At 39.3% G+C, this 144,179-nt stretch overlaps 1 protein-coding gene across 1 annotated transcript; it reads right to left on the reverse strand.

Moving 5' to 3' along the window:
* Positions 1-6,214: 6,214 nt before the first annotated feature.
* Positions 6,215-108,235, reverse strand: LOC149203169 (uncharacterized). Its single transcript, XM_089403348.1, has 2 exons — positions 106,967-108,235; positions 6,215-6,853 (listed from the first exon to the last, which is right to left on the reverse strand). The coding sequence occupies exons 1-2, from the start codon at positions 107,669-107,671 to the stop codon at positions 6,626-6,628; spliced, it is 933 nt and encodes a 310-aa protein (XP_089259474.1). The 5' UTR covers positions 107,672-108,235; the 3' UTR covers positions 6,215-6,625.
* Positions 108,236-144,179: the final 35,944 nt, after the last annotated feature.

A 144,179-nucleotide genomic window follows, 5' to 3' on the forward strand; every position in this document is an offset into this window, starting at 1 on the left:
GCAAGTTTGTTAAGAATTATGGGAGAATAGCAGCACCTCTAACAACATTATTGAAGAAAGATTCATTTTCATGGACTCCGGAAGCAACAAAGGCCTTTGAACATCTTAAAGAGGCAATGTGCCAAGCACCGGTCTTAGCTACACCGGACTTCACAAAAACCTTTATTGTGGAATGTGATGCTTCAGGAAATGGAATTGGTGCTGTTCTAATGCAAGATGAAAGACCCATTGCTTTTGAAAGTCGTCCAATCAAGGGAAAGTTTTTAAGCAAAGCTATTTATGAGAAGGAAATGTTGGCAATACTCCATGCACTTAAGAAATGGCGACCCTACCTAATGGGAAGACACTTCAAGGTAAAAACGGATCATGATAGCCTTAAATACTTTTTAGAACAAAGATTATCCTCTGAAGAGCAACAAAAGTGGGTCACAAAGATGTTGGGTTATGACTTTGAAATCATCTACAAAAAAGGGAAGCAAAATGTGGTGGCAGATGCACTCTCAAGAAAGGATGAGGATGTGGAAGCATTGTTGTGTGCCATTTCTATTATCCAACCAGATTGGATAAATGAAGCAAGGGAGGAATGGAAGAATGACGAAGAAGTGTGGGCACTTATTCGAAAGCTACAACAAGATTCCAGTACTTCTGATACATTTAGCTGGCAAAATGATTCGTTATGGTACAAAGATCGCTTATACCTCTGTAAGAATTCCCAGCTAAAACAAAAGATTCTTATGGAATTGCACACTTCTCCCTTAGGAGGGCACTCAGGATTTTTAAAAACTTACCACAGGGTTAAGAAGGAATTTTTTTGGGATGGCCTTAAATCAGATATTCAAAAGTTTGTGGCGGAATGTTTGGTTTGCCAGCAAAATAAAGTTGAAACAATTAAGACACCGGGTCTATTACAACCTTTATCCATTCCAAGCCAACGTTGGGAGGAGGTTTCAATGGATTTTATCACAGGTTTACCCAAGTCTGAGGGAAAGAGTGTCATCATGGTGGTAGTTGACAGACTTACCAAGTATGCACACTTTTGTGCATTATCACATCCATTTAAAGCCAGTACAGTTTCTACTGCATTTATGGAAACAGTTCAAAAGCTACATGGAAACCCAAAGATTATTGTAAGTGACAGAGATCCCATTTTCACTGGAAATTTTTGGACAGAATTATTTTCTTGTCTTGGTACTCAGTTAGCTCATAGCTCATCTTATCATCCTCAATCTGATGGGCAAACTGAGATAGTAAACAAATGTTTGGAAGGATATCTTCGTTGCTTTGTATCTGATAAACAGACACAATGGGTCAAATGGTTGCCTCTGGCTGAATGGTGGTATAACACTTCCTTCCATACAGCAACAAAAATGACCCCATTTATGGCACTTTATGGGTATCAACCACCATCCATCACATCATATTTAAGAGAAAATTCTAAGGTTCAGGCAGTGGAACATCACATCGAACATCAACAACAAGTCCTCCAACTCTTAAAGGATAACCTCGTGTTGGCACAAAATAGAATGAAACAACAGGCAGATCAACATCGCAGTGAAAGAAGTTTTGATGTAGGTGATTGGGTATTCCTACGGCTACAACCATATAAGCAAATGTCCCTAAAGCAAGCTAAGAAGGATAATAAATTATCACCAAAGTATTATGGTCTGTACAAGGTGTTGCAAAAGATTGGTACTATGGCATACAAATTGGAGCTTCCTGCAGCTTCTCGATTGCACCCAGTTTTCCATGTTTCATGTTTAAAGAAGGTTATAGGTGACAAGCTCCCAATTCAAACAATATTGCCAGAACTTGACGAGGAAGGAAAAATTATATTGGAACCGGAAGCAGTCACAGAAACAAGAACTCGACAGCTACGAAATCGATCAATTTCAGAGTATCTTATCAAGTGGAAGAACTTATCCATTGAAGATTCCACATGGGAGGATGAGAATTTTATGCAGAAGTATCCAGAACTACTCAAGCGTTGAGGACAACACTTTTTTGAAGGAGAGGGGCATGTTGGGTCCCTATAATACTAGTGATTACCCCATTACTATTGTAGTTATACCCCTTATTTATATTGTTGTGCCCCTATTACCCCCATATTGTTATTTCTGTGCCCCATAGAATCCCTCTATTGTTATTTTTGTGGCTTTATATCATATTTGTTAGGTCGGCTGGATTATATTGTGACTCCTTAGACTCCTATATATAGAAAGGAGGTTTTGTCATTTGTATCATCCAAGAATTGTTCATTTATGTAATGTAAAGGAGGTTGCCCCCTCGAAGAGGCTGAATTCTAAGGCGTTGATCTATCTTTTCTATCTTTTCTTGAGCTGGTTTCATAACAAATAAACACTGGAAGAAATGCTAACACACAAAAAATAACACAGTTATTTTTGGACAAAAGTCCCTGGAAAAACCAAATTTGGGAAAACCGGTGCATCAATTGAGGGTTTTATTATTATGCAGCAGTGAGAAATTCTGAGTACAACTGGAAGCCAAAATCTGGCAATCTTATAGAGAAAAATACTGGCAAAACTCTATTGGGGAATTTTCCCCCTACCTCTCTCTAAGAAAATGAATGAAACTTCTTTTCAGAGAAGCTTATTCGCCCCACAAGCAATCTCCCAGCACGACTTGCCTTCAGAAACTCAACCCTCTAACCCTTTGCGTCAGCATATGCGCTGCTCTACGCAACTTGTTGGACGTCTAGCCTCAGACTAGTCTCCGATGAAGTCGTTTTGCCTTTTGCTCACTGGAAAGATGCTTCTTCGACGCTCTGGGACTCTTTCCCAACCTCTGGAACTGAAGACGTCTATCCCTATCAGCGAATAGATCTTGCCTCTAGAGGTTGTTATGTTGCTCCTACGTCAACCTCTTTGTGGCTCTTCTGCCTCTCTGCAAATGCACTCACTGGATCTAAAATACCTCCTCCAACCTCACTGTCTCTACCCCTCTCTCACTGCTTCGATCTCTCTCTCTCTCTCTCTAGCAATTGATTGCTGCTACTCTGGAAATTGATCTGCCGAGAAATTGAACTGCTAAAGTATCTTCTCCATCACCACATCAACCTCCTCTTGTAATCCTCTGTTGGAGCACCAATGACCAAGATTAAAACTTAATCAATGGCTATGATCATCTCTGGATCAATCCATGTGAGTTTCTAGATGATTCTCGCCTTGACTTAATTAATACTAATTAATTAACCATATTCCTTAAATTTAGACTTAGGAAATATTTAAAAACTAATTAATTAATCTAATTAAGTCATTTCTAGGCAAAATTTACATAAACGATTTCTGGGTTTTGGAGATGTCATGTATTCTAGCCTCTCCACAAGATTTCAAAGCTAAAATACACCCGATGCTACAAAAAACTAGCAAGATAGACCATAAGCCTATTGTTTAAAGGTCCACCAGTTCTTGGCAGGGTGAAACACTTGTAGATTTCTTGAGGACCTAGTATGACAAGAGAAATCTAGAGCCTTTTAGGGCATTATCCTTTGTAGCAGCCTTGGGAGTAAGGCTAGCTCGTAGTGCCAATATTTTCAACCGGTCTTTTGCTCTCCTCTTTTCGTATTTAAATTCAAATTCACCCTACTTTTGAAGGTCTAAAAAAGAGCATAAACATCAAAAGGCCAATGTATGGTGGATGTTGATAAATTTGTTCCCTGGGCCTCTTTAAATAGGGAAAATTGAGGCTCACCTCCGAGATGTAGGGCTGGAGACCTCTTCATCTTAGTGAGACTCTTTTGTATAAAATTTAAAGACAGATTAGGGCCTGTTTCCAACAATTTTGTTGATACCAGTGCACTGGAGCAAATTTTAAAAATTGAAATGAATAATAATGAGTAATCTCCAGGGATTTGAGGATTCGATGGTGGTAGTCAATTGGATGAGGACGTTGTATACAGTGGAAAATTTAATCTGGTTCTTGGGGCCATTTCAACACTGGTTCTTGGGGCCATTTCAACAAGGCAAATTGAGGCTTGCCTTCGAGATGTGGGGCTGGGGACTTCTCCATCTCAGTGAAACTCTTTTGTATAAATTTCAAAGCCAGAGTAGGCCGTGTTTTTAGCAATTTTGATTATCTCAGTGCATTGGAGCACATTCTAAAAATTGCAATGGATAATAATATGAGTCATCTCGAAGGCTTTGGGGATTCAATGGTGATAATCAATTGGATGAGGATACTGTAGAGTGGAAAAACCTTTCTCCCTGTCTTCAAATAAGTGAACCAATTAGCAGAGGTCTTCACTATAATCTCATACAAGCATGTTTATCACGAATTAAATTTCTTGGCAGATGCTCAGTCTAAAGTAGGGTAACGCTGGCCGGGAGAACATAGAGAAGAAGGATGGCTTGACTTTGCTAACAACCAAGACCTCACTCTAAGATCACTAATCTTATTTTATTTGCATCTGTATGCTCCTTGATTTAGATGATAAAGTTTGGGAACATATCCAGTGCATTAGTTCTTTTTGGGCAGTAATCTTGTAACTAAAATGAAATTTTGGAAAATCCTAACATTTCAATCAGGATGAGGAATAAGTTTGACCAACTATTTCTTTTTAGTGGACTTCATCTGGGACTGTTAGCATCTATGCTACATAACAACTTTCATTCTTAAAATCGAAATTATGATTTTTCCCAAAGAAAAAATAAATACAGGGCACGTAAGAATAAGTTCAAGGACTGTTTCTTTTTAATGGACCTCCTCTGGCACTGTTACGACTTTGTGTACGAATGCCTCAAACATCTATTCTATATAACATTTTTCATTCTTAAAATTGAAATTATGATTTTTTCCAAAGAAAAAATAAACACAACACAGGGCATGAGTACGAATGCCTCGCACATCTATGCTACACAACTTTTTTCATTCTTAAAATTGAAATTATGATTTTTTTTCCAAAGAAAAAATAAACACAACACAGGGCATGAGTATCATGTACAAGGGATAAAGCAATACAGAGACGTGGAACACAAAGAACTACATGGCACGAACATCATATATGTGGGCACATATGGAAGGTATGGGTGGTTTCTTTTAGCTCCACAAAATCAGAGTGATGAAAAACTCAACATGTTATGTTTGATTTCTGTGTAGGACTGGTTTTGTATGTTGGTATTTCTGATCATTAAGGAGGCGTGTTAAAATGTTATTGTAATCTAATTAAGTTAAAATGTGTGTAATATATGTTTATGATGTGTAAAGGTGCAAGGGACTAATGGTAAGGAAGGGCAAGAGTTACATAGTGAGCTTTGAAGAGTACTCTTCAGGAAAATTGGATTTCTTCATAACAATAAATTTATGTCTCTTTAGTGTACTCTTTGCTTCTCACATTTTTTCCATGTACTCCATCCGGCTCTACACCATAACAGAGTCTGTTTTGTTCAGAAAATATAAATTATTGACCAAGAACTAAAAAGAGGGAACATTAAATAAAATTCCTAGAATTATAAATATTTTTCTTATCGAAATTTCCCAAATAACAAAATGAAGGCCCTAAACAGTGAAGAATACTGGATTCATTCCCTTGAGTATTGGCTTCCATGTAATCATGGGAACCACAGTACCAAATTAATGATATTACACTAAGCCTATGCGAAACATTCTCTTATGTATTTTTCTTCCAATTATTCATGGGCACCTAAAGTACCAAATTAATGTTATTGCACAGAGAAGCAAAGCGTTCTCTTGGTGCTCTTACACACTGGCATGGAAGACTGGCACACTAATAAATTAAAAGGATACAAAACAGACATCCATGTCTAATATATTGAAAAAAAAATCCAACCTTTCATTTCTTTTAATTAATTTTTTTTCCGAGGAAAAAATCGTAACCTTTTATTAGAAAAAGAAATAAAAGATTACATCAGTAGATATGCTGAAGCATATTCCAGCCTGCCTTTAAAAAAGTCACAAAATAGTGTGACCAGCTGCTGTGGAAGCATCATTTCTTTTAATTAATTACCAAAACATTAAAAATATATATATTAGAAAAAACAAAAACAAAAAAGAAGCTAGCATAGACTTGTCATCAGCTTCAAATATTTTAATACTCGTAAGTCAGGTCCAACAACACTTGTGAAATCAAACCCACAATAACTAATCTATAAATTTGAACATAACTATATCCACTGCCACATTGTCATATAATGAGCCAATCTCTCAAATAATATCTCAGCATTGTGTCAGGGCAGGATGATAAACGTGAACGGCATAACGCTAACTTTTTATCAACATCAATCTTAATTTGAATTACAAATATCCGAGATTTGGTCAAGTTATTTGCTTGCACCCTAAACAGGGAGAGAGGCAACGGAAACAAGTAATAATATCAGCTGCATATATTAGATTACTTTACTAAGGAAGAGTGCACAAATGCGATTTACATAAGGCCTTCAGCTTCATAACTTTCCAGGAATGCAGTGAAGCTTAGAAACATAATTATTCAGTACTCTGCTCAGGAAGAGCTAGAAAGCTGAAAGGATTATTTTATGTATTATAATAGCCTCCACAAAACAGAATGCAATCACGCTCAAAGGAAATGTCCCAAAAACTCATTAAATGTGTCCAGCAGGAACAAGTATAGTGCCGAATGGATTCTTGTGCCTCCTTACAATCGGGACCGCAGCGACAATGCCCTAGTTAGGTGGCCCATATTTACAGAGAATGACAATGGTGGTGAAATTGTCGATGAGGTTGTAGAAGCTGAAATGCTTCTATTGGCCTGATTATCCTGGTTGGTAGATTGCCCTGATGAGCTGCCTTCTTCCATTCTTAACGAGTCTCTAGTGGGAGCTTCAGACATATCCATGACCTCCCTTTCAACATCATCAACAATCTGAATGAAAGCAGTAAATTCAGCATCCAAGTTCACCACTAAATGAAATAACTCTAACCTTATAATGCTTTCTTCACTTTTTGCAGCTTCGTGACAAAACATTTAATTCTATGACATTTACAATCTGTTAATTTTCATTTAACATCGTCCATAAAAAAGGAATTTCAGATACTTCTAAGATTCTAAAAGAAAATTGTTTCTGAGAAGGCAATTACACCTGGTTCTAATCCATTCCAACAATATGTTCAAACCATCTGGATTCTAAAAATGCATCAATACCAAACCAAAATATCCATGCATTTGTCGAGACAAAAATATTTTTTCAGAGATATTTTTTTCAGATATCAGCAGAGAATTCTGAAACCAGAGTTTGCATAGAAGCAAAGTCCTCCACACTTGAGGAGTAATAATTATTGATGTTCCCTTCAAAATCCTGTTAGCTGGAAGCAGATTTAATGAATTCCTACAAACCTATATTTCTTGTTGCCCAGACTGAACAATAGAAAGAAGATTTACTCGGTGAAGGCCAAAAAAGATCATATCTGTCCCTTAACACAAATTAACAATCGACCTTTTTTGGCATTTAGAGGTAACCAAATGGAAAGTCAGAAAATTTCTAAGGGGACAAGCATCTCCATGATATATCTGTGTCTGTATGAAAAGAATCAAACGTGAAAAGGATTACCAATTTTAAAGAGCAGTTTACATTTAAATTACTGGAGATACATATTTATTTGTACATCAGGCCTAAATTTATTTAGTCCCCATTCTCATCAAGTCTTGATGGCAAAGTCTTACCTAGAGGAAGCAAGCCTAGCCTAAAAAGAGTATGATATGATTTTCTAACAAGATTTATGGGATTTCTATACAACACTGCTGTGCAAATATATTGTGCCATTAAAATATCAAATGACCATGAAGCAATACATAGTACACAACTATGACCAATGAAAGGGCAGGCTTATAAAATCTCATGTAATTATACAAATCACAGGAACTGATTGTTGGATTACACCAATAATCCCACAGGAAAACAGCAGCACTGAAATTTGGCATTCATCCCTCCCTGTGAAACACAACATTCATAATAGCCAAATATTTTCAGTCCTTCAATTCACATCCACACAAGTTTAAAGAGTACTTGATCTAACATCTCCTTCCCACCCACTTGGTACAAATGAATTAAAATTTAATGTTAGAATATAAAATATTGAAGCATTGAAATTTAGAAACCAAGATATATTATTAATATTACACGAGAGTTGAGCTGAATGCCAGCTGGCAGTATGCAACAATAATTTAGGTGGTGTTACACCTCATATTATATGAGGTTTGACATTGTGATTTTCATCACATTGATGGGCTTGCAGCTGGTATCCATGGAGCGTTTGGATGTATTTGGGAACAAAAACCTTCATTGAGTCTCTTCTCTTCTTGAGAGTGGATTATTCAATGGAGATCTTTGGTGGTGGACATTCGCTTCTTTATGGTGGATGGGTCATGGTTGATAGTCATCTAGTGGTTTCAAAAATGGTGCTACTTTCATACCTTTGATTGATGGATCACAATCTTGACACGCATATGCTTGCTACTTCATGTGTCAATTTTTTTGTAACATCCTAGTGACTATGTATAATGACATTATGATATTGGTTTGTCACTAGGAGGGGGTATGTTCTAAATGCTCCTTGTTACCATTTATACTAGCAGGGATATATATATATATATATATATATATATATATATATATATATATATATATATTGCAGCTTTTTTCACTCTTGTAGGCCCAAGGTCACAAGTTAAAACCTTGTAACAACCATGTGGGGCCCTATATTTGATCTTTAATGTAGTTTTGTTTTGGTTCATTATCAAACACAAGGGAAGATTTCTAGCTTTAACAAGATATAAAAGTGGTTGCATTGGTTATTTGATTTCACCTAGCACTTGTACTTGCTTCTGTTAAAATAATGGAGGATGAATAAGCTCAACATTCATAAGCACTAGGTTTACTTTCATCTTATTTTTGGCATTGCTAAAGTCAATTTTAAGCTCTTGTTGATGTCATATGAACATAAAATAAGTATCTGGTCAACCAGAAATTTGTTGAGGTTCTCATGCACTTCCAAGAAGGGAACATGTCCAAAATTGGAGCCTAATGTTATGGCTTGTTGAGCCAAGAGGCTCATTCTACAGCCCAATATGCGGGCGATGTGTAATTCCATCCATGCTCAACATAGAGTTGACATGTGTCCCTCTTTAAATAAAAATAAAATAATCTATAAATTAAAAAATAATGTCAGATATAACTATATATATATATATATATATATATATATATCTGGTTGGTTTACTTGAAAGTATTATAAAACGTAGTTTTGTTTGCTTTATTGGTTATTGATATTACTGTTGAAGAATGTAACTAGGTTCGACTTTCATAAATTGTAATTGAGTCACAGTGAAATCCATTTATCAAAAGAATGAAAAAGAATTTTTTATTATTATAACTTATTAAAGCATGGGTTTCATGGTTGGGTCATCGTGTTTTAGGTCAAAGTCCTCATTGAAGACTTCTAGGAATTATTTTGAGTCATTAGAGTCATAATCCATTTAAAGAGACCTTCTTGGGTTTTTGAATCATGTAAAAAGGTTTATTATAGAGTCAAATAAGTTATTTGTCACCTCCACACCAAGTTGGCCTCAAGAAGATCAAGTCGGCCTCAAACTGGGTAATTCGACCTCACCAAAAGCCTATATATTGAAGCAGTTCGAATTCATTTGGAGCATTCTCATTCACTCAAGTTCGATACTCAAGGAGGAGGCAAAAAAAGTGTGAAATTCCAAGAAGAGAAGGAGAAGTGTTGGAAAGATCAAGATCAAAGTTTTTAGGTCATCTCTCTCTCACACGTGTGGATTTTCTGGTCTACTACTGGAGGGTCGAAGTGCTACTTCATGGTCGAAGTTGTTGTTGGGCTAACTGTTGGGTCGAAGTTGTTGCTAGGCTAACTGTTGGGTCAAAGTTGTTGCTGGGCTAACTGTTGGGTCAAAGTTGTTGATGGGCTAACTATTGGGTCAAAGTCATCAATAGGCTAACTATTGGGTCGAAGTTGTCGTTGGACTAACTGTTGGGACGAAATTGTTGCTGGATTGAAGTTTTGTTGCTGCTACAAGTTGGTGCTGCTAGGTCGAAGTTATTATTGGAAAGGTTATCATCTACAAAAGGAAGAAAACGCTGACTTAGGGTGGAGTAAGTCTATTAGAGTCTTGGATTATCTCAGGAAGTTATTAAGGAAGAGTTGTTGACTGGATTTTCCCCTAGATAGGGGCTTTTCCCTAGCTATCCGCCTATATCTGGTGTCTGTGATCTTTGTGCTATTATTTTGATAATTGCTTGATGAGCTGAAGATAAAAGCGGAACAGATGAAAACATAAGAATATCACAAGTAACTATAAACATAAAGAAAATCTTTCTACCTTTCTGATTTTCTAACATGAAATCAGAGCTAAGGTGAAGAAGGGAAAAAGGCAGCTCAAAGATCCATTGAAAGGAGAATAAGGAGTTCTAAGAAGCTTGGAATAAGGGTCATCAAAAGGAACATATAAGAAGTCAAGTCTATCATCTTCAAGGACAATGTCTAACTGTTAAAATTGGCAACTAGGGCCAAACTCCATGTGGGTCACCTCATTTATGGCAGCTGATATTTTTCCTAGATTCCTCTTGTCAAGAGGTGTAGGATTTATCTAAAGATCATCCGATTCCGACAAGTATTTATGGAGATATGAATTTATTTGTATTTACTTGACAAATTGTCAAGGTCGGCTAGCAGTTAAATGTGTGGCACACATGCCCAGTGAATCATATAAATACAAAAGAGGTTGATTCATTTTCTCATCATCTCATCTCACTCATTCTTCTCTCTCTCTCCTTAGCTTTGGGTTATACAAGGAGCAGCTCACACGTGGGAAGAAAGAGGACGCACTAGGGCAAGGAGTGGAGAACGTTGAAAGGAGGACGCAGAAGCTGCTGAAGGTCTCTTTGACCTACGTTGACCAAGAATTGACTCACCAAGGGTGCGGTTTTGGTGTGGCTACCTCTCCGGGCAGGCCACAGAGTTTGGCACAAAAATTGAGGCAATCCATCCACAGGTTTGACTAGCGTTAACTGCCCTAGTTTTGGACAGCAGCTTGACTTCAGTCAACAGCAGTTTGACTGTGTTTTTGGGGCTGTTCAAGGGTTGTTTCTTCAAACTGTTCAAGGGCTAGTTGACCGGAAATTGACCAAGCATATTGGAGATCAATTTCAACTCATTTGACCAAGTTTGACTTTGTTGATCTAGGGTTTGTTGTTGCTGATATAAAATTACAGAATTCTGATTTTGTACTATTTCTCTCTATTGAACTATTGAAGATAAAAGAAGATTTGATCAAAGGGTTTCCCCACATTGGGGTTTGTCCCTAGCTAGCCGCCACATCTTGTGTCTCTTGTCTTGGCTTGTTTTCTGTTGATCATTTAATGTTCTATCTGCACTTTACTTAATGTATATGTGATTGCTAATCTATGGCTAATAAGAAGAAAAGAAGTAAACTGCTCTAAGCATAGAACATACCATAATTTAACATGGTATCAGAGCTGAGGTGAAGACAAAGCCCAAGCAAGAGCAAGAGCAAGAGAAATCACCGAAGAAGGTTGGCAAGGCTATCCTAAAAACTTCATGGGGTCCTCAACACTCTTCCCCGCCGAAGACAAGCTCCGTGAGAAGTTTGACTATCACGGATGGAAGATGTCTCTCGATCTGACTTTAGAAGATCAAGAAGTGTTGGACCATGTGAGAGGCAATACTGTTGCGCCTCCATCAAATTCATCTATCGCTGCCAAAAGCAAGTGGTCCAAGGGAGAAGTCAAAGCAAGGAAGATCATCCGGGTCTCTATCAACAAGCGCCTGGTGGCCTATGTTTCCGAGCTGACAACCTCCAAGGAAATCTACGATAGACTGCTGAGTTTATTTAAATTTAATGATGCAAATCAAGTTTTGTTCCTTAGAAATAAGCTGAAGGAAATTAAGAAGCGCAAAGATGAGTGTATGCAGCATATTTCTTTAGGATCACCGAGATCAAGAATGATCTCCTATCTATTGGGGAAGTAGTTCCTGGCAGGGAAATGACTATCACAACCCTTGGAGGACTGCCACCTGAATGGTATATATTTAGGACTACTCTTCTCAACAATAATGTCATCCCAAGATTTGAGGAATTGATGGCTAGATGTATTCAAGAAGAGACAAGGATGGAAGAGCAAGAAATGCCCGCACTTAAAGGCCATCCCTCTGCCTTTTCTTCTCATGCTAAAAGAAGAAACAATTCTGGGGCTAAATCCAAAGGAAAGGCTAGACCAAAGGGTGGAAGAAAAGGTTGATGTTACAATTGCAACAAAATGGGCCACTATGCGAGGGAGTGCCCTAATAAAAGGGACTCACACCATGACGATGACCAAAATCACTCTCAAGGCAATCAAAGGAATGGCAGGTCCAATGGCAGAGGTAAAAGAAATGTCGGAAATCAAGGAAGAGGACAACCCTTCAAGAAGGCAAGAAACTCCAGGTATGAATCTAATGTTGTTAACAATAAGCAAGATGAATATTGTCTACCAGCGGCCCTCTCTACTACTACTCCCCCGGACTCGCTAGGAAATTGGCTTATTGATAGTGGTGCCTCAAGGCACTTCATTGGCTACAAAGAAGCTCTCTCCAATCTGATAAAAAAGGAGACCAACCTGGAAATTGTTCTTGGGGACAACGCGAAATATCTCGTGAAAGGCGTAGGGAATGTCACTCTTCAATTGAATCAGGGTAATACAATTCATTTGCAAGAAGTCCTATATGCACCTGATCTCAAAAAGAACTTGGTGTCCGTTTCGGCAATGGAGGACAAAGGCTACAAAGTAACCTTCATTGATAGCAAGGTACGTGTATGGAAAAAGAATTTTAAAGAAGCTTTCACTCTTTGGTTTCGAGTCAATTCCTTATATCAGGTCGGAGGAAGTCCGTTGGGTGTCATGTATTGTGACACATCACTTCAGTCCAAACTATGGCATCGGAGGTTTGCTCACCTTCATTATAAAGCTCTACCAAATGCAAGACAAATGGTGACAGGGATGCCCGAGTTCCAAGTAGAGCAAGAAGATGTATGTCCTGGATGTGCCGAAGGGAAGCTCAAAAGGGGACCATTCCCCTCAAGCCAAAGCAAGACCTCTGATATATTACAGTTGGTTCACTCAGACATATCTGGTATGATGCTTGTGAGCTCTTTGGGACTATGTTGCAGGAAACGTGGGGCAGAAAGGCGTTGCCATAGGGAAACGGGTACAAAACGCTGAAACGCGTGGTACAGCCCTAAAACACGTTTCAGGTCGTACTGCCACGTTTCACGAAACTGAAACGTGGCCAGTACGGCCTGAAACGTGTTTTAGGGCCGTACGACCCACGTTTCAGCATTTACTTGTGTTTTTATTTTTTATTTTTTATTTTATTTGTTTTCTAATCTATTCTTACGTTAGCCTAGTGACTTCTAGTTGCTTCCAGATGCATGTCTAAAGTTATAAAAGTGAACTTTTGCCCTAGTGTTGATATGCAGTTCATGGTAATGTTAAATTCTTAAAGTAAAAGCGATATTCTCCTTTATTTTTCATTTTCATCCTTTTACTTAAATTTTTAACATTACCATGAAATGACTCAGGATGTTTGAGAGTGGTTTCGCCCTCATTGGATTTCATATGGAGAAAGTAGAATTTTAGATCTCACTCAAAATCCAGCAGACTTATTTGTTTTTTAGGATTTCAAGATGGGGGGATTGCAATGTTTCCATTGGATTTTATCATGTACTGGGGTATGGAACTTGTATTTAATCAAGAGAACCAAGCCCTCTATGCAGGGGAGACTCCCAATAATCAAGAGAATGTAGGGTACTAGGGTATGAAACTTGTATTTAATCAGGAGCATTAAGGTCGTTCGACTATGTAGGAAGAGACTCCCAATCAAGCACGAGACAAGAAATTAGAAATTTCTCGTGGCTGATTTTGGATATTTCTATTTTCATTATGTGATTATTCATGAGTAAATGTGATACAAATTTAGATACTTATAGTTTATGCATTGACAATTGACAGTTTTATCATAATGTAATAAATTAGAATGTATCATATATGCTTTATGATTGCACATATTTCCTAAATGTCCTATATATATATATATATATATATATATATATATATATTCGCGTTTCCCCATTTCCAAAATTTGGGGAGGTCGCGTTTCGTATCGCTTCCCGTTTCGGAAACTCGTACCTGTTTCCCCGTTTCGTGCAACCTTACTTTGGGAGGATATTTATATTACCTCACTTTTGCAGATGATTATTCTCGCAAGACCTAGATATAATTCTTGAAAAATAAGGATGAAGTGTTCACTTGGTTTCGTCACTTCAAAGCCTTGACCGAGAATCAAACCAAAAAGAAGATCAAGATCTTAAGGACTGATAATGGGACTAAGTATGAATCCAATGAGTTCCATGATTTTTGCAAAGAGGTTGGCATTAAGAGGGAGACTACAACACCATATACTCCTGAGCAGAATGGTGTGGTGGAAAGGAAGAATCGTATTAATTGTGGAAGTTGTCCGTGCTATGCTCCATGATCAAAGACTTCCGAAGTTTCTAGGGTCGAAGCTGCGAATACTGTCGTGTATGTGCAAAACCAATGCCCTCATCAAGCATTGGGTTCCACGACTCCCGAAGAGATGTTCACTGGTAAGAAACTTGACGTATCTCATTTTAAAAATTTTGGAAGTTCGGTATATTTTCATGTGCTGAAAGAGAAGAGGAATAAATTGGGTGCATCTGGAAAGAAAGGAATCTTCGTGGGCTATAGCAAAAACAATAAGGGTTGTAGAATCTATGTGGCTGGTGAAAGGGAAATCGAGATTAGCCATGATGTCACCTTTGACGAAGATATGGCTCTTAGCAAAGTTGACAATCTTCCTACTCAAAGGGGATCTAAAGAAGCTGACACCAGGGAACCAAAGGAAAAGGAAGATGAGACGATCCCCGATGTGGAAGAACATATGGATCCTATTGATCCCCCTCCGCAAGAACCTTCCTCTTCTAGGAAGAGGCCTTCATGGATTAGTGGGACACTTGATTATGCTGAAGGGCACGTTGCACCCAGGGGAACCTTCAGAGAAAGTAAGAAGTCGACCAGGTATCAGGGATACTTGACCATCATGAGCACAATCATCCAAAATGAGCCCTCGTCATTCGCAGAAGCTGTCAAGCATCAAGTATGGAAGGATGCTATAACTGAGGAATATGAGTCCATCATGAAAAACGATGTCTAGGATGTGGTCCCCAGACCCCAGGACAAAGCAATTGTCACTTCGAAATGGCTTTACAAGATAAAGCATGCAGTTGATGGAAGTGTGGAAAAGTATAAGGCTTGTTTTGTGGCTCGTGGCTTCTCTCAGAAGGAAGGTATAGACTCTGACGAGATATTTGCACCTGTTTCCCGATATACCACCATCCGCTTGATCATAGCCCTTGCTGCTTTGCAAGGATGGAACCTACATCAGATGGATGTGAAGACCGCGTTCTTGCATGGTTCAATCAAAGAGGAGGTCTATGTGGAGCAACCCGAAGGATTTGAGATTCCTGATCGAGAATCTCATGTGTGCAAGTTGAAGAAGGCCCTCTACAAGCTGAAGCAAGCACCCCGACCGTGGTATGAGAGGATCGATAGCTACTTGACGAAGTTGGGATTCACTAGGAGTGAAGCCGACCCTAACCTTTACTTTAAGGTTGAAGATGACAATCCTCTCATACTGGTGTTGTACGTTGACGACCTCTTTCTAACAGGTGCAGACCCTCTCATTCACAAATGTAAGAGGGAGTTGGCTTCTGAATTTGAGATGAAGGACCTAGGACTGATGCACTATTTCCTAGGACTAGAAGTCTAGCAGAAGCCAGGGGAGATTTTCCTATCTCAAGGAAAATATGTGGTGAAGATATTGGAGAGATTCAGTATGGTGGACTGCAAGCCCGTGACTACCCCAATGGAGCTTGACTTCAAGAAGTTAAGCGGTAGTGCTGCCGGACCCATTTTACGAAATGCTACCGAGTATCGTCAACTCATCGGAGCATTGATGTTCTTGGTGAACTCTCGTCCGGATATATGTTTTGCAGTCAACATGTTGAGTCGACATATGGTTGAGCCTCACCACTCACATTGGATTGGTGCCAAGAATCTGTTGAGATATCTTTGTGGCACAATCACTCATGGGTTGAGATACACTGCCAGAGATGTGAGACTACATGGATATACCGATGTTGATTGGGCAAGCAGTGTGGTGGACCGAAAGAGCACTTTTGGGTGTTGTTTCTCTTTGGGATCTACCTCGATATACTGGATGAGCAGGAAGCAGAAGTCGGTGGCTTTGAGCACTGCCGAGGTAGAGTACATTGTTGCTAGTATGGCCTCTTGTGAGGCGGTCTAGTTGCGAAAGCTCTTCAGTGAGCTATTTGGATTTACATTGGATACCACCTTGATCCTGTGTGACAACCGGAGCGGGGTTCGTTTATCAGAGAATCCCGTATTTCATGATCGCTCCAAGCATATCGCTATCAGGTACCACTATATTTGGGATATGGTGCAGCGGGGAGCAATAAGGCTCCAACATATCAGTACAGATGAACAAGTCGCCGACAATTTGACGAAGCCCCTGGGAAAGGTCAAATTCTTGACTTTCCGAGAACGACTTAGTGTCGTTCAGAGAGCCTCTTATGAGGGTCGAGTATGATATATTGAGCTCTGGGAGCTCTAGGGGGGGCGTGGGGTACATCTTGGAGTGGCATGCAACCACAGGGCGACTCACCATCCCCTGGTGGTGCACTATGTACAGGGTGAAAGGTTCAACCTTCCCCTGTGACACCTCATGGCAACTGTAGGACAGGATGATTAGTTCTCATGTGGCCAGGATGATTAGTTCTCCGTGGCAACTATGGAACGGGATGATTAGTTCTCCTGTGGGCCAGGATGATTAGTTCTCCGTGGTGACTGTGGAATAGAATGATTAGTTCTCATGTGGGCCAGGATGATTAGTTCTCCTGTGGCGACTGTTGGACAAGATGATTCGTTCTCCTGTGGCGACTGTTGGACAAGATGATTCGTTCTCCTGTGGACAGGATGATTAGTTCTCCTATTGAGGCATCCTACCCATGCAGTCTGGGACTCATGGGAAGTACCTCTCATCTGATCAATGAGTAGGGAAATGGGGTTAGGGACCATTAATAGTACTATTGATGGACGCATTCTCGTATCTACCATACTCCCTATGCTAGGATGACCTTCATTGATCTGGGATCAATAATACTGATCTGGGATCAATGAGAGTGGTATGACACACTCTGAGACTGACTTCGGGTTAGTGGAGGATGGTATGATACATCGTCAATCATTTCTTCTTCTTCATAGTTCGAGCAGAGCAGGGTCAAGCAGTGCAGGGCAGTGCATTTGATGCCTGGGATAATAGCGACGGTCAGACAGATTGTAGATGGAGTTCTCCCTAGTTGAGAGGGAGCGTTAAAATTGGAAACTAGGGCCAAACTCCATGTGGGTCGCCTCATTTATGGTAGCTGATATTTTTCCTAGATTCCTCTTGTCGAGGGGTGTAGGATTGATCTAAAGATCATCCAACTCCGACAACTATTTATGCAGATATGAATTTATTTGTATTTACTTGACAAATTGTCAAGGACGGCCAGCAGTTAAATGTGTGGCACACATGCCCAGTGAATAATATAAATACAAGAGAGATTGATTCATTTTCTCATCATCTCATCTCACTCATTCTTCTCTCTCTCGCCTTAGCTTTCAGTTATACAAGGAGCAGCTCACATGTGGGAAGGAAGAGGACGCTGAAAGGAGGACACAAAAGCTCCTGAAGGTCTCTTTGACCTACGTTGACCAAGCATTGACTCATCAAGGGTGCGGTTTTGGTGTGGCTGCCTCTCCTAGGCAAGCCGCAAATTTTGGCACAAAAATCGAGGCAATCTGTCCATAGGTTTGACCAACGTTGACTGCCCTAGTTTTGGGCAGCAGGTTGACTTCAGTCAACAACAATTTGATTATGTTTTTGGGGCTATTCAAGAGTTGTTTCTTCAGGCTATTCGAGGGCTAGTTGACTGGAAATTGACCAAGCATATTGGAGGTCAATTTCAACTCGTTTGACCAAGTTTGATTTTGGTGATCTAGGGTTTGCTGCTACTAATATAAAATCACAGAATTCTGATTTTGTACTATTTCTCTCTGCTGAACTATTGAAGATAAAAGAAGATTTGATCAAAGGGTTTCCCTGCATTGGGGTTTGTCCCTAGCTAGCCGCCACATTTTGTGTCTCTTGTCTTGGCTTGTTTTCTATTGATTGTTTAATGTTTTATCTGCACTTTACTTAATGTATATGTGATTGCTAATCTGTGGCTAATAAGAAGAAAAGAAGTAAACTGCTCTAAGCATAGAACATACCATAATTTAACACTAACTCAATAAAGGGAGAAAAAAAGCTAGAAGGATCATCTAACTACAGGGCATGGAAGAAGGGGATAGACCTCATCCTCGAGAAGAATAAAGTTTTGGATCTAGTCAAGGGAAAGGTAAAGAAGCCTGCTAATGAGTCAAGTGATGCAGAAAAGGAAAAATTCAGGGAAACAAAAATATTAGCCATGACTCTAATGGTGGATGGAATAAAGGATAACCTCATCCCCTATATATTCAACATAGACTTTGCTCAAGAGATGTATGAGGCATTATCAAAATTATTCACTATCAAGAATCTTGGTCAAATAGCAAGCCTTAAAAATGAACTAAGATCTATAAAGATGACAAAGGAAGACACTATGGCATCTTTCTTTGTGAAAATAGCTAGAATAAGAGATGAACTCCAAGCAATAGATCAGATAGTACCAGAGAAGGAACTTGTAATCACTGCACTTCTAGGTTTACCAACATCATGGAGTGTCTTCTCATCAGGGCTCAACAGTTGGAAGGAGACTCTAACATTCAAACAACTATGGAATGCATGCAGTCAAAAAGAAGTCGGAATTTCTCTAGTAAGCAATAAGGAGAATGAAGAATAAAAAGTTTCAAATGCCTACTCCGCTCATCGCAAGAACAAAGGGTCATTCAAGAAGTCTAAAGGGCCTACAAGGAAGATAGACATATCCAAAATCGAATCCTACAATAGTCACAAGATGGGTCACTATAAAAGTGATTGTCCTGAAAATCTGAGAAATAGAAAGAGAAATAGAGATCATGCAAATGTTGTTGAAGAAGGATCTCCAAAGAAGCACAAGACTGAAGAATCAGAAATAAAGGACTTATACTACTAAGCCCTTCTACTTTAAGTTTTTGATTTATTTTGTATTTTGATTCTAGAACTTATAGGTTTAAGATTCCTTGGAAAAATATTGTTGAATTGTTTTGCAAAAGATATAGGTATCCCTCTAGATTGGATTAAGAGGGATCACTCACCATTTTCCAAAGATAAGTATCTTACTCCATGTATTATCTTTTGTATTTGGTTTTCCTTTTCTTATCTAGATGTGTTTACACTATATGCTAATAACTTTTCTTTTTATATTTTCCTTTTTTAGAAAAAGCTTGTTGATATGCTCAAGGGCTATGTAGAAGATCTCACAAGACAAAGCATTGGAATTGATGTCCTATAAGTTTTGTCTAGAAAACAACTCAAAGGTGGGTCTTAGACTATAAGTTTTGTTTCTCTTCATTATAAAGATATACTCATTCAGTTTAAGAAATATACTAACAAGTGTTATGTCTAGGACCTTTGAATCATAGAGATTCTTGTTTGGGAGATTAATCATTAGATTGAATTTACCCTCACTAAAATCATTATGTTTGTGGAACCCTAAAAGTTCTTTGTAAAAGCCTAACCTAAGGGTATGTCAATGTTGATCCCTAGTCTACCCTAATCTACTTAGGAAATCTAGAAAATATTATTCTTTTGATGTTTGGGGTTTTGATGGTAATGTCATATTTGGAGGTTTTAGTATCAGTATGGAAACCCTAATCCTTTAGGGTTGGACGATAATGTGTTCCTAGACCTTGAGGTTTTGATAAATTAGGGTTTATGAGTAAAACCCTTATGTATCGAAAGTAAGCTCCTAGGAATGAAACCCTAGATGTATGTTTGTCTAGCTTATCAAAACCCTAGCCTAATCGAGATTGTTATATGTCTGACTCTATATGTATTGATATTTGTGTCTTGGAATATTGTGGTGATTTGCGTCTACATGATTATGAAATCCTAGATATATGTGCTAACCAAAATTGTTGATATTCATAGAGTTCTAGGGTTTGTAACTAAAAGTTTGATATTCTAGGATATGATGATGATGATAAAATTTAGGGTTTGCAACAAACCCTAGTAGAATTTGGTCATTTAGTTGAAACCTTAGATTGTGATTGATTTTAATTGTTGACATCTTAGGCTTAGCGTCTCATGTATGGAATCTAGGGTTTGCACTAAATCCTAATAAATGTCTAACATATGAATTCTAAAGTTGTTAGATGCATTGTAAGTGTACTTGTTTACGGTTTGCAATATTATATAGTAGAGTATGTTATATCTCTGGAAAGAATATCGAGGCCCTAGATATAATGAGATTGATATCTTGATTGAGTTACTAATGTGATCTAGAGGTTATAACCTAACCCGAGAAAGAAGTTGAAGTATAAAAATATGTGTCTCTTTTTGTTTGTGAACCTAACTAAGTTTAGACATTATAAATTCTAATGCTTCCATTACTATATGATTATAATATAGTCAACTTGATGCTTCTATATGTATGTATTTGGTTGTACTTGTTGTCTAGGTTGTGCAGGTACATAATCTTCAAGATGTTGAAGATGTTTGTAAGAAACGTTGATTTGATAAGCATGATGAAGGAATATGATCAAGAAGGATGGAAGCCATGAAAGATTCTTCGATGTCATAGAAAAGAAGGTGAACTCCCTATATCTCTCAAGTTGAGAGGGAGGGCATATTATAGTCATGATGGATACCCTGAAGAAATTGCAGAATAAATTTTGAGGTACCGCTAAAAGAAGGAACGCAGGATTTGGTTGCTGCATGTGAAGTAGAAAAGGAAGTTGAATGATTGAGAAAACCTATGTCAAGATTTGTTTGGGAAGCCCCGAAATCCTACTATGATGAATTGTGAGGCAACATCAAGATGTGAGAAGATCCCGAAGGTTTGTGTTTACTCATGAGTATTTGAAAATTGTTACTAATTGGGGTTGCAACTGTTTAGGTAAAGCTCTCGAGGTTTTTGAAAAGCATGCTTGAGGTTAGAGAGATTTGATATGTTGAGGCATTGAGAGTGTATAACGCCTGGGAGGACATTTGGCCGACATATTTGTTGATGTCTAGTCCCTGAAGTAGTAGGGAGGGTGGCGTTGATCATAGAGCTCTGACCTTGCATTACGCACCTACATCCCTACATTGATGGTTAGAAAATAAACCTGATGGTACCTAGAGAGGCTAAAAGCCTTAGTCCATCTTAGTTCCACTCTGATAGATTTCCTTAGTCAAGAATCTAGTCCATGGCACCGTAAGTGCCTAAACTCTTCATGTGTTTTGAGACCTTCCACACCCTCATTAAAACTCCTTTTCACACTTTTCACATCCGGGTCCACATTTTTCCATTGGGTCCACAAGGTGTTAGCCTCCCCTCCCTTTGTCCACACTTTTGGTCACACCTGGAATGATGCCCCGAAGGTTGATTCAGCTAAAAGGAAAGTTAAAAGCATAATTTGGCCACTTACCGCAGGAAATGTACCACAAAATGCAAAAGATGGCCAAGACATAAAAATTTAGAGCATGGGCAAAATCCAAACATGAGCTCTAATGCTTATCATCATGACCATCACCCTGGTTACTAGGGTCCCTATATGTGCCCTTGCATCATTAAGGAACCCATGATCGTCCCAACCCCTGGTGGGCGATGAATTGCCTGACCTTAAGGGGGTAATCACTGTTATATCATACACATCATGCCCTCATCCCCTGAAGCCCAAAGCAACTAAAAGAAAGAAAAATCAATAGAAGGCAAAAGGCATATGAAGAAGCTTAGAAAAACAAAGCTCGAGGTAACTCATGTTCCACGATTTCTCCCTCCTGCATCCATACAACCATGTGTGGGTTTCCCTCATTATAGCTACCCTTGTACCATGGCATGTGGCCTGGAGCTTTCCCTGTTGCCCCACTTTGTTTCGACCATTATTTCACATGACACCTGCCATTTGACGGATGTACCATGGACCGGTCACTCCCTTACAGGTCGAAACCACCTAATAGGGTCCTTTATTAACCACCCTCTTGAGCCTGGGGACACCTATAAGTTTTAAAGCCCATTTGGAAAGGCATGCCACTATATAGTATAAAGTGTCCACTTGGGCCCCTAATTTGTAAGCTTATTTACTCAACTACACTAATGAATTGTTTAACTGGAAGGTGAGGAGACGCATTGGAACTTATACAGGATTGTAGGTGGGTCTTCGCCTTGGGTTTCGCCTCCCTATACGAGATCCTAGCCCTCCAAAGGGTCATGATGGCACTTGTAGGGTTAACATTGAGGGCCATGACCTCCTCCACAGCAGAGAATTGATTGCCACACCATGTGATTCTTCAATATCGCATTATGCTTTCTTGTGCCCCACTCATGCAAAGATGATGATGCACTTGGACCACATTGCCCAGCCAACCACCTACTTGCACCAAACACTCGACATTTGATCCAGGGCCCAGATGGGGTTTTGTCTCACCTAGGGAGACATGGGAGGGCTTGTATCATCATTCTGGCCCTCATTGATGGAGTATCGACATGTTGATCCAGTTGGATACCCATGAAACCATTCACTATGCCCCACAACCACTTGGGAGCACCACAGATGTTTTTCTTGGAAACCAAGGGGATAACCCCTTGGTCATTGAGAGCCCTCCTCTTCATCATGGCACATGGAGGACTTATTTATCCTTCCAATAGTGCTTTTGCACCATTTTTTATCATTTTGACCTCATTAGGAAGGTTTGTTGAGTACGTCTGAGCTATTTAGCAAGCTTGTCACCAATTGTATTGTTATTTTGCACGTTAGAGTAATATTTAAGGGCTCATTAGGATAATTAGGTCCATTCAAACTACTGAAGGCTCATATAAATTAGAAATGAGCCTCATTTGTTAAACATCATCACTTGGATTTCAATTTCTCATGAAAAGAACTCGGACCTACAATTTTGGACGAAATTTGGATGTTAGGATGCATTTTGACATTTGGAAAGTTTTCACTATTTTTCTTGGAGCTTCTTTTTGCAATGTTAATGGATAGATATACTCTCATTTCCTTGTAAGCGCTTTGTGATGCTATATTTTACCTTTTTTAATGTCTATTGTATGGAATTCCGTTTTTCATGATGATTAATGTGCCCTAATTCAATACGAATTTGTGATAAAATTAAAATTGTTGGAAGAATTGTATGCATTATTCATAGGCTATGATGAAAAAATGTTCCTAGAGGTCAATCTTGTGTATTGCATCCTTGAAACCCCATTAAACATTGTCATCAAAGTATAAAATCCTCTTGTAGTTGTGTTGTTGCCTCCATTTGGGCTAGCGAAGATGCACAAGTCTCCTTGATAGAGTAAAAATCGTCAAATCCAAGCCTTGACTCCATATTTCCCAATAGGCAGGCACTGGTCTAGAAATCCTTGGTGATCATATTACTTAATGAGACATCATTATCTCACCTTCTTTTCTTCTCATTCCTCATCCCTTCAAGAATAGGTAACCCATTTAGGGCTTGGTACGAAATTCCCTGGGAGTGATATCTTGCAAAACTAATCCGACAATCCTCTGCGTTGTTGCTTCTTCTATGTCTCCTCCAGTTTTGGGGTCATTCTCATGATTCAATTTCACGATATTTGATTCCCTAGCCTTTGCACCAAGTGGGAACCCTTGAAGCTGCCTTGACTTAGGGATTTCTTGAAGGTTCATGCTTAGCTACTTGTTGAAGTACATCATACAAAGCCTTTTCTCTTAACTACCATGGCCTTGGATGAACCCATACTTTGGCATATACATCAACCCTAAGTCTCGTGTAGCTATCTATTATAAGTTTTTCGTGGAAAGTCTTTCTAGCTTCTCACTAGTAGCTATCTATTATAAGTTTTTTGTTGAGTCATTCCATTGAATGAGCCATCTTGCCTCACTTCAAACTTATCCTAGGAATATCTATCGCAAGTGTGGGATACTGGGAGTCTTCCCGTCGGTGAAAATATGAAAAGAGAAGGGGACATAGGCTGTGGTGACCAGTGTTATCAGAACCAGCCGGTCCGACTAGTTTGGGGGTAAAACCGGTCTAAACCGGCCCTTCGAATCGGAAAAGACCGGTTCGGTACTGAATCGGCCCTCCGAACCAAAAAAGACCAGTTCGTTACTAAACCAGCCAGTTTCGTCACTGAACCAATTGGTTCTGTACCGGTCCGGTCTGAACCGGTTCCACCAGTTCACAAGGCCCGCGGCAGCGCAGACTGGGCATTAATTTTTTTCTTAGTTTCTAAAGCTACTCTAGCGCCCCCCCCCCAAAGCTATTTAAACACCCCCACCCCCTCTATTTCACTCACATATTTCATTCGAGTCTCTTGCAATTCTTGAGCTGAGTTCGGTGAGGAGAATTCAGAGTCTTTTGCAAGATTGTTCTGAGGGAGATTTTTTGCAGATTTGAAGAGCTAATTGGAGTCTTGGAGAGCTATTGGAGAGTGTGTTTGAGGGTATACACACTAAGAAGAGGAACCGTTTGGAGCAAAAGTGGTTAAATGACATGCTTTTTGTTCAATAAAACCTTATGTTAAGACGCAACCAATCGCTGAATAAAACCCCTTAATCAAGCAACATTGTCTTGGGTGACTTTGATCCAACATCAGAATGGGTTATGGAGAGTCAAGCACCAACATTTGATAATGAAGACCTTTCTTGGTTGGACTTGGACCCACCTCCACAGGATGCAGAAGCAGATATATCAGAAGCACCAATAGCAGCTTCAAGGCTAGGGGAATCAAGCCCTAATCCCATTGCAAACTTGGATGCTACTCATCTTTCAAATGAGGATAAGGAGGATGATCAAGTATCGGATGATGATTCTGATGATGATTGATGATTTGATCATTGATTTGTTGTAGTTGTAGCTTTTAGTATTGTAGGTTGCAGTATAATACTATGATCTATCATGTTATTTTGGACTATAAAGGCCTTTTAGAGCCTGCTTCTTGATGTTTGTAACATTTTTGGTTCACGATGTTTTGCACTAAGTGCTATTTCGGTTATATGCACTATTACTTGTTATATAAATGAGAAATTTTGCATATTTGTGTATAAATGGTTTGGATTCATATGGATGCACATGAATAACTCTGTTTTTCCTTTAAAATATGAATATTTTATGTGTTTTTGGTAAACCGGTTCTTTTTGGTTTATTTCTAGTTCCGATCTGGTTCCCAGTCCACAAGGTTTTCCGGTTCGATGACCGGTTGAGTTCTAATAACATTGGTGGTGACAGTGGGCCTTTGTCCTAAATTGTTGTTGTGCCCTCTAGCTCTAGCTTACACACTAGGCTTGCTAGTTAGTGAACCACATTTTTGGCATCATTGTCAGGGACATGAAACGTTTGTCTAGTTCCCATACGACATTATTGACATATCTTTGGCAACTCCATTGGAAGAACGAAGCCCTAGCTCTTCATTGAACTCCAAATTCAATGCTTGTAGGGTGAAGAAAGCATCTCTTTAGGCACCTTTGGATTCACCCTGGCGACTCGTACATGACTGATATGCCTAACTTAATAGGATGTCTTTCTTTGATGATTTCCCTGCCTTGGATATTGTTTGCATATCTGGATGCCCTAAGCATCTGGCTATCATACATACAGTACCCAATTTTGATGGTGATCTACTATTTGTAGTTGATCATGTGGTAAGATTTGCCACATTTGCCTCAAAAGATGAATTGGTGCATCACGATGTCCTCATGTTTCTATTTATGAGATCCCTCCATGGTCATAATTCATGGTTACATAATTGCAAATCTAAGAGTATCTTATCTATTGAAGCGTTCTTTGATGGCTTTCTTGAACATTTTCAAGCATGCCAACCATTGGATATTCAAAAGGAAGCCTTCATTGAACATCATGAAGATCTTGGGAAAAGTGATCTCGCTCCCCCTTTAAACTTTGATATCAATGATTACTTATATATTGAAGAGGGGAAATGGGAGGTTCATGGGCATTGTTTTAACAAGGACCCTATCTATGACACCGATAATGATGATATCAATAGGATCCTTGTGTTTCAACATGATCTTGGGGATGTAGTTGAATCTCATGTGGACCCTTTCTGCAACCCTCCTTACACTATCACTAATAATGAGAAATTCTCTCCCTTTGCTAAGTGTGATCATCGTGGGCAACATGATTGTTGTGTCTCTCCATGTCATCAATCACCCTTTCCTTGCGATCATGACCTTGTGGTGGCCACAAAACCCGATATAAATGATGGGGACCATGATGAAGATGATATGCCTGAGGTTGCCATTCATCAAAGATTTATGAGCATGATTGTTGATGTCTCTATCTTTTGGTTGAAGGAGAGGATCCTATGGAATAGGTTGTGTTAACCACTACTGGTCAACTGCCCATGCAGTGCACCTCCTTTCTGTTGGCAAGAGAAGGGTAGCTCCTGAGCGATGTGTCCGTCCTAGCCTACAGTCATCAACAGCTTGATCATTTTTGTTGTAAGCCCAGTCTGCATATATGAGTTGTAAATAATCTAAGCAGATCAGAGTCATGTATGTAAAGTTGCCTAGGTGGACCTAACTTTCTAATGATGATCTGCGTCCCGAGAGGTTTTTAGTCTCACCGATCCATGGATCGGCAGAGTTTTCCTTCAAACCCGACCCCAAAGCCGGGATGGATTTCGTCATCAGAACTTTAGGAGAGTCTTATATGTTAATCTGCTAGATTATAGTTGTGTCGCAGAACTGGGTGTTCTATGAGGGTCTGTATAAAGTGGGTTCATCCCTTTGAGATGTAAATTGTAAAAAAATCATGATGAAATGTGGCTTGAGGGTTGAAAATGTTGTGAATCCCCTCATGAGTCCTAGGTCCTAGGTCCTAGGTGATGTTTCCAAACGGCTTAGTTTGATGATCCATCTTAAAATAAATTTAAAAATTTTTTAAAATGAATAAAAATAATAAAATTATAAAATTAATAATAAAAAAAAAAAAAAAAAAAAAAAAAAAAAATTGAAAAAGCATAAAAAATTTCTTTTTTTTTTTTTGTGTGTGGAGAATTACTTCTACTGCATTCAGTCGTTTATCATTGCATATCTTTCACACTGAGATCTGAGCACAAATTAAATATCTGGATTCACTGTTATTTCAAGCAATTTATCTCTCTTAGTTTGCCGGATATTGTTATTCGAGGAACTTTGTGGCTTTTACTGGATATCTAAAGCATTGTTCTGATCTTTTGATGATAGGTGATTGTTGTTTATGATGCATGCTCCTATATCACCTAGAAAGTAATCGTTTAGGCACTGGTCTATCAAATCAATAAAACCATTTTAGTGCATCTCGTCTCTCAGCCAAGCTGTTTGGCAGTTGGCCTTCATCTTTCCTCAGGGTCTACCCCCCTTAGCCGTGGGAGACAGGCTTAAACGGAGGGACCGGGGATCAGAGTGACAGCCCCCGCTCTGAGCGTTGTCGTGCCAATCCGTGCGACAACAGGTTGCATCCCGTCATTCCCTTTTCACCAATTATCCTCCATGTGTGGTCATTTTATTTTCCTGCCTCCCGCCCTTGTGACCTTCCATATGGTCATTCCTACCCATACCTCTGTATTTATTACATAAGTAATCATATAGGCAAGTATTCTCACATTGAACTAATGATATGTTGGTTGAATTGGCTTTATGATTACACTTGACATTTTCTTGATGCAATGTGCATGTTAGGGTAGGGTGCATTGCATATTCGTTTTTGCATTAGAAACAACATCATATTATGTTGTCATGCTAGATTACATGCATTTAGATTTTTATGGACTAATAAAAGCATGGGCAATCAAATGCTGCCATAAAACAATGTTTCCCTATATGCTTAGTCTTTGATGTGCACGTAACATGTCTACAGTCCGAAGAGATTGTTGTTCTCATGACCTCCCCGTTTGAAGACATGGTTCATGCACTCTACTGAGAGCTCATGTCCCAGTTGGAGCTAGATGTTACCCACCACCAGTGGGTGACCCCTATAGGAGAAAACTTTCTCCTAGATTCATCTTCAACTGGCAGTCAACAACCCCTTGCAGCCACCAGATAGCTCGATGTGCCATTATTCTCCACCAACTGAGCTAGTCGTTGTGTATCCTCGCCCATCTATTATGATCGTATGTTTGAAGGTGGGCCTTCCAAACCCAAAGGTGTGACTTTTCATTGTAATTGGGTGTTTTTGCTTGCTATTCTTGGGCACATTTGGACATGGATTAATGGGGGGATTCAGCAGAAAGAATGGGTTTGGATTGTACTCGTGTTCCCTTGTCCCAACTTGGTGGTTAATCTTGTATGCTAGTCCCATTGGATCTCCTCTATTGGCTACTAGCTTTAGGAATGGCACTACATGGGAAACCCTAAGTTTGGTTGCATGGTCCCGCTTCCCGACACCATATATCTCACTCCCACCCGCTCAATATAACACCTTTTCAAAATTTTCCCATCTGGGTCCACATTTGTCAATTAGGTCTATAAGGTGTTGGCCTCACCTCCACTTGTCCACACTTTGGGTCAGGTTTGGAATGATGCCCCGGAGGTTAATGCAGCTAAAAGGAAAGTTAAAAGCATAATTTGGCCACTTACAACAGGAAATGTAACACAAAATGAAAAAGATAGTCAGGACATAAAAATTTAGCGCGTGGGAAAAAGCCAAACATGAGCTCTACCCCTATCATCATGGCCATCACCCTAGTTCCTAAGGCCCCTATATGTGCCCCCTGCATCATTAAGGGACCATGATTGTCCCAACCCCTGATGGGCGATGAACTACCCAACCTTAAGGAGGTAATCATTGTTATATCATACACATCATGCTAAACTGCACTAATGAATTGTTAAACTAGAAGGTGAGGAGACGCATTGGATCTTATACAAGATTGTAGGTGGGTCTTCGCCTTGGGTTTCACCTTCCTATATGTGATCCTAGCCCTCCAAAGTGTCGTGATGGCATTTGTAGGGTTAGCATTGAGGGCCATGGGCCTCCTCCACAACAGATCATTGATTGCACACCATGGGATTCTTCGGCGCCGCATTATGCTTGCTTGTGCCCCACTCATGCAGAGATGATGATGCAATTGGACCACATTGCCCAGCCAACCACATACTTTCACCAAACACTCAGCGTTTGATCCAGGGCCCAAATGGGGTTTTGTCTCACCTAGGGAGACATGAGAAGGCTTGTATCATCATTCTAGCCCTCATTGATGGAGTATTGACATGTTAATCTAGTTGGAGACCCATGAAACCATTCACTATGCCCCACGGCCACTTGGGAGGACCACAAATGTTTTGCTTGGAAACCAAGGGGCCAACCCCTTGCTCATCATTATGAGAACCCTCCTCTTCATCTCGGCACATGGAGGACTTATCTAGGCCATCCAATGACCTTTTGCACCATTTTTTATCATTTCGGCCTCATGAGGAAGTCTCGTTGAGTACTTTTGAGCTATTTGGTGGGCTTGTCACCAATTGTATTGTTATTTTGCACAGTAGAGTCAATTTTAGGGGCTAATCAGGCCCATTTGAACTATTGACGGCTCATATAAATTAGAAATGAGCCTCATTTGTTAAACATCATAACTTGGATTTTGATTTCTCTTGTGAAAAGAACTCAGACCATAAATTTTGGATGAGATGTGGATGTTAGGATGCATTTTGACATTTGGAAAGTTTTCGCTATCTTTCTTGGAGCTTATTTTTGCTATGTTAATGCATGGATATACTCTCATTGTCTTGTAAGTGCTTTTTGATGCTATATTTTACCTTGTTTAATGCCTATTGTATGGAATTTCATTTCATGATGATTAATGTGCCCTAATTCAATACGAATTTGTGAGAACATTAAAATTGTTGGAAGAATTGCATGCATTGCTCATAGGCTATGATGAAGAATGTTCCTAGAGGTCAATCTTGTGTATTTCATCCTTGAAACTCCATTAAACATTGTCATCGAAGTATAAAATCCTCTTGTAGTTGTGTTGTTGCCTCCATTAGGGCTAGCAAAGTTGCATAGGTCTCCTTGATAGAGCGAAAATCATCAAATCAAAGTAAGCCTTGACTCCATATTTCCCAATAGACAAGCACTGGTCTAGAAATCCTTGGTGATCATATTACTTAACGAGACATCATTATCTCACCTTCTTTTCTTCTCCTCATTCTTCATCCCTTCAAGAATAGGTAGCCCCTCTAGGTCTTGGTACAAAATTCCCTAGGACTGAGATCTCACAGAACTAATCCAACAATCTTCTGCATTGGTGCTTCTTCTAGGTCTCCTCTAGTTTTGGGGTCATTCTCACAGTTGAATTTTAAGATATTTGATGCCCTAGCCTTTGTACCAAGTGGGAACCCTTGTAGCTACCTTGAATTAGGGATTTCCTCGAAGGTTCATGGTTAGCTACTTGTTGAAAAAATCATACAAAGCCTTTACTCTTAACTACCCTGGCCTTGGATGAACCCACATTTTGGCATATATATCAACCTTAGGTCTCATGTAGCTATCTATTACAAAGGATTTTTCGTGAAAAGCCTTTCTAGCTTCTCCCAAAGCTTGCATCTTTGCTGAGCCATTCCATTGATTAAGCCATCTTGCCTCACTTCAAGCTCATTCTAGGAATATCTATCACAAGTGAGGGACACTGAGACTCCTCTCATCTGTGAAAATTTGAAAAGAGAAAGGGGCATAGGTTGTGGTGACAGTGGGCCTTTGTCCCGAATTGTTGTTGTGGCCTCTAGCTTTAGCCTACACACTAGGTCTGCTGGTTAGAGCAGCAGCAGGACCCACCATCCAATAGAAGTTGTGAACATGTCTTTCTGCGGTGGTAACCTCATTACCATTGAATATAGGTATCCATTCATGGTATTTGTCAAGCAGAGGATGAGGAGCATCGGGGAATCTACTAAAGTCTAGAGGCTTGAAGGATGCAATCTCCCAAGGCCTATTCATGGTTGGAGAAGAAGGATTGTTAGGGAAGAGTTGCCTAGATGCGAGAGTAGGTTGTCTTATAACAGAGGGCTAGGCTCAACACCCTTCCTAGTAGCAACTCTAGTTCTTGGATGTTAAATTTCAAACGCTCTATGTTGTTTCAATTACTTTAGTCCAATTCAATTCTTCAATTAACAATCTTTCATCAATAATTGTTATTTTCAATCATCAATAGTAATTGAAGATAAAACAGTAAATGCAATGACAAAGGAGACAATCAACACATAAACAAGAGACACCAGATTTTCAATCAATGACCAAGGAAAAACCCACTACGAGGAAAACCCTTTGTAATTCTTCTTCTATTAGATTGTCATAAAATGTTCAGCAAAGAGTACAATGAGCCAACACAAAAGCATCTAGAAAAATTAACCCAACAACATTCAGAAATATGTTTCCAGCATCAATCCAGATCAGAGACAACTTTTCCTGTCTGCAGTCAATTGCGGTCAAATATCAGATTGCAACCCTAGAGCCCAACTACATGGAGGAAGACGTATGTGTGGTTGAGAGCTTCCAACCGCACAAATGTGCTTGTCTCCCTACGATTATAGCTCAAAATTACCTATGCCAAGCCTGCAATCAGAAACCAAAACCCTAACACGTGCAAGCTTCAGACCCTGCAATCTCGAACCTATATGAACCAATTTTCTCAACCCAGCCTCAGACCTGTGCGAACCAATCAATGAAGAAGAGAATAAGATGATGCTTTGTGATGTCCAAATGAGCTTGAGGTTACTTGTATTTATAGGCTTCCAAGGGTGTCCAATTTCTTGTTAGAGCCGACCTGAATGAGACATTGTGGGCTTCAATTCAAAAATACACATTCCCTTGTCCAAATTGAGCGCTTCAATAGTCAAAATTGTAGTCCCATGGTTGGAATTTGTCAATGATCTGCAAAATTAACATTGGAGCCATGGTTCGTTCAAGAGATCCCTCTGGAGATTCGAAACTAGTTGATTTAGGAGTCGCCAGAATAGGATCTATCTTGTCATTAGAGAACTCACCTCTTCGAATAGGCTAGATGCTTATGCGAAGGTAGACTCGCTTCCTCCCTGGAAATGACACCAAAAATGTTGCCGCAAAAACTAACAGGGCATGGAGAGGGGTAGCGTACAAGGCTAACACTAGACCAAGTGACAACAATGGGATGATGGCCCACTATCACCATAGCCAAAACCCCCTGCTCTTTATAGATTTTCACTAATGGGAGAAGTCCCAATACGTAATAAGGTCACGTAACAAGTATTCTATAGTTAAGGTACAAGGTGACACAATGAGGGTATCTACAAAAAAGGCACAATTTAGGCTCCAAGCTCCCAAAGGAGGCAATTCACTTTCTTTGTAGAGACCTATAGGATGAAGCACAAGACCTAGGGTTTGATTGGTTAGTTAAGTATTGGGGTGGCCAAAGGTCAAGGGAACAAGATAGGGTTTCCAACAATGTATATCAACAAGATCAAGGCACATGAAACTCTCAAACAAGCCCTTAAGTTGAAGCAAGACTAGACTAGGGTTTCACCATAGGGAAAACAACTAAGGCAAAGAAATTTATGGAAAATATTCAAGTGGATGCCCACCAAAAAAGGAGATTTTGTGGCAAATACCCTCCTCTTGATGTATAGGCTCTCCAATCCCACAAATGAACCTTTGCCTAGGGATTTGCACCAAGTCCTAATTAGCAAGCTTGACCTTCAAGGGGTCGAATTTAGAGAAGAAGAATTTTTGGATTCCTTGGGGGTATGGATCCTATGATATGATAGATCAGTCGAATTTTTGATACCCTAGCAGCAAAAATACAAGCTTTTACCCATGAAAAGGATAATGGATTTTCATAGGAGAGATAGTTAAAGTTCACCATTAGGACATTCATTCACATGTTATGTATGAATAATGCATGCAATAGATCATCTAGATAGCCTTCAATAAATTTTCAACAAATTAGGGCACAATAGCAAAGCCTAGATTCAACATTACTTCATACATTAGACATGTAGAAAGAAAAATATTCAACCATAGGTACATTTACAAGATAACATGCAAAATATTCCATCCATTGATCCAAAGAATAGCTCCAAAGGCAAACGATTTAGCTTCAAATGTCAAAATGCATTCATAGATTTCAAATCCTCCACAAGAAAAGAAGTTGAATTGCTCAAGAAGGCCAAAATTCGAAGTGTGCGATGATGATATTGAACAAATGATCTCTCCTCTATTCATATAAGGAGTCACAAGATTGATTTTAGCCTAAAGCCCATTAAATCATAAAACAGTGTGTGCTACTAACAAGTGAGGTCAGAAACCTATTGAAGAATCTAGGGCAAATCAAGTTTAATATGATTCTTCTTGCCATGATAACAATCTGTGAGGTATTTTAACTTTTCCTTCTTAGCACAATCTTCACTTATTATTATTAGAGTGTGTCTTCTTAGTTCATCAAATAGCTACCAAAACAAAAGAGACAACAACACAAGATGTTGGCTTTCTGCCAAGGCCAAAACTTCTCACTCTTTAAGAGGAAAACTCGCACAAAATTCTTCTTATAGAGATTCCAATTGACGAATACCAAGACCATGACCCCTGACCTATTTAGCCACTCCAAGACCAAGACACCAATCCTATTCTTCATCATTGTTGAGATCATCATCACTGCCACTTAGGTCATCACTATTGCAACACCGAGGCCTTCACTATTGTACCACCAAGATCATCTATTGTTGCATCTTTGTTGCACTGAGATCATTGTTGCATCATTGCTACACCAATGAGATCTTTATTAGAACAATGAGATATCTACACTGAGATATGTACATATAGGAGTGTTGCATCTAGATACACCGAGATCATGATCTTCCATCAAGATCATGACTATGTCTATATGATTACTTCTATGTCGGGTGTCACTGTGAGATCATCGAGAATCCTTACACATATATGCTGAGACAGAGTGTCAATGTGAGATCACTGAGAACCTTCATTATCCGAAATTGTGACTGTGTCTAGAGAGTATGTTGAGAGTGTAATACTAATAGATCTTCATCACACATATGCCGAGACTGGCACTGCATCTTAGTATGCCGAGACAGTGCTGTGAGGAGGCCGAGACATCACAGAAAAACACAGAGATCCTTCTCCCTTCGGAATACTAAAATATTGTACTTATCCAAGATTTCTTAAGCACTGCATTTCTCCGAGATTTCAAAACTTCCTGTACCATCTGAAAACTATAGGTGATCTGAGTCTGCTCCTTTTGCGGTGACCCTAGCCGCATATATATAGTGGTCAACCTTGTATATAAGCCGACATGACAATGAACCGTTTACTTGAGCCGACATGATTGCTTTTTATTCATTTTTCAAACCGACATGACGAAGAGGATTGTGCTTTTCATTTGGAGGGCTTCTTGGCATTGTTCATGACTCAAATACATTTTATACATACCCAAGAAGGGTTCTTCCTACATGACATTGACTCTTTGCCCTTTAAAGATAAATCCTAAGGCTCTAAATGGGAGCCATCTATACATAAAAATTCTTGCTCATGAAACCCATGAAGCAAGCATAATAATAAATTCATTTTCTTATTTACAAAAATCATAATTACAATGTCATTATGAAGATCGAACCTAGTTACACATTCTTCAACAAAACCGACCTAGTAGCCAATAAGAAAACATAACTCTGGCCCACACGTGAGAGCCATAAGAGAGAGAAATGATGACATCATGCATGCATGAGCCCTTCTAGGGCTAGCATTGAGGCTTCTTGGTGCCAAGGTGTGATTAGAAACCCTCTAAAATCATCTCCTAGGGATTGGCCCTTAGATCTGTGTCAATGCTCCTGTATGGACCCCAATTTTCATCTTGGGGCACAAAAGTGGTCTCGTGGGTCTCCAGGTGGTGAAAATACCTATCTTTGCTCCAACATTGGGGGCTTTCAAGGTGGTGCTACCCCTCCGATGACTCAAGGTGGGAGACCATCCTCCTCTAGGCGCTGGATCAGCTGCCAATCCCTCATGATGTGCTAAGTCAATGGTGGCATGTTGGGTCCAAGTGCATCAACCCATAAAAGTCATCAATGTAGGGAAAATTGTTGGAACGTTGCGAGAGCTAGAGGTGTCCATTGTTATGTCTGATGCTCTGCTATGGCTCGAAGACCCATGGCCCTCAATGCTCCACCTGTGGGTGTCAATATGTTGCTCTAAGAGACTTGGGCCCCAGTTAAGGGTCTCAAGCCATGGCTATGGAACCACCTGAAAATTACACACAATATCTAGAGCTAGCAACTATATCATTAAGTACATTTAATCATTTTTGCATCTAAGTGAACCAAGCTTGAAAGTAATGGTCAATTTCGCACTTCAAACAAGGCTACCCTTCCAAAATTAAGTCTTTGAACTCTTAATAGTGTTAACTCCCTAAGTAGGAGTGGCTAATAGACCACCCCAGGGTTGCAGGGGGGCACCCCCCCCCTCGTGTTGGGATTTCTAAGTTTAACCCGTTAGAAATTCTTCCTGTACCGTCTGATTTATTTCTTTCTACTTGTTCTCGTAATTAACAAGTTATTTACCATGTAAATACTGAAAATAAATACAAGTACAGTCTCAACACATATAGATGATCAACTGAAGGAAACAAGCACACAAGTGACATCGTTATTTTTGGACTAATGTCCCCGGAAAAACCCAATGCGGGAAAACCGGTGCAGCTATCAGAGGGTTTTATTATTATGCAATTTTCAGAATACAACCTGGGTGCCAGAAATGGCTCACCCAACAAAGAATTCCCTCGGCAGTAGTACCTCTCAGTCGGAGACAGATATTCCGGCTAAATCACCGAATAAACGATCCCACAGCAACACTGCAGCACTTTTCCTGCTCTACGTCACCCAGATAGGGACTGGGTCACCCTATCCAGCTCTCCAGCTCCAATCTGCCCCACGAAATCTCCCAACGTCAGCCTCTAGGGTCTGCGTCAGCCTCTCTAGCCCAGCGTCAGCACAGCATCAGCCTATATGGCCCAACGTCAACACAGCATCAGCCTATCTGGCCCAGCATCAACCTCTCAAGGCTCTGCGTCAACCTCTGGAGCCTCTGTGTCACCAAAGTTCAAACAATCAAAAATTCAAAGTTTCAAACATCATGGCTATATGGCTTGCCATTCTCTTGATGTTGGTTCCTTTTTTTGTTATTATGGTGTCGAAGAGTAGAAGGAGAAGGGTTGATGAAGAGGATGAAGAAGTGGGTAGTGGTGAATTTGAAAACCCTAGAGAGGAGTACCTCAACACTTCACTTGGAGGGTGTCATATAATCCTCTAGTGGACCTAGGCCCCAATTAAGTTGCCCAACCCATGATGAAACCACCTACCAATCACACATAATGTCCAGTGCTACATCCTCACCATCAGGTATAATAATTCATTAGTGCATCTATATGAACTAACTTTGTTAATCAAGGGCACAATGGGACTTCATATGGGGCTTCTTTTCCAAATTTGGGGCTTTGATCTCGTAATAATGTTACCTCCCTACGTAGGAGTGTTAATAGATGATCCTATTAGGTGTTCCCAACCCCTAAGGGGAAAGACATGTCCCTAGTACATCGTTCAATTAATAGGTGGCATGTGAATGATGATGGGATGGATAGGGTCTCAAGGGTCTCAAGGCCAAATGCCATGGGTACAAGGATAGCAACGATGAGGGATGTCCACATTTTGGGCATGCAAATGTGAAGAGGGAGCAATCGTGGTGGTTACATGAGTTACCCAAGCCTTTGTTTTTCCACCCTTCTTTATTTTCGTTTTGCCTTTTATTGAATTTTCTTTGTATTACTGCTCAGGGCTCCAGGAAATGAGAGAAAGTTGTGAATGATGTATAGCAGTTATTACACGTTAAAGTGGAGCAGTTCATTGCCCACCAGGGGTTGGGACATGCATGGGTTCCTTAATGATGTGGGGGCACTCATGGGCCCTAAGAACCAGGGTGATGGCTATAATGATAAGCGGTAGAGCTCATGTTTGGCTTTTTCCCACATGCTATATTAATCCCATCCATTTTTTGCATTTTATGATCTTTTCTTTTGTTTTGTGCTTGTGGCCATGATATGAATTTAACTTTCTTTTAGCTACATCAACCTCCACGGCAATGTTTTCATGCCAGACCCAGGTATGTGGAGAGGGAGAGGAGGGTTGTGCCAATTCCTTGTGGACCTAGTGGTCATGTGGACAGGGGGAGGGGGGTTGTGCCAATTCCTTGTGGACCTAGTGGTCATGTGGACTATTACCCACCACCTATGGGTAGTTTGTATAGGAGAAAAAATTTCTCCTAGATGGTCCTCAGCCGGCAAACAATAGCCCCTTGCAGCCACCATATAGTTCAATGTGCCATTATCTTCGCCACCTAAGCCAGCCATGTGGTCCCTCACCCACTTGTTATGATTGTATGTTTGAAGGTGGGCCTCCCAGCCCCAAAGGTATGGCTTTTCATTGGTATAGTTGAGTAATTTTCCTTACTAGTCATGGGCACTGTGGACATGGATTGGTGGGGGGGTTCGGCGGAAAGAGTGGGCTAGGTCTGTGCTCTTGTCTCCACTACCCAATTTCGTGGTTAGCTTTGTATCCTAGTCCTGTGGAATCTCCCTTTACTAGCCATTAGCTTTAGGGTTGGCACTACATGGGAAACCCAGATTTTGGTTGCGTGGTCCCAATTCCTAGCACCATATACATCATTCCCTTCCACCCATTTTAGCCCCATTCGTCTCTTTTCTTGTCCAGTTCCACGTGTTCACTGGGTCCACATAGGGTTAGCCTACCCCTCCCCTTGTCCACACCTTGGGTCGGGCCTAGAACAATGCCCCAGAGGTTGATGTAGCTAAAAATAAAATAAAAAATAAAAAAAGCATAATTTGGCCACTCTCAACAGGAAATTTACCACAAAACACAAAAGATGGTTGGGACATACAAATTTAGCACGTGGGCAAAAGCCAAACATGAACTCTACCCCCTATCTATGGCCATCACCCTGGTTTATATGGGCCCTAGATGAGCCCCCTCCATCATTAAGGAACCCATGATTGTCCCAACCCCTAGTGGGCAATGAACTGCCCCACCTTAAGGGGGTGTCCATTGCTATAAACTACACATCATGCTCTCATCCCCTAGAGCCCCGAGCAGTTACGAAGAATAATCAATCAAAGGCAAAAGGTTTATGAAGAAGGGTGGAAAAACAAAAGTCGAGGTAAATCGTGTACCACAATTTTCTCCCTCCCACACTCATATACCCAAGTGTGGGCTTCCCTTATTATAGCTACCCTTGTACGATAGCATGCAGCTTGGAGCATTCCCCTGATCCCCACTCTATTCCATCACTATATCATTTGCCACCTATCACCTTATGGACGTACCATGGACATGTCCCCCCCTTTAAAGGTTGAAACCACCTGATAGAGTCCTTGATTAACCCCCTTATTTAGCTTGGAGACAATTGTACATGCCAAAGCCCACTATGGAAGGGCATGCCACCATGAAGTGCCCCATTAGTTCCATAACTTGTAAGCTCTTTTACTTGATTATTCTGATGATTTGTTGTATTGAAGGACAAAGGGACACATTGGATCTTATGCAAGATTGCAAGTGGGTCTCCATTTGGGGCTTGGTCTCCCTATACGGGGTCCTAGCCCTCCAAAGGACCACATTGGCACTTGTAGGGTGAGGGTTGAGAGCCATGGGCCTCCAGCATAGCAGAGAGTACTTCATGGATCCCCAAAACTGCTCATTGATTGCTCATGTTCCACCTTTTGGATGAGGATGATGCACCTGCTCCACCATCCCCAGTTGGCTCCACGCCTGCACCATACACTTGGCAAATGTTCCAAGGTCCATATGAAGATGTGTCTCATTGAAGGAGACAAAGGGTGGTCTTATGTCATCATTCTATCCATTACAAATGATTTACATGCATTTTTATCCACTTGGAGACCCATGAGGATGTCCTTGTGCCCCCACAACCACTTGGGAGCACCACAGGGACTTGCTTGGAAAACAAGGGGCCAACTGCTTGTCCACTATCTTTGGAGTCCATTTTCTCACCATGGCACATTATGGACTTCATTAGGCCTCCTCAAAGGCCAACGTCTCATTTTATTGATCATTCTGCCCACTTGAGAGGCTTTTTTTATGTTATTGAGCTATCTTGGTGGCTTGTCACCAAGGAATGTTATTACCACACATTATTTTATTATTCGAGGCTTAATTAAGCCAATTAGGAAAATCAAACTCATTAGAGATGGTATAAATAGATGAGAGGTGATTCATGTCTCTCATCATCACTTGGATTGAGTTATTAGCTCTTGTGATAATTTCGCATTCCCTCTTGGAGGACGAATTTGGTCTAATGGAATGAATTTTGATGTTTGGATTCTATTTCCTTGGTCTTGAACTTCATTATTGGAATAATGTGTTGATTGGATATACTCATTTTTACATGTAAGTGATCTTTCTCATGTCTATTCTTGTCATTTACTTTGTCACATGAATGTTGTTGGGATTTTCGCTATAGGTCTGAAATTGACTTCTATTCTATGTGAAATTGTGGAAATTTTGGTCTTTTGAAGCGTTGCATCATTGCATGTGTTATGTACGAATGGATGAATGTTCCTAGAGGTTATATTTTTTTAAAATACCTTGATAAGTCACCAATTATTGCATATCGAAGTATAAAATATTCTAACAGTTACTCTCATGCCCTAATTGCCATGTGAAGTTGTCTAGAGGTCTCCTTGATTGGGTGTAGTCTCTCCAAATCACAAGTTCATCTTGACTCCATCTCTCCCAAAGGCAAGGCACTAATCCATCCACTGGTGGTCACCTAAACACTTATTGTTCTTGCATCCTCTTTCTCTTTCTAGGCCTAGCCACCATAGGTCACCTATGGGATCAAATAAATCTCATTGTAGCCATCAAAACACTTTGATTTTTGGTCCACATCTACGCTAGGGTTTCCTCTAAAGGCCATCCAAATTTGAAGCAATTCCGACGATGGGATCCCAAGATATAGCAAGCCCTAGCTCAAGGACCATTTCTTGCCCTAGGTTTCCCTTGGCTAGTGTCCTCATTTGGATCATTGCATTCAGTCCACAAGATAAAATTTGTCCTTTGATCCTCTTCTCTTCCCTAATCAGGTCGAACCCCTCCTTGGTTGATCAACTCCATATCCTTGACCTAATTTTGGGTCCACTTAGTCCTTTGTGGTCCCGCAACCTTACAACTCTAATTTCAGAAAGATCACATAAAGGCCAATTTTCCATAAGGATTTTCCAGCCTAGGAATCATCTTTACAAGATATATTCCCAAACCCTAGCCTCGAGAATTCTCTTATCCCTTTCTAGAGAGCATATCACTTTGCTTCACAAGTAGGAGCCATATAATTGAGTCTCTCTTGTGAATAGGCCTTAGAAATCACTCCTTATCCTCTTATTGATCCATTCATCTAGTGATTCCCCTTATATCAGGTCTCCTCCCATCAGTGAAAGTTTGTAAAGAGTAGGGAGCTGGTGACAATGGGCTATTGCTCCATCGTTGCCTTTGACCTAGTAGTTGCTCCATAGGATCCCCTCGTAGGACCCCTACTAATTTGAGCGGCAACATGGACCTAGAGAAGGAAAATGATGAAATTGGGCTTGTGATGTGTAGAGGGGAATGTAAAATGTGGAACAGGAAAATGGGATCACGCTACCAAAATCAGGGTTTCCCAAGTAGTGCCCTTCCTAAAGCCATATGCCAATAAGGGAGATCCCATGGGACTAGGGTTGAATATTAACCCACCATTTAAGGTGAGTGAACAAAACCGCTGTCAAATCCCTTCCTTCTTCCAAGTCCCAATAATCCATGCCCAAAAATCCTAATAAAAAACAAGCATAAGCATCAGTTGCACTATGAAAAACATACCTTTTGGATTGGATTGTCCACCTTCTAACATATGCTCTCAACAGATGGGTGAGGAAGCATACAAATGATGTAGGGAGCGGAGATAAAGTGGCACATCACATTGGCTATGAGGTGGCTCTTAGGGGCTGCTGTCTGTCGGCTAAAGAAGACAACTAGGAAAGAATCTCTCTTAGGGGTCCCAACTTTTGGTCGGTGACAATGTGCATGACCCTTTTTAGAACCAAATTATTTTCCCTGTCCCCTTCTCTGAATCTTTGTCCCTCAGGTGATCCAATCCCTCTTTCGTGCAGTCACACACTTCCAAGTTCAAGCATCCCCTTCTCTGCTTCCAATCCCTTGTGTGATCCATTCCTTGGCAAGGTTTCCTCGCATCGGAAGAGTCTAATAACCGATGCTAGTCCCTGCCTCAACACCTTTATAACAATGATGGCATGCGTCATGACAATTAGTGGACACTATTGGGTGCTAGTGTCCCATAATGGCCCTATTCATAAGATCTTTAACCAGCGTGTTGCTGCATTGCTTTAATACCTTTGTTGTTGGTGCTATTAACCTTGTAACCAGTCCATTCATCCAAACCAAGTGGTTTCCATGCTTTCCCACATCACAACACACAAATCTCCATGAGACTCATCGCAAAGGAACTGCAATAAATTTAAATCACACCCCATTAGCAGCTTATCCATGAAGTGAACATTGCAATTTCATTTTGCTTCCTATCAAAGAAAGCCAAATTAGCTCATAACCCAAATCATCATAAACCAAAGTATCAAATTTTGTTCATAATTTAGAAATTCATAAAATCAAATGAAGTATTGATACTTACCTTTCAATTATTCTTTACTTCTTGCCTTACACACACTGGATCGTTTGTTAAACCCGACAAGCATCTAGTGGCATTCTCCCATCTCATACACACACTGGATCAATTGCCAAACCTAGCAAGCACCCAATGTCTTCTCTTCTCTTCGACCTCATACACGCACTGGATCAGTTTAGAAACTCATGAAGCACTCAATGCCTTCTCTTCTCTTCTCTTCTCTTCGACTCCCACGAACTGGTTCGGTTTAAAAATGTTAAATTTGGACAACTAGGTCCAAACTCCATGTTCTGATGCTCAGATTAAGAGGCTAATATTTTTGTTGGATTCCTCTTTCTGAGAGGTGTAAAATCCATATAAAAATAGTCTTAATCCGATGAGCAGAACTTATATTTTGAATTTATTATTCTTAATAAATTATATGTGCAAAGGTCAGCCAATTTTGTAATGTAGGCTCACATGCCCAACAGATGTGTCACACACCCTCATTGATGGATATATATATACAGGAAAAGTTGGAGAGAATTTGATCACAACACAACTCACATCTTCCTCTCTCATCCTAAAAAGTACGAGCTACCTGGAGGACCAATTTCAGCCACACGTGGGAAGGACGAAGAGGATTTTTTCTGCTGCTAGGGTTTCGCAGAAGTTTGACCAGCGTTGACTTTGGTCAACGCTTGGTCCAAACAAGCTGAAAACTTGTGGGAGGTTCGATTTTTGAAGGCCATACTACCTGGCACAAAAATCGAGGTCAAGGGTTGACCGTTTTGCTGCTGCGTTGACTTTTAGCTTGCTGCCCCTGCGTTGACTTTTCAGGACAGCGTTGACTTTTGTAGAACTGACTTGGGTTGACTCATCTACTGGTTGGAGGGTTGTTGTGACACATGCTGGGCTGGCTGACCAAAGGAGACTTTGCTGGTTGAAGCATCCTGTTGACCGCCGAAACAAACACATACATTTTTCTTGTTTCTGATTTGTCTTCTGTAAGATCTGCTTATATGTTCTATCTGCATTTTGCTTATCTACTTGTATGATTGCTGTGAGAAAAGTGAAATTGCTCTTAGCATAGAACATCTACAAAACTTTACAAAAAACCCATCAAGCACGCAATGCCTTATCTTCTCTTCTATTCTCTTCTCTTCGACTCCCACGCACTGGATCGGTTGCCAAACCCAACAAGCACCTAGTGGTGGATATATATGGGATATGTGTGTGTGTGTGTGTATATATATATAAGCCCATTCGCTACACTGTGAGTATGGGCACTACCAATTCCAGTAGTCTTCTATCGACAAGAATATTATCAAAGGCCTGGGCAACCCCCAATCTCCAGTGGCCTACCTGTTCCAAAACAAGCCTACATCTTGTGTCTCTTGTTTTGAGATCTTCATACACACATAATATGGTAATTTCTTGATGAAAGATAAGATAATAAAGAAGTAAAAGAAGCCAACACACTTGCAAGTAATTATCAAAAAAAGAGAATCAAACCCTAATACTACTTTGATTTTCTAACACAAGAGGCCTCTCCTCAACACTTGAATGGTAAAAATGAAATGGTGTGAGTTCAAAACTCTTTTTATAGCCAAAAATTAAAAACCCACTTTCCTGAAGTTCATTTAAAAACAAAAACTTTTTTACTTTTCATGAACTTTTGACCTTTTGTTTAAGTGTTGGGAAAGCATCTTTTTAGGTTGTCGAAGATATTTCATGACTTAGTCCTATTTTTTCCACCGCTTCGACTCCAAAATTGCTGACCTATTGTGGCAGGTATCGTTTTCTAAACTGGCATATAGGTTAAGATATATCACTTTTCTGTTACATTATGCATCTTGACCTCATACTGTGATATTTAGCCATAGGGTCGACCCCATTATGTTGTGATTTTTTAACGCCTCTCACTCACCGATTTGTAAAATTGTATCATAATGGTAGAGCCTTTCCTTCCATGGACTTCTTAGTTAGATCCTTGCTAGCACATGTCGCCCATGTTGTAAGTATTGTGTAGGCTCGAGAATCCAGTTTAGTTCCACCATGACTTTTTGTTGAAGCCCTCATTCTTCTTCTTCTTCACTATTTTTTGGCCTTGTACCCTAGAAGTTGCCATGTGTTAAGTTGTACTATTGCATTGCAATTTGACCACTTGTACCACTTTTGGCCTTAAGTTGGCTTCATTTGGACTCGTGTATAAGCCACTTTTTTAAACCATGACTTTTTACAAGTTCAAACCATGCATTCATTAGCCTTTGCGACTTGACACCTATATTTTTCATGAAGAGAACATCCGCTGAGTGTCTTGCATTGAGCATAGATTGTTCTAATCCTAGGAACTAGTGCACTTTCCCCTTACACTCGTTCTCTCCATTGTACTACAGGCATTATTTTGTTCTTTTTCAGTGTTTAAATATGAAAAAGAAAAGAAAACAAATATTCCAAAAAAAAGAGCGGAAATGAGACAGTTTCTTCATTTGATAGCAGCAAGAGTCAGTCATGTTTCCCTTGAACAAAGCACTTAAAATGAGTCTTTCCTCCATCGAGATGGGACTTAGTCCGGCTTTAGGGAAGCCATAACCTTGTCCTTGAGTCAGTCCTCCTTCAGTTGGTTATCTCTTCCAATCATATGGAGAGTTTGTTAATGCCTCCTACATTGCAAACTTATACAAAGTTATTTTATGTTGTCATAAAGTCATATCAAGTATATCAAGTCTTGCTTTTGTTCAAGGGAAGTAAACCTATTTTCGGCCATTCTGCGGTGTCTCTTGACTCATTTCTGTTGGTCATACCCAATCTGTGAAGTTATTCTCGGTATCACATCAGCTACATGGTCCTTCACTCGTGTTGGTCAAGAAGGTCCAAAATGACTTCTTACTGGTGGGTCTGCTCTTATCAACTCCGACAAATTGCTCTGAGAGTAGATCTAGAGTCGCACCCTAGCCCTATTTACATCATTGATAGGTGACCTTGTGCTCAGAATCAATCAGTATTATGGATCTTTGACTGAGTGGTTTCCCTTGTGTTCGACGTCAGCTTACATTATCACACATTGGGATTCGTGCAGTACCTTGGTTTCCATTTGACCCTATTGGTGGATTCCTCACCTCTATGTCAGCTTTCATTATTGGTTGGTTCAGAGGATTTTTATCATGCGCTAGCCACATCTTGTGTATGCCAGAAATGTACTTCAGAATGGTTACTTCATCTCTCTTCATCCGAGTTCTTCCAAATTATTGGCCTGCGGGTTACACTCGTGCTAGTTGATGTGGGATGCCTTAATGCCTTCCTTCTAGCGGATATTTTCCCATCGAATTCGACTCATTGCTCTGGGAACAAGGTCTAGAGTCCTTTTTTCAGTACCTTAGGGTTTGCAGTCATTAGTGGCAAACTCCTTCGCTATCGACAGTGAGAATACATCAATGTCTCCTAATTGATAGATTCTTTCAAGTGTTCGACTTCAACACATTTATTTGCACTTGTTAGATTGTACTAGGGTACCTTGACACTCATTATCATTATTGGTGAGTTGTCTCGCGTTTGTCAACAGTGTACATCAATGACTAGTAATCAAACGATTTCTCACATGGTTGACTTCAGCTCATTTATTCCCATAGTGTAGAAATGTACCATCTATGGTCGGTGAAGACCTCGGGTTGCGTCAGCATCTTGGTTCACTTTACAACATTTTGTGTTAGCATCTTGGTTCTGTTGGAAATAATACTGAGAGGGGGGGTGAATCAGTATTATCAGATTAATCAAACTTTTAAATGCCCAAAAGCATATACGCTACTTCAGTTAAGTGAACCAGCGTGTACACGCTACTGTGACGAAGTAAAACAGCGTATAAGCAGAAAACTCACAATTTAGTTGGCTTATTCTTCAATTAAGTGCATCAGGACATTATTCATCATATTAACAGTAAACATGTGCAGTATAACAGAACAGATAAAAAGCCACACACATGAACACCAAGATATAAGGTGGAAACCCAATGTGGGTGAAAACCACCTGCTGCAAGTTGTCTCTATCTTTCTTAATATGAAACTTCAGTTTACAATCTTTTGTACTGGTGCAGCCTTATACCAGTACGCAGGCTACAACCTGCAGAAGGCTTCAACCTTCTCTCGTTCTCCAAACTTCCTTGGAAGGGAGCTCCAACCCCCTTTGCTTTTGTACTAGCCAAGATACTAGTACGTAGGTGCTGACCTACAATCTTCCTTCTTCCAGGTATCACTTTTCATACATTTTCAGACTTGGATATTCCTGAAGCACAACATTACAATCTGAAGACCACAATTCATTCAATTTTCACAACAGATCATTGAAGCATAAAACAACCCAACTTTGAATCACTGAACCACTGAACCCTGTCAATCACCAGTTACCAGAACACAGAGCAGACTACAGAACTCTGTAATAACAGTCAGACCCCACTGTAAACCAAAATCAAGCTTCAAAAGATATACGCTACTTTAATGAGCAGAAACCGCGTATACACGCCCTTTTACCGAAGCCAACCTGCGTACAGATCTAAAAATAAACTTTCTCAACTTGCAGCTGTACCAGATATTAGTTAGACTCAGAACGTAACATTGCGACAATATGCAGATCTAGAAATACGCATAATCAACCATATCATGATAGTGCATTTCAAACCATTAGATCCCGATCTATCCTTAGATCTAGTCTTCCATTAACTGATGTGATCTCTCCTTGGCTTAGATCAACCAACTCAGAACCTGCATATCAGATCTCTTTCTCTCTTAGATATTCATGCCTTGTCGAAAGATGATCTTTGCCTAATGATCTTCTTCTCCTTATATAGCCTTAGGCCTTTCTCAATACCAAGAGCCAAAACCATAGTAACACAATACCATCAACTTTAAAACTAGGGATCGACACGCCCGTCGAGACATAATGGTCCGAAATCATAGGCACAACTTCCAAGGTCTAACCACCATGAACCAAAGGAACCTTTCCACATACACGCGCTTTTTCTGAATCGAACTTGCGTGTACACGCGACTTGGGCTTAACGAAACAGCGTGTATGAGTTTCCTTGGCATGTTGTACTGAGATCTGTCTTCTGATTAAGTTGCCATCACCTGTACCAACTTCTGAGCACCTGTACCATCCACTGAGTGAGTTGCCATCAAGGACAACACTTGAACCATAATGCCAACAATCTCCCCCTTTGGACTTGATGGCAACCACCACACCAAGTCACTCTCCCCCTTTGACATCAAGGGCAAAGGGTGGACCAAAATATTCTCTTCCTTGGTATTCCTTCTGCTGTCCATACTGCTGTCCATACTCCCCCTGAGTACATGCTGAAATCTCCAAGTGTGCTCCCCCTTTGTGTATGCCAAAGTGTACCAATCTATCCGTCCTGCTTACCAAGTGCTGTTCATGCTCCCCTTGACTGTAGGCAAGATCTGCAAAAGATGTTCTTCAAGAAGAACAAAGACTTATACATTAAAGAAGACCTTCCTATCATCAAAAGACTCAACATACATTCATCACCCAATCTAGTGGGGATATACCAATATTGACTCATCCACCTAACCATGTGAAGACACATGATAATACATGAACATTTCATCATTCATCCCAGGCATAGTGGGGAAACCAACAAAGGCCGTTACATGACCTTGACACCATAAAAGAGACAAGAAAGACATAGAGACAACAGATCTAGACCAAGATTTAGAAAAGACACCAGCAGCATCTGATAAACATCTTGTTAGATCAGCAACTAGAATTGCTTTCTGAGCTCCTTCTTCTTAAACCAACAACCAAAACATCTGAATGCCAACAATGCTTTATGAGACTTTTGAGCTGCTCCCCCTGAACCTGTGCCTGTTGCACTCCCTGAAACTGTGCCTGAATACTTCTGACATTCCTATTGCTGTTCAGAACTTCAGAGTTTTCCTTTGCTGTTCAGAACTTCATATACGCGTTTTATCCTGTATAAAACAGCGTATGTACGCGGATATTCTTTCTGCAACAAGCGTCCAGCATACACGCGACTTACTCACCATAAATCCGCGTGTATACGCTCATATCCCTTCCGTAACCTGCGTATACCAACTTTTCTGTAGAACAAAACAAATTTCAACAACAGGATGAAGCATCAACTACTCCCAGCTTTTGTCTGAGATATTCAAAAGTTTCCCTGGGCAGTGGTTTTGTGAGAATATCAGCAACTTGCTCCTTAGAAGGAACATACTCCAATTTGACCTTCTGCTCAAGCACTTGTTCCCGAAGAAAATGGTACTTGATTGGTATGTGCTTGGTCTTTGAGTGCATGACTGGATTCTTTGAAATGCTGATTGCACTTGTATTATCACATAAGATAGAGACAGGTGGAGTGCAAGTGATTTGAAAGTCCTGCAAGGTCTGCATCATCCAAAGAAGTTGTGTGCAACAAGATGCTGCAGCCACATATTCTGCTTCAGCTGTAGATAAGGCAATCGAACTTTGCTTCTTGCTGAACCAAGATACTAATCTGGAACCCATGAAGAAAGCACCTCCACTTGTGCTTTTCCTATCATCCACACTTCCAGCCCAATCTGCATCTGTGTAAGCATGAAGAGTGAGATCTGTATTTCTAGGATACCATAAGCCATAGTTTTGGGTCCCTTGAAGATATTTGAAGATTCTTTTGACTGCCTGAAGATGGGTTTCCTTTGGGTTGGCTTGAAATCTTCCAACCATCCCTACTGCATGAGTAATATCTGGTCGAGTACCTGCCAAATAAAGCAAACTCCCAATCATGGATCTATAAGTGGGTTGGTGAACTGCTGCTGATTCATCATTTGCACTGAGGCTGCATCCTGTAACCATGGGTGTACATACTGGTTTTGACTCTTCCATGCCATACTTCTTCAAGATCTGCTTGAGGTATTTGGTTTGAGACAAGAAGATACCTCCTTCATTTTGTTGGATTTGCAATCCAAGAAAATATGTCAATTCTCCAAGAAGTGACATTTCGAATTCTTTCTGCATAACCAAGGCAAAGTTTTGACTCATAGTTTCTTCATTGCTGCCAAAAATAATATCATCTACATAAACAACAAGAATTAGCAATTTGTTATTTTCAACTTTTATATAGAGATTGCTATCTGCTGATCCTTTTGAAAAGCCTTGTTGGTGAAGATATTTGTCCAACCGATAGTACCAAGCCCTTGGGCTTGTTTGAGCCCATAGAGAGCCTTTTTCAATCTGCATACAAGGTTTGGATCATTCCCAAGAATGAACCCATCTGGCTGCTCAATATATACTTCTTCTTCTAAGTCTCCATTCAGGAAGGCTGATTTCACGTCCATTTGAAATACCTTGAAGTTTTGAAAGCTTGAGAGAGCAAGGAACATTCGGATGGCCTCTAGTCTTGCCACAGGAGCAAAGGTCTCTTCAAAATCTATTCCTTCTTGCTGTGCATACCCTTTACAAACAAGTCTGGCCTTGTTTCTAATTACTTCTCCATTTTCATTTAACTTATTCTTGAAGACCCATTTTGTTCCTATTACATTCTTATCTTTTGGTCTAGGAACCAATTCCCAAGTGTTGTTCCTTTCGATTTGCTCAAGTTCTTCATCCATTGCTTTGACCCAACATTCATCTTTGCATGCTTCTTTCACATTTTGTGGTTCAATGGAGGAGAGTAGAGCCAAGTAGCTTGAAGCTTCTGCAAGTGTCCTTCTTGTTTGTACTCCTGCTTCTTTCTGCCCCACAATCTGAGTTTCTGGATGATTCTTTTGGACATATCTGGATGGAGTCTTCTCTTCTATTCTTGTCTGCTCCTCTGGTTCTTCTTGAGATTCTTCTTCTTCTTGAGGTTCTTCTTCTTCATCATTTCGCCTTTGAGAGTAACCTTCATCTTCTTCATGATGAACTTGCCTAGGAATATATCCCTTCTCATCAACCACTATATCAATACTGTCAACAATTCTGCCAAGTCTTTTATTGTAGCACTTGTATGCTTTGCTATGTGGAGAATAACCAAGAAGAATGCCCTCATCTGCTCTAGGTTCAAGTTTGCCAAGTTGCTCATCAGTGTTCTTAATATAACATTTGCTCCCAAAGATTTTGAAATGCTTCACGGAAGGAGTTTTACCACTCCAAAGCTCATGAGGTGTTTGAGTGCTGTTTACTCGGACATTTGTTTTGTTAAGAATGATAACAGCAGCATGTGCGGCTTCTCCCCAGAAGGTTGCAGGAGTACCTGATTCATCGAGCATAGCACGAGCCATTTGTTGGATAGTTCTGTTCATTCTTTCCACAACCCCATTTTGCTGAGGAGTTCTAGCTGTAGAGAATTCTCTTCTTATCCCATGTTCATCGCAGAAATCAAAAAATTCATTTGATGTGAACTCCCCACCTCTGTCAGATCTGAGGCACTTGATTTTGTGTCCTGATTCATTTTCGGCCAATGCTTTGAAGGATTTGAATTTTTCGAATGCTTCATCTTTGTGCTTCATAAGCCCTAACCAAACAAACCTTGAGAAATCATCAATGAATAATATCAGATATTCTTCTCCTCGAGGTGACCTTTTCCTAAATGGACCACATACATCTGTATGGACTAGCTCAAGAGGCAAGCTAGCTGATCCTTCCTTCTCTGGAAAGTTAGTTCTGGTCTGCTTTCCAAACTGACAAGATTTGCATATGGTGTTGTCTGGAATTTTGATATCTGGAAGATCGCGAACTGCCTGATATTTGCATGCTTTCCTTATTTGTGAGAAGCTTAGATGTCCCAACCTTCGATGCCATAACCAGTGCTCTTCATCCTTGCTAAGATAGCATTGTTGTTGTTCTTCTTCAAATATGTACAGATTATTTGGAGTTCTTTTGCCTTTGAGAACTGTTTTACCTGTATCAAGATCACGAACAAGACATCCATTCGATCTGAAAATAACCTCTGTTTTTTGATCACACATCTGGCTGACACTTAGAAGATTATGTTTCAATCCATCAACATACAAAACATTTCCAGCCTTGACCTTTTCTTTTAAAGGAGCAATACCTTTTCCTTTTATAGTAGCAGGAGTATCATTTCCAAAAGAGACTTTCTTTCCCTTTTCTAAAGTAGAATAAGATTCAAGTTTTTCTTTATCACCTGTCATATGTTTCGAACATCCACTGTCAATGTACCATAGATTTTCCTGTCCTTCTGCATAAAATGCTATCCCACATCTTTCTGTTTGAGGTTCCTTTATTCTCCATGTTTTGGTGCTTGTGGCTTGTTCCTTTTTCTCCTGAAACCTGCTCCTGCATTCAGAGTCTTTATGACCAAAATTATTGCAAATAGAACATTCAACTTCATTTTCAAGCACCGAAAAGTTGTTATAGGTCCTTTTTGTAATCCCTGTCATACTTCTTTGTTTTTGAGCTTCCCTAGTCATGATTGTTTTATATGCAACACATTGAGCTGCTCTGTGACCAAAGTTGTGGCAAGAAAAGCATTGTCCATTGAAGAAGCTTCTGCGGTTATTGAATCTACCAGCCAACTGATTGTAATTTCTATTTTCATCTATTCTTGAGCCAAACTGAGAAGATTTTACCTGTGGTTGGTTGTAGCTTTTGTTCATCCTTAAGGAGGATTGTCCCTGATAGTTTCTGTTTGTAACTCGTCCCTGCTTTACCTGATTATCTTCATTGTTCTTCCGCTCATTTCCTCTTGCTGCATCAAGATAACTTTTTGAGGTGGATGCTTGAGAGGTTTCTCCATTATAGCCCAAACCTGTTTTGTTTAGAGGAGACCGCTGCACACTAATAATCTCATCCAAGGTTTCAGATCCTTTGACAAATTTAAGATTAATAGTTTTTGTTTTCTCAATTTCTTTTCTGAGACCAACAATTTCACCTTCTAGTTTTTCAAGATGTTTTTCCTTTTCATCAATCTGAAATTGCAAAGTATCAATAATCACATTCCTTTCTTCTATGCTTCTCTTGAGTCTAGTGATTTCATTATAGAGATTATCCACATCTATAGCATCCTCATAATCATCATCTTCAAATGCCATTAACAGCTTATATTTATTACCTTGTTCATCTTCATCACTGTTTGATAAGCCATCACTATCTTCATGGGTGTAGTAGCTTTTCCTATTTGCACTTTGTTTCTTGTTCCATCTAGCAGGTTCTTTTCCTTTATCCTTATAAGGACATTTTGCAGCATAATGACCTACTTTCCCACAAGCAAAACATTTGAAAGGTAGCTTACCTCTGAACCTTCCAGAACCCCTTTGAAGATTTCTGACAAAATTTGATTCTTCTTCCTCTTCTTCTGGAACATGGCTTGCTTCATAGTAATCTTCTTTTCCTGATGCCTTAAAAGCAGCTTCCCTTCTGTCAGATGGACCTCCCTTTCTCATTTCATAAGCGGTTAGAATTCCATGTAGCTGAGACATAGTGAGAACACGGAGATTTTCTTTTTCTTCTATTGCAGATACTTTAGATTCAAACTTGGGGGATAAAGATCTTAGAACCTTTTGAACTACTATAGTTTCTCTTATTTCTTCACCCAAGTTTTTCATACAATTAACAATCTCATCTACCCGGAGAAAATAATTAGCCACACTTTCATCATTATACATCCTGAGAGTCTCATATTGAATCCTGAGTGTTTGAAGTTTAGCTTCCTTTACCTGTTCATCTCCTTCATAGCTAGTGATCATTTTGTCCCATATTTCTTTTGCTGATTTGAAGTGCATGACCTTCATGAATTCTGTTTGAGATATACTTCCTAATAGGGTAGCGACTGCTTTTGCATTTGTTTCATATGCCTTTTTTTCATCTGGATCTGTAGGAGTAGCTGAAGGAAAAGCATAGCCTTTTTCTACAATGTCCCAAACTTCTGTACCAAGAGATTGAAGATATGCAGTAACTCTTACCTTCCAATAATTGAAATTTGTTCCATCAAAAACCGGTGGCCTGATTGATGCTTCTTTCTCGTAGTTGCTCATGATGAATGATCTTCCTTCAAGCGATCAAGCTTCTCTGAAGGACCTGCTCTGATACCAATTGTTGGAAATAATACTGAGAGGGGGGGTGAATCAGTATTATCAGATTAATCAAACTTTTAAATGCCCAAAAGCATATACGCTACTTCAGTTAAGTGAACCAGCGTGTACACGCTACTGTGACGAAGTAAAACAGCGTATAAGCAGAAAACTCACAATTTAGTTGGCTTATTCTTCAATTAAGTGCATCAGGACATTATTCATCATATTAACAGTAAACATGTGCAGTATAACAGAACAGATAAAAAGCCACACACATGAACACCAAGATATAAGGTGGAAACCCAATGTGGGTGAAAACCACCTGCTGCAAGTTGTCTCTATCTTTCTTAATATGAAACTTCAATTTACAATCTTTTGTACTGGTGCAGCCTTATACCAGTACGCAGGCTACAACCTGCAGAAGGCTTCAACCTTCTCTCGTTCTCCAAACTTCCTTGGAAGGGAGCTCCAACCCCCTTTGCTTTTGTACTAGCCAAGATACTAGTACGTAGGTGCTGACCTACAATCTTCCTTCTTCCAGGTATCACTTTTCATACATTTTCAGACTTGGATATTCCTGAAGCACAACATTACAATCTGAAGACCACAATTCATTCAATTTTCACAACAGATCATTGAAGCATAAAACAACCCAACTTTGAATCACTGAACCACTGAACCCTGTCAATCACCAGTTACCAGAACACAGAGCAGACTACAGAACTCTGTAATAACAGTCAGACCCCACTGTAAACCAAAATCAAGCTTCAAAAGATATACGCTACTTTAATGAGCAGAAACCGCGTATACACGCCCTTTTACCGAAGCCAACCTGCGTACAGATCTAAAAATAAACTTTCTCAACTTGCAGCTGTACCAGATATTAGTTAGACTCAGAACGTAACATTGCGACAATATGCAGATCTAGAAATACGCATAATCAACCATATCATGATAGTGCATTTCAAACCATTAGATCCCGATCTATCCTTAGATCTAGTCTTCCATTAACCGATGTGATCTCTCCTTGGCTTAGATCAACCAACTCAGAACCTGCATATCAGATCTCTTTCTCTCTTAGATATTCATGCCTTGTCGAAAGATGATCTTTGCCTAATGATCTTCTTCTCCTTATATAGCCTTAGGCCTTTCTCAATACCAAGAGCCAAAACCATAGTAACACAATACCATCAACTTTAAAACTAGGGATCGACACGCCCGTCGAGACATAATGGTCCGAAATCATAGGCACAACTTCCAAGGTCTAACCACCATGAACCAAAGGAACCTTTCCACATACACGCGCTTTTTCTGAATCGAACTTGCGTGTACACGCGACTTGGGCTTAACGAAACAGCGTGTATGAGTTTCCTTGGCATGCTGTACTGAGATCTGTCTTCTGATTAAGTTGCCATCACCTGTACCAACTTCTGAGCACCTGTACCATCCACTGAGTGAGTTGCCATCAAGGACAACACTTGAACCATAATGCCAACAGGTTCCTTCAATTTTCTACCAGAGACACCTCTTACCTTTATATGTTGCAAGCCTTCACAGCAACATCTTATATGTTGGCACGAGTTTATGCAGTACCACTATTCCACCTATATGACTTGGTACTTTTATGAGAATCAGTGATGCAGCATCATTGATCAGACAGATTTCTAGAATCATTGATCAGATATTCTTCTATATGTGATATTGAGACATAGCTCTGTTGTGTTCCTTTGCAGCTATGATTCGATGATCTATTATGTATTCTACATCTCTTTCTGTTCACTTATGTATACATTTTAGATATGCTTTATACTTGATCAGTGGACATGTTTTATTACTTTTGAGAATGGGTATGCTTGCCTCAGACATGAGTTTTTTTTTTTGACTCCTTCCACAAGTATTCGATGAGCTGAAATCCAGTGATCTCCTCCCGGGTTCTCGAATGACCCCTTTCTCTATATTTAATATATTTTGGTCATCATGTACCCTTTCTGACCTCATATATTAGGGGGCATTTGTTATAGCATCATTTAGCAGTCTTATAGACTTGATGCTCTTTTATGGCCCTGGGCAATCCCTTTTTCCATATAGACTTGGTCTTATATTAAAAAATAATATTTCAAATTCCATATGCGACTCTACCCATACTAAATTGTGTACATACGCGGGTCCTATAACATTGCACCCGGGTATACCTTTTAAAATATAAAAAAATAAAATAAAATGCTATTTTTCAGGGGGTTTCACAGGTTTTACCGAGAGCCCACCTACAAGAGCCCGTGGGCCATGGCACAACTGAATTAACTAATTTCAAGTGGTATATATCAATGTGGAAAAAGTTGAAGTCGGGATTAATTCGGCAAGGGTCCAAAAGTTGAAAAACTCGTCAAAGTAGGTAGATTTTTGAAAAAGTCAGCAAAATTAAAAAAAAAAACACACACACACAAAATTATCCATTTGTTTAATTTTTTTTAACATCTAGAGTATCCACAACATCAAATAAATGCATTTTCACATAAACATGTAAAGAAAGCTAATATATAATATGTATATGAAGTCTAGTGCTACATCACGTATCAAAATAGTGAATCAACTCCTGAATTTTGAGTCTTGTCTGAGTCTCAACTCTCAAGAGTCAAAATATCAACGAAAAATATAATAAATGTATATCATGAGTCATCTAAGAGTCATCAAGTAATCAGTCACTGGGATCCTCTTCCCCTTTTAATTTTTGTTTCCGCTAATTGTATTAAGAAATAAGTCATGCATTTATTCAGTAGATTGTAATCTACTTGGGTAATAAGGTCTCAGATGGTAGGTCCAATGAAAAGTAACAGTATCACAGTAGATGTGAAAATTAACGCTTGGTGACTCCAAGCTGCTTATTTTCTGAGAAAACAATAGATGTCAGATTACTAACCTAGCCTTGGCATCTATTATTCAAAAACTCTTGGAGATAAAATCCACTTCTGATACATAACCTTTCCCCACATTTACAAGGAGTTCACCACTAAAGAAGATTCCCTTTCAAAACGTGCTCTCATTGCAGGAAGGATCTTTGTTGTCACAAGATTTCACAGGTACTTTGTTCCTGTCTAAAAAATGGGTTCTTTTTTGAGGCACTGATTTTGTTTTTTTTTGGACAGGTTTTTGCTGTTTGATCTTCATGACCTCCCCTTTGTTGTTTCTTCTGGAAGCATTCAACAATTGTAACAATGTTTTTGATGGTGTGTGGTTCTTTCTACGGAAGACTGTTGTATGCCTGTCCTTTTGGTACTTTTGTAATCTTTTGAAGGGGCAGTGGCTGTTAGAGTTTGGATCACTGAAAGCCTGGAGGCTTAGCCAATGTATACTTTGCTTTCTAACTAGAAATATGAAGTATAAAGATTTGCTTTTCCTTGGAAAACAAAAACATATCTTAACCTCAAAACTAACAGATTACAAATGAGACTGTTATGCTCGCAAGAAGTATGACAAACAATACAATGCAATAACTTGAAAATGCATGGATGGAAGCTTCAATTTACAGTTTTTTCACCTTTGTGGCCTCTTTATCCGCGGCCTGGGAAGGGAGGCACACTTTTTGGGTCGACTCCCAATTAACTCGGGAGTACAAGGAAAAAATCGCGATTTTTTCCTTTGTGAAAAAGTCGCCAAAAAGTCAGGGGATTAAATCATTTAGTTCAAAAAATCGTGTTTTTAGGATTAAATCGCGATTTTTTGCAGACTTTTTCCACATTATATATACACCCCTTGGGTAGGCCTAAATAAGATAAGTGAAGGGCTATCGACATTATACCCATTTTTCTCTCAAATCAAGTTTGTCTTTCTCGCGCCCCCTGCACTCCCAGTCTCTAGGAAACCATGGTTTCCTTTGCAGATATGTTCATCATCTTTATAGCATCTCCTTGCACTTGTTAGAGAGGTTGTCTTTGTCCAAGACTTCTCCCCAGGTTTTCAGCAACCTGGAAGTCTCAATTTCCTCATGGTAATCCACAAGGAATTTTTTTTTACTATACGTACATCAAGGAGCTTGAGGGAATGCCCCCTCCTCCTTTCCAACATTGTGCACCCCTGATTCATGTCCCTGTGGCTCACAGTGGCTATTCTCTTTCTTTTTCTGCCTGTGGGGATAGTCCCTTCTCAAGTGCTCCCCTCCGCAATACCAACAGTAAGTCGTTTTCTTTTTCTTTTCAGCCTCGCGAAGCTTCTTTTTGGCCCTGTCAGCAGGACTTTTGTCCACATCTCGAAGGGTGGGAGTGTGTTGTAGCAGCTCTTGAGTACAGGGCAAATTTTGCATCAGCATGGTGTTCAACCTTGCAAGCCTTTGATTCTCTAGCTTACAGCTTTTAGGCTCAGTCTTCAAGTCCTTGAAGGTTCCTTTTCTTTTGAGAGATTTCCCCCTTTCTTGCTCTTGATGGACTTGGTCCATATCATGTTGCACCATGCCACTGTCCATGCTTTCTTTTGTTGCCATTGAGTCTTCCTATGTGTCCATGCTTTCTTTTGTTGCCATTGAGTCTTCCTATGTGCTTCCACACACACACAATTGCTAGTACAATTAAAGAAAGAGAAATACATATACCAACTGCCACCTTGCCATGCTAGACCAAGCACTTTACCCTAAAACTGTTCACACCTCTTCAAAATGTTTATCAGTCACATGTCTCAAAATCCAGGACATAAATGAGCATACTTTATATCTCAACATAATTTCCAAAAATCATAATTTTGTATGCACGTGTATATATCAGCTTATTTACAATCATGCTTTTCCAGGTTTTAAAGATCAGCCTTTTACCAAGACTATCAGCGTTAAAATCAGCCACCATTACCGAACTTTGTAAAACCAGCCTTGAAATTTTAAAGGAAAGAAGATTCAGCTTTCTTTATCAGCCAGCATTATTAATTTTTAAAGATTAGCATTCTGCTAAGGCCAGCAATAGCCATTAGTTCAGCTTCTTTGCCAAGGCCAATAATCCTGGCATCTGCAATCTCAAAAAGGTCATTTAAAAAGCCATCCAACATATAAGCATCTGCCATCTTTATACTTTGTATTTATCACCTTATGAATTGCATCATGAGTATACATGCAATATGCAATCAATACATAACCATACCATCACAATGCTACACCCAGCATCCACTTGTACAAGCAAGCAATCAACATGCAAGCAACAATTTCAGTGCTACAGCCAGCACCCACTTGCACAACAAGCAATTCATCAAAATACACCACTCTTTGATGCAGTCACAAGTATCATGCCTCCAATCCACTAAGGCTCTTCTCCTCATAACATACAGAGAATGGTATTCTCTCAACCCAATCAGCATATATATCTATATAAACACCCAACATTCAACAAAATGAAGCAATGTTATACAGATACAAGTAACACGGGGATTTCCCCCAAATCCCTCTCATCACATGAACATTCATGTGTATAATTATTCCAAGTGTGTAAGAACACATCATTTAACCAGTAATGTCGGTACACTACATACAACCAGACAGCCATGCAAGCAGTTCCTGCAACAAATAAAGAAAAGACAAGCATTCAAGGCCACAACAACATGTTGTCCAGACTTTCAAGATACAAGCAAGCAAACCCATGCAATGTCAATCCAACCATCAAAACAACATGCTGAAAGCGTCATTGCAGTCAACATGCAATCCACAGAGAAATTCTATAAGCAATATACAATTACATTAACATCCAGCTATAAAGCTCTGCACATCTCCAGAGGTCCAAGTACTGACCTTTTGCACTGTTATCTCTGTAATAGGGTACCAAATGTATTCCCAAAAATCTAGTGTTGAACCTTTTCTATGATACCACTCTATAACATACCCCCTTACCTCCCATAGCCCAAAATAAGGGTATAAAGAGGCAGCTAGTAATCATTGACCCGACCTCCAACGACCTGTTATAGAAATGGGGTCATAAAATTTCATCAATTTTTCAAACTCCTCAAAACCCCAAATAAACATCGCTATTGCCTTCATCTCATCAAGAGCTTTTCGGCAATATGAAATTTTCCTCAATTTGATTCCTAGATCAAAAGTTATGGCCATTCAAATTTTCAACCAATAACCTCATGCCACATCACCAGATTCTACCATCCGACACGTGGCATTCCACATCGCTGCCATATCACTATACATACATATATATATATATATATATATATATATATATATATATTTATAACACTTTCCATACAGCACATTACCAAAGTTAACAGGCCTGCCATGCCAAGTAACCCAGGGATTAAAATCTCAGGAGTTCCATCCTATGCCTCCATTCAAAACCATCGGAGTCTGGGGAGCGGGATTGAATCCCCTCAATAATATCTAACAGGAAAATGCTCGTCTCAAGACATAAATCTCGGATCGTCCCCTCTATGCCTCCTTTTCAAACACTCAGGGTGATGTCATGGTTAAAACTCGTCGAGGTGACGTCACCTTCTCAAACCTCAAGGACGAAAACTCCCTCTCCATCAGTTGTTGGTAAAATCCTCCATCTCCCAAGACGTAAATTCCCTGGGCATTTCTTGCGCTACTCCTCCAAAAACCTTCGGGGTGACGACGTCCCCGTGTCATTCCAAAGTCATCCTGCCACATGGCCACCTCCGAGTGGGCCACGTGTCATGCATATTAGGCCCACTTGGCCCCTCCAAAAGACCAAACCCGGCTACCACATGTCTTGCCACCGTGGCGCCACGACAACTTGGATCCCACATCATCGGCCACGTCATCTAGCCCCACTAGGCTCTAGCTTTTGCGCTCAACGAATTCTACGTTAAGTGCTTTCCTATCTCGAAACATGAATACCCGGAAGTAAATTCCACGAGGGTTTTTCACTGTCCTCTCGGAAGCAACAAGGTGATGTCAGCCTGGGGTGATGTCATGTTAACATCATACCCTCCATGTGGGTTCTTTCGAGAGTGCCACTTGTCACTCATTTCTAGGCCAATTATCCCCACCAAACAATTCATTTTAGGAGTCACGTGTCACGCTATCATGGCTTCTAACTGTTGAAGAATCTAGGGCACAGGGTTAATGAGATTCTTCTTTTCATGATAACTATTAATGCTTAGCTTGTTAACATTAGTGTGTCTTATTTATTCATTAAATAGCTACCATAACAAAGAGACAAGAACACAATAAGCTGGCATTCTTCCAGGGCCAAAACTTCTCCCTCTTGGAGAGGAAAACCCGCATAAAATTCTTCTTATAGAGATTCCAATTGACGAACACCAAGACCATGACCCTTGACTAACTGAGCCACTCCAAGACCAAGCCACCAATCCTCTTCTTCATACTGTCGAGATCATTGTTGTCTCTGCACCACTCAGACATCCATTACTGCTACAACATCACTTAGATATTCATGAGAACAAGGCTGTTGCACAATATATCTATCTTTACTTAGCTCTTCGTTGCTTACCAAGATGATCATTATGTAGATGAGGTTTATGATGAGACATGTATATAGATATATACATGTGACTGTTGCACCGAAGTCCTCATGTTAATCCTTCATGCTTATGATGACACCTTGATGTACATTGAGACTGTGATCATCCTTGTTACCATGACTATGACAGCATAGACAGCTTCATCAAGTATGTGCCTGTGTTCAGAGATTATCCTCGTCTTTGTCATGTTGTGCATACACTACTATGATATTTATGCTGAGTGTGTACTCTTATAATCTACATCCGAGAACTATAGACCCTTTCCTCAACCATAATAAAGACTTCCTCCGAGATTCTTGTAACCTTTAACTTGGTCAAGATTTCACAGATGAATGCAAGGGTATTCACAGTAGTTATCATTGTGACTACACCTTACTGCCTTCTCCGAAGCCACAGAGTACTGCGAGATTCTGCACCTCCGAAGTTGCAGAGATGTCCAAAAATATCTGACTCCTGTAATGCGGATCCCTGTCTTGAACCCATACAAAGTTTTGTGCCTCTGTCATCATCTGCAGTTTCAGAGAGATCTGAGAATCTTCCTTTCTGTGGTGACCCTACACGCCTATTTATAGTAGTTAGGTCTTTGCAAATAAGCCGACATGTTAGGGTGAACCGATGTGTCCCTATTTCTGAGCCGACTTGTCATTAATATTCATTTTGAGGCCGACTAAACTGTTTTCTTCATCATTTTGCAGGCAGACTTCTTCGTGCTTGTCTTGGAGGATTGTGCTTGTCTTGGAGGGTTGTTCTAGACTTGTATACATTTCATATATGCTCAAGAAGAGCTCTTTACACATGTCATTGACTCTTTGACTTTCCTAGACCTATGGAATGAGAAAGAAACTCATTCTTATAATTTACAAAAATAATATTTATTTTTCTTGACAAGTACAAAGATCAAAATTACATTTGTAAAGACCGAACCTAGTTACACTTTCTTCAACACTCCCTCTTAACTAGGGAGGTATTTATAATGGTACTTGATCATTCTCAATCTGAAGAATTTCTCATAAGAAGAATCAGATTGGTAATCCCATCTGTATAGCATCATATCAATCAACATTGTCATAGTGCAAGGCCTTGACTAACAGCTCTATCTCTCCACGAGACCATGAGCTACAATGTTGGCGAGACCAATGATTTATAGACACCTTCATCATTGTCTCTCAAGGTACATACCCACCCGGGTGTTCACTGAATATGACCTTCTAGGAATATTCTTATCTTGGGTTCCTAGCCCTCAAAGAATATCGATCCTCTTGCCAACCCTTATCTTGGATGCCCTACACATCCTCAAAGAGTATCAGATGCCAGATGATTACCCAATCCTCCCATTCTTTCTTCCCAATTGAAGACAAGAATGTTGTGTCTATCATGTGTCTACATTTCCATTCATGGTCTTCATCTAGACTTACGACTATTAGTCCTGGTCTAGTGCATGACACATGACATGGAAAAACACAATAGTCACACCTTTGTAATCAGGGGTGATCTTAATTCAAACTCCCTCTTGATCAGGGACCTGTCAGAGCTCCCTCTTAGCTGGGGACTCTTCTATATATCAGCAACTTTCTCTTTGTAGGTCCTTCAGCTACTTGGTCAACTTCTCTCCTTGATGTCATGAAATTTAGTTGAACTTCTTCCTTGTAGGGAAACAACCATTGATCACTTTCCTTCTTATTCTGTCATGTCATTTCTTTCTTCATGGAAAGTGGCCTTCTTGGTACATATATGGAACCTTCTTCATATGGCTACTTTGTTTCTCTCCATGCTTCTTTCGGGAGTTTCCATCCATCGCATGAATGTTGGTTGCACTTGTACTTACAAGTCTTGTTCTAGTAGCCCTGCATGAACTCATCCAGATATTATTCAAGAAATTATATTAAATTAAATCATACCTTATGAGATGGATCTTCATCATGACATCTTCTTGTAGGTATCAGCATCCTGCACACATATTGGCACATCTCCCAAAGATATCCATTATCAACGGTCTTCATTCTTTTCATACTTTTATCAGAGTCTTCATATCTTTCTGGGAGATTTCCTAGTCAAATCTTCTTGGTCTTTTGGATGTTGATTGCCTTTCATCATGGTTGCATATCTCACGATCTCTTCCTTCCTCACACATTCCATAGCTTTCAATCAGAGTTTCTTTATTGTAGTCAATCACCTCATACTTCATATGAGGACATATTATGTTGATTTCATCTAGTGTGACTTATGCCTTCTTGCATCTTTTCAGAGGAAGAGATCCTTTTTCTCTTGTTCATGCTTCTCAAGATAGAAGCAATGATCCATGTTACCTGCAACCATATGACATGACATTATAATATTAAACATAAGCATACATACCTTGTTTTACCTTCAAGTCATTGAGGCTTCTTCCAGCAGCTTCCTTGATTGAAAAGATTTTCAATCCCTTGATCTGCTTCATGTCATCACATCATCATCTCATGGATTCCATAAGTTGGAGTTCCTATTGAAACACTTGCTTCCTCTCTAGATTAGTGAACCCTATGATGAGGATTCCATCAGAGAATTTTGAGGATCTTGTATATCCCCAACTGGCAGATGTTTCCTTTTTGACTTGATGTATGATGAGCCTTAGATGACTCCTTTCTTTCCTTCAATGTCCATTGAGTTTCCCAAGAGCTATGTATCCTACATGTTGTCTGCCATGATGCATCTTATTATCATTGTCATATCTTATAACCTATGTTACCAGGATTCGAATATGGATACGGATTCGGATCTGGATCCGCTAGTTTTTTGAAAATCCAAGATCCGGATACAGCAAGGATACGTCACGTACAAAAAAATAAAATATAATAATATTTTTAAAATTTTAAAAAACACTTTAGAGTTCAAAAATATTGATGGTTAATAATTATCAATACACAATTTGAATTAAATAACTAATATATATATATATATATATATATATATATATCAATAGACAAAAACTAAAATATATATGAGATTTTAAATATTCATTTGAAAGCTACATATATATATTATTATTATAATATTATGTATATATCAAAATATCAATACCAAAAACTAAAATATATATGATTTCTTTTAAATGTTCATATGAAAGCTCATTTGAAAGTTAATGAAACTGAAGCATATGCAAAGTTAATGGCTGGCATTTATATATATTTCAAATTATATAAACGCTGATAATTTATCAAACTGATAATAATAATATATAAATGCTGATAATATATAAACGCTATGCGTAAACGCACTTCAAAACAGGTTTTCAAAAATGGGAAATTAACTGGTTATCGTTTCTAAATAATGCGGTTGTGGTTATAAATTATAAATGCCACTGTGGTTATCATTTCTAAATAATGCGGTTGTGGTTATCGTTTCTAAATTATAAACTATAAAATGTGGTTGTGGTTATCGTTTTAAATAATGCGGCTGTGGGAAACATTTCAGCACACTGAAATGGTGGAATTTTAACTAGCGTAAAAAGTGAAAACCCTAAACTCCAACGCATACACCCATTTTTATTTTTAGCTTTTTCGGGTTTCAGAATTTGGGCAAAAGTTATGCGGGTTCCAGCTTTATACTAGACATACGTTTCTGGCGAGGAGGAGCCGTTTCCAAAAAGTGCACATCCGCCACCTGTCGTATTTGGCATGTATTCCTATGTATCTGGATCCGGATCCGGATCAAATCCGAGGATACGGAGATCTTTGCCCCTCTGGTGCCGGATCTGGTAACATAGCTTGTAACACAAGATCTAGGAGCTTATGATAAAACCTTTTTGTGAGGGATACTATCTTACTCATAGGAGAGATTTGTTACTCCCTTTACTTGGCCCTTTTCTTTAACTTCCTCCATCTTTCAGTGATATGAGCTTCCAAAATTTTTCTATAGCATTGAATCTTAACTATACTTATTTTGTCTTGCTTGAGGACCAACCTTGCCTTCCTTTTCTGCACATGGTTAAGTTCTTTTAACCTTCAATATTTTTGCCATCAACTTGTCCTTGTCTATCTGGTATAGAGACTACAAGTTGTTGAATGAGGTAACCTTCTTGTACATGGATATTTGTTACTTTGCCAGTGCATCAATGATGGTTGTCTTCATTCCTAGATCTTATATATAAGACCTTGTGAAGGTATTCTACATCCTTTGATGCCTTTTTACTTTCATGTAGATCAGATTTCATTTGACCTTCTTTATTGCACCCTAAGAGAATGAATTTATCATCTACATCACTTTGATGTCTCCAATTTTGCTAGGTGAGGGAATCTTTCATAAATTCAGAGGAGACCTTTTGATGACTTCATCTACTAAGTGGAATATGTCTATTCTCCTTCTTCATGCAAGGAATCTTGATATCCCATCTAATTCATAGATGTCCTTGCAATCATGAAGTCATTTAACCAAACTTGAATATAGAATGAAAAGATACTTACTTGTCATGTGAAGATGAAATCTTCACCTTGATGCTTTCTTGAATGATCTACTTCAATGAGATTCTTGCTTGAGCTGCCTCGTACAATAGAGTTCCAAAAACTTTCTTGAGACTTCCTTGCATTGTTCAGCACCAAGTACTACTGCTTTTTATGATATGTTGATTAGATTCCTTGACTGTGAGGGTATGGAATCAAAATCAAGAATTTTGAGAGCACTATCATGATGTTCACCCGAGATGTGGCATTGTGTTCTCCTTCTGAAGAGATATTGTTGTAAATATTGTGACTGTATCTTTGTAACCTTGTAGCAATGCTCCTTGCTGGAGTAGAACCTTGCTTGAGTTGACTTGATCCTTTATTCTTAACAAACCCCTTAACCTTACTTTGATGCCCTTCTTGAGGACTAATCCTTTTATGTCTCTTTTTGCTACCCTTCCTTTGACTTTTGCACCTTAGCTTCGATACCATGTTGAAGTATCTAGGGCACAGGGTTAATGAGATTCTTCTTTTCATGATAACTATTAATGCTTAGCTTGTTAGCATTAGTGTGTCTTCTTTATTCATTAAATAGCTACCATAACAAAGAGACAAGAACACAATAAGTTGGCATTCTGCCAAGGCCAAAACCTCTCCCTCTAGGAGAGGAAAACCTGCATAAAATTCTTCTTATAGAGAATCCAATTGACAAACACCAAGACCATGACCCTTCACTAACTGAGCCACTCCAAGACCAAGCCACCAATCCTCTTCTTCATACTGCTGAGATCATTGTTGTCTCTGCACCACTAAGACATCCATTACTGCTGCAACATCACTGAGATATTCATGAGAGCAAGACTGTTGCACCATATCTCTATCTTTACTTAGTTCTTTGTTGCTTACCGAGATCATCATTATGTAGATGAGGTTTCTATGATGAGACATGTATATAGATATATACATGTGACTGTTGCATCGAAGTCCTCATGTTAATCCTTCATGCTTATGATGACACCTTGATGTACATTGAGATCCTTCCTTTATATTGAGACTGTGATCATCCTTGTTACCATGACTATGACAACATAGAGAGCTTCATCGAGTATGTGCCTGTGTTCAGAGATTATCCTCGTCTTTGTCATGTTGTGCATACACTACTGTGATATTTATGCCGAGAGTGTGTACTCTTGTAATCTGCATCCGAGAACTATAGACCCTTTCCTCAACCGAGATTCTATAATAAAGACTTCCTCCGAGATTCTTGTAACCTTTAACTTGGTCAAGATTTCTAAGATGAATGCGAGGGTATTCACAGTAGTTATCATTGTGACTGCACCTTACTACCTCCTCCGAAGCCGGAGAGTAATGCGAGATTCTGCACCTCCGAAGTTGCAGAGATGTTCGAAAATCTCTGACTCCTGTAATGCAAATCTTTGTCCTATACCCATATGAAGTTTTGTGCCTCTTTCATCATCTGCAGTTTCAGATAGATCTGAAAATCTGCCTTTCTGGGGTGACCCTACACGTCTATTTATAGTAATTAGGTCTCTGCAAATAAGACATGTTAGGGTGAACCGATGTGTCCCTATTTCTGAGTCGACTTATCATTAATACTCATTTTGAGGCCGACTAAATTGTTTTCTTCATCATTTTGCAACTTCTTCGTGCTTGTCTTGGAGGGTTGTTCTAGACTTGTATACATTTCATATATGCTCAAGAAGAGCTCTTTACACATGTCATTGACTCTTTGACTTTCCTAGACCTATGGAATGAGCAAGAAAATCATTCTTATAATTTACAAAAATAATATTTATTTTTCTTGACCAGTACAAAGATCAAAATTACATTTGTAAATACTGAACCTAGTTACACTTTCTTCAACACTAACCACCTCATCCGCCATGTTGGCCTGGGCCCCACCAAGAGCTTCCAACCCTTGCAAAATGAGCTTTTCCCGTTATAACGAATTTGGCTAATTTTGGTGTTTTCACTATTTTACAAAGGACTCGATTAATTTGGCATTGGCATTCATGTGGGTATATATATACATATATATGATTACCAAGTTTCCCAAGTCACATCCCATTGTTTCATCCAACGGTGAGCATGTTACAATGCAATGGGGGGATCTCGCAGTTATGGTTCCATCTTTAGGTTCCATTGTGAATGATCAACGACGGACATTCTCTAAGGCATATCGAGGGCTCACATTGAAACGAGAGACCCCCCTTCACCTCGTGACATCATAGGGTAGGGTGGGGGGATGGGTCTCGCAATTACGGTTTCGCCCACAAGGTTACACCATGGGCTCATAGTGCTTTACATATATAAACACATAATTTTGTTTACTGATTTATGTTGAGAATCCAATAGGGCAATGTATATGTTAATTTTCTTAACTTGATAACTGTTTGTGTTACCTTTTTACTTATTAGCTTTGATCTTTCTTATTCCAATGTGCAATACATCAAACAACTACCAAAAAAAGTAAGAACAATGACACAGTATATACGCTGCAAGCCAGGGCCAAAACTCCTCTTCTTGAGGGGAAAACCCGTAAAACCTCTTCTTACCTTTCAGATCTTTCAATTGACAAATACCATGACTTAGACTCGAACAAATACCCTCCAAGATCAAGTCTTCCTCGGCCTCCTACTGAAATACCTTCGACCTCCCGGTAGATCCGAAATTTCGCTCCCCAATAACTGCTGCTTCTCTAAGAGACTTCAATCTCCCTCTAACTGCCTTCCCCTTGAACTCGCTTGCCTTGACTTGATTCCTAGGGGTAGTAAGATGCCCTAAGAGACATTCGCTTGCCTTCCTTTCTCTCTTGCTTCCAAGATCGAACCTCAGATTTTCCCAGCACAAAACCCTAACTTTGCACTTCCAGAAGAATGGAGAGAGACCCAAACACTTCGACTTCTTCGTCCTTCTCTTCTTCGAACTTCCTTCTTCTGCCTTCCTCGCATAAGAGATGAGTGAATGAATGATCCAAATGGAGGACGAGTTCCTCTTATATATAGGCTCCTTCAAGGGTGGATGTGGCTCTTCATGTAGGCCGACTTGACAACTCATTATGTCGACTTGATCTTGGAGGTATTTTGACACTTTCAAGACAAAGTAAATTTTCTTTTACAATTTATAATGTGCCCATAGGGTCTTCCATATATGACAATGACTCTTATACCTAGGACAAACCCTCGAAGCACTCAATGGGTGCTTGACCTATAAAATAAAAGAACTTGGGCATGAAACCCATGCTTCAATAATAATAATAATTTCTTTTTCATTTTAGATTTACAAGAATATATTTCATACTAATGAAGACCGAACCTAGTTACACATTTTTTAACAATTTATAGCATTGGGTTATAGCGTCTAGTTGTATGGTGAATAAGGTTCGAAGCCCATTTCCTCAGGAACCTTGAAATTTTCAACCCCACGCAATACATACATACATATACATATATATATGTTGCTCCTTCAAGCTATCCCTCTAGAGCTTGCCAAGACTCAGCCAGACCCTTCAACCTCTAAATATATATATATATATATATGAATATTACGCTATTTCTCCCGAATTTTGCCCCTTTGTCTGGCGTGTGCAATATACATATATATACAATAGAGCTACTCCTCCTGAGCCTAAATACGTCTCGGCCTAGCCTGGCATTACACATAAAATATAAATGTATAAAGGCATATGACAATGCTATCCTTCCTAAGCTTAATAATGTGTGTATATATATATATATAACACAGGCCTATCCCTTCTAAGCTTTTCCAGCCTTATCAAGGCCAACTATAAAAATCAATGAAACATAGAGAACATTTCAACACAAGGATTTTGCCATCCTTCACACTCCGGTAAATAGATTAATTTCACTCTTAATGATTCAGAAAGCACATCAGTTACATTCAAGCAATCAAACCCACATCATGCATAGAGATAAACACAAGAATTTAGCCACGAACTCCATCATAGGTACTCAGCCATCCACAAGCACGATGCAATGAATAGAGGACATGCTCCTCTCATAATCACACAACACAGGGCTACTGGTATTACTATATGAGATACAGGGATCCTCTCTTACCCAACCAAAGGGTAAATCTTAAGCCTAGAAGAAATAAAAAGAATAGGAATTAAACAATTCCTATAAATTAAGCAAGAATCATTCCAACACATTCATAATGGCTTATAAACATTTCAATAAGCGAAGTTATGAAATCTATATGCATACATAGTTATATGAGCACTTATCTGATAATGAAAAACCTGGCAACTAAGATTGGAACTCTAACTCTCCACCCAACCATAAACGAGTTGCAACCAATCTTTCTTGCAGCTCTCACCCTCGAGGCTAGATTTCAAAGCTTGAGGAAGGGTGCTTCAAAGAGGATTCTCACACCTTCATTGCCATTGGGAGTCCAAAGATTCTCCTATTTCCACCCAGCAACCAAGTAAATGAGCACCCCAGTGCCTCCAAAGCTCTACATGCTTCTCTGAGCCCTACATTATCTCCAGGCAGGATTTTCCTCTCATTTTATTTCGCGTATATTGTCCAAGATATTTGTCTTCCTCCCCTCTGCACTGAGAGAGATGCCTTTGTCTTCTTGGCTACTGTACCTACCTATTGATCCAAGGGATTCCTCCCTCCTTTATTTTCTCGATCTGTCTATGTTTGAATGTCCCTTCTTTCTACGTTGGTCTCTGTTTTGGTTTCTCAACCTTTCCACCATTCAATGCAGTCATTGGAGGTTGTGGGCACGCTTCCTACCAATGTAACCCACTCCTTCCAATTAGTTTTCCATGTCCTTTTTGCTTGAGGACTTGGTCAAGTAAGGTATGGTTCTCGTCCTTGTTTTACCCAACTAAATTAATATATATAGTCAGCCCTGTTGACCACTACCGGTCAACTACCCATGCAGTACACCCCCTTTTCTTGGCAGAAAGGGGTAGCACCTGATCGACATGTCCGTGCCAGCCTGCAGTCATCAGCAGCTTGATCATTTTAATTGTAAACCCAGTCTGCATGTATGAAATTGTAAATAATCTTAGCAGATATGAGTCGTTTATGTAAAATTGCCTAGGTGGACCTAACTTTCTAATGATAATCTACGTCCCGGAAGGTTTTTCGTCTCACCGATCTATGATCGGCAGAGTTTTCCTTCAGCCTGACCCCAAAGCCGGGATGCATTTTGTTATTAGAACTTTAGGAGAATCCTAGTGTGTTAATCTGCTAGATTATAGTTGTGTCGCAGAAACTGGGTGATTTATGAGGGTCTATGATAAAGGGGTTTTCCCCCTTAAGATGTAAATTGTAAAAGTCATGATGTAATGTGTCTTGAGGGTTGGAAAATGTTTTAAATCCCCTCATGAGTCCTAAGTCCTAGGTCCTAGGTGATGTTTCCAAAGGCTTAGTTCGATGATCCATTTAAGAGAATAAATAAAATAATAAAATAAATAAAATTAAAAAATTAAAAAAATTAAAAAAAAATGAAATAAATAATAAAATAATAATAAAATTATATAATAAAGCAAAAACCCTAAATAATAAAATAATAATATTTTGAGTGAATGCATGCAAAATATTATTTTTGATAATAAGTTAACAATTTCGACGGATGAGATTAAGAGATGTCTTGATCCTCATCGACGGTCGAGATCATTTCACCATGGATCACTAGAACTAGCCGTTGGGATCATTTCCTTTAAATAGGGTGCTAGGGGTCATTTCAGATCATTGGATCTGTGAGTCTTGTACTGAAGAAGCTCTCTTGTAATCTGTTTTCTGGTTAATAAAAGAAGACTTTGGGGTCCAAATCTTGCTGGTGTTACTCTCTGGAAGTGCTATGAGCTAATTTAGTTTCTGCATATTTTATGTTTCAGCCATTAATAATAGCTTATTGTAGAGTATTGTGAGCACAGGTATCTTGTTCACTTGCTAGGGTTTGAGTGGTGTTAGGGTTTCTGAAGTAATGGCAGGTATCTCCATTACTTTTTGAGATCTAGCAGCATTTTTTCCCTCTTTACTGATGGTTGAAGTGAGCTGTGCAGGAAAACTCTTACTGAAGAAGATTGCCGGGCGTTAGGGGAAGTTCTCGGCTGAACCAGCCAACTCCCGCAAGCATTTTTTGCTGAGCCCAGTTGGATTTGATCCTGGGTCTATCATTCAGTTTATTTTTCTAATTTGCATGAGAGATTTTCTAAAGTTATTCACAGTGAAAACCTGTAGTTTTTATTCTTTAAAATATTTCTATGCTTATTGCTGAATCTGGTTGTTAAGGGGCCAAAACCTGTAAATTAGTCAAGTTGATCTAGGGTTTCAAATTTTTGCTTTATACAGTTTTCATTAGGGTTTTTAGGTTAGTTTCTGGCATATATTATTTTAGTTTTCTTTTCTTTTTGCAGGTCCAGGATTAGCTTTTCAGTAGCAGGGAGCTGTGGGCTAACAAGTCAGCAATACACCATACACCTCTCACGCTGTCACCGCCAGAACAATCCAAGAGTTCTTGTGAACGTGTGTTGGATTCTCTGCGTATGGGCATCAAGTGAATGAAGCAACGACTGAAGCCTTTCACCTATGCCCTTCACTGCATAATACCGACGTGTTCTCCTCACTGCCGTCTGGTTGCTGGTCTCAAGAAATGGTTTAAGGCTCTTACAGTGATGAGCAAAGTCTTCAGCGTGGGCATCAGCATTCGAAAGACGTTACAGCTGCCTGCTGTCTCTGCCGTCAATGCAAAATCCTGCCGCCAAGCTCCTATTTGATCTGCAAACGTTCAAGATTCTTAATTTCATCACGCCATCATTCGTGAGGATCTTCTCGGCCTGCGAGTAATCGTATTTCCTTTTGTCGTTGCTGCTCAGATCTCCGCATTCAATTGCTCTCTGGTCTAGCGGGGGCACTGCGGGACTAAATAAGCTGCCAGATCTGTGCGCTCCTCGCTCACCCAGATCTCACCGCCGTCAAATTTCCTTTGCTGGTAAGCAGAATCGTGCCCATCCCTCGATCACGCCTGGTAAGCCATCGATTCACGCACGGTATCAAAATTTTCATTTACGCATTTCCTTCCTCCGGTGGCTATAATCGTTCAGCGGCTTGGGTCTACGATATAGACATATATCCGCAGCAGGTAAATCGAATTTTTTGTGGTCATATAATTCGTATTGGAGTTCTGTGTGTAGGTTTAGGGTTCGATTATAGTTCGATGTTATTTCTTCTAGCTTTTAATTGGTATTTTAAATAAGTTATCATTTGGGACTTCGATTTAAAGACGTAGATTTAAATTTATATTTTAGTTTAGTTTAGGTTTTATTTTATTTAGATTTTAATTTAGTTTTAAATTTTTCCTTTAATATGAAAAATAAAAAATAAAAAAGGGGCCAGACGTAGGTTATTTTTTTTTTTCTTAGTTTAAAGTTTTATATTTTTCTCATTAAATGTTTAGTTTTTTTTTTAGATTTAGGTTTATATGTTTGTGTAGTTAATTGTTAGGCTTGTTATATTAAAGTTTTAGATTAAATTAATTTAGATTTTTTTGTGTTAGTCTTAGGTTTTCATTTAATGTTTTAGTTCAGAATTTTCTTAGGTTTTATTTTATTTAGATTTTAATTAAGTTTTAATTTTAGATTTAAAAAAAAAAAAAAAAAAAAAAAATTAAGTTTAGGAATTTAATTTTTGATTTAGTTCATTTTGAAAAAAAAAAAAAAAATTGAAAAGCATAAAAGCATCGTGGATATTTTTGCCAGTTTCAGTTGTTTTACTCAGGGAAATATCATGTTATATCTTTTATGCTGAGATTGAAATTTTCAAGTCTAGACACGAATATGATATCTGGTTAATAATTTATGATTTGCATGATTGTTTAAAGCATCTATTGAAAATTTTCTTAAATTACTGGATATTGCAAGAACGTTATTGTTTCAACTGATATCTTGCGTCGTTCTCGCTTTCATGATAAGTGCTTGCTCTGCATGGTTATTGTTGCAGCATCTGACAATTAAGCGATTAAATCTTTACTGCACAAGGCACTGGTCTTTTAAATTTCTAAATCCATCTAGTGCTTATCATATCGTGTTTCGTGTCTCCCAGCCCAATTGTTTGGCAGTTGGTCTTCATCTTCTCATAGGGTCTACCCCCCTTAGCCGCGGGAGACAGGCTTAAACGGAGGGATCGGGGATCAGAGTGACAGCCTCCGGTCTGAGCGTTGTCGTGTCAATCTGCGCGACAACATTTTTTGGCGTCGTTGCCGGGGATACTTTATTCTTGGTGTTTCAACGACTTCTTATCATTCATTGTTCATCTTTCTATCATTTGTTTGAGCCGGCAACGCCAACATTTTTTGGCGCCGTTGCCGGGGACAGAGTTTTTCTTTTCCTAGAGTTTCATCGACATTCATCTTCTCATCTTTCTCATCTCTCATTTTGAGTTGGCAGATTCAACCTTTGGGGTTATCATTTGGATCTTTTATTGCCTTACTTTTCGCCATATCAGTAGCATCTCTTCGGTTTGTTTCTTGTTTGGGTGGCAACTCCATTTTCTCATATTTCCCAGACAAGAAGCTTTCCTCATATCTGCTTGTGGTTACTTTTTGGATACTAGAATCAGATTCATTGTTCAAGTGGCGACTCCTCTTCTTTCATCTCTTGATTTTCTTGAGCAGAGATCTATTTCTATCATCCATCTGATCCCTTATTATTCATCATGGATTATTCATTTAAACCATGTCGTTTTACTGACCGTCGCCATGATTTTTCGGAGGAGGCCATTTCTAAATTACCTATTTTCTCGAGTGGTGATCCAATCACTGTTAGAAGGCATCTAGTCTTGTTTACTCGCATAATGATCATATATTGTAGACCCCCTCAGTTTAATCATGAAGTTATCAAGATGCGTCTTTTTGTCTTTTCTTTAGAGGGTGATGCTTTGAATTGGTTTAACAATTTTCCTAAGGATTCTTTCACTTCTTTACAAGACATTGTCAATGCTTTCAAAGATAGATATGGTTATCCAAACAGCTTGCCTTCTGCTTCTAAAATTGTGCAAAAGAAATAAAGTAATCCTATTAAAGGTCTAGCTGTTGAAGAAAGATTTCAAGATCAGAATGTGTCATCCACCAGTACTATTGCAAATCAAGTCCATGATAGTGGAAAATCAGGGACAAATGACAATGAAAAGGAAGAGCAAAAGCAAATTATACAACTAATGATGCTAGTAAAAAATATGGAGGCTAATCAAACTAATTATGTCAATGATGTGAGAACTTTATGCACCCACCTGGAAAAACGTAATAGGGAGATGGAGATCACGCAAAAGCAGCATGCTAAAGAAATTGAGGCCATGAAGACTAAATATGACACAAAAATTAGTTTCATACAAAGAAAAATGTCAGGCTTAGAGGAAAAGATGGCGACCATGAAAGCGGATCACGATATGGAAATTAATTCTATGCAAAACAAATTATTAATTATGGATGAAGAAATGACTATCATGACGTTTGATCATAATAATCAGTTGGCCACCATGCAAGCAAATCACAAAGAAGAAATAAACTCCATGCAACATTGCTTGATGGACATAAAGGAAAAGAACGATAAAGTAATAAAAGATATGGAAGAACATCATGCCAGGGAAATCAGTGCTATAAAGGTTGAACACTCTTGTCAGATGGATGCCATTAAAATACAGGTTCAAAAATTTCAACAATGGTCAAAGGATAAGAGAAACCAGGGGACATCAACAGATCAGGAGCCTTCTCATTTGCCGCAACAAGCTCCATCTTATTATGAGGAGGTCATTGGTTCGATTGAAAGATGGCTAATTGAAGGTGATCCAGATAGACTTAAAAATGATAAGGATCAGATGCAGGATAAAGAAAGACATGTCACGCATATCTCACATACTTCATCTGATAGCTTTGAAACAGAAAGTTACATGTCATCAGTAATACAGCCTGCCATAAAGAAAAAGCGCAAGAGAAAGAGAATGAGAAGAAGATTTGACGCATCAGACGGCCGCGAGCAGCTTGATTTTCGGATAGGAAAAAGTCCTACCATATGCAGAATTGGACATGGCACATCCGACAAGCAGCTGACAGATTTGCCTGAAAGCAGGCAAATGCTCAGTATACACTATATTGAACACATCTGATGCCACGGGGCATCCTTTGTATTGTATTTCTATCCCTGCTCATTGTCTTTTCAGCATTTCATTTCTGTTTTAGGATTAGATTCACTTTTCATGTTACTAGATAGTTAATAAATGAAGAGCTTTTATCTTTCCTGTGCTTAATGTATATGATGATTTTTGGGATGGACGCTACTTATATTTTATTGTGTGTTGCGTGGATGCAGATTCTGGATTCTCACATTCCTACAGTGCAGCAACGTGTCCCCAAGTAGAGCCAGATGTTGACCACTACCGGTCAACTACCCATGCAGTACACCCCCCTTTTCTTGGCAGAAAGGGGTAGCACCTGATCGACATGTCCGTGCCAGCCTGCAGTCATCAGCAGCTTGATCATTTTAATTGTAAACCCAGTCTGCATGTATGAAATTGTAAATAATCTTAGCAGATATGAGTCGTTTATGTAAAATTGCCTAGGTGGACCTAACTTTCTAATGATAATCTACGTCCCAGAAGGTTTTTCGTCTCACCGATCTATGATCGGCAAAGTTTTCCTTCAGCCTGACCCCAAAGCCGGGATGCATTTTGTTATTAGAACTTTAGGAGAATCCTAGTGTGTTAATCTGCTAGATTATAGTTGTGTCGCAGAAACTGGGTGATTTATGAGGGTCTATGATAAAGGGGTTTTCCCCCTTAAGATGTAAATTTTAAAAGTCATGATGTAATGTGTCTTGAGGGTTGGAAAATGTTTTAAATCCCCTCATGAGTCCTAAGTCCTAGGTCCTAGGTGATGTTTCCAAAGGCTTAGTTCGATGATCCATTTAAGAGAATAAATAAAATAACAAAATAATAAAATTAAAAAAAAAATAAAAAAATGAAATAAATAAAACATAATAAAAAAATTATATAATAAAGCAAAAACCCTAAATAATAAAATAATAATATTTTGAGTGAATGCATGCAAAATATTATTTTTGATAATAAGTTAACAATTTCGACGGATGAGATTAAGAGATGTCTTGATCCTCATCGATGGTCGAGATCATTTCACCATGGATCACTCGAACTAGCCATTGGGATCATTTCCTTTAAATAGGGTGCTAGGGGTCATTTCAGATCATTGGATCTGTGAGTCTTGTACTGAAGAAGCTCTCTTGTAATCTGTTTTCTGGTTAATAAAAGAAGACTTTGGGGTCCAAATCTTGCTGGTGTTACTCTCTGGAAGTGCTGTGAGCTAATTTAGTTTCTGCATATTTTATGTTTCAGCCATTAATAATAGCTTATTGTAGAGTATTGTGAGCACAGGTATCTTGTTCACTTGCTAGGGTTTGAGTGGTGTTAGGGTTTCTGAAGTAATGGCAGGTATCTCCATTACTTTTTGAGATCTAGCAGCATTTTTGCCCTCTTTACTGATGGTTGAAGTGAGCTGTGCAGGAAAACTCTTACTGAAGAAGATTGCCGGGCGTTAGGGGAAGTTCTCGGCTGAACCAGCCAACTCCCGCAAGCATTTTTTGCTGAGCCCAGTTGGATTTGATCCTGGGTCTATCATTCAGTTTATTTTTCTAATTTGCATGAGAGATTTTCTGAAGTTCTTCACAGTGAAAACCTGAAGTTTTTATTCTTTAAAATATTTCTGTGCTTATTGCTGAATCTGGCTGTTAAGGGGCCAAAATCTGTAAATTAGTCAAGTTGATCTAGGGTTTCAAATTTTTGCTTTATACAATTTTCATTAGGGTTTTTAGGTTAGTTTCTGGCATATATTATTTTAGTTTTCTTTTCTTTTTGCAGGTCCAGGATTAGCTTTTCGGTAGCAAGGAGCTGCAAAGCATACATTGAAAAATCCTGGTCAAAATTTTGGGTCGTCAACAGTGGGAGCTGTGGGCTAACAAGTCAGCAATACACCATACACCTCTCACGCTGTCACCGCCAGAACAATCCAAGAGTTCTTGTGAACGTGTGTTGGATTCTCTGCGTATGGGCATCAAGTGAATGAAGCAACGACTGAAGCCTTTCACCTATGCCCTTCACTGCATAATACCGACGTGTTCTCCTCACTGCCGTCTGGTTGCTGGTCTCAAGAAATGGTTTAAGGCTCTTACAGTGATGAGCAAAGTCTTCAGCGTGGGCATCAGCATTCGAAAGACGTTACAGCTGCCTGCTGTCTCTGCCGTCAATGCAAAATCCTGCCGCCAAGCTCCTATTTGATCTGCAAACGTTCAAGATTCTTAATTTCATCACGCCATCATTCGTGAGGATCTTCTCGGCCTGCGAGTAATCGTATTTCCTTTTGTTGTTGCTGCTCAGATCTCCGCATTCAATTGCTCTCTGGTCTAGCGGGGGCACTGCGGGACTAAATAAGCTGCCAGATCTGTGCGCTCCTCGCTCACCCAGATCTCACCGCCGTCAAATTTCCTTTGCTGGTAAGCAGAATCGTGCCCATCCCTCGATCACGCCTGGTAAGCCATCGATTCACGCACGGTATCAAAATTTTCATTTACGCATTTCCTTCCTCCGGTGGCTATAATCGTTCAGCGGCTTGGGTCTACGATATAGACATATATCCGCAGCAGGTAAATCGAATTTTTTGTGGTCATATAATGCGTATTGGAGTTTTGTGTGTAGGTTTAGGGTTCGATTATAGTTCGATGTTATTTCTTCTAGCTTTTAATTGGTATTTTAAATAAGTTATCATTTGGGACTTCGATTTAAAAACGTAGATTTTAATTTATATTTTAGTTTAGTTTAGGTTTTATTTTATTTAGATTTTAATTTAGTTTTAAATTTTGCTTTTAATATGAAAAATAAAAAATAAAAAAGGGGTCAGACGTAGGTTATTTTTTTTTTTCTTAGTTTAAAGTTTTATATTTTTCTCATTAAATGTTTAGTTTTTTTTTTAGATTTAGGTTTATATGTTTGTGTAGTTAATTGTTAGGCTTGTTATATTAAAGTTTTAGATTAAATTAATTTAGATTTTTTTGTGTTAGACTTAGGTTTTCATTTAATGTTTTAGTTCAGAATTTTCTTAGGTTTTATTTTATTTAGATTTTAATTAAGTTTTAATTTTAGATTTTAAAAAAAAAAAAAAATATATATATATATATATATATATATATATATAAATTTAAGTTTAGGAATTTAATTTTTGATTTAGTTCATTTTGAAAAAAAAAAAAAAAAAAATTGAAAAGCATAAAAGCATCGTGGATATTTTTTCCAGTTTCAGTTGTTTTACTCAGGGAATTATCATGTTATATCTTTTATGCTGAGATTGAAATTTTCAAGTCTAGACACGAATATGATATCTGGTTAATGATTTATAATTTGCATGATTGTTTAAAGCATCTATTGAAAATTTTCTTAAATTACTGGATATTGCAAGAACGTTATTGTTTCAACTGATATCTTGCGTCGTTCTAGCTTTCATGATAGGTGCTTGCTCTGCATGGTTATTGTTGCAGCATCTGACAATTAAGCGATTAAATATTTACTCCACAAGGCACTGGTCTTTTAAATTTCTAAATCCATCTAGTGCTTATCATATCGTGTTTCGTGTCTCCCAGCCCAACTGTTTGGCAGTTGGTCTTCATCTTCTCATAGGGTCTACCCCCCTTAGCCGTGGGAGACAGGCTTAAACGGAGGGATCGGGGATCAGAGTGACAGCCCCCGGTCTGAGCATTGTCGTGTCAATCTGCGCGGCAACAAGCCCCATTAAGGCCACTAGTCAGCGCATGACTGATATTAATAACCACATCTTCCAACTTCCCAAACAACCTCCTCCATAAGCTCTGAGATTCGTGTCCTATATCTCAGCCTTTTGTATTTTATTACAACAATATTACAATTGCTTGTAAGAGAGGCATTTTCCAAAAGGTGTTATCACATATAACCTTCTCAAAAAACCTATTAACTTACCCCCTCTTTGGAAAACTCTACTTTCCCAAATATACCTTTACACTTCTCCTTTTTGTGAACATAAAGTAATGGTTTTTTATACTAACATAAAAGAATGCTCCATGTTGAAGCTTTAAACCATATACTTCCAAATCTAAGCTTCATGTGTTGAAAAAGTCACTTAGGACCTTGTGCATCGAATTGTATACCTTGATTTTTTAATCTCAATTGAATGAACCATGGAGGAAAAAACTTGAAATTATAAATCGTTCTTTCCAAGCGTTGAAAAGTTCATGTGAAATGGATGCATTAATCAAGGTGTTACCGACTGTGTGTAGATCTGTCTAATGAACTTTTCTTGCATGTGGACTACTACTTCATATCGATGTGGGCACATTGAAGTTTTTCACGAGTGCTCTTCTTTCAAGCTATGCATGTGTGTGTTGTATGTATTTGCAGAACATGGGTTTCTCAAATTTTAAATAGAAATACTCAACGAGCAACCTCCGGCTTTGAGATATGAGTTCCATCGACTTTAAAAGAAATAAACACATTACAAATGCAAACGCATTAAAACATCACACATTCAAACTTGTGTGTTCTTCATGTCATTCGTTGAGCAACTGATTAGATTTCGTGGATTTTGTGCAATTAGTTGAGGATATAGGTGCTAGATTTTTGGAGGAATTTGTGGAGCAATCCACAAATTGTTGGCAGTGAATTGAGACCATGAGGCTATTCTGCATGAGAGTTGGTTGGTTGTTGGAAACAAGCCGAGAGGTTGAATCTTTCCAAATTGTTGAGAGTTGGAGTCGTTGATATTTACTACAAAAAATATATTGCATTGATCTACATTGGACGTGGATAGGCACACACAATAAATCGCATCAATAGACTCAAGCCTTTAAAATTTCACGAGTCATGAGTCTCTTCCATGTAATTAAGAGCCTTTTGAGATGACATTTATGCTAAAGGTCCAAAAAAATGTAGGAGAATCATGCTTTCCTCATCCACATCTAAATGAAACAATGATTTCATCTTTGTTGCATAGATCTATTTCTCCACATCCATGGCATAATTTTGAGATTAGACTCGGAGCTCTTTGCAAAGAAAGAAATTCTAAAGAAAAAACTTTGAACAAATCTAAAATAAAAAGGAAATTGCAGATCTATTAAGAATTGATTGGATATTTATAGAAATAGTTCCAAATCTCTATTGTTGTCTAGATAAAAAATTAATGTTGATTGCTACTAATAGTTCCAAAATGCTCTCACTAACTAGATAAAAATTTATTGCAGATTACCAATAGTAGTTCCAGATCATTTATTTAGATTCATGGTGGTGATAGGATTGAGTCACATGAAATGCCCATAGAACGAAGCTCCATTCGAGAGATGTAGCCAGTTGGGAAACGGATCATTTAATGCCCTAATCACAACTTTGATCTTCTTCAAAATTAAATAACAGATTAGATCTAATTTGCAACAGCTATTTTATTCAATCTATCGATTAAAAGATGATTTGCATGAAATAAAAAATAAAAGGCCAATACCAATTTCTTTGTCCTTCTGTCGCTGCTTAGCAATCTTCAATCCGCACAAATCCTCTGTGCGGCGATCCCCAAAGGTTTGGAAGCACATAAAAAGGTAACTCATTAGTGATCACCCTGATCTTCTTCATTGCGACAGGATTTCTTTAACAATGGTTTGGAAGCACATAAAGAAGCTGAGGAATCATAAGACTCATTTCTTCAGATGCTCATGGATCTATTCACTCCTTCCCTCGATAGAGTTCTCTTACTATCTGATTTAAAAAAACACTAGTTCTGCAAAATATCCATTAAAATTTTGTTGCAACGGATTCAATCAACATAAAGTGGATCTACCTCCCAAGAGCTACCACATTACCATGAAGATATAGTGGAGCTCCTATTTCACAAGTTCCTTAACACAACATTTATATTTTTGAAATCACTAGGAAACACTATTCAACACGTCATTCAAGCATGCTCGGTGCAGATCTATCTACACACAATTTGCTACGTGCTTGATCCAGGTGGGATATTGGTGGCCACCCACCTATTCCACTTGGACCCCCATTGTTTCTTTTAGTTTCCTTAATTATAGTACAATTTACTATTTTTGGCAGTTTTTCAGGTCTTGAACTTCCAGAGCCGTTTTGAGGTCCTAAACGACGTTTTTTTTCAGAAAACAGGGAAACGTAAATCTTTGACTATGTTTGCAGTCGAAAGTTGTATTCCTCGGATAGAACTTTCTAGCGCGGTATTGTGCGCATCAAACGGAGATCGTATGCCAAAGTTACTACCCCAGGAAGTTGATGTACTAATTTACCCCAACGAAGCCAACAGTTTTGGCATTTCATCTCCTAGGGTTAGGTTCTTGGATGTTTAGGGTTTTCCATTATTTCTCAATAATAAACAGGCCTTCGAGCCTCATTGTAACACAGTTCAGAAGGCATGTAGCCACCACATCTCTTCTCAGAGATAAGCTACCATCGCTTGAGCTAGTTTATTTCCATTCTGCATGTAAACAGTTTTCAGTAATTTGTTATTAATGAATTGAAGGTATGTTTTCGTTGTATCTCTGTGTTTCTGTTTATATCTGTATTTCACATTGTTCCTTCATAAATCCGAATCAGTGGTATCAGAGTGGTCTGCTCTTTCTCTATTTTTCTTTGCATGTCCCCAACAAGAGTGGGGTATAAGTTGTTAGGGCTCGCACTGGTTGAACCTTTGCAAGACCAGCCTCGTTGACCCTGAAGGCCCCCTATGGCGGAAGAAAAGAAAGACAAGGGAACAAGAGATCCTTTCAAAATATTGCTTGAAGAAGCCCTCAAGCAACAAAGGAACGCGATGATGGACAACTTTGCCCAGATCCTTAAGCGGATGCCCACAGGCAACGCATCTTCATATAGTAGCCACCTTGGAGGTGCCATTCCCTTTAAGGTACAAGTCAATTTTGACATTCCCATATCTGAAGGCCAGATAGATGCAAATGTCATAGATAAACGGTTAAATCTGTTGGAACGATATTTTTCGGTCCATGATTTTTCTAATAGGAAAATGATTACTTTTGCACTCCTCAATGTCGCCCCCCACGTCAAGGACTAGTGGGAAACCTACTGTGAGAAGAGAGACGAAAGGGAACCCTCACTGTTTTCAGCCACACCCACTTGTAATTCTTTCCGAGACGTCGTTAAGGAATAACATTATCTTGTCAGGAGCTATGAAGATAAGTACATAAAATGAACCACACTGTGGCAGGGAAGGGACCAAGACGTGCCAGAGTTCACAAATATTTTTCATACCCTTTGCAAAAAGTTGTGTATCAAGGATTATGAAAGGCATCTGGTACTCAAGTATCGTGACTGTCTACACAAAATACATCCAGGACAAGATGAAGTTCCTAGACGTCTCTTCGCTTGGTGCCATTTATCGATACACTATCAAGATCAAGCAGAAATTTAAACAGAAGAAGTGAGACTTTGGATCTGTGAATCCGAAGCAAGGGAAAGGTGCCCCCAAACTACAGAACAAAGGACAAAGACAAGGCGGGGTTACCCAAAACAACCTGCTGAAGTCGCAACCAAAGAACAACACCACGAAGACAAAGAAGGACACAGGGAAGTGGTGTGAGTTCCATAAGAGCCCCCCTCACAACACAAGTGAATGTCGAGCCAAGCAGTCACTAGTGGCCGAGCTAAAGGCTTTAGAGTTAGATGCATGTTCTGACTCATAGTTAGAGCCCGACAAGGAGAATGACAAAGGGAAGCAGATTGTTGATGCAGAGCCTAGCGCCACCGTTGCTACCACCAAGATCCAAAAGATTGAGCTCAAAGATTCAGAGGAAGGGGAGCATCTCTTCCACTCGCAGATGTGGGTGGAGGGGTCTTTGTTGTAGTTCATTGTCGATAGTGAGAACCAAAAGAACCTTATCTCAACAGAGGTTGTGAAATGGTTGGGCCTACCGACCACAACACACCCACAACCATACACCATCGGGTGGCTTCACGAAGGACGAGATCTTTGCGTCAGCTAGCAGTGTCGCCTTCCCTACAGCATCAAGCCCTTCAAAGATGAGGTACTATGTGATGTTGCTCCTCTTGAAGTTTGTGATGTATTATTAGGACAACCATACTTGTGGAAGCGCCATGTGTATGAGTAAAGGCCTCACACTGTTATTATTTCTTTGGGCAATAAGTTATACAGGATACCGAAGGTAGCCCTGCCTACCACCATCTCTTTGGTCTCTGCTAAGCAATGCAGTGACATCATCTCCTAGACCGGGAAATTTGTTTTCTTTCTAATTCGCTCTCAAAGTAAGGGGAAGATCGTGACCACATCCATGGTCCCCGAAAAGGGTTCCTCCACGCAGTAGAAGCAGGTGGATAAGGTTGTGGAAGAATACATGGACATCTTCTCCTCACCCACAGGGGCCCCCTTGTACTGTCAAGTCAAGCATTCGATCGATCCAACTCCCACAGCACCTCTACCCAACGGGCCAATATACTGCCACTCCATTTTGGAAAATGAAGAGATCAACTAGAAAATCCAGGAGTTGCTGCAAAAAGGGCATATCTGACCAATTTCTCACCCTGTGGGAGCTCGATCGTACTTGTACAGAAGAAGGATGGGACGTGGAGGCTCTGCATTAATTATCGGGTACTAAACAAAATCACTTTTAGGAACAGATATCCAATCCCACGGATTGATAATCTTTTGGACCAACTCAAGGGAGCCAAGTATTTCAGCAAGATTGATCTGAAGTCTGGCTATCACTAGGTTCCAATAGAGCCCACTGATGTATGGAAGACTGCCTTCAAATCCAAGGAAGGCCTTTTTGAATGGTTGGTCATGCCCTTAGGTTTGACAAATGCCCCTGCCACTTTTATGAGGTTAATGGATGACATCTTGCGGCCCTCCACCAACTTATTCAGGATTGTTTATCTGGACAATATCCTCATCTTCAACAAGAGTTGGGAAGAGCACCTGTAACACATTCAACAGGTACTTCAAACCCTATGGCAGCACAAACTGTGCCAACTTGGAGAAATGCGCCTTTATCATGAGCCAAGTCCAATATTTGGATTACATCATAGATGAGCAAGGCGTGCACGTGGATCCAGCTGAGATCCAAGTCATTCGGGATTGGCCAGCCTCGACCACCCTAACAGAGCTTTGCAACTTTTTGGGCCTTGCAAATTTTTATCGGAGGCTTATGTTGGGATTCTCCCATATCACTTGCCCTTTGAGTCAGATTACCAAGGGCGGAGCAAAAGAAAAGTTTTCCTGGTCCGAGACCCAACAGAAGGCGTTCATTTAGTTGAAGCACCGCCTCTGCTCTACACCGGTACTCACATTGCCAAACCTGCAACTGCCATTCGAAATTGAGACAAACACCTCCAACTATGTTATTGGTGCAATCCTCACCCAGCACAAGCATCCAATGACTTATCATGGTGAGACACTTTCCGATACAATTCAAAAGTACCCCACATATGATAAAGAGATGTAGTTTATCATGCATGCTTGTCGGCAATGGAAGCATTACATTTTGGGGAAGGAGACGGTCTTCCACACCGATCACGGACCTCTTCAATTTATACAGACACAAGGGAAGTTGCAGAACAATCGCCATCAAAAGTGGTCTACATATCTATAACAATTCCACTTGAACATTAAATACAAAAAGATCAGCACCAATCATGTTGTAGACTGCCTCAATTGGCCCCCAGTTACAACACTGACTAATGTTCTCAATTCTTGTGGCCACGAGACCTCTAGATGGTCATAACTGTACAAAAATGATCCAGAGTTCGCCTCCACATATCAGATGATAGTGGATAGCAAGCAAGTTCCTCATTTCCACCTCTAGGACGCATTATTATGCTACCTCAGTCACCTTTGTGTTCCTTCAAGCGAGCGTGCCACGCTAATTTGGGAGGTGCACTACAGTTGGGCCACAGGACACTTTGGTGTGGAGAAAACTGTGGTTGTATTACAAAAGTACTTTTATTGGCCAAAACTCCGACAGGATGTTGGGAAATATATCAGATCTTGCACCATCGCCAAGCAAACCATCAAGAAGCAAGGCCTATACACTCCTCTGCCTACTCCCAGCCAACAGTGGAAATCCATCTCCATGGACTAGCTGTCTGGCCTCCCTTCTACCAACCATGGTAATGACTATGTATTTGCGATTGTGGATAGATTTTCTAAGACGGCTATATTGGAGGCCTGCAAGAAGAGTATCACAGTAAAGGACACTGCCAAACTCTTCTTTGAAAGAGTGGGTACATTTTGGAATCCCATAGACCATTATATCAGATCGGGATAGTAGGTTCTTGAGCACATTCTAGTTGAGCCTCTGGACACTATTGGACACCAAACTCACCAAGTCGACTGCATTCCATCCCCAAACTGATGGCCAGACAAAAGTCGTCAACAAGATGATAGTGCACATACTCCACATGTACAACTCCAAGCATCCACGAACTTGGGATGAGAGCCTTCCCTATGTGCAGCACAACTATAACAGAGCTCTCCATAGCTCAACTAGTCGCAGTCCCTTTCAAGTGGGTCTGGGATTTCAACCATTGTGACTGATTGATGTTGCCATGCCTCATTCGATTACACAGATGGAATCCACACATGTACAGTCTAAGGCTGATAAAGCAACCAGATTTATTGAACGCATCCATCACATCCACCATCAGGTTCTCGACATCTTGGAGAAGTCTAATGCCAAATACAAACAATGACATGATCAACATCGGGTGCCACACAAGTTTCAAGTGGGCGACAAAGTTCGATTGCATTTGCAGAAAGAACACCTTACTGGGGCCCATCGGAAACTCAAACCACTCTGATATGGGCCTTACACCGTCACGAAGGTTGTGGGAGACAATGCTTTTGAGCTCAGCCAGTGTTGCGGGGGAGCGGCCCCCCCTCGATCCCGCTTCGGGTGGGATCGACTCGGGAGCGCGCTCCTTGAAAAAAATTTCGCTCCCTGCCTTTTTGGGAGCGTTTTGCCTTTTTTGCAATTTTTTTTTTGTAGTAATGTTCGAAATGCAATTTTTTTTTAAGGAAACAAATAATTTTTTAGTGGGGCAGCTTAATGATCAAGTCTAGGCCCTAGTATTGATATGTTATTCATGGTAATGTTAAATTCTTAAAGTAAAAGGATGAAAATGAAGATTAAGGAATCCTTTTACTTAAATTTTTAACATTACCATGAAATGACTCAGGATGTTTGAGAGTGGTTCTGGCCTCATTGGATTTCATATGGAGAAAGTAGAATTTTAAATTTCATTCAAAATCCAGCAGACTTATCAGTTTTTCAGGATTTCAAGATTGGGGGATTACAATGTTTCCATTGAATTTTTTCATGTATTAGGGTATGGAACTTGCATTTAATCAAGAGCACCAATCCCTCTATGTACCTTGATGTTAGTGACATTGGTTGTCGAACTCCTCTATCATGACCCTCCTAAAAATGCACGCATCACTCAAACAAAATCTTGACTTGACATGCTATGCTTTTTCTATCTTATGTTAATGCTTAGAGAGTGATATTAATGACAAAGATCCCTATACAGATACAGAGGTAATGACAAAGATACCTCTAGATATTAATGCTTAGAGGGTGATATTAATGACAAAGATCCTGATTTTCCAATTAGACTAAAAAATTAGACATTTCTCGTGGTGGCAAGAGGCCCAAGCATAAGAAAAAGACAATAGATTTACTTCTCTTTTCTAGTTTCTAGTAGCTTTTATAACTATTGACTCTTTCATATTTATTATGATATTTTTTTAAACAATATATGACAATTTAAGTTTGAAATTGGCAATTATAACTCATTAGTAATGAATTATGAATATGATGCTTCATGAAAGTTGAAAGTTGTTTCATTTCATTTCATTTTATAACATTTCATTTCATGTTAGATATTATTTGTTGTAATGGTTACACTTACCTTACAAGTACAACTTTGGTGATCAATGATGATAAATGTTATATATTGAATTTTGAAAGCTTGAAACTTTAAGATTGATGAATCATGAGACTCAATATGTTGTATGTTACTATGTTACTAAATTGTGGACGTGGTTGATGAAGATTAAAACTTCTAGATGATTGTTGTTATATGGTTCAATCTATGTTTTTTTATGTTTTTTATATCTAATTCATTATTCTACATGTTTTTGTTGACATATATGTATCAAGATATAAAAAATATATATATTATATAAAAAACGCTTTGAGATTCGCTCCCAAACCGGGGGCTTCTGAAAATGTCGCACCCGCTCCCATTTTTGCTCCCACTCCCAAGTAACACTGAGCTCAGCATTCCCCCATTCCTTGGCCTGCACCCAATGTTCAATGTGGATCGCCTTCAGCCATACTTTCCACCATTACTGGACACATCAAACATTGCAGAACAACTCCTACCAACAAAGCCAAACTTAAACTGCATGGAACATGCCACAACTCATTCGATCATGGATACACAAATCAAAAACACTCACCAGCAAAAGATCCAACTGTATCAGATTGTCAAAGTTGGCCAGGTCCTGCACCAAGACAAGTGGCTCACCAAGGACCAAGTTTAGCGGAAGTATCCCCATCTCATGGAGGCACTCAACGCAATGGGGACCATGCTTCCTAAGGGGGGAGGACTAATCCAAGGGGGAATTGGTGGCCACCCGCCTATTCCACTTGGACCCTCATTATTTCTTTCAATTTCCTTAATTATAGTACAATTTACTATTTTTGGTAGTTTTTCGGGCCTTGAATTTTCGGAGGCATTTTGAGCCCTAAACGACGTTTTTTTGGAAAACAGGAAAACCAAAGTTTTTAACACACATTTGAAGTTGAAAGTTGTCGTCCTCGGATAGATATTTCTAACGAGGTATCGTGCGCGTCAAATAGAGATTGTATGCCAAAGTTATGACCCCAAGAAGTTGATATACCAATTTACCCCAACGAGGCCCATAATTTTGGCATCATCTCCTAAGGTTAGGTTTTTGGATGTTTGGGGTTTTCCATTGTTATTCAATAATAAATAGGCCTTCGAGCCTTATTGTAACACAGTTCAAAAGGCAGATTGATTGTATGCCAAAGTTAATACATCATCCACACTTAGTAGTATTCAACATATTTCAATACTCAGTGCTCCACACAAGAGGAATACATAGCATTCAAATGCACAATCGGTTCCAAAATAGGCTCACACTCTGATTCCAATTGATAAAATCCAAAAAACAAGAAAGACAAGAAAAAGAGACAAAAAACCTGTCGGAAAAGACCTCAGGCCATAATCTCTATTCTCACGTTATCACACTATACATTTATCTTCATATGATACAAATATATAATACAATTATGAAACCACCTCAATTGCTCTCACCTTGACACCTCACAAAGAGATAAAGTAGGATGAGACAAAATAGGATCTAGAAACATACTTAGGATAACAACTATATCGCAAGATCTAAAATACATAATGACGTTATATTAGGACTTCATGATTGTATATGAGAAAGAGGCTAACATTTTTGGGTTTCATTCAAGTGTTGGTTTGTATTTTCTAAGTTATTTATTCATATATTAGATTTAGCACTTGCATCTAATTAACTCCTAACCTTCATTATACTTGGGGTTTCTAAACACTAGCATATTAACTTGTTGGCGAAAGATTTTAATATTGGGATACTCCCTGTGGCTTTGTAGGAGTTGGCCTAAAGTGAGATAAGATCATGCTCAGGTGATAGATGGAATATCTCCTATGTCAGTGCCTAGACTGGACCTTGCCTAGGCTACTAATTTGGGCAATAACATGCCACACACCACCCCTGGTGCTTAGTGTAACCTTAATGCTAAGGAAAAAGATGGAGGAGGTTACTTGGGAATGCGTTGTTATATGGTGGTATGATGCAGACATACATTTCAATGCAACTAAATCTACATATTATCAAAATATGTTAAATGTTGTGGCTCCGTGTAGTATAAGCTTCAAATCCCTAGTTTTTATGATATCAGGGGGCCACTTTTAGAAATTAAATTTACTCAAAGTGTTCATTTCAAAAGATATAACTAGTCTAGCGTTGACCAAACACATCAAGGAACCTATCAACTATCTATACAATGTGGGATCCACCAACTCTAAATCTGAAGCTATCACCTTCTTTAGATTGGTGATCATGGGTGTGACGATAGGTTTGTAATCCTCAATCCAAAATCTCTTCGAGATCTCAACTGCATACTACCTAGGGAATGTCTCCCCTAATTTCTACCAAACCTTCGAACCAAATAAGTAATGCATCTTGTCGATGTCCTTCATCTCAAACTCATCTACCATGTCTACTTTGCACCCTATAATGAACTTTTCTACACCTTTCTGAACTACTTACTACACTAAAATAAGTAGATCAGTCGCAATAAGTAATTAGTATAAGTTAGGATATGCTACACCTTTGATGTAGCCCATACTCAACAAATATCCATCGATCCAAAAATAACATGCTCTCGATGCCTGCTTGAGTTCATACAAGGCTTTCTTAAGCCTGCAAACATGGAATTTCTTCCCATTTACCTCAAAGTACTAAGGTTTCTTTATGTACACTTCTTCCTCAATTTATCCCATTAAGGAAAGTTGTCTTCACATCTGTCTGATGTATCCTCCATCCCATGACTAAGACTATAGACATAACTACTCTAGGGGAAGTGTACCTAGCAACTGAAGCTAAAATATTTGCATAGTTGATTCCCTCTTTCTAAGAGAACCCTCTTGCTATGAACCTTGCTTTGAATCTCCTAGTGCTACCATCTGCAACATGCTTGATCATGTAGAGTCACTTCAAACTCACAATTGACTTATCCTCCAGTCTTGGCAATATGTCCCAAACATCATTCTTCATAATGGAGGTGTACTCCACCATGGCATCCCACCAAACCTATTGGTTTGTTGCCTCTTGAAAACTGGAAGGATCAAAATCAATGATGTTGCTCGTTGTTGCAAAAACTAGCAGGCCTAGTAAATAGGCTAAAACTAGAGGGAACAATAACAATTTGGGACAAAGGCCCACTGTCGCCATAGCCTAAGTCCTCTTCTCTTCTTGGATTTTCACCGACGGGAGGAGACCCAGTGTGGAGGAAATCACTTAGGATTATAGGATCAATGATGAGATATACAGTGATTTCGAAGGCCCATTCAATGGAGAGGTTCAATATAGGACTCACTTGCTCCAAAGAAGCTTAATGACTCTCTAAGAAAGACCTAAGGAGCAAGAAATCAAGATCTAAGGATTAATGATGATACAATGAGGTTAGGTACACCTGGAATCAAGATCTTCAAGATGATATAGGACCTCTCAATAAGCTCTTTGAAATAAGCAATTGCTTCCAAGATAAGTGTTGTTAAAACTGAGACCTAGGTTGGGTCCACACGAGACCTAGGGTTTTATAATTTATCATGAGAGGGAGGCCTCCTAAGAGGACACTAGGTCAAGTTAGGACAAGGAAAGGGTTAAGAATGATCAAGCTTTGATGGAGGATAACCCTCAAGAAAGCCTTTCACTATGACGTCCAAGATTAACTTTCAATGTCCAAGCTAGGGCTTGGTTTTTCTCACAAATGAACCATTGAAATATTCTGAAACCTTGAGGATTCCTAGGAGAGACACTAGCACAGAAATTGGTCCAAGTGGAAGCGCAAAACTATCCCTCCAAAGGAATTCGCATGATGCCCTAGCAAGGTCGTCTAAGTGAGAGGCCGAAATTTTTAGGAGGAAGAAAATATGATGAAAGGAAGGGTGACCACCAAAATTTCTTAGACTAGTGCCTTCCCCTTGGGCTATGGAGTCTTTATGATTCGAAATTTGGACTAATTCGTTTCTCAAGGAGGTTGAAAAATGATGCCCTAACACCAATCTTTCAACAATTACCCACCCAAGATCAATGGACTTTCATGGAAGAAAAGAAACTTCAATCCACTAGGAACATTCTTCTACTTGTTATCAATGAGTAACATGCACAAATTTGCAATCTAACAATCTTTAACAATGATATTCAATAATTAGGGCATGAAAGAAAGAGCTAGTTGCACAATTTCCACACATTAGACATTATTCATGAAAAAAAAAATTACTTACAAGATAACAAGAGATATATCCAATCCAATCCAAGGTCAAGACAATGGCTACAAGAAGAAAATCTAACTAGCCTCCAAAGATATCGAAATGCATGAAAGAGTCTCCAATAGTCATCCAAGAAGAAAAATGAATTTCTCAAGAAGAGCTAATCCAAGAATGTCATGATCATCCAATACAAAATGAGGCCTCTCTTATTCATATGAGGCTTCTCAAGTTCGATTTGGCCTAATTTAGCGTCATTAAGCACCTAATAATATTTAGTGTGTAAAATAACATGTCTTCGGTGACAATCCCACCATATAGCTACTAAAGTGAACGATAATCCATCCCACGAGGGCTAAAATAGTGCAAAATGGAGTAGGAAGGATCGTTAAAAGGCCAAAATGAGTCCTCAATATGTTTATGATATAAGTGAGGGCCTCAAACATGATGAATAAGAGGGGACGCCCCCCAAATGTTGCAAAACCTCTCCAAACCCCATCTTGGGCTCTGTGGGCTCCAAATGGGTCTCATAGGTCTCATGGGTCTCCAAATGGCTCAAGATCATGTAGATGCTCCATCAATGAGGGATAGAAGATGACACATGCCCTCCCCTGTCTCTCTGGGTGAGAAAAAACCTCCTTTGGGCCTTGGATCAACTTCCAAGTGCTAAGTGCAATGTGTGGTCGGCTAGCAACATGGTCCAAGTGCATCATCATCTTTGTATGGTTGGGGCATGGACAAGCAATGTGGTGGTGCTGAAGAAGCCCATGGTGTGGCAATCAATGCTCTACAATGCTGGAGGCCCATGGATCTCAACACTCACGCTACAAGTGCAATTATGACCCTCTGGGGGCTTGGATCCACATAGGGAGACCAAGTCCAAGATGAAGACCCACTTGCAATCCTGTATAAGATCCAATGTGTCCCCTCACCTTCTCATACAATAATTCATTAGTATAATTAAGTAAATAAGCTTGCTAATCAAGGGCAGAAGTGAGCACTTCATAGTGGCAAGCCCTTCCAAATGGGATTTAGACATGTAGAAACGTTACCTTTCTCGACAAGGGAGTTAATGAAGGTTCAAGGACCCTATTAGATGGTTTCAACCACTAAGGGAGAGAGTGACAAGCCCATGGTACATCCATCAAAGAGTCGATGTCATGTGAAATAGTGATGGAATGGAGTGGGGGAAAAAGGGAAAGCTCCAAGCCGCATGCCATCGTACAAGGGTAGATATAACAAAGGAATCACATACCTTGGGTGTATGAAATTTGAATGTAGGAGAGAGCAATCATGGTATATGAGTTACCTCGGCCTTTGCTTTTCCACCCTTCTTCATATGCCTTTTTCCTTTTATTGATTTTTCTTCTTTTTACTGCTCAGGGCTCAAGGGGATGAGAGCATGATGTGTAAGATGTAGTGTATACCCCCTTAAGGTTGGGCAGTTCATCGCCCACCAGGGGTTGAGACAATCATGGGTTCCTTAATGATGCAGGGAGCACTCATAGGGAGCCTAGCAACCAGGTTGATGGCCATAATGATAGGGGGTAGAGCTCATGTCTGGATTTTGCCCACGTGCTAAATTCTTTTGTCTCAGCCATCTTTTGCATTTTGTGGTACATTTCATGTTGTATGTGGCCAAATTATGCTTTTGTCTTTCTTTTTAGTTGCATCAACCTCCGAGGCATCGTTCCAGGCCCGACCCAAGGTGTGGACAAGGGGAAGGGGTGGCTAACACCTTGTGGACCCAATGGACAAATGTGGACCCAGATGAAAAATGTGAAAAAGGGCTTGTAATGAGCAGAGGTGAGTAAGATATATGGTGTCGAGAAGCGGAAACATTCAACCAAAATCAAGGTTTCCCATGTAGTGCCACTCCCAAAGCTAATAACTCATAGAGGAGACCCCATGAGACTAGGATCCAAGATTAACTCCCAAGATGAGGTAAGGGAATAAGAGTACAAGTCAAAGCCCGTTCTTTCCGCCGAATCGCCCCAATAATCCATGCCCAAATGTGCCCAAGAAAAGTAAGCATAAACACCCAATTACATAATGAAAAATCATATCTTGGGGGTTGGAAGGCCCACCTTCAAACATATGATCATGACAGATGAGCGAGGGCACATAATGTCTGGCTCAGGTGACAGAGAACAATAGCACATCGAGCTATCAAATGGCTACAAGGGGCTACTAGCTGCCAGCTAAAGACAACTCTAGGAGAAAATTTCTCCTATAGGGGTCACCCACTGGTGGTGGGTAACATTGTTCATCAATGCCATGTAAGAAAAAAAATTATTCGAAGGTCTACTCTCCCTAAATTTGCTCCTAGGAGCCCCAACATACTCCTGAGCATCCATCAATGTCCATGTGAACCATCAATGTCTTCTAAAAGAACTAGAAGTGGAAAATGTCTCATCTTCCTCACCTGAAGGTTGTTATCCTAAACTAGAAACTATTGATGTCTTGGTGACCCTATCTCAACCTTTGAAGCTTCTTGATCCTCATCATTTGTCGCTAGAATGACCTCATGCGACTTCTTGGATGCAAACTCTTCCTCAAACTTTACATCCCTACTTACTAACGTCTTCCTCTACTCTAGAAAATAGACCTTGTAGGCCTTTGATATCTCAGTATAACCGACAAATAAACCCTTCCTATTGGAGGGCTCCAACTAATCCTCTTCTTTATAGGTACATGGATATAAACTAGACAAACAAAGATGTGAAAATGACTTACCCTTGGCTTCACAGTAATAAATACCTGCTTTGGTGTCTTATCTGTTGAAAAATGTAACTAGTGTTTGTCTTCATAATGTAAAAAAATATAAATTTATCATTGATATATTTATTGTATTCATCATTATTATTTATTTTTTTTGGTCAAAAGCATGTTCTTCATGCTTAGAGTCAATTGTGTCAAAAAGGATTTATGAAGAGTCAAAAGAAATGTATTTGAGTCAAGTCCCATTTGGACCATTTTGTAAAAAAAAGAAAAAGAATTTTATTGAGTCAAAAAGTCAACACAATACCAAGTCAACCCTCCTTGGATAGGTCGGCCTAAGAGGCAGCTATTCAACCCTCCCAGACAGCTATATATACAACTCAGCTCGACCTCTTGGTAGCTCATTCATTCATTCACACATCACATTGATTTCTATGCCAAAGACAAGAACAAAAGGAGTCGAAGTCAAAGGAGAAAGAGAGAAGTCAAAGGAGAGAGAAAATTCAAATTTTCTAGCTTGTTTTTTCTCACACGTGCGGAGTTTATGGGGAAACTCTGCAAAAATTACAGGTCTGAAATTCATCCATTACTGCAGGTCTGGAATTTCTACGATTTGACTAGATTTCAAAAAGTTTGACCAGTGTTGACTTTGACTTGGTTGGAAGAGGGTTGACTTGGATCCTTGTAGCAGTCTTCGTCTTGTTCTTGGGTCTTGGTTATCTCATTTTGATCTCATTCTATAAGAGAAGGATTGTTTGGGTATTGACCTGGCTTGGAGCCTAATTTCTGGTGTTCTTTCTCTCTTTGTGATGTTTACGCTTTGAAGTTTTGTATAATTGCTTTATGAAGAGAACATAAATTAATAAGAAGATAGCTAACATATACAAGTAATTATCAAGAAAGAGGAATCAAGCCTTAATCTATCCAGCACTTGGTTTCTCAACATTATCCCCCATGATCCTATGAGGACACCTGTTTTGGATATAAAATACTATGTAGCATGCCTCTTCCAAAGAAACATGGGCAAATCCCAATCATGGATCATGGTCTTAGCAGCTACTATGATGGATCAATTCTTCTACTCAACCACCCCATTCTATTATGGGTTGTATAGAACTATCAATTCCCTCTTGAACCCTACCTCCTTGCAAAAATCCTTGTACTCGTTTGAAGTATACTCAGCCCCATTTTTAAATCTCAACACCTTGATATTCCTTCCTACCTGGCTCTCAACAAGAGATTTGAAATTTTGAACACTTAAAACCTGCTAAAGACCTCATACTTGAACCTTAAAAAATAAATCTATGTTTTGCAAGATAAATCGTCAACAAAGGAAACATTGTACATAATTCCCAAAATTAATGTTATTGACATCGATCCACAAAAATCTGAATCAATCAGGTCATAATCTCCTTATACCTGTGCTCATTGCTTGGGAAGGCAACTTTGGCATGCTTTCCAAGTATGCACCCATTGCCTACTCCCTATTGCTCATTGTTGAACTTTGGAAGACCTACGACTATCTCCCTCAAAATTGGAAATGCTTTATAATGCAAGTACCCCATCATCTTGTACCATAACTCACACAAGCTATTATGTTATGAACTACAGGTTGAATAGATTCACCCTAAAACCTATACAAATATCCTTCCCTAACCCCTATCACATGTGTTTCTTTTGGGATAGATTCCTCCAGCCCGAAAAGGACCTATTTGTTCTTAAATCTACACATAACCCTTATCCTCCATAATCAAAACTAAAAGAAATTTTTTCTTGAGATCTGGAACAAAACAATTCTAAAGAGTGCTTGACTAAAGCAAGAAGGGAATAGTACCAACTCCGACTGAATACTTGGCATCATCACCAAACTCAACTTGTACTCCTAAGTCTTACTCTGTTAGACTAGAAAACAATTGTGGGGCTAATTTCATACGACAAGATGCTCCATTTTCCACGTACCATGAATTCCTCGGAACCGTGCTAGTAGAGAGGCAAGATGCCATTGAGAAATATTTCCCAAACTTGGCAACAAACTCATTCATCTAAGTTTCTGCAAAGGCTACTACTTGCTTATGTTGTTGCTTCCCTTTTCCCTTTCTCTTGTCTAGACATTGTGATGCATAAAGTTTGAACTTATGACAAATGAAGCACTCGTTTTTACTCAAGTACTTCTTGTCTCACTATGAGGCTAACTCCTCACTCTTTCCCTTACTCCTACTGGGTCATTTTCCTTTTCCCTTCTTCATTTGACCAAATAAGCCCAAGTTCCCATCACCACCATTCTTGTTGGCCTCTGAGTCCATTAGAATCTCCTCCTAGATGCAGTCATCCCACAATCTCTCAAAGTTAGAAATATTTTCACGAGTGCAAACACCCTTGACAAATGGTTCCCATGAAGTTGAGAATCCATTAAATTCCATGTTCACCAACTCTGCATCTCAAACCTTCTCCCCAACGAATCAAAGTTGATCATGAATCTACATGATCTTCGTCAAATAATTGGTAACAATGTTTGATCTAGTTATCTCTATGGATCTCCACAATATCATCTTTCTATTTATGTTCTCATTCTTGTCGAGGCTAGCTAGAGCATCAAACATCTCCTTGACTCATTTTCTTCTTGGATAGGTGAGGAATCAAAATGATCCTTCATGGCATTCAAGATCACCCACTTGGCCTTCACTTCCTTCTTCTTATGTGATGCCAATTGCTGTGGATTTGTAGGTGGAGTAACTACTTTCTTGATGATATCCCAAAGATCATTTTCTTCCAAGAGTAATGTTACCCTAGCTTTTCAAGATAAGTAATTGGAAGCAACATCTAATCTATCCTCAAATCTTAGGCTCAATGTCATCTCTGAAATCTATTGCATAAACTCCCAAATCTGAAAATTAAAAGAAAACAATAGCCCCACAAATTCATAACCCTCAGACTCCTAGAATAAAGCTATCTTTGATACCATGTAAATTTTCAAGCACTGCATTGTTTTCCTATGTTTCTCTTAATTAGATAAATTAGATCTGAACTTATTTAATCATATAAATCAATATTTCTGAACATGCAACAATCACACATATAGCTGGAAAATGAACAACGAAAGCATAAACACAATACACAGATAGTTACCCCTTCAAATCAGCTTTTCATTTATATATTCCAAGCTTACAAGGAAACCTTCAAAATCTGTCAACAGTTGAACAGTATACACAAAAAATCAGATCTACAGTTACTGAGATAAATCTGTCTATTAAACAACTAAGAATATACTTACCCTAACCATACAACTATATGGATTTATCCTTTGGCCTGCTTCTTGCCATTGGCTCCTCCCCCCCATGCTATGAATCTGCTCAATCGATTTCTCTGTTCCCCTGAATCTTCCTGATGTACAAAATGTGTGTATACAACTTCTCCCATCTTGTCCTATTTATGCTTCGAGAGAGATAAGTATCTCCTCAATCCTAGCAATTAACCAAATCCTAGCAACTAATCTCCTTAATCCTACCAACTAATTTTCCAAATCTTAGCAACTAATCTCCTTAATCCTACCAACCACCTTATCTCAACAATGAGGTTGACGGTTAAAATTAGATCAAATCTAACTCGCATGTTCTAGAATCTCTTAGATATTTCAATTAGATTTCTAAGACTAGGAGAATATAGGAAATTTGAATTTCACTTATATTTATTTAAGTGAAATTACAAGATGCTATTGGTTCCTACTCAGTAAGCGGTCACTAGAAGTTGTCTTTGATCTACTTCTCGCACATTCACACCTAACCTGTGCAAAAAGCTCCTACTCAAGCTATATTTCTCAACAAAAGAATCATAGAGTTATAAAGTTCTCATGGCTTGGAAATTTTTTATAAAGAAGTTCGTTAAAAGATTGAGCATCCTATGTGGACTATTGATGTGTTCCACTAAGAGAAAGACATTTGTTTGGACAAAGGCAAGTGAAGCTCCATTATTAGTCTTTACTTGATTTTGACAAGACTTTGTGCGTTCAATATGATAATTCTGGTGTAGAAATTGGAGTATTGATTTAGGAAGGACAACTTGTTGCATATTTTAGTCAGATACCAAATGAAGCTAAAAGGAGGTTATCTCTCTAAGATCAACATACTATATAATTGTACAAGATTTAAAAATATTGCAGCCATATTTTGTGCACAAGAAGTATATATTGTTGATTTATCATCAGGCCCTAAAATATATAAAATCTCAAGTTAAGTTACCAAGATACAGATACAAATATGCATCCAGATCCAGATACAGATACAGATCTCCAAAAATTTTGAAAATCTAGAATTTGGATGTGGTGGCGAAACAAGAGCAAAAAATATAAAAATACGTTTATAACTAAAAAAAATATCAAAGCCATTCAAGAATCACAACTAATCATAACCAAAGAAGTGATTCCTCATGCATGTTTCTAGTAGTATTAACCATCCATGTATCATAACTGATAATTTGATAAGCTATAAGCATCATTGATATTTGATCATTTTAAGGACCATTTCAGCATAAGCATAAAGCAGGTCATACAGCGTTTTTGTGAGCCATGTCCATATGAACAGTGAATAAAGTGGTTTTCTTGAGGGCTATAGCGGGACTTAATAACAGCGTGGGTGAAGTGAGCAACTTCATGGCACATAAAGATAGATCACACCTTGACAGCAGACCTTGACCAAAATCATAGATCAAACCTTCAGAGTAGACTCAAAGATCTGATGTTTATAGATCAGACCTCAAGAGCAGTGTTAGGATATTCCGACACATAGGAAATAGTTAAGTACAACTTGGTCTAGTATAGAGTTAGGTATAGAGTTAGGTAAAGTGTGTTTCTTTACTATGTACATTTTGTAACTTACAATCTGACAGTCACGATATGTAGTGATCCGACGGTTCATTCTCTCCTCGGTATTACCGACACTTGATCCGTGGCTTAACACTCGATTGGTCCATGATCTCTATTTAAAGAGCATGGAGGGTCATTTGTAGGTTAACCGTTCATGAGAGAAGCTTATGTAAATTTTCATTATTTTATTAATAAATTGTCTGAAGTGGCCGCGTTGGCTCAGGCCATGGACTGTTTCCCTCTTTGAGGGTTTTAACCACGTAAAAAGCACTGGTGTATTGATCTGCGATCTGTTTGTGAGCGGTGTCCTTTGGTGTTCTGTCTGAGGAACTTACCCTGTAAATTCCTACACGGTATCAGAGCTATTTGAGGGTCGCGTCCGTTGGTGATCCAAATCTAAAGCCAGTAGAACTGCATCCGACTACCATTTCCTAGATCTACTGTTTCTGACTGCTTTCGAGCCGAGAGGACTTCTCTGTTGTGTTGGGAGCATCTGTTCCAGTGAGGAAACCCTTTCGTTTCACGCAAAAAGGTTTCCGGTAGCCCTAGCTGCGTCATTTTTAAGATCTGGAGGTATACAGTGTTTATTTGCAGTTTACAATTATTTTCTCTCTGTTTATTTCGGTTTTTGGTTTATTTAGCTTTTTTTATTACCGGATCTATACCTTTCATTTCTGCGTATGCTCTTTGCCCTGCGACTCTGTGCGATCTGGGCAAATCAAAAATAGAAAGGAAGGATTTTTCTCATGTGTATGCTCTTTTCTGCTGCGCCTTAGTGTGATCTCGGAAAATCAGAAAGATTGAGGAAAATATTTAGTTTCCGGCTAAAGCTAACTTCGAGCCGCAAGGTTCGTTTTTGAAAATATTTAGTTTCCGGCTAAAGCTAACTTCGAGCCGCAAGGTTTCGGCTAAAGCTAACTTCGAGCCGCAAGGTTCGTTTTTTTGTATGTCCGTGTTGGGTTTTGTGTTTTTTGTTTTGTAGGGAAAAGGAGCTTTCTCAAAGCAAGCACACAACCCAAAGCATCAACCCCCCCCCCCCCCCCTCTCTCTCTCAAACTTTTTGTATAGCTCACTTGGTGCAAAGCTAATTTATGAGAGTAGAGGTCTTGGGTTCAAGTCTCCATTTTGTGGGGGCGGATTTTTCATTTCCGCACATTCCCGCACTTCGTCGGCAACTTCATCAAATTTTCTTCAAAAAGCCATGACTTCTTCATCTGGAAGCCGTTTTCAGAACCCTTTTTTTTGAAACAACCTAATTTTTCGAGATCTTTCCATTGAAACACTTAGTTTCAGCATCTATAGCTTCAGTTTTTTTTTAAATGGAAAGTCCATGCCAAGTTATTCTTGACAGCACCAACTACTTCCAATGGTGGTCCTACATTGTGGATTTACTTAGAAGTAAAGGTCTTTACAGAATAGCCACAGGCCAAGGGACCAAACCGAAAAATGAAGACAAGGCAGCTAAATGGGAAAATAGGCAAGACCAAGCACGTGGGTTGATAGGGATGTCTATTTCTCCAGATCTTAGATTCCATATTGCAAATCTTGATACTCCTGATGAAGCAAGGAAACAGATTACTAAAGTCTTTGGAATTAAAAATGAACTTAAAGCCCATCAACTTGAAAATGAATTGCTTACATTGGACCCCAATAATTTTTCTTGCATTGAAAATTTTTTGTCCAAGTTCAAGACCCTTAGACTTCTCTTGGAAGGTGTTAAGGTTAAGAAAGAAGATAGTAGCCTTATCTACTCCATTCTTACTAAGTTGGGACCAGCCTATTCTGTGTTTGTTTCCACTTTCCATTCTACAAGAGAAGCCTTCATTTCTCAAGGACAAGCCTACAAGTCCCCTTCCTTTGATTCCTTTTGTGATTCTTTAATAAGAGAACAAGAAAAACTCTTACACCTTGGTCTTCTTCATCTTGAAAACTCTTCTAAGAAAACATTAGCCGCCCAGCAGCAACCAAATTCAAAGAATCCTAAGAAGTCGTATCCTAAAAGGAATGGTCCTAAACCAAACAAGGGTCCTAAGCAATTTCCGCCTCAAAATGAAAAATCATTTCAACAAAATGATAAGACAAATAAAAACAAATGGAAGAAGACTGATAGACATTGCAACTTTTGTAATCGAGATGGCCACTTAGAATCCAAATGCTTTAAGAAGATGGAAGCCTTGGAAGCAGCAATGAAGAAGCATAACATCCATTTGGAGCAATCTTCAACTTCGACTTCATCTTCAGGAATGGCACTTTCTGCATGTGGTTGTCAAGCATCTCGGTCTGGCTATGCACTAAATGTATTTTCTTCTTCTCATTCTCATGAGTGGATCATTGATTCTGGAGCTTCTTATCACATGGCCAAAAAGAAAGCCATGTTTTCTTCTTTAAATGATTGTAACACCAAAAATATATATGTTGGTGATGATAGATCTCTTAGTGTTGTAGGGACTGGAACTGTTCATCTAGACAATGGTCAGTTTAATGATGTATTATGTGTTCCAACGGTATCCTGCAACCTTCTATCTATATATCAGATAACCCATTCAGGTGAAGGTAAAATCGTTGAATTTTCACCTCATGATGTTGTAATTAAGGACCTAAGAGATCCTAGACAGATTTTAGCTACTGGCATTGCTGATGATTCTACAAGGTTGTATAAGTTTCACAGCTTTGGGTCATCAAATCTTCCCTCAGTATTTGTTGCTCATAATGATGAAGTGAGCAAACTTTGGCATGAGCGATTTGGTCACTTAAACTATCGCTCTCTTCAGAATCTATGTACAGAAAATATGGTGACAGGTCTTCCAATGGTATCTTGCAGATATGGTGTTTGTTCCGGATGTGTACTCGAAAAACATCATCGGGATAGTTTTGAAAAATGTGCCTCTTGGCACGCCTCAGCCCCTTTACAGCTCGTGCATAGTGATTTATGCGGTCCACTTCCAGTTGCTCCATTCTCTGGCTACAAGTATTTCTTAACTTTCATTGATGATTTCTCCAGACGCACTTGGGTATACTTCTTAAAACTCAAGAGTGAAGTATTTAATATGTTCTTGGCCTTTAAGGCCTTTGTTGAAAAACAATCTGGACATCAAATTCTTAAGCTAAGATCTGATAATGGCGGAGAATATGTTAAAAACACATTCATCAACTTTTGCACTGAGAATGGAATTCAAATGCAACATACTGTTCCATATACTCCACAACAAAATGGTGTAGCTGAAAGGAAGAATCGCACCTTAAAGGAAATGGCTAATTGTATGCTTCAATCTAAAGGACTTAGTCTTAATTATTGGGCAGAAGCAATTAACTGTGCAAATTACATAATAAATCGCACTCCTACTAAGGTTTTAAAGAATATCACTCCAGAAGAAGCATGGAGCTCAATCAAACCAGATGTAAGTCACTTTCGTGTTTTTGGAAGTGAAGCATGGGCCCATATTCCAGATGAGAAACATAAAGCTTTAGAACCTAAGAGTGAAAAATGTACTTTTGTTGGATGTACTTAAGTCCAAAAATTTTATCATTAGAAGAGATGTAAAGTTTGCTGAAAATATATCGGCCTGCGAGCCTAGTTCGGCGGATGTGCCACCTCTCCCTATCTCTTCTACTTTTGAAAATATTTCTTCTTCAGATGATGAAAGCGAGGATGGAAATCCTCCCCCACCTTCTCAGGATCCTCCTTCAGCTCCTCAGCTTCCAAAATGGGTCCGTACTACTCGGGATGCAGCAGGTGATCTTGCCGGTGATCCTACAGAACAGCGACGTACACGTTCTCAGTTCGAGAGACCCTCTTCTTTACTGGCTCAAGCTTCAATGAATTATGATCCTGACACCTTTGCAGAAGCTTCAGGCCATCCAGATTGGGAAGCAGCTATGAATGAAGAATATCATTCATTATTGGCAAATGATACATGGGATCTTGTTCCTCTACCAAAGGGACGAAAACTTGTTAGATGCAAATGGGTTTACAGAACCAAGTATGGACTAGATGGGAAAGTTGATAAACATAAAGCTCGTCTTGTTGCTAAGGGTTTTTCACAAGTTGAAGGCATTGACTATACTGAAACCTTCTCCCCTGTTGCCAAAATGAACTCTATCCGCCTTGTTCTTTCCCTTGCTGCCTCTTTCAAATGGGAAGTCCATCAGATGGATGTTAAATCCGCCTTCTTGCATGGGGACTTGCATGAAGAAATCTATATGGAACAACCTATTGGCTTTATACAAACAAACTCCAGCCTTGTATGTCGGCTTAAGAAATCCCTTTATGGTCTCAAGCAAGCTCCTCGAGCTTGGTATGCCAAAATGGATAACTTTCTTTTAGAAAATGGCTTTTCTAGGTGTCATTCTGACAATACTGTCTACACCAAGAAAGTGGGCAAGTCTCTTATCATTCTTGTTCTTTATGTTGATGATCTTATCCTGAATGGTAGTGATCCCAACCTTATAAACCATGTGAAGTCTAGACTTAAAAGGAAATTTGAAATGACAGACTTAGGACACTTACATTATTTTCTTGGTCCTCAAGTCTTGCAATCCAAGGAAGGTATTTCCCTTTCCCAATCCAAGTATGCCTGTGATATTCTACGCCATTTTCACATGGAAGACTGTAAGCCAGCCCCTTCTCCCTTTCAGTCTGGAGTCAAACTTTCAGTCACTTGTACTTCTCCTGAAGTTGATGCTACCTTATACCGTCAACTTGTAGGAAAACTTTTGTATCTAACCCATACTCGTCCTGACCTTTCCTTTGTTGTTGGCCTTGTTGCTCGGTTTATGCAAAACCCACGTGAAAGTCATTGGAAAGAAGATAAAGAATACTTCGTTATGTTTGAGGTACAGTTCAGTTTGGGATTCATTACAGTGCCGAAGCATCTCCTCTATTGGTTGGTTTCACTGATTCCGATTGGGTTGGTGACCCTGATGATCGAAAGTCTACTGCAGGTTATGTGTTCACTCTTGGTTCAGGACCTATTACATGGGCTTGCAAGAAACAAGGTGCCATTTCTCTTTCTTCAGCAGAAGCAGAGTATCGTGGTGCCGTAGAAGCTAGTAAGGAAGCCTTGTGGCTTCGTCAGATCCTGTCAGAGTTTGGCTTTCAGCAGCAGCATCCGACTACACTTTGGTGTGATAATCAAACATTGACCAAGAATAAAGTTTCACGTTTTAGCCTTTAGGAACTTAAGGTTTGGGGAACTTTTCATTAAAATGTCAATTTTGGGGGGGATTAGGGGGTCAAAATAGCACTGGAAGTTTGGAGACTGTTTCAAATTTCAAGATCCATTTCCTTTTCGATGGGATCTGTTTCATGGGCTCAAGATCCTTTTCCTTCTCCAAGGGGTCTACTTTTATTACAGAATCACAGATCCACAGGTCCTTCACACAGGTGTGGAGGATCCACTAACATGGTAGCCAAGCAACTCCATTACAAACACATGGCATATTACATATTTGCAAATCCATTCCTTTATGTTCCACATAGGAGTGGAAAGTCAATGGTGGCAGTTGGTACATTGAGTGGGATATGTCGTTTGTGAGTATGAATAATGATGTAGTTAGTTTTGAAGCCTCAAAGGATACATATGATGCAAATGATTTCTTTTGCAAAGTTGTTGAATTCAGTTTGCCAAAGAAATTTGCAGAATACAGGACTATATATTCCTTTGCCAATGTTGTTAGGCCTAGGGTTCAAATCAATATGGATTTTGTGCTTGAAGTCTTGAACACAATGAAATGATAAAAAAAATTGCCATTACCAACAGATTTCTAAAATGAACCACTTCACTCTATGAAAAAGGATTATTGATGCAAGCAACGTAGTTGAACTATTTTTCAAAGAAGCTTTTGTGCTTGCATAGTTATCCAAAACTATAATTAGTGACAGGGATGCCGTCATACTAACTTTCTATGTCATTTTGGTGGAATTTATTGCAAAAGTTAGATAAAAATATTCAGTTCATAGCTCCATCTCATATCCACAAGATGATGGGAAAACAGAGGAAATAATTGGACTATCTTTCAAATAAGCTTTTGTGCTTGCATAGCTATCTAAAACTACAATTAGTGACAGGGATACTGCCATACTAACATTCTATGCCATTTTGGAGGACTTTATTGCAAAAGCAAGATAAAAAGGTTTAGTTAGTGCCTAGCTCCACCTAACATCCACAAGATGATGGGCAAACAGAGGAAATAGTTGACCTATTTTTCAAAGAAGGTTCTGTGCTTGCATAGTTATCCAAAGCTATATTTAGTGACAAGGATACTGTCATACTAACTTTCTATATCATTTTGGAGGACTATATTGCAAAAGCTAGATAAAAATATTTAGTGCATAGTTCCACCTAATATGCTCAAGATGATGGGCAAACAATGGTGATAAACAGAAGCCTCAGAAATTTGTTGCAGAATAGTTTTGGTACCTGACACAATGGGACCTCACTTTCCCAGAAGCTAAGTTTGCCACAATTCCCGTGTAAACAAATCCATAGTTCATACTACTTTCAAAACTGTTTATGGAAGAAATCCAAAACTGGCTGCAAACTTAGTGGAACTATCAAGTGACGCATATGTCAAACGGGTAGATTCTCTCTGCCAGTTGTTTGTTTAATGTAGCGCCCTGCTTTATGTAGAGGTTTTTTTGGTTGTAAGCTCCTCTTGTTGATTAACCAGAGGAAATTTTTGGGCTTAATCACAGAAGTTTTCAGGAAACCTGTCATTTCTCCCTTTTCCTATTTTCTGTCCCTGGCAAATTGTCTGTGCAAAAGAGAACAGAAATCTCTTGCAGCCTATTGCAAGTGAAATTAGGAATGGAATTCTTCTACAGGAAGAACAGGGGATTTCATATCAGCCGTTGCTGAATCAAATAAACAAACTCTTGAACTACCCAGATTGCACCAACATATTCCATATGGATTTTGTTGGGCCTTTGATTGACATCAATAAGAATTTTGAGCTAGGATTGTCTCGAACACAATGAGGTGATAATTCCATTTTTCCATTGCAAACGTATTCTCTAAAATGACCCACTTCACTCTATGACAAAAAATTATTGATGCCAGCAAAATAGCTTACTATTTTGCAAAGAAGTTGTGTTTGCATGGTATATCCAAAACTATTGCTCGTGACAGGGATAATATCATGCTAGGTTTCTATGTCATTTTTGGGGAACTTTATTGCAAAAGCTAGATAAAAGGATTTAGTACATAGCTCTGCCCAACGTCCACGTATCGACGAGCAAGAAGATGTGATAAAGGAAGTCTCAGCAATTTGTTGCAGAGTAAAGTTGGTACTAGACACAGTGGGACCTTGCTTTGCCACAAGCTTGGTACTAGACACAGTGGGGCCTTGCTTTGCCACAAGCTTGGTACTAGCCACAGTGGGACCTTGCTTTGCCACAAGCTGAGTTTGCTTACGCTTCCAGCGTAAGGAAATCCATTGGTCATACTATATATAAGAAATTCAAGAGTGATTGCAAACTTGGTGGAATTGTCAAATGATATATACGTCAAACGGGTAGATTCTCTCTGCCTATTGTTTGTTTAATGTAGCACCCTTCTTTATGTAGGAGGTATTTTCGGTTATAAGCTCCCCTTATTGATTAAGCAGACGACTTTTGGCGGGTCATCCTTTTGTTCTTTGCTATCTCTGGAAAGTTGATTGGGCAGAAGAGAACGGCAATCTTTTGAAGCTTATTGCAAGTGAAACTAGGAATGGAGTTCATCTACAGGAAGAACAGGAGCGATGTCACAACTGCTGTTGACCCCTGAACTACCCAGCTTGCAACAATATTTTCACGGACTAGGACAAGGTGATTGACAATGGCAACCATACGCAACAGATAATGATGCTTCCAAAGTTCAAACTACTAATAACACAGATCCTAGAACAGACATTGCTAAAAACATAGTAATATGGCCCAATGCATCAATATAGGAAATCTGATTGAATGGTATTGAATTTTGTTTGTCTAATATCAATATTGTTCTATTTTTTGGATAAAGTTTTGCAGCAAAACCAACTGGTTGCACCCACAGCAGCGAGGTGCATTCTAGAATCTACAGACTGGGAGAGGATGGGGTGATTCTTCAACTCTTCGTGGGAAAACATGTCCGTGTGTGCAAGGTGCATTGTATACATTGAATATGGACAGTAAGCAGGCCCATCTAAAGCCACATCTAATGTGTACAAGCACGATGTACATCTCAGAACCGGGCTTAGATGGGCCTGTGCTAGTTATTCAGGTATCCATGGCAAAGGGCACCGGCATAATCCATACTTACCTTTCCAGTTTGATTGGGAGAAAGAAATGGTAAAATTTCTGCAAGCCGGATCTTAATTCTGTGCACAGCTTCCTTGGTCAATCCCTGGGCAGCCTGAGTTACATCCTTAACAATTGATTCCAAGGACTGCCGTGCATTGTCCAGAGCTTCTGCTGGAACAGGAACAGCCGCCAGTTTATCCACGATTCTGTCTTTCATTTGGGACAAACTCCTCCGTATATCTGCCGCAACTCCCTTGGAAACCTCTAACACGCCTTTTCCCTTATTCCAAAGCTGTGTGTGCTCTGCTCTATTCTCCAACCCTTTACCGTTCGTTTGCAAATGAAGGGCATGTTCAGGAGAGTATAATTTCCCCTGTCCACTGCCATTTTCCTCCTCTTCATCTTCAATTTTGTTTTTGTCTTGAGCGTCGACATGAACTGAAAGCTCCGGCGAATACAGTTTGCCTTGTGAGATAGAATTATGCTTCTGATGTGGGCTTCTGTCGGGAACATCTGGGGAGGACAATTGGGTTTTTCGGGTTCCATCACCCAACTCTTTATATGGAGGCGCGTAGAGTTTTCCTTGACCAATTTGCTCCTGTTCCTGCTCTGGATTGCTGTTAGCTGCACGCCCAAATTTAGTGGATGATTTAGTAGGATTCATTTGCTTTGAAGAGGTAGTGTGGACGCTGATCCGAATACCCCTGGAATTAGAGGTGGCCATTTTTATACCAGATGATTTTTTCCTGATTGAATTGGTCTGAAGAATGCACCTAGTCCCAAAATTGGGTCCTCTTTCTGGTTGAATCGAACGTCGGAAGAATTCACCTAACCCCCTAAATGGGTTTCAGAGATGATTGAATTGAAGAAATGGGTCTGATGAATTGACCCAATTTAGAATCTCAGTCTCACAGTAAGCTGATTGAACTGAAGATATGGGTAATGATGAAATGACATTATTTCCCAGGTGGGCATGGAGTCTCTGAAGCAACTGATAGAATAGAGAACTGGATCTCAGAAAATCGCTCAAATTCCCAAGTCGGTCTGAGTACTTTCCATCAGGTGATTGAACTGCAGCTGCCTTTCCGGACGAATTCAATCAATTCCCAAATTAGGAGTGGCTGAGTGGCTATGGGAACAGAGACTAATTCACTTAAGGAAGCGGTTGAGATGATTTGATCCAATCCCTAAATGGGTTTCACCTTATCGCAGAAGCTGACTAAAACGACGAAACGAGAGGTGATGTTTATTCGAGCAGTCAAGCAGGCTACCCTCACTATGCATAGAGATAAAATCAACCGTTTTCTGTCCAATAAATATACGAAACTAGTTACACGTTCGAAGCCGGATATCCTCACATCATCCGTTTGCGTTTCTATCCAAAGGATCTGCATGGCAAACAGGTGTCAGTTAAGGCGGCATCTTTACCTAGTTGCTTATGTGGCTCTGCCGAATCATGAAATTTGTGCAGTTCGTTGATTCCGGCGAAAACATTGAATGGAGAAAGGCATATACTTGTGATGCCTCATACGTGGCAAACGACAACGCTTTGTCCTAATCACAAAATAGTTCACATTTTTCACATTTGATCCATATCGTTAAGGGCATATACTGATGCCTCATACGTGGCAAACGACAACTCTTTGAGCTAATCACAAAATAGTTCACATTTTTCACATTTGATCCATATCGTGATCGTCTGTACATTGTGGTTTATTATGCTGCGACACAACGGTGGGTTTGCAGGAGAATAACAGTGCGCCTGCAAGAGTCTTCCACAACTAGTGCGGGTGATGAGATTTCGGCTGAAAATTGGTTCTATCCATTTGTAAATTTCTCAGCTTTAGAAATGGTTGAATCATGAACATAGATATGAAGATATGGTGGATCAGACATATGAAGTGCAGTTTACTCCGTTTACTAATTGTGAATATAAAAGAAGTAACATTTAAATTGTGAAATAAAAAGAAATGATATTTTAAGGTCCACGAGATTAAAAATAGTATATGAGATTATTAAAATAGTTTATGAGACCATTAGTTCTTTGTGTTTCGCTGGCTCTCTGCAATTCAGTGCTTTCCGATTCAAATTGATGATAAGTTGACCCAACCTTCCAACAATCTCCCCACTAAAAAGAGAATGCCAAGAAACTAATGCTAACATGTTCTCATAACTTTCTCTTACATCTTTCAATGCATCACATTCCAAAATGAAATGTTTTTCCCATTCCACAGCGGTGCAAAATGTGCACATCCTTTCTTCCCAAGCTTCTTTAGGCATTTTTCATTAAACATTAAAGGAATTTGAGCCTTTTCTAAACATAAAACAAGAAATATGAAGATGTGGTGGAATTATGAATGGAGATACTAAGTATTGTTGAACAATAAGTGGAAATGTGATTGTAATGAAGTAACATTTAAATTATTGTATGAATAAATATTAAAAAGATTTGAGTTTTAAATATGAAATTTGAGATTAAAATGTATTTAGTTATTTTATATTGGAGTTGTTTAATTTAAAGATGATATAGTTTTTCATAGGAATTTGGTAGTATAATTTCAAACAAAATTGTTATTTTTTGTTGTTTAAAATATATTTTTGAATGCATAAATGGATTTAACACCTTGGAAACTTGGGGTACTTTATTTCTACAAATTAAAGAATTTAAACTTAATTTTTTTTAATCTTTACATGATGTTGATTAAAATTAATCATAAGAAATATCTTGAAAAAGACCATTTCCTCTGTTAATTAGATTACACATTTATTATATATTATATATACATGTTTTATAACATAAAGAGATAAATTAATATTTTATTATTAGATTGATTAATTATTATTAATTAATATTTTATTATTAGATTAGTTAATTATTATTAACGAAAAGTTGTGAATATTTTTATTATATGAAAAGTTATTTTCTTTGTGAATATTTTTATTATTATATGTCTAGTACTTTTTTGAAAAAGATACTATATGTTTAATATTTAAGAATATGTGTTTTTTTATAAAAGATCATAGATTTGAATCTATAAAAAATATATACTTTTATAAAAGGGATTTAAATTACAAAAAAAACTATAATACAAGTATATATCCATCTTAACCATGGATCTAGAAAGGGCCCAAAGGATCAAATCTCATGAGGTGCAAACCTTGAAAACACATTTGCATCTCAATAGATTTGATCCCTTTGGACTCTGGCAAGAACCATAGTTAAGATATATATATATACACTAAATTTGAAAAAAAAAAGCCAAAATGTAGAATAGTGAGAATTTATTTTTTCACATTGCTTTATATAATATATAAATAATATTTTTAACCATATATAATATATAATATACATAGTTGACATTGAAATATGTTATTTGATATGTTCATTGAAATGTTTTATTTATTTATTTATTTTGTAAATATAAGTATGTTATATTTCATTTCAAAAAGCTAAGTAGTACATGAGAAACATAGGCATGATCATAGCCATACAGACCCCTTATCAAATGGACAGTTTGACTCAAAACGACAACACCAACATTTACAATGACCTTCAAACTCTAGATTAAAAAACCATGATTCCAGGGAAGCTATAATTGCCACAAGATTGTACACCAGAGGAACCAAAAACCAACATGAGTTAAAAAAATACTTAGGTATCTACACCCATTAAAACACAGGAACAATTTCATCAAATAAGCATTAAGGACCCATTCTCCAAGGCCAAGTTACAACATTGAGGTAAGGTTGCATACAATGCTCTATCAGACAAATATCACACCAAAATGAAATCATGTCACCTGGAGATGAGCCAAAACCACCAGTATATCACAAAACCACTGAAACTTCACGACCACCAACAAACTCCACGCACCATGAAACCACTAGCATGAGACCAAAAACATTTCAAAAAACAAATCCATAGCCCCACCATCCACAATGCCTGAGAGAGAAGGCAACAAATGAACACCCTAGAGGGCCACCCAGAATAAACCAAACCAAAGTGACACTATAAAAAATGAATGACAAAATTACTTGATACCACCATCCTTGTCATGGTATGAGGAAATCAAAGCAGGTGTCTGAACACTATCTTCCAGAGGGTTAATAAGACCTCCATAAGCGAAATCAGTGACAAATAAACTATCCACCCATGCCAGACGAGAGACAACATTATCAAGACAGAACCTTTGGTTACAAAGCATCTATTTAATATCTTCTAATGAAGAAAACACATTATAATTTTCTACTTGTTTGTCTTTGAAAATGAGATGCAACAGAGTCGTCATATGTTGATTCAAAGCCAAAGAACTCATGAAATGCAACCTCCTTTTCTTGAATCTACCAAGAGTTGGGAACCATTTAGCATCCTCCCCCACCAATTCTGAGTTAGAGTAGTAAGGACAATCCCCTGCCTCCTTGTTTTCCAAAACCAATATCTCCTTCCTCACTTCTAGAGGAACGACATCAAAAGAAATAGCCACAGAATCATAGGAAAAAGGGTGAACTCCTTTGTGCCCAATGTTGCCTTCGCCCCCTCTCTAACTGCTCATCCTCTATCTTGGAGACATGAGCACTACTGTAAATAAACACACACGGAAACAACGAGACAGATCTCTACTAATAAAACAAGACGAAGAATGGGATACCTTGAAAACCTGACCTAAAAAAAAATTACGTCACCATCAAAAGACCACGCCAAAGGCCCAAAACCTAGAAGATTATATGATTCACTAGAATTCATACTCATGACCCAACATGGAGACCTTGGAAACTCTTAACGACCCAAACTAGACTCAAAGGACTTATAACGAGTTTTAGACACCTGAAACTTCCATTTAACCAGGGTGGGACGCATACTTCGAGCCATTGGTAATTGACTCAGAAAATTACAATTATAAGCTACAAACACCAATAGTACCAATCCCAGATACCAAAAATTTATTGCCCAAATTACCACAATTGACCTCCACAACTAAGTGTATAACTCCATAAGCTCACATCAACCAATAAACTTATATAATTTCCCCAAAGGCCCGGACACTAACAAGAAACAGAGAACTAGTGAACCAAATATACACACTAAGAGCAATAATATCTGGTATGAGCTCATACCAAACAAATTAAAACTTACTAAAACCATATGATTCGCGTTGAATACGAAAGGGGATACCAACCAAATAAGTATCAACCACCAAAGACACCACTAAAAGAAGAATTCCCACATGAAATTCTCAAACACAAAAATGCCCATAATACATAACAAAAGAAATACCAACTAGAGAAACCACCAAACGCAGAATTCCCATGCCCAATATTCAAGCACCAGAATACACATAGTGCATAACAAAGGAAATACACGCCAGAGAAACCACCACCAAACAACAACTACTAACAATATGAAACCTCTAATGGAGGCTGAGGAGTTATCCTCGCCTCCCCACACAATAAACTTGAAACCACGTCCTTCCATCTCCTTACACTGACATTTAAATTCACAAAGCAACAAACATGCTAATCGACCATCATTAACTACTCTTTACCACGCCCACCTGAGGATGATCCAAGTGTTCATATAGCACCATCTCTAATGTAGCTATAGAAACCAAATTGACACCCCCATTAGGGATTATCTTATCTACATCCAACAAACTCTGGTTAGGTGCAAGATCACCCTCCCATCTGGTAAGAGGCCATTGCTCATCCAAATCCAAATCTCTAAATCGACAACCCATATTGGCCAAACAATTGGCCACCTTATTGCCTGCTCTCCTAGTGTGTTGAACAACTACATATTCCAGTTTATCAAGCAGACCATTTATACTTTCCACAATCCCCTCCAACCTCCATCTCTTCATGATATTCCTTGGAGGTTGACCATTCAAGAGTTTTTGAACACACTGAATCGCAATATGTGAATATCCCTCTAATTATAACAATTGAAACCCATCCTTGACAACAATTTGAATACCTTTCTCCAATGTCATAAACTTTTCCAATTGAAATATTTTATTTATGTCCACATTGAATTTTTTAATTGAGATCCATCTAGCAAGCATCGAGAGGGATCAAATCTCTCAAGGGGTAAACTTTTAGAATCCAGAGTTTGAAAAAAGGTTTGCATCTCTAGAGATTTGATCCAATTTTTCTAGGTGCAAATTTTTAGAATTCAAATATTGAAAATTGATTTGCATCTCCAGATATTTGAATTTATTTTTTTCCAATTACTTCATATAATAAATACATAATATTTTTTTAAACCATAAGTAATATAATATACATAATTAACATTATAACATACCACATGACCATGATGGAAACCCTTGGAGACTCGCACAAAGGCATAGGTTGATGTAGACCAAATCTTGAGCTCATTTACATGCACCAGCTGCATACAGTGACATCTCTTATCACAACCAAGAGGTGGAGGCCCAATCCAGTTGAAGCTTGTTGTGCATGTATTCAAACAGGGAACTTGACGACAGCCAAGAAAGCCCTAGCTGTCAGGAAGAAATGAAGAGCTCCAAAAGAAGAGAACGACTCCAAATCCCCCAAGGATATGCATCATTACTACTGAAAAACTCCTGAAGAACAATATCTAAGCATGTTCTAGTTAAGATTCACACAATCTGTAGCCATGGAAGAGAGGCCCTAGAAAATGATGAACTGTTCGCTTTCCCATGCACAATCTCTATCCCTCTCCCCTGCCACCAACACTTCTGCATATGCCTGGCTCAATCCACCTTTGCCCCTGGAGGGATCTTTGACACTGACTCAAGGAGCTCGCCAATCTGACACCAGCTTGATTCAATCTTTTTTCCCTCTTCGCATTAGAGAAATTTTGAGGTCAGAGATGGGCCTCAAAACAAAAATGTACAACAGAAATAGACTTTATAAGAACCAATAGGATTCAATATGATGATGTAAACCATGGGGGATGATTCACCATTTTTGGAGTAAAAAGGTAAACAGATAAAAAAATAAAAATAAAAATATGTAGAATTTAATTTTTCATCCAAGGAGTGCCCATGTTGCATACTTTCGATGGACCCTACTACACGAAAAATGTGAAATACATGAAAAAGAATGATTGCAATCACTTCTTTTCATGTATTTCACATTTTTCGTGTAGTAGGGTCCATAAAAAATATACAACATGGGTACTCCTTAGATGCAAAATTAAATTTTTCATCCAACGAGTGCTCCTATTCAAATTTTGAGTAAAATTGTAGGGAGATAAGTTGAAAAAGTAGTTTTTCCTTTTTTTCCTCCAAAACTTGATGAGGTAATCTAATATTATTTTATTATTTCCAATATTTTGTTGGCATTATGATACAGGTGTTGTCCTTGATGGCAACTTACTAAGATGACAGATCATATTTCAGGCTCACAGAATGAAGAAAAAGAGATATACGCAGGTTCCCCTTGATAAAGCCGCGTATACACGTGTGTTAGCTGACCGAAAGATGCGTATACGTATACACGCACTTTCATGCAAGGGAAGGCACGTACATTGGGTTTTGGTCCGTGGTATTTGGACCATGGTATTGTGATCCATGGTATTGGTCCAAGGTATCTTGTCCGATGTGTTGACCCCGGGTATTTGGTCCAAGGTATTGGTTCTAAGTGGTTTTGGACCATGGTATTGAGTAAGGCCTAAGAATATAAAAGGAGGAGAAGATCATTAGGCAAATACACTCAGAAAGTCTTGAATATCTGATGAAGTATGAGATCCAGTATGCAGGTTATGGGTTCATAATGGTTTGCTTGATTTGAGCTAAGGAGGAATCTCAGCGGTTGATGGAGAACAAGATCTAAGGATAGATTGGGATCAAATGGTTTGGAATGAATCATCTCTATATGGTTTGATCATGCTTTTTCTAGATCTGTATACTGACGTATGTAATGTTCTGATCTGGGTATAACTTAAGTTTGAAATAGCTGCAAATCATGAATGGATATTTACAGATGTATATGCTAGTTGACTATGTTAAAAGCGCGTACATATGCAGGTTAGATACATCTAAGTAGCGTATACCATATGAATTATGATGTTTGAAGTTACAGGTGGTTCTGGTTGTTGATGAGTTCTAGTGACTGTTTACTGGTGTCAATATTCTGCATATTCAGATTGGTTGATTGTGTTTAGCTTTAGTGTCGATGGATAAAATCTAACAATGGATCAAGACCATAATGACCTATCTTTATGTGATCTGATGGACTAATATATGGTTGCTAACACATGTATTATCCTTGTATATGTAATGATCTGGGTATGTCTGAAGTCAGGAAATGCAGCGAAGTTATAAGTAAGTAATTGTTGACATATACGCTGGTTCACTTTGGTGAATTTGCGTATACACGTTGGTTCGACTCTTCCAAGTAGCGTATGCACTTTGATGCATGATCTCTGATGATACAGTTGGTTCTGAATATTGTTGCAAAGTTCTATGTTCTGCTCTGTGTTCTGGTGATTGCAGTTTGTTGATAGGGTTTCAGTGATTCAGTATTGGGTGATTCAGAGATTAATGATGCTAGTGTTGATTGATTGTGTGCTTCAATGATTTTGATGGGTCTAGTATGAAAATTGGATGAAACGTGGCCTTCAGATTATGGTGTTGTGCTTCAGGAGTATCCAATCTGAAAATTTATGAAACGTTGTACCTGGAGGAAGAAAGAGAAGGTTGTAGCCTTATGTAGGTCAGCACCTATGTACTAGTACATCAGCTAGTACAAGAGCTAAGGAGTGGTAGCTCCCTTCCAGTAACAGTTGGAAAATGAATGAAGGTTTGAGTATTTAGTAGGTCGACACCTACGTACTAGTAAAAGGATCGGCTAGTACAAGAGCTAAGGGGGTTGCAGCTCCCTTCCAAGAGAAGCTGGAGAACGAGAGAAGGTTGTAGCCTTCATAGGTAGAAGCCTGTGTACTGGTATAAGACTGCACCAGTACAGAAATATTGAAAAAAGAAGTTTCTTATTAAAAGAAGATAGAAACAACTTGCAGCAGGTGGTTTTCACCCACATTCGGTTTCCACCTTACATCATGGTGTTCATGTGTGCTTCTTGTGTGTGATGATCTGTTTTGTTTTACTACATCTGTTTACTATTCATATGGTTAATAAAAGTTCTAATGCACTAACTAAAGATCAACATTTAATGGATTAATTGAATCATAAGTTTACTGGATATACGCTAGTTGCATTAGACACAGTTGTGTGTACACGCAGGTTCCCTTCACTAAAGTAGCGTATATGAATCTGAGTATGGAAATGAAAAAGTGTTTGATTTGATAATACTGATTCACCCCCCCTCTCAGTATTATTTCCAACAATTGGTATCAAAACATGTCCTTTGGTAGAAGCTTAATCGCTTGAAGGAGATCCGTAGAACAATGGGAAAGAAGCTTAAGAAGAAAGTGCCTAAGAAGAAGAAGACATCTTAGAAGAACTATGACAGTGGGAGAATCAATTGGGGAATATGTGGAAGAAGCACTTCAGATTCAGAATCACTTTAGAATGAAGATGAACAAGCAAAAGAACTATCAGGTATGAATTTGTTATCCTCTATTGATACATTTATCCATCCATTTGAAGATGATGAAAGTGATAGTGAAACAACTGAATTTGCTCTTATGGGTGAGAAAGAAAGATATCAAATAGAGGCAGAATTTAAAAGGCTTACAGACAAAATTAGAGATCAACAAGATCTATTGCACAAAAGGGAATGTATCTCCAAAGAAGAAGTTACCAAACTAAAAGCTCAACTAGAGGAAGGAAACAAGAAAAGTAAGATCAATGTCAAAAGTTGCAGGATGAAGTGACATCATTAAGAAATGAAGCAAATGAAAGGAGCACAACAATCAAGAAACTCATAGAAAGATCCAGTTACTATGAGAGTCTTGAAGCTACGATCCTCTTGCTAAAAGAAGATCTTGAAGAATCAAATAAGTAGAATAAAGAACTACTCCAAGCTCTTGAAAAACAAGAAAACGAAGTTCTTGAATTAAGACATCAATTGGAAGAAGGAAGAAAAGTTGAAGAAAACATGAAGAAGCAGCATCGTGAAAAGGAAGAGCAACATTAGGTTGAGGTAAATATTCTAAAAGACAACTTAGAAGAAAAGGATAAGCTCTTACGATTTCAAGATAGTACTAAGATCTTGGTTGATATTCTTAGTAGTCAAAGGTCTCCTGCTATCAAAACTGGTCTTGGTTTTCATGAATCTGTTGAAGGTGAATCTAGCTCACAAAATAAGACAAGGAACTCTAATGCACAATTTGAAATGCTCAACAAGGAGATGAGAGGTCAATCCCATCAACAGCCAAGGAAAGAAAATCTTTAAAGAAAATCTTTTACTCCTCCGATGAATAATGTTGAATGTTATATATGTCATAATCTTGGACATGTTGCAGCCAGATCCAGAAGAATAATGGTTCAAGACCATCACACAAAAAGATCATCACGTTCCAGGTACTTTAAGGGATATTGTTTTTCTTGCAATATGTTTGGTCACAAAGTTGTTGATTGTTATAGAAGGAATATGAAACATGTAAGATGTTATGCATGTAACAAGCTTGGACATATAGCAAAGAAATGCAGGAACAAAGTACGGGCACCATACCAAAAGGAGAAAACATCATCACACTTGAAGATATGGAAGAAGGAGGAAGTACAGTCAGAAAGATGTGGCACAGCAAAATGTACAGACATAACAGACTTAGAGGAAGCTGAAAGTGTAAAACTTCAGCGTTCTCAATCTCATATGCAAGTTTCATAAAGGGAAGTCGCGTATATACGCGAGTTAGACACTGCAGAGTCGCGTATATGTTAGTTTGAGGAAAAGCAGTGGGACAGACTCAGGAAAAGGGTCTGATATGATTCAGTCCATTATTTGCTCTGTTTGATAATGGTTACAATCTGCTGATGTTGTGTGGAAATGTCTTGATACTCATAAGATGTTTAGAAGTGATTTTGATCCTAACTTGATGATGATGATGCCTTGATACTTCTTGCTGATATAAGCATGATCAGATCTGACAGTAAACAGATGGCACAGGTTCAAGGGGAACATATGCTTTGAATAATGCACTGTAAGCATTATGGTCAGAAGTCCTTGGTGATGATGCTTATATGGCTAAATGATACATCTTGCTATGACAAAATCTAATATGATTCTTGGGGTTACATATTCAGATCAGATTTGTGGTTGATTCTCTGATGATGCATATATGGTGCTTACATGGTGATCTTCATAAGGATAAGGAGAAGTACAAAGCTTGAATACACAACTTCATTACTTGATGATGAGTCACTCATATGTTGTTGTCGACATATAATATAGTTATGATGCAGGATTCCTATAGTTCTTGGTGCTCACCTGGATGAGGATTGTTGTTGTTGATGATATCAAGAAATCTTGGCAAAAGATCTTGAGCTCAAGATACATAGTGCTATATACAGTATGCTGGATACATGGATGATTACTCAAAGTTGCATTGTTGGAGACATGATGAGTTCTTACCCATATGATGACAGGTTGATACTTACATATGTTGATTGATATAGATGAGGGATGTCCTTGAGTGATGATACATGGATGATATATACGGTCATGTATATCTTGATGTTGATGAGATGGCTATGGTGTCTTTCACATATGATATAATGTGAATGATTTTGTATGTCATATGCAGAATTCATTCATGGAAGGCTATGATAATTCTCAAGATTAAGAGGATGAATTGATATCTATATGCAGACATATCTTGTCATAGGTTGATGCTATCTCCACTAATGGACATATACAGGTTGCTGGTCTAGATGTTGTTGACAGATGCTTATGGAGCAGATCATACACTGTGTATGATAGTCACTGATGACTATCATGGTCTTATTTAGATGTTTGGTCTCTGATATAAATGTCATGTATATCATTCAATGTAAAGGTCATATCAAGACTCATGATGTAATAGTTTGTCTCTGTCTATTGCAGTCATTTGACGAATCCCTTGTGGTCATATGATGTAATTTGTACCCCCACTATGCATGGGAAGGATGATGTAATATTTCAGTCATGTATAAACAATTGGTATATGGTATATCCCCACTTGGTTGGGTGGATGAGTCAATATTGGTATATCCCCACTTGGCTGGGTGATGGATGTTTGTATGAGTCTTTAGTGATAGGAAGGTCATTTATGATGTATAGAGTCATGTTCTTCTTGTAGAACATCTTTTTGTAAACCTTGCAGCAGAGCAGAGATTTCAGCATGTACTCAGAGGGAGCATGGACAGATTGGTACACCTTGGCATATACAAAGGGGGAGCTCAATCAGAGATTTCAGCAGGTACTCAAGGGGAGTATGGACAGCAGAATGTATATCAAGGAAGAGAATATCTTGGTCCGCCCTTTGCCCTTGATGTCAAAGGGGGAGAGTGACTTGGTATGGTTGTTGCCATCAAGTCCAAAGGGGGAGATTGTTGGCATTATGATGCATGTGTTGTACTTGATGGCAACCCACTTGTAGCAAAACAACTCACTTATATATAACTAGATGAATCTATAGAAGAGATATCAGATGTGACAGAATACATGGGATGCAGGGCAGCTCAAAGGAATCAGTTCAGATGTAATGTACAATGACAACTCATTAAGATGACAGTTCTTAGTATGGCAAGTTAGCTTTGCCATCAAGTCCAAAGGGGGAGATTGTTGGCATTATGTGTTAGAAAATTATATATTACGGAGCAATGGAACACATAAAATATTGCAAAGATATAAACACAAAAAACGCATAAGACAAGAGAGACACAGTTATACATGGTTCACCCAGTTTGGGCTACGTCCACCCCGAATAGCCCGTCCTTCCTTTCTATTATCCAGCAAAATGAAGAGACACAACCTACAATAGATCCGCTGTAATATCCTCTGTTTTCTCTCACAGTCTCGCCTCTCTGTTTCTCGCTCAGAGAATACACATCTATTTCACAGCCTCAAATACAATGCCCTCATACAAAGAGAGGGGGTTGCCTTCTAGGGCAAAAAACCCTAAACTAAACATAAGTTCTACCGTCAGATCATCCGCCTAATGAACGACCCAGATTGACTAGAAATTACTATACTTTTACAAGGCAATTTTACATCTATTTTTTGGCTTCGGGGGCACTGCCCCAGAGCCCCCGCCGGGGGACCGCTAGCCCCTGGACCCCCCAGCAGGGGGGATCGACCCCCCCAGACCCTCGCGGGGAGGACAAGTCCCCTCCGCGTGGAGGGGTGTACAAACTTCCTGGGGTATACATCCGGCTGAAACAAATACCTTTGAACAATCATGCTCCACACACAACAATCTCCCACTTGGAGAATGATTGTAGTAACTCCACCGCTGCTTCATTTGCTGGACAACGACTCCTCTTTGGACCTGGTTGTTTCTCATCTTCATCGTCATCCTTGAAGGCCAATTAAAACTGAGCATATTCTCAGTTTCTCCTTGGTTACAACTTTTGTTAGCATATCTGCAGGATTCTGGCTAGTGTGTATCTTTTCCAACTTCAACTCTCCATCTTCCAACACTGATCGTATGAAATGGTACTTGAGCTGTATGTGTTTAGTCTTGGAATGAAATGCTGAGTTCTTTGCAAGATGAATGGCACTTTGGCTATCACTGTATAGTGTGCCCATATCATGCTCCTTACCCAATTCACCCATAAACCTTTGTAACCAAATCATTTCTTTACTAGCCTTTGTAGCAGCAACATACTCTGCTTCTGTTGTTGAAAGTGCAACAACACTTTGGATTTTTGAAACCCAACTGACAGTTGTTCCACCAACAGTAAATACATATCCTGTAGTGCTCCTCCTGTTATCTTTATCACCTGCCATATCTGCATCAACATATCCCTGTAGAGAAATGTTTGAACCACCAAAGCATAATGCTTGACTTGTGGTACCTTTCAAATATCTGAGAATCCATTTCACTGCCATCCAATGTTCCTTTCTTGGATTGTTCGTGTACCTGCTTACAACTCCCACTGCATGTGCAATATCAGGCCTTGTGCAGACCATTGCATACATTAAGCTTCCAACTGCTGATGCATATGGAACTTTAGACATATAATCCATGTCTTCTTGGGTCTTTGGGCACATTTCCTTACTAAGTTTGAAATGGCTAGAAAAAGGTGTACTAACTGGTTTTGCATTGTGCATATTAAATCTTTTCAACACCTTTTGTATGTACTCATTCTGAGACAATGTTAATTTGTGATTTTTCCTGTCTCTAGTTATTCTCATACCAAGGATTTGTTTTGCAGCTCCCAAATCCTTCATTTCATATGAATTTGCTAATTTTCTTTTGAGCACATTTATTTCCTACATGTTAGACCCTGCAACCAGCATGTCATCTACATACAATAACAATATAATATAGCTACCATCATTTTGCTTTTTCAGATAAACATAATGATCAGAGTGACATCTAGTATAACCTTGTTCAGACATAAACTTGTCAAATTTTAGATACCACTGCCTTGGAGCCTGTTTTAAGCCATACAAGCTCTTCTTCAACCTGCACACTAGTTTCTCCTTCCCTTTTACCTCATATCCTTGGGGTTGTTGCATATATATCTTTTCCTCCAAATCCCCATGGAGAAAGGTTGTCTTTACATCTAACTGCTCAAGATGCAAATCTTCAGTTGCTACTAGACTTAGAATAGTTCCGATTGAAGTCATTTTAACAACAGGAGAAAATATTTCATCAAAATCAATACCTTTCTTCTGTGCAAACCCCTTCACCACAAGTCTAGCTTTGTACCTCTGTTTTCCTCCATCTTCTTCCTTCAGCCTGTAAACCCATTTATTCTACAATGTAGTTTTACCTGCAGGAAACCTGACTAAGTCTCAAGTCTGGTTATGCATTAAGGAGTCCATCTCTTCTTCCATGGCTACCTCCCACTTCTTCCCACTTTCAACCTGCATTGCTTCTTCATAACATTCGGGTTCACCAGAATCAGTCAACAATAAATAATATAATGAAGGAGAGTATCGTTCAGGGGGTCTACTTATCCTGGTAGATCTTCTAACACCACTTTCAGGTGTTTGGGGTGCCTGTTGCTGTTGTGGTGGTTGTTGTTGTTGTGGTTGTTGATTATTATTATTTTCAGGCACCTTTACTTTTTCAGTGATTTCATCAAGAACTGCGTATTCCTTGTTTTCTTTTTCCTGTTTCTTTTCCTGCAACTGATTCTTATACAAGACCTTTTCATTGAATATTACATCTCTGCTCCTAATGATTTTGTGATTTTCGTAATCATATAAGTGATAACCAAAATCATTAACACCATATCCAATAAAGGTACATTTCTTTGACTTTGCCTCAAGCTTTGCTCTATTTTCTTTATCAATATGGACAAAGGCCTCACAACCAAAAGGCTTTAAAAAGGAGTAGTTTACCTTTTTACCTGTCCATGCTTCCTCTAGAACACCACCATCCAAGGAACTTGAAGGCCCTCTGTTTATTAGATAAACAGTAGTATCTACAGCATCTGCCGAAAACTGTAAAGGCAATCCTGCATGCAATCTCATGCACCTTGCACGCTCCATGATTGTTCTGTTCATCCTTTCTGACACACCATTTTCTTGTGGTGTTCTTGGAACTGTCTTCTCTCTGTAAATTCCATGCTCTAAACAGTACCTATCAAACTCTTTGTTGCAATATTCACCTCCATTGTCTGATCTGAGACACTTCAATTTCTTTCCTGTCTCAATCTCAACCAAAGCTTTCCATTTCTTGAAAGTATCAAATACATCAAATTATTCTTAATACAATAAATCCAAGTTTTTCAAGTTGCATCATCAACGAAAGTAACATAATAACGAGAGCCACCGAGAGATGATACCTGAGCAGGTCCCCATACATCTGTATGCACAAGCTCTAATTTTTCACTCTTCTTTTCTTTCCCAACTCTGAGAAATCTGACTCTCTTCTATTTTCCATAAATGCAATTCTCACAGAAGTCCAAATCAACATTCTTCAAACCCGGCAACAAATTCCTTGAGTGAAGAATCTTCATCCCCTTTTCACTCATGTGTCTGAGCCTATGATGCCATAATGCTGCATCTGCTCCTTTGGAAGTTAAAGCATTAATAGAGTTAGAAATACCATTGCATAAATACAATGTACCAACCTTTTCGCCTTTTGCTATTACTAGGGCTCCTTTGGTGACCTTCCAAGGTTTATCTGTGAAAGTTGTCACACAACCTTCACCACCTAACTGCCCTGTTGAAATCAGATTTTTCTTCAGATCTGGAACATGCCTTACCTCCTTTAGTAGCCATTGGTTTCCATTTTGTTGTTTTACAAGAACCTTACCCATTCCAACAATTTTACAGGGCTTATCATCACCCAAACGAACTTGTCCAAAATCTCCTTGAACATAGTCATGAAAGTATTTCTTATCACGTGTGGCATGGAATGAGGCCCTTGAATCTATCACCCAGGAATCAGTAATATTTTCGAAAGAAAGAATCAAAGCATCTTGTAACACCTCACCTGTCACATTTTCTTCATGATTGTTTTCTTGTTGTGCATCTCCTTCTTTTCCCTTCCGAGATCTACAGTCTTTCTTTAGGTGTCCTTTCTTTCCGCATTTCCAGCACACTATCCCCGATCTGGACTTGGATCTGCCTTTCCTTGATTTACTGCGATATCCTGAGCTCTTCCCTCTTTCCATTTTTCTTCCCCTAGACTCTGCGCTCAAAGCATTACCCGATGTCTCAACAGAGCTTTTCTGTCACATTTCCTCGCTAAGGATAGCACCGATAACATCATCAAACTTTAAAGTACTAGATCCAAAGACAGAGTTACTAATGGCCATTACTAAACCATTCCAACTTTCTGGTAATGAGCACAAGAATAACAGAGCTCTAACTTCATCTTCAAAGTTTACCCCTACAGAACTTAACTGACTTGTAACTGTATTAAAATCATTTAAATGATCTGCAACAGATCCACCTTCCGACATCTTCATATTAAATAACCGTTTCATAAGAAATACCTTGTTTGAGGCCGAGGGTTTTTCATATAGTTTCGACAACGCCTGAATCAAACCCTCTGTCATTGTTTCCTTCGAAATGTTGAAGGCGACTGACGCAACGAGGCACAACCGTATTGTTTCGAGTGCCTTTCTATCGAGAAGGTTCCATTCTTCATCTGTCATAACCGTCGACTTCTTTGTTTTTCCACTCAATGGTAGGTATAGATCTTTCTGATACATATAATATTCCATTTGCATCTTCCATAACGAGAAGTTTTGGCCGTTAAATTTCTCGACCCTAAACTTACCATCTTCCACCATTGCTCCCACTCGAACGAGGAACCCTTCTTTCCTGCGAGTTTATTAGCCAAATAGACCTTCGGCTCTGATACCAGTTGTTAGAAAATTATATATTATGGAGCAATGGAACACATAAAATATTGCAGAAATATAAACACAAAAAACGCATAAGACAAGACAGACACAGATATACGTGGTTCACCTAGTTTGGGCTACGTCCACCCCGAACAACCAGTCCTTCCTTTCTATTATCTAGCAAAATGAAGAGACACAACCTACAACAGATCCGTTGTAATATCCTCTGTTTTCTCTCACAGTCTCACCTCTCTGTTTCTCGCTCAGAGAATACACATCTATTTTACAGCCTCAAATACAATGCCCTCATACAAAGAGAGGGGGTTGCCTTCTAGGGCAAAAAACCCTAAACTAAACATAAGTTATACCGTCAGATCATCCGCCTAATGAATGGCCCTGATTGACTAGAAATTACTATACTTTTACAAGGCAATTTTACATCTATTTTTTGGCTTCGGGGGCGCTGCCCCCGAGCCCCCGTAGGGGGACCGCTGGCCCCCGGACCCCCCAACCAGGGGGGATCAGCCCCCCCCCCGGACCCCCGCGGGGGGGACAAGTCCCCCCCGCGTGGAGGGGTGTACAAACTTCTTGGGGTATACATCCAGCTGAAACAAATACCTCTAAACAATCATGCTCCACGCACAACATTATGCTACAGGTGTTATCCTTGATGGCAACTTACTAAGATGACAGATCACAGTTCAGGCTCACAGAATGAAGAAAAAGAGATATACGCAGGTTCCCCTTGATAAAGCCGCGTATACATGTGTGTTAACTAACCGAAAGATGTGTATACATATACATGCACTTTCATGCAAGGGAAGGCGTGTACATTGGGTTTTGGTCCATGGTATTTGGACCATGGTATTGTGATCCATGGTATTGGTCCAACGTATCTTGTCCAACGTGTTGACCCCAGGTATTTGGTCCAAGGTATTGGTTCTAAGTGGTTTTGGACCATGGTATTGAGTAAGGCCTAAGACTATAAAAGGAGGAGAATATCATTAGGCAAATACACTCAGAAAGTCTTGAATATCTGATGAAGTATGAGATCCAATATGCAGGTTATGGGTTCATGATGCTTTGCTTGATCTGAGCTAAGGAGGAATCTCAGCGGTTGATGGAGAACAAGATCTAAGGATAGATCGGGATCAAATGGTTTGGAATGAATCATCTCTATATGGTTTGATCATGCTTGTTCTAGATCTGTATACTGATGCATGTAATGTTCTGATCTGGGTATAACTTAAGTTTGAAATAGCTGCAAATCATGAATGAATATTTACAGATGTATACGCTGGTTGACTATGTTAAAAGCGTGTACATACGCAGGTTAGATACATCTAAGTAGCGTATACCATATGAATTATGATGTTTGAAGTTACAGGTGGTTCTGGTTGTTGATGAGTTCTGGTGACTGTTTACTGGTGTCAATATTCTGCATATTCAGATTGGTTGATTGTGTTTAGCTTCAGTGTTGATGGATGAAATCTAACAATGGATCAGGATCATAATGACCTATATTTATGTGATTTGATGGACTAAGATCTGGTTGCTAACACACGTATTATCCTTGTATATGTAATGATCTTGGTATGTCTGAAGTCAGGAAGTGCAGCGAAGTTATAAGTAAGTAATGGTTGACATATACGCTGGTTCACTTAGGTGAAGTTGTGTATACATGCTGGTTTGGATCTTCCAAGTAACGTATGCACTCTGATGCATGATCTCTGATGATGCAGTTGGTTTTGAATATTGTTGCAGAGTTCTGTGTTCTGCTCTGTGTTCTGGTGATTGCAGTTTGTTGATAGGGTTTCAGTGATTCTGTATTGGGTGATTTAGAGATTGATGATGCTAGTGTTGATTGATTGTGTGCTTCAATGATTTTGATGGGTCCAGTATGAAAATTGGATGAAACGTGGCCTTCAGATTATGGTGTTGTGCTTCAGGAGTATCCAGTCTGAAAATTTATGAAACGTGGTACCTGGAGGAAGAAAGAGAAGGTTGTAGCCTTCTGTAGGTCGACACCTACGTACTAGTACATCAGCTAGTACAAGAGCTAAGGGGTGGTAGCTCCCTTCCAGTAGTAGCTGGAAAACGAATGAAGGTTGGAGCATTCAGTAGGCCTACACCTACGTACTAGTAAAAGGATCGGCTAGTACAAGAGCTAAGGGGATTGCAGCTCCCTTCCAGGAGAAGCTGGAGAATGACAGAAGGTTGTATCCTTCTACAGGTAGAAGCCTGTGTATTGGTATAAGACTGCACCAGTACAGAAATATTATAAAAAGAAGTTTCTTATTAAAAGAAGATAGAAACGACTTGCAGCAGATGGTTTTCACCCACATTGGGTTTCCACCTTACATCATGGTGTTCATGTGTGCTTCTTGCGTGTGATGATCTGTTTTGTTTTACTGCATCTGTTTACTGTTCATATGGTTAATAAAAGTTCTAATGCACTAACTAAAGATCAACATTTAATGGATTAACTGAATCATAAGTTTACTGGATATACGCTAGTTGCATTAGACACAGTTGCGTGTACACACAGGTTCCCTTCACTAAAGTAGCGTATATGAATCTGAGTATGGAAATGAAAAAGTGTTTGATTTGATAATACTGATTCACTCCCCCCTCTCAGTATTATTTCCAACATATTTTTATAGTATTCCTTAGGAGGCACATGTTATATCTCAAAATTTCTCTAATGTGAAGACCCTTGTTAGAAGCTCTCTTTGCATCACCATCAACAATGAATCCTCGGTGGAAGACATCAATTTTTGGGTTCCTATCGCTATAGGCATCCCCTTCACCAAGTTCAATCTCTTACATTGATCCAGATTTTTCATTTTAATAAAAAGTTCTTTATGTGTTTCTTCTCTATCAAAGTTTTAGATTCCCATATCTTATGCGTCCCAAGATCCAGATCATACACAATAGTAGGTTGTTGCAGAACAACTCCCTTCTCCAAGATTTGAGCATTGACAAGGACGCTTCCCTCCTGGTCTATTAGAACTTGCATGGAGGAGCTAAAGGACAAACCCCTTCTCAATGATCTTTCGAGGCACTAAACCAAGCAAGAAATCCAACTTCTAGGGTTAATGGCACCTCCCAAAAGAAATATTTCAAAGAAGAAACGTAGACGGGAATCCCGAATTCGGCTCCCAAAGCCCTATCATGCCTTTCCTTCATCATTGAGCATTCAGAGGAAATTCCATCTGTAAAGGTAAGTGAAGAAACTTCTGTTATGTATGCATATAAATTTACTAAAAATGCAATTATCTATCGCTTTAATGGGTTTTGGCCCTCAACTCTAGCTCTAACAGACTGGTTGAATAAGACTTGGACCACAGATTACTCTCTCCTGCTTTGTTCTAACGGATACTTTGTTGTATACTTCAATAACCTGGAGGATCGTTTAAATACCCTCAGTCAAAGGCCCAGGCTTTGGGGGCGTTCAGGCCTCTCTTTAGAACCTCGGTTTCCCACCTTTAACCCTCTAACCATGGAGGGAATGAAGAATCTCATTTGAGTAAGGCTGCCCAACTTGCTAATCCCCCTTTGCAACCCACAATCTCTGGAGGAGATCAGTTTAGCCCTAGGACGCTTCATCAAAATAGACACAAAAAGATTCCAAAAAGGCTTCTACTCCTTTGCAAGAATTTGTGTAAAGATAGATCTTAATGATGGTCTTCCAAATAAAATAAATATAGATTAACTTATTGAGCCTCTTATCTAGCCTTTGGACTATGAGAACACTACATTTCGTTGCGAGTATCGCCAAGAGGTTGGGCATTTTTATCATAATTTCCCCTCTCTCCCATCCTCAAGGCTTCTTAAAAAGAAACAAAAAATGTTGGCATGCCCCTCAAGTGGCCAAGAAAAGTCGTTTTCCTTCAGAGTCTCCAAAAGCACAACCATTAGTGACCAATCAGTTATACCTGAAGGCACCCTCTTCAGGAACATAGGTCTAAGAGCCTCCCGTTGTCGCTCAACATCTATCAGAAGATCTTGATCGTAAGCACTCCTAGCAATCTACCAAACAATCTCGGCCTTCGTCAAAGTTGGAAAGACAACAAGCCACTTCTTCCTCTCCAAAGGCAAAACCATCAAATACTGAATTATCCTTAAAGCCATGCCATGGAGGAAAAAGAGGCCTCATGAGTCCGACAATTCAGCTAGTGATAAAGAAGAAACTACCATTGCAGCTAGAAAATTTTAAGAACCCCCCCTAAATTTATAAATATAATAAATGGGCGAATCTCCATGGTATATAGGAAAAATGGAAGGCGATTTTATCAATAATATAATATGTGTATATAATTTTTTTGGCAAATCTCTCACCAGACATGGCGAATATTTTACTTAATTATAAAATCTTGGTATTACCATGGGTTATCATAAACCTGGAGCTTAAAAATTACTATTAATAATTTATAAAAATTAATAAAATTAATAGTTGATTTTTATTTTATTTTTTATTTTAACCAAACTAAAATGTTTTACATAAATTAAATTACAACATCCAATTTTACTCTTGATCCCATGGGTTATCATAAACTTGGAGCTTAAAAATTACTATTAGTAATTTATAAAAATTAATAAAATTAATAGTTGATTTTTATTTTATTTTTTATTTTAACCAAACTAAAATGTTTAACATAAATTAAATTACAACATCCAATTTTACTCTTGATCCACCCTGAGAGGGATCAAATATTTTTCACTCTATGCTAGTTTGCATATCACTATATTTGATACCTCTCGGGGGTTAGTAGATCCAAAGTAAAGATGGATCTATGCTAGTTTAATTCCCCATTTAAATAGGCCACATTCTAGGTGAATACCATGGGTCAATACCATGTTCCATTTTGGTGAATACCATGGGTCAATACCATATGCCATTTTTATTTTTACTAATATTAGGGTTAATAATTTTTTTTGCATGGTATTAATAACAATCTAGTTCATGGTATTTGTCCCATAGTATTTTGCCCATAGGTTTCACCTAAATATAACACATTTTTTGCATTTTTTGAGTGTTCGTAAATATAAGGTGACTTATGGAGTAAATATAAAAAAATGTTTTATTTGTTTACCATACCTCTCGTTTATTTATATTTTTATTAATTTACCATACCTCTTTTACAAACATGGTATTTGGCCCATGGGATTCACTTAAATAAAACCTCTTGAGCGTTCATAAATAGAACGAGGGTTATAGAGTAAATATAAAAAGAGGTTTTATTTATTTACCATACGTCTAGTTTATTTATATTTTTATTTATTTACCATACCTTTTGAGTAAGTATAAAAAGACGTTTTATTTATTTACCATAGCTCCACTTTACTTATATTTTTATTTGTTTACACCCTTGCATGTATATAAGGTGACTTATGGAGTAAATATAAAAAATGTTTTATTTATTTACCATACTTCTCATTTATTTATATTTTTATTAACTTACCATACCTCTTTTATAAATATGGTATTTGGCCCATGGGATTCACTTAAATAAAACCTATTCTTGAAAATGGGTGAATGGAATGTTGTAACTCCTAATTTCAAGGGATAAATTTAACTTTTTTACCCTCTCCCTTAAAATAAGGTGGGCTATTTGAGGTGATTTGTAAAAATGTACTATGATACAAAATATTCGCCCACTAAAAATTTAAAACCCCTTAATTTCGCCAAAGGGCGAACATTCGCCCCTAAAATTTTCTATGCAGGTCCCCAACAAACAATATGGCCATGGTGGTTAGCACATCAACATCTCCCAACTCCTCAGGCTGGATAGATGTCCGGAAGAAAAAAGGAAAAATGAATGTTTATATCCACTTAGTGATCACAACTTTGCCTATATCAATCAACCAGTTTCTCAGTTTTTTGTATCAGGATGCTCTTAGGAAGAGCTTCACCCTATATTTTAGTTAATTATTAATAGAAAATTACTTGCTTACGAAAACAAAAATTCATAATGTCCATAATTTATATTGAAATATTTTACTTAACATGTTCATTGAAATATTTTATTTATGACGACATTGAATTTTTTTATTAATATTTTTTAAATGCCACGTATTACTTTTATGGTCAAAATTATATGAATAATCTATTGCTTCTTTATTATTCTTGTATGCAAGTAATTATTTTTTTTACTTTCAATTACTTCTTCTTTTTTACATTAAAATATTTTATTATGATCAACATTAAAAATTAAAATTAAAAAGTATAAAATTGATACATTTTTCTTACACTCAAAAGTGAAAATATAAGATTTATTTACTTTTAATTACTTTATCCCTCTTTAAAGTTGGTTTAAAATTATGTTATTTTACATGAACATCCAAATGTTTTATTTATGGGTGAGGCTCCACATCTCCTTCAAATTGGTTGTAACATGGACAACTAACAGACCGAGCATAGTGAGAGTGAGATTATTGATGTTTTATAATGTTTATAATTAAAATTAACTAAATATGTATGTTCATTTTTGTTTTTTTTATTATAGTGGATATTGTTTTTTTTATTTAGAGATATTTTATTTTAATTTTAAAATGGACACACATCAGCTTGAGGTTTACCATGAAAAGATTACATGTCTCTCGCATACTGACCAGGGATGTAGAATGCTAGACAATCAATAAAGTGAATGCAATGGGAGTGAGATTAAGTAATGTTTTATAGTGTTTTTAATTAAAACTCACCAAATATATATATTCATTTTTATTTTTAATTATAGCCGACATTGTTTTTTATTTAGAAAATATTTTATTTTTATTTTAAATGGGGCATGTGCCAACTTAAGGTTGAACATGGAAAGAATTACACATCTCCTTCATACTGGGTTGTAGAATGCGTCTCTCAATGCAATAAAATAGTATATATAATCTTTTAACTTATTATTATTAAATATAAAATTATCTTATTTCCAAATGGGGGTGGTTGACAAAGTGGCAAATGAGCTCCGATGGGGGGGTACCTGCCACCCCACCGACTCGACATGTCATTAAATAGGGGCTTGGCATGGCTTGCACCTCCTAGCATGAGGTGTGTGAAGGTCACTTCACCATTTCATGGAGAGGTGTACTCTAGATTGTTCTCATATTTGGTATGGGTTGAGCAACATGAATATGAATTATGAGTGTGTAATTTCTCTAGTGTGGGTGGGATTTTCCTTCCCCCTCTGGTGTTGGGAAAGGGGGCATCGTTATGTTGGTTAGACAAAACTTTGAATTAGGTTGTGGGAATCTTTGGTTCTGAATTGGAATGTAAAAAGTGGCTCAAATTTTGGGGTCTATAGTGGTTGTAGCTCCTTGATTTTTCATATGGATTTGGGAGATGATAATTGGGTTGGAGGTAGAGAAGTTGGCGTAACATAAATTTTTCGAGTTGTTGCCTTAGACTAGGAGTAGAATTGTGATTGTGTATTTCAAGCTTGATATTGTTGAGTTTCCTGGTCTTGGCATCAATTCATGGTCTTCAATGATAAATTTCTTGTTTCCTCCATAATATAACATTTTCCTTTGTTTCTACTTGTCTCTGGTATGGTGATGTGCTCTCTATAAAGTTTGTGTTGTAGTTTGTTGTAGAGTTGTAGTTCCTAAGTTGGAAGGCTTGGGTGTTTGGAGAGAGGGCTCGTACTTCCGGTTTTTTTTTTCCCTCTGCATAAGAAATTGGGGAATTCGCCCTCTAGTGTTTGGTCTAGGTTGCAATATTGGGTTGGAGTTTGTAATTTTCAACCGTTGTTTGGGAAATTGGGATGTGGTTGTATGGTCAAGTGCTCAAAAATTTGCTCAAAATTAAAAGTTGTCGGATCGGTGTGGAACCTGAACGACTGCGTAGTGCTCGTCATCCTAAATTTGGTGCAACTAGTTTCGCGCGAAACGAGTTGTGTATGCTACCAGAAACATGTTCTGTTCGTTTTCTAAACAAGCGAATTTAAAAAAAATGTAGACAACCCAGTCAACAATCTGTACTACTGACGTGGCACTAACTGGGCATGCTTACATGGGAGGGTGACTATGCAAGTGACCGTTTGACCTCCGACGAATGGTGTGGTGCCAAGTGGCACGATGTTATTGATTCTGATTTGGGTGTTTTTGATTGGTAGGTTGGTGGCCAACCATAGGCTACCACGTGGCAGCTCGAGGGCCACTAGAAATTGAGTTAAGATCTAAGCAGCAGCGGTGGGGGTCGAACCTGCAACCTCCAAACTCCAATTCCAAGTCGTTGCCAACATGCCATACATTAGATCTTAGTATATATAGTGTTCGACACATATTTAAAATTTAATATGCGTCATTCGGAGGAAGGGGCCAGCCCTTGGCCATATGGCCGCCCATAGGACTGCGTGGAGTAGAATGGAGGCCCAGATGGCGGGGGCGGGCCGTTGGCCTTAGCCCCAGGCACATGCCCCCCGACATATCCAATTTTTTTGGATTTAAGGCCTTATATGACATTTAATCCGTCAGACAATTTCACTCGGAATTAGGCGAAATCAGCGCTTGGTTAGCGAATTGGAGGCGAATTTGTAGGATGGTGCCGGATTTTGGGGAAATTGAGGTGCGATTAGCATAAAGACTTGGGGAAGCCATAACTTCTTCAGTTTTTTACCAAATCAAGAGCATAAAGAGGCTATACAAGCATTTTTGAGGATTCTAGAGCCATTGGAACAAGTTTCAAAGCTATCTGAGCATTGTAAACTGATGTATTCACACTTTTGAGCATAATAGAGTGGGCCAATCCATTGGAAGCTGGACCAAGGAGATGTAGCCCAGGCGGGGTGAACTCCTTCATCATGTGATGTTGTGATACTGTTTTGATGATGTTCATATCTATTATATGTTGTTGTTCAATCATTTGTTTATGTTAATTTGTACATGAAATTTACATAAAAACATTCAAAAAACATGTTAAAACTTGCAATTAACGTCATGAATCCTTAAGCACTTTTACATATTCTGAAGAGGAATTTAGCACAACAAAACTAATTTTCTCATTCAGATCAAGTTTGGTATTAGAGATCTTGGTTTTCTTTGTGCATGGATGATTTAACTATTTGCAAATGAATGTGATGCTTACAAGGTTGAAGCTCAAGAGAGGAGAAGGGAAGTTGGTTGAAGGTCTTGAAGTTGGGTCAAGGAGAAGGAGTGCAAGATTTCCACAATCTCCACCACCAATTCTACCTCAAATTGCAGTTGAAGCTTCAGTAAGCATGTCACATAAGGGAGAGCCAGCAAATATGACAAAGGATGAGAAGGGTTTTAGGAAGGCTTTCTTTGACATGACAGAGATGGTGAAAGTCCTCTATGAAGAGAGGTATACAAGACTAAAGGGAGAAGGTTCTTTAGGAGGAGGAGGTAATGGAAATGGAGGTAAACCTCCACCATCTCCACCATCATCTTCATATTCATCTTCACAGGCATCTTCATCCTCTTCCACTAATACAACCCTTACTCATATTCATCAACATAACTCAAAAGGAATTGGTAAAACACCCCTGTTAAAACTTGATGTTAAATTTGAACTTCCCATGTATAATGGTGAAGTGAATGCAGAGAAGCTTGACAATTGAGTTCTTCAGTTGGAGGTCTATTCAAGAATTCAATATCTTCAAGATGATGACATAAATATTCAACTAGCTTCCTTGAGGTTGGAGGGTGCAACACCAGTATGGTGGGAATCCAAGACACAAGAAGAGATTAAAAAAACATGGTAAGATCTCAATTTCTTGGTCTGATTTCATTGCTGCAATTAAAAAATAGTTTTACCCTCTAGCATATATACATAAAGCCATCATGAATTGGTAGAACTTTAGACAAATTAAAGGTCAAAATGTGAAAGATTACACCCAAGAATTTAGAATAAGGTCTCTAATGTTAGGTGTAGATTTGCAACCACAAGACATGTTATTGAAGTATATAGGGGGTTTACACAGTTACCTGTGGCATACTATCGTTATGTTTAATCCCAATAATCTAGATGAGGTTTGTGTGCAAGCCACTCATCTTGAGGCAAGAGGGAAAAATACTCCAGAAGAGGGTAGTAAAAATCCATTTAAGTGTAAAGGAAAAGAAAACAGTTTCAAAGGGAAAGGAAAGAAAAATGCATCCATTAAGAAGGAAGGAGAGAAAATAACATGCAAATATTGTTCCAAAGAGGGCCACGATGAAGCTCATTGTTGGAAGCTTCATCCTGAGATGAAACCAAAGAAATTCAACAACAAGGGAAAACAAAAGATAGCTGCAACCACTCACTAGGATTTGGGATCCGATTCAGTGATGAGACTAAAATTATAGCCATGGGTATAAAAGGAAAAGAATCCATTGCTAGCACTAGTACTTCAAATTTACACAATGAAACTCCAAATGAAAAGAAGAGGATAAAACTTTTTCACATAAGGGTAATCTCAAAACATAGCAAAATTGATACTCTTTTTGATAGTGGCTCTCAAGCCAATCTCATCTCTAAAAACATTGTCAAAAGTTTAAACTTGGAAACCATATCCATTAGGATGGGTGTGTGACAATGCACAATTGCAAGTAACTAGAAAGTGTAGACTAAAATTCATCATTACTGCAAATTTCATAGATGAAGTGGAACTTGATGTTGTGCCATTAGACATATGTGGTATAGTTTTGGGCAGCCCGTATCTCTATGGCAGAAATCTATCTTCCATAGACATGAAAAAAAATACCATTTGTTCAAAGATGGAGTAGAATACATTATGAGAGCCCATAACAAGAAACTAAATCTCTCACTTGTAAATGTGGGGTAGATGATTAAGGGAGCTCTCGGACGATGGAGCTCCTGTGAAACTTAGGAGATGGTTCTGGTGCACTCTCATTGGGGCTACCTTCTACCCGTGATTAGGGCTAGCTTGCCACACTCCCCACCTAGTTGACTCCCATCTCCTGTTGTCATTTTCTTTTCTGTTATTCTAGAATCGGGGTCATCGGTTACTGTCTGGGCATCTATTTGTCGGCACATTTTTCTGGGTTGCTTTTCTCCCGCGGGCTGTCGGCTAGGATGGAGGAAGATATGGTTGATTAGTCAGAGGACCCATATGCTTAGGTACCCATTTGGATGGTCTCACCCCCACAGCTGCTGGTCACCACTACCAACATATTACTGCAACTTCCCTCGTTGTTGGTCGGTGATCCTAGGGTTTATACGGTTCCAAATTACCCTTTTTTTCTCTCCTGGCACAATTGTTCCTCCCATCAGTTGGTCCATCTACATCCTTGTTGCTGGCTTTTGGGACACCTGATGACACTTTTTCGCTCTCAGCTCAGATTTCACCTTGCCCTCTTCGACTTCACTCCAGTTCCTAGTGACCTGTCTGGACCCGTCCATTGCCTTATTCTCACCGAAGCCCCCTGTTTTACCCTCCATTAGGAACCTTTTTCCTCCCCTTACTACGGAACTGGACCCTCAATTCCCCCCTTCATATTATCATTCATCTTTTGTCCCGCTCCCCCTGATTTCAAACCCTCCCACCTTAGGATATTTTGTTGGTACCTCTCTCCTACTTTCGGATTTGGGTAGGGGTCCTTAGGTTGGTTCTGGTATTGGCCTTCCTTCCACTCCATCTACTATTCCCCCCACTAGAAAGTTGGGCAGGCCTGCGAAGAAGTACGAAGGAGTCAAGACTCGGACCAGGAAGATCTCTCTCATCTTTGGCGAAGATCTCCATATGGGTGATGTGCTTGATACCTCTGATCGGGTACTAGTTGGGTGTGTCCATGGAAGATGATATTCGGATGCTTGTCTACGACAATGGATATTGGAAATTTGGGGTTAGGTGCTTAATGAATTACCGTCTGTGGTAACCCTTTCATGTGGTTGTTTTTCACTTCACTTCCAGCGCCCTGAATTCGTCCCCTGGGTCTTATCTAAGTATTGGCATATTGAGTTTGCTTTGGTTCTACTCAAAATATGGAATCTTGGTTTTTATCCAGAGCATGAACATTTGGGGGCTGGTCCTATTTAGGTTCAACTTCCTGGACTATCGCTTCACTTCTGGTCAGAAGACGTATTCAAGAGAATTGGTAATGCACTAGGTACCTACTTGAGTTATGAAAAATCCTATATTGTTATTGGGAAAATGGCTATGGCGTGCATTTTGGTGTGTTTGGAAACTGTTGAAAATGCAACAAGATGATGGAGCTTAGTGGAAAGAAGTCACCTTCACTAAGTGGGCCCGCAGGCTATTTTTGGCGCAAAGTCTATTTTTAGACATATGGATCATGGTCTATGAGTTGCAGTATGATATTTGTGGATGATTGGTCATGTTGGTAAAAATAGATGTACTTCTATTTTTAGACATATGGACAGGATTCTATTTTTTGACTGCTAGGCTAAAAATAGAACAGTCAAATATTATTGTCTCATAATAATATTTGGACTATAAATATTATCTTCTCCTCTTGGAGCACTTCAGTTTGAGCTACGGATGTGGCACATGCAGTTGTCAGAAGGAAATACGCTTTTCTTGTGGGTCAGTTGAGCTATTGCATGCAGGACTTCAGTTAGAACTCATGTGGTTGAGTTTCGGTGGAGTTGATTGTGGAGTTGATGGAGTTGTGTTCAGTTTGACTTGGTTGAACTAGTTGTATTTTAGTCTAACTAAAGAATACACTAGTGATGAGTTGTGTGAATTAAATATTAATTAATTCACTAATTATTAACTCATAAAGCAACTGAAGAATACATCAGTTAACTCAGTGCATGTACAGTTCAGTGGAGACAGGTGTTAGAGGTTGAGATTGCTATTAGTTGTGACTATAGTTGTGCATGAGATCTTGCACAATCAATGGGTTGAGTAATGCCAATGAGGATTGCGTGGTTCAGCCAAGTAAATACGAGTTTGGATCAGCCATTCATTATTCATTCTCATGCAGGATTGCGCAGTGGAGGCAGGCAAACAGTGGAGGAGATTTGAGGCATCAGATCTGAGCTAGTTTGCATGTAACAGGTGGAGATAGTACTGAGTACTTGTGAGGAGTATTGTACTATGTATTGTTACATGTTCTCAATCAATATAATATACAGATAGTGTGGGGTTTTCAGTTGTATGCTTTCCCCGGGTTACATACTATGTTAATGTGTGCATGCGATTGATGTTTCATTGTTTTTAATGCTGCTAAATTGATGATCAACATGGAGGAGATTACGTATTGTGCATGTATTCCGCAATAGTGTATAATCGGGATAATCTCTGTGAATAAGTGTCATATTATTCAAAATTTCTACAGAAACAAGAGAAGGGTTAGAGGAGAACCTGCAGATTCATTGGAGAAATACATGCCAAATTCAAATTCTTGATTATGAGAGGGTGCCTTATCGTTTCCGGTGATGCCACAAAATTGGGCACTTATATAAGGACTGCCCTCTTCTTGCATCCAAATCTACTTCGGTGGCTCGACCAGATCATGTTTCAAAAGAAAATCCCGCTAACATGTGGGGCAAGCATCCCACTAAGGCTGATGACTTCCCATCAATGTCTGCCGAGCTGAACCGTGGAGCTCAAACAGAGACTGTTCGCCCCCCATCCCTGCGTATTACCAAATCTCGTGCAACTGCGACTACCTCTAATGCAGGTATTTCTTCCACTGCATCCTCTTTTAATTATGATTTTTTATCTGATTCCTTTCACAATATATCCATTTCGTATTGCACCACTACACCTGCATTTATCGCCCCCTTTATTACGTGCTCTCTGGCTCCCTCTCTGCATATTTTTACCTCCACCCCCCTTTTATACCTGATGTCCCTGAATCTGTCCCCTCATATGAGCCTTCCTTTGCCTCTAGTCAGAGTTATCATTACAAACTTCATTCCCTTACCAGGTCTTCTCCCGGTTATCATTGTGGCATTGGTATTGTTCCTCCCCCCGCCCCCCCACCCTCTAAAACCCCTCAGGGCCGACACTCCAATATGTCCAAGGCTATATTCCAAGTGAGTTTGGACATGGATCATGGTTGATAACCTCCTATTGACAAGGTCCTTAGAGCATCGACCTATCCTCACCCTAGTTCCCCATAAAGTGGATATCTTTCAATTGTCATGGGTTCGCTAGTCCCACCAAGAAACTAGCTTTTAGACGTGTTGTAGCAGCTACAACCACCCTCCAAAATTTTTGCTTGCACCAATTTCAGAGCCTCCCTTGAGATTTTCACTTGATGATTGCACACACTCAGGTTCACTCCATGAGCTCATGTGAGTCTTTGCATCCGGCTTGCTTGCTCTTTTCACTCAAGTTTTTGCATGTTGGTGTCTAAGTCATGTTTGTGACCATGTTCTAAGTCTTCACTTTGTATGTGCTTGTTGTGTTCACTATGAAAGCATATGTTGCACTCACACACGGGGTCACATTCATTGTCGTGCAAGCATCATCTCGATCAATGAACGGTTGATCACGTGTGTCGCGCTGGTCACTTGCACCGTCGGTCAATCATATTGAGCAAGTGTGTCTGGATGGTTTGGGTCGTTTTGTCGTCGAGTCATGTGAGTGTGTGTTTGTATGATCACCTATGCGTCTTTCGATCGTTCACACACTTAGTATTTTTTGCTGAAGTTCTAATGACTAGACTCCCCTCTCACAGTTGGACCATCACCCCTCTTTCGACTCAATCGACTGTCAACGAGAATAGCACAAAAGCACCAAGCTAGTCTTTTCAAGCTGTGCTGCGTGCAAGCATTTCAAATCAGCTTCCATGCTGACCACCCGGACAGTTAGACCCGGAAGTCACCCCGGGACTGACTCCCTTCAAAAATTGCGCAGAGACCACTGACTTCATTCACTCAGCTGACTGAGGAAATTGCACAGACAGGCCGAACAGACACCACGTGTCAGTCCCTATCTCCCTCAGAAAATTGCGCAGTTTTCCCAGTCAGTCATCCCAACAGTCGACCAACTATTCATCTCATAAATTGTGCATTGTTCATGAGTAGGCCTTTTGCTGTCTAGCAATCTGCTCAGCTCAGAAATTGCGGAGATATGATCAGCAGGCCAACTTCCCAGCTTCAATGAAATTTCCCCGCCAGCAGCTCCTAGCAGCAAACTGCCAGTTCCCTCCAAGAATTGCCCAGTTTCTACTACCAGTGACTGAGCAGCCAACTGCCAGTTCCCTCTAGGAATTACACAGTTTTGGCTGCTAGTGACCCCAGTAGCCAACTGCCAGTTCCCTCTGGGAATTGCGCATTTTTGGCTGCGAGTCTCCCGGGCAGTTCCTCCCAAAAACTGCGCAATTTCTGCCTGTTGACCCTCCATGCAACTCGGCCTGCTCCTCTGGAAAATTGCACAAATTTGGTTGTCCAGCTCCCATTGCCCATTTGTTCTGAAAAATGTGTAGAGCATGCCTACCTTGCCTTCCAACATCTTGGACTGTTCCTCCCAAATTTTGCGCAAATTTGCCTCCCAGCCGAGCTAGACCTCGTAGGAAGTCACTGTTGACTCAGGTTGCCCGTCTTCATCACTCAGTGACTCTTGCGTAGTTTTCGTCAGCAGTGCCTGGAGCCATCATCTTGCTTCACAACCTTGTTGCCTCTCTCAATCACCTGCATCCGAAATGATCATGTGTAATAGTAGACTAGGAGGTTTTGGATTTGATGTCGTCTCGTCATGAGTGTTTGCAGGTATAGGTACACCAACAAACATGACAAGACGACGAACGAGATGAACGAAGGGAACACATGCAGAAGGACAGGTTCACCAACAGATGAACGAATGATGCATGTGAAATGGATGAACGCGACGAACATGCACCTTCGCGAACAGATGAGCCTGTCAAGCCTTCCAACATGCAAGTAAGGAACAACATGTTAAAGCTTCATCAAGTGAACCAAGGACCATCGAAGACTCCGCGCACTTCACCATGCGGAAGTGAAGCTATGATACATCATGAAGACATCCATCACCCAGTAGAACTGTAGCTCGAAATGCACTCTGACAGCAACACAAATGTACCAGCATTGTCATGTCAACTCATGTCGAGTCACGTCATGAGTCATGTCACCCCCATCTCCACTATGGGCTTATTGTCAATCAATGTGATGTAACATGGAAGTCCAAGAGGCCTGTTTGTTGAAAAAAGAGTCATGTAAGTCGAAAAGTCATGGAAGTCAAACAGTCATGAGGGTAGTTGAGCAACCACAAGGGTCAGTTTCACCCTTGGCTATAAATACCCCCTCATTTGTACATGTAAAGGACTTTTCACCACAACTCCTCCCACATAGCCAAGAGAGTCTGTAATCTTTTCTGAGGAGTAAGTAGTGGCTCCAACGCCCCGCACTTGAGGTTAGTGATGTATAGTGTAGAGATTTTTCTTGGAACTTTCACTTAATTCAGAAGCCTGCTAATAGGCCAACACGTTTTCTCACATGTATTGTATCTATTGTAAGACTGATATTTAACACTTGTAATGCATGTTTCTTTAACCTGTGTTCTAAATCTAAATTGCTTCATTTGTTGTAATGCATAATCTATTAATGGAAACGTGTTGTATATGCTATTAACATTGTCTCGCCCGTGTAGACTACTCTCCTGGACATCAGACAAACCTTTCACATGAAGCTTGTTGTAGCAACTGTTGCACTTGTTTGGACTGCTCCGTAAGTGTTGTATGTGGTATCTCACCTTGTATGTTGTGACTTTCGCATTCATGTGTACTTCTCCATCGGAAGCTGTGCATCTCCCGTTGTGTTGTGTGTTCCTAGCAGTGTTGGGACTGCTCCCAATCGACCTGGAACTCACTCTCACCCTCTCCCTCAATAGTGAAAGAACCATTGACACAAGTGACACTTACACTCACCAGGCATGTGAACCTCACTTCTCGAAGACAAAGCGAACCACTCTCCTTTGCTGACAAGCAAGAGTTTAGGCAAATCCTTAAGACAATGGCAACCGGGCCATCATACTGGATGAGACTCCCACACCAAACGGTGTGAGGTCTACTTGGGACTTCATACCAGGGTGATCCTCTAAATGTTGGTGATCTAGCACTGTCAACATTTTTGGCACTAGAAGGAGGGTTGCCAGTTGTACATGGTTGAAATTCCCCTCACACTCACTCATCAATCATCTGGTCAAGGCAGTAACTCACACTCCCTCTCACGCAATCTACAGTTGGTTACTCCTCACCTCCCAGAATTGAACACGAGATTCCATATCAACACCTTCGCTCCATCCATCCCAACACTCGCCAGTTTGTGAAAGCAGCCGGACTGATCCTAGGCATACAACACCTTTCATACGCATCAAAGAAGTCCAAAGCCACTCCCATGGGAGTTGTTGTGTCATCAGTGGAAGAAGCAGTCCTTGCCACACTTGAAGGTTTGTTTGAAGCTGTCAAAGACGGAGAGGAACCTTTGGTCTTCCGACAAGGTGAACAAGACATTATTGTGATCTTGGCATCAGAATCCGGTACAGGAGGCAGAGGGGAAGACAACGGAGGAGGTGGAGGTGGAGACGAACCAACAGACTTAGAGCCAGAACCATCAGACTCCGAAAGAGAGGAAGAGGATGAAGAAGAAGAAGAGATGGATGACCCAAATCTTGAATGGATGGCTGAGGGACCATTGGCTCTCCTGGCTATTCTACATAAGATGTCGAAGCGAATGGAGAGAATGAACATTAAGTTCAACCCTAAAAGCATGGTGAAGGCAGAAGATCATTTGGATAACTTCTAACTGCAGCTGCAAACCCTTGAGGTATGGCATGACGACGTAACTTGTAGATTGTTCCCATGTACCTTGGATGGTCACGGAATTGTGTGGTATCACAACCTTCCACCAAACTCCATACAGGACTCAGGGGCATTCAAATGCATGTTCCTTGAAAATTTTGATTACAAGACCCCAACTATGTTACTGAAAGAATTGGGTAGCTTGAAGATGGAGGGGAAAGAAAAGATAAAAGATTTCAACCAGAGGTTTACATGCATATTGAAAAAATTTGCAGCGGACACCAAACCTCATGACTCCATCACTGTTGATTACTACACGTCCGCACTGCCAGCATTGCGTAATTCGTCAAGCGAGCTACGAAACCAACACTCTTGGAAAACTACAAAGAGGCTATTGTTGACGAAAAAGACCTGCGCGCGATTAGACTCATCAAGGATGATGAACCAGCAAAGGACTCCAAAGACGCGAGCAAGAATTCCCAAGAAATGGCGAGCAAGGGTAGAGACAAGGAAGAAAATGATATTGAAACCCTCACTCGCCTCGTCAAGAACTTAACAACTGAAGTGTCTGAGCTTAAACAATAGAAAACAAACACATTTGCAAGGAGCTATCCGCCTAGACAGAGACAGGGAAGCAACTCATTAGGCAACAACTGGTCCACTCAAGAAAATGTGCAGAGCTCTATGTTCAATGTCGATTAGTGCACAGATCCCAAGTTCTGTTCGTTCCACGAAGAACATCACCTCGAGAACTTATGTTCGGACTGGAAGCGAGTCGCAAACTCAGTGTGTCATACACTCGATGTAGAGAGTGGCATGCAGAAGCAGCCGGATGACAAAGATTATGACGAAGGTGTTGCACCTATTGAAGCATCAAGTTCTAGGCATGTGGTGAACGCATATCAGTGCTTGCAAGTAGTGCCAAAGACAAACACCGAGAAGCATCCCCAAGAAAAAATGATAGTTACAATCTTAGCAGTAAAGGGGCTCCCCCTACACTTGGGGAAATGCAAGAGAAGATTAGACTGCTAATAAGGAAGGTTGATCCACCGGCTGCCCTAAAGCAGAAAACACAAAACAAGTTCGAGAAGGCAGCGACGGGAAAGAGTACTTCCATGAGCAACAAACTGCAAAACACTCCGTCAGATAACACGAACATCTATTCTACCCCAGACACCTCAGTAAGTCTACCACCTCCGGACTACAACATGGTTTATAACATGAAAAAAACTCTAGCAAACATCAGTTTGTTCGAGTTGGCTAAGATCCAGAGTCAGCGAGATATCCTGCTGCGCACACTGGGGCAAACAGCAACAGACAACACAACCTCTACCGGCAAGGGAGCAAGCACACCTCCCGGATCACTTTCCAATGTGCTCAATACACTCTGGATGGAAGAAGCACACTCAGGTTTCCCCCCATTCCTGCTATCTTTTGAAATTTTCAATTGAAATGTTGACAACTGTTGGGGTTATTCTGGCGCGACAGCCAACGTCATGCCGCTCCCCATTGTGAAAAAGATCAATGCAATATGCAGCGAAACATCCGCGCGAATCATCCAACTTGATTGAACATCGGTTCCAACGATTGGTGAACTTCGAGATGTGATCATCCAACTATCCCATGACAATCGAGTTCACCAATGCATCAACATAGTTGTTGTGGACATACCAGAAGCATATGGCTTGCTACTCAACAGAGACTGGTCCAGCAAGCTAGATGGATATTTTGCTACAGATTGGTCTCACATGTGGCTTCTGTACAAGGGAAAATTCAACCAAGTCCGGGTAGAGTCTGAGAGGTACATGAAGCATAATGTCACTCCCCTTAATGACGAGAATGAACCGTTGGCCTTCGCAGAACTCATGTTTGGCAACTGCCTCTTGGAAACAACATTGGAGTGTTATCCTGCACAACCAGCTCCAACCTCATCCGACACACAGTTGGGACTCACTTGCCCAACTTATGGTAATGAAACTTGTATAGCTCATTGTAGGGACAATAGCAGTAGTAGCAACAACAGTAGTAGTAGTAGCATTAGCATGCCAAACGGTCCGTGTAAGGATAAGCTGTGGGCCATGGATTTTGACAAATCAGAGACACATGATGGCTCAAGGACTGGGTGTATCTCAGCCATCCAAA

Source organism: Pinus tabuliformis, chromosome 2_1, assembly GCF_031772625.1.
Source record: "Pinus tabuliformis cultivar Carrire ecotype Pingquan chromosome 2_1, CPIR1, whole genome shotgun sequence".
Classification (NCBI taxonomy): Eukaryota; Viridiplantae; Streptophyta; class Pinopsida; order Pinales; family Pinaceae; genus Pinus; species Pinus tabuliformis.

Excerpts from the sequence above, each read along its gene's own strand:
- LOC149203169 (XM_089403348.1), bottom strand. The coding sequence starts at position 107,671 with ATGGCCACCTCTAATTCCAGGGGTATTCGGATCAGCGTCCACACTACC. Across the intron at positions 6,854-106,966 it reads CTCCCAATCAAACTGGAAAG|ATTGTTGATGATGTTGAAAG; the intron begins GTAAGTATGGAT and ends GCTTTCATTCAG.